The 126,493-nt window shown below is 43.6% G+C and overlaps 4 protein-coding genes and 4 non-coding genes across 9 annotated transcripts; 4 read left to right on the top strand and 4 right to left on the bottom strand.

The window, feature by feature from the left end:
* The first annotated feature begins 770 nt into the window (after positions 1–770).
* Positions 771–14,062, top strand: LOC114912327 (cholesterol 24-hydroxylase-like). 2 transcript variants are annotated; one of them, XM_029258686.1, is made up of 15 exons: positions 771–1,336; positions 1,554–1,628; positions 2,072–2,153; positions 4,423–4,496; positions 6,922–7,008; positions 7,366–7,504; positions 9,238–9,348; positions 9,444–9,600; positions 9,794–9,856; positions 9,990–10,062; positions 11,508–11,592; positions 11,753–11,863; positions 11,994–12,082; positions 12,211–12,277; positions 12,812–14,062. In XM_029258686.1, exons 1-15 carry the CDS (start codon positions 1,182–1,184, stop codon positions 12,962–12,964), a joined length of 1,521 nt encoding a protein of 506 aa, XP_029114519.1. In that variant the 5' UTR covers positions 771–1,181; the 3' UTR covers positions 12,965–14,062. The 2 variants fall into 2 exon arrangements, with proteins under 2 accessions (XP_029114519.1, XP_029114520.1); XM_029258687.1 differs by lacking the exon at positions 12,211–12,277 and having other exon boundaries at positions 12,812–12,914.
* A 2,416-nt stretch (positions 14,063–16,478) lies between these two features.
* On the bottom strand, positions 16,479–16,619 carry LOC114912378 (U4 spliceosomal RNA). The gene has a single exon (XR_003798236.1). It is a non-coding gene; the product is annotated as a U4 spliceosomal RNA (small nuclear RNA).
* A 759-nt stretch (positions 16,620–17,378) lies between these two features.
* Positions 17,379–41,286, top strand: LOC114912192 (HHIP-like protein 1). Its single transcript, XM_029257864.1, has 8 exons — positions 17,379–17,491; positions 17,891–17,944; positions 25,509–25,837; positions 26,181–26,307; positions 26,759–26,904; positions 28,704–28,785; positions 40,285–40,367; positions 40,448–41,286. The coding sequence occupies exons 1-8, from the start codon at positions 17,379–17,381 to the stop codon at positions 41,032–41,034; spliced, it is 1,521 nt and encodes a 506-aa protein (XP_029113697.1). The 3' UTR covers positions 41,035–41,286.
* Positions 41,287–53,845: 12,559 nt separating this feature from the next.
* Positions 53,846–53,989, top strand: LOC114912379 (U4 spliceosomal RNA). Its single transcript, XR_003798238.1, has one exon. It is a non-coding gene; the product is annotated as a U4 spliceosomal RNA (small nuclear RNA).
* Positions 53,990–56,404: 2,415 nt separating this feature from the next.
* LOC114912329 (cholesterol 24-hydroxylase-like) lies at positions 56,405–73,602 on the bottom strand. Its single transcript, XM_029258694.1, has 15 exons — positions 72,792–73,602; positions 72,493–72,570; positions 71,837–71,918; positions 68,510–68,583; positions 65,903–65,989; positions 64,149–64,287; positions 61,727–61,837; positions 61,480–61,636; positions 60,990–61,052; positions 60,787–60,859; positions 58,888–58,972; positions 58,617–58,727; positions 58,394–58,482; positions 58,199–58,265; positions 56,405–57,662 (listed from the first exon to the last, which is right to left on the bottom strand). The coding sequence occupies exons 1-15, from the start codon at positions 72,941–72,943 to the stop codon at positions 57,510–57,512; spliced, it is 1,521 nt and encodes a 506-aa protein (XP_029114527.1). The 5' UTR covers positions 72,944–73,602; the 3' UTR covers positions 56,405–57,509.
* Positions 73,603–84,629: 11,027 nt separating this feature from the next.
* LOC114910933 (cholesterol 24-hydroxylase-like) lies at positions 84,630–99,456 on the top strand. The gene is made up of 15 exons (XM_029253480.1): positions 84,630–85,195; positions 85,413–85,487; positions 85,933–86,014; positions 88,280–88,353; positions 90,779–90,865; positions 91,223–91,361; positions 93,318–93,428; positions 93,524–93,680; positions 93,874–93,936; positions 94,070–94,142; positions 95,813–95,897; positions 96,058–96,168; positions 96,299–96,387; positions 96,516–96,582; positions 97,345–99,456. Exons 1-15 carry the CDS (start codon positions 85,041–85,043, stop codon positions 97,495–97,497), a joined length of 1,521 nt encoding a protein of 506 aa, XP_029109313.1. The 5' UTR covers positions 84,630–85,040; the 3' UTR covers positions 97,498–99,456.
* A 1,554-nt stretch (positions 99,457–101,010) lies between these two features.
* LOC114912380 (U4 spliceosomal RNA) lies at positions 101,011–101,154 on the bottom strand. The gene has a single exon (XR_003798239.1). It is a non-coding gene; the product is annotated as a U4 spliceosomal RNA (small nuclear RNA).
* Positions 101,155–102,866: 1,712 nt separating this feature from the next.
* On the bottom strand, positions 102,867–103,007 carry LOC114912398 (U4 spliceosomal RNA). Its single transcript, XR_003798254.1, has one exon. It is a non-coding gene; the product is annotated as a U4 spliceosomal RNA (small nuclear RNA).
* Positions 103,008–126,493: the final 23,486 nt, after the last annotated feature.

Raw genomic sequence — 126,493 nt, forward strand, 5'->3', positions numbered from 1 at the left:
TAGCAACCTCTGACTTGTATTAGGTTAATAATGAATGCGACACACTGATAAAATAAGCCTCTTATAGCCTATGTCTGTAAATAATATGGGACTGGTTGTAAAGTTATGACGAGGGGCTAACATACATATTTGTATTGGTACACGTTTATGAAATTATATAATAATTCACCGCGTCTGCTGCTGGAGGATGCTTTCTTCACAATTAACACAATATATTGCAGTTTACACTTTCTTACATGTTTAAATTGTATTCACCGTCTGCTGGAGAACGCTATGTGAGGTGATTTTTTTAGTGCTGAATTTTACATTTTCACGCGAAACCGTCTTTCAGTCCATGATTCGGGTTTACTGAACAACAGCGGAGCCGAGACCGTCACGCCTGCAGTTTATAAACTTAAAAGACGACGTCTCCGCAAATGACTATGCACAAGTCAGGTGCTTTTATTTGTTGAATGTAACACTAACAGGTGAAAATAAACAGAGTGGATGTTATGTAGCACTCGGTCTAGTATCAGTATGGAATACTGAGTACTAACGATCTGGCTAATGAGTTAGCCCAGATCCTCACGTGGATTCCAGAAAGGCGTATAATTATATAAACCCAGACGGACACGGAAAAAAGGAAGCTCTTCTTTTTAATATCTTGTAGGCAACTATGGATGACATATTTCACACAGCTGTCTTTACAATAAAATAAACAACATTAAAGTAAACTCCAAAACGAGCGAGGCACAAAATGTGTACGGACAAGTATATCAGCCTGCGCGCGCGCGGGAGAGAGGACCGAGGCGAGGAGCAACCCCTTAGTCTCCACCACAATACGTCATCATTACAGTACTCTAAACGTTTATTGTTTCCAGCGAAGACAAGAGACTGTTGTGTTTTTGCTAAACAAGTACTGAGTGGAGCTGCAAGCCCTGAATATTCTGTTTCGCAAAAGTTATTCGTGTTGTACATACTTTTTATGTCGTATGAAGACGTGCGGCGCATTTCTCTCAGCTCCGTCCGGACGCCTTCATACGACATTGTACACAGGAAATTGCAACACTTATAATACAAAACGTCACCTTTACCACAGTAAAGGCAGGACAACCTCAAAACCAATCTCAAATCCGTCCGTGGCGTAGCATTATGCTTCATAACTCATTTTCAGAGAGAGAGAAATATCGCAGAGAGTAAACATGTTAATGTTGTTGTTGCATACGTTTGGCGAATGTGGAGGGAGGTTTATGATTTATACCTTCGTGCTGCTTTTTGTGATCTTTGCGTGTTACTGCATGTATGTGAAATACATTCATATGAAATATGATCATATACCGGGGCCACCTAGAGACAGGTAAGAGCCTTGTTGTATTCTTTCACCTGTATGTTATGTGTCATTGGGCATAGTTGTGTAAGATGAGCAAAAAGTACAAATAATTTAGAGTAAGGACAATAAAGTTGGAATGCCTTTCTTGAAGTATTTACACATGATTTACTTGGAAGAGAAGGTACTGTATGTCATGTTAATGGAAATTCCATATTTTGTTTCTTGCACTCTGTGTGACTCTTAGCTTCCTGTTTGGACATTCTCCCGCCATATTGAAGGCAATGACAGAGGGTCTGGTTCATGATAAATTCCTGGAATGGTGAGAAACGATCCAAGCGCATGGAACGAGATATAACAGTGCATATCAGAGTTTGGTGCAGTGGGTAGGGCGAGTGTGTGTGTGTGTGTGTGTGTGTGTGTGTGTGTGTGTGTGTGTGTGCGTGTATACATTTGTGTTTACACAGAGCAGCCTTGTACCCTGTGGTTCCGGACCGCCGCAACCCTGAGGACAAACGGTTAATGAAAGTCAGCGAGTGAAACATCACTTAATCATAACACATAATGGAGTGAAAGCTGAGCAAAAACTACCTACCACTTGGGGCCCAAGTTTATTTCTTGTGTTCAATGAAATAATACTAATAATGTATTTGTCACACTGTAACGTTATTCCATACAAGGATGCATGCAACGTTTATATCATTTTACTTTTTGATTTTCAATGTCAAGTCACATCTTGTTTTTTGAACACATTTACTGTGGCAGGCATGAGAAGTATGGACCAGTGTGTCGCTTCAACGGACTGCACTCTGTATCTATAACTGTGACAAGTCCAGAAGCCGCCAAGGTAAGGTTAAAATTCATGTTCTAATAATTCCTGCACACAGTGCAGTTTGTAGTATGTTGGCATAAATAATGAAATGATCAAAATCCATGCAATCCTGACAGCATAACAAAAATATTGGTGTGTGATCACTTATGTATGTACCACGTAGAATGCTTAAGGTACAGTCCAAAGCCATTCAAGTCCAGGTGAATTGGACGCTCTAATTTGCATGTGCAGACATCCCTCGACTTTCGCAGATAGACCATTCTTCAACCGCTTACATAAATCAAACTTCACTCATTCACATTCCTCCTCGTTCCCCTGATGCTTTTCTCCAACCACGTACATCTCATTGAAAATACAATGAATGTGTGCATTACATTAGCAGAAAGGGAGACTTAGATGCAGACTCGTGATTTTTAAATACAGATAGTTTGTTCCTTACCACCGCACCGTATGAAAATGTACATCACACAAGTGGCTGTATTTAAAACTATCCGAATATCAACGATTCCTTACTAGTATTTTTTTTCTTTATATATATGTGTAAACATTTTACAGAGTAGTTGCGTAAAGGTTTATTTAACAGTGTGGAAGAAAAACACACAGAGACACACAGGGCTACAAAGAAAACTTTCCTTTAATGCAGCATTCATACAGGTGGGAGTCTCACACATAAGAGTCTCCCTGAAAAAGGCATACAGCAGTTACTTATACACCATTGCGCTTAGTCGATATGCCCCTTCAGTAACTTTCAACTTGCTCGGACTCGTGGTTCTTTTTTGCCTCTCCGTGTCAGGCACCGCATTGCCGTACCTAGTTTCGGTTGGCATCCGCCTAGGGTGGTTTCAGTGGTTCCTCTTATCAGCACACAGCAGTGGTCAGCAGATAACTTGTCCTTGCTTTTGCACAAAGCTTGCAACACTAATTCACTCAGTAATTTTCCACATGTTATGGTTACAAAGCCGAATTAGAGGCATAAAGCAGCATTCTTTTTAGCAAAGTTTAAATTTTTCTCTTACAACAGGCATAATCTCAAAGTTATAGTGCATGAGCATTTACACATTCCATGAACTTAGTAGATCATTGTCAAAGTGAGTCCAGAAGAGGTGAGCTTTAAGACCCTTTTTAAATATGGAGAGAGATTCACCAGTAAGTAAATCCTTCAAGTGCACATTTGCCACCAGGCATTGTGAATAATGAAATGGGTTAAAAATATGAGGAAAAAAAGCACTACACTAATGAGAGGAGATGCGTTCACAGTGATAAACTGGCGTTCTGTCTAGGGTGTACCCTTCTATGCACCCAGTAATGCCAGAATAGACTGTAGATTATGCAACCCTGACAAGGACAAGAGGTTACTGAGTGATCGAGTAAGTGTAATTTGTCTTGTAAAATACACATGATGAGCTATCAAGTCAGACTTCCAGGAACAGAAAGGTCAGTTAGACATACAAGCCTTGGTGACGCTAAGCACCACACAGGGTAAACAGCCCACTACTTGTGGCGTTGCTTCTCACATTTAAAATTTGAAAAGGTAATGGAAAGCCTTACTTATCAGTTCAAAGGCTGAAGTGATAACATGCATGGAATGACTGTGCTTTTTGATTTACAGTACTTTTATCACAGATGATACTTTCCAAGTAGCTCAGGAGAGAGGTATTAGGAGTAATTAAATTGTGAAAGGTGACTCATTAAATAGTGTTGTCATAAAATCTAATCTTTTGTTTTATATCACCGCTTTACAAGCAGTTTCTAAAAGCACTTTGTAATAAAGAAGAAACTAGTGGGTTACAACCTTAACGCAAATAATTCTACTGTAAATATCAGCATTTAAAAATTACCGCACTGAAAGAACAAGAAAACCAGGGAACAGGAACAGAACATTAAAAAAAGGGAAAGCAGTAAGATAAATGATGAGGGGAAAAGAAAAGACGTGCGGGTATAGATATCAAGGTATACAGAGTAGCTTTGGTATTCTGTACATGGATTTCTTTCAGATTTTCCATGGGTTTTGAAATTGAGGCAGGAGTGTAGCTTGTTTCGTGGAGAAAAATGGGTTTAGTGACACATTATACTGTATGTCTCTGTTAAATGAATGGTGATTAAGAGTCAGTTTTATGAGACTTCACTTTACGGGCAGATTTTCGTGAATGAATTATGCTTGTTCTGCGAGGGAAGCCTGTACACATAATACAGAGATGCAACAGCCATTGAAAACAAGTGCAATGAAAAACTTTATTGGGGAAGAATGTATTTATATTCAAACCATATTTAAATTTTCCTGCAGGAGTTCTTGATGTCGCCGAAGTACCCCAAGAACCCTCATGTATATAAACGGCTCTTCAGCTTTTTTGGGACAAGGTTAGTTCCGAACTCCATAGTGTAATTTGATACACACTCTCTAGTGTCTATGAATCTGCCGACATAACACACACACACACATTTTCAGAACCGCTTGTCCCATATGGGGTCGCGGGGAACCGGAGCCTACCCGGTAACACAGGGCGTAAGGCCGGAGGGGGAGGGGACACACCCAGGACGGGACGCCAGTCCGCCGCAAGGCACCCCAAGCAGGACTCGAACCGCAGACCCACTGAAGAGCAGGACCCGGTCCAGCCGACATAACATTTTCTATGAATCTGCCGACATAACATTTTCTTTCTAAATCACAGTGAGTCCAGAAAAATGACTTTTAATAATTTGACATGTTTATTAAGCAAGGATAAATTTCAGCAATTTGAAATTTCTGGACTTCTTCTTGGTGTTCATGAAACCACTCTTGAATTTCTGCCTATGACATCATTATCATCCTGGAACATAGGAACATCATGAGGAAACAGTATTTGCATCAAGGGGTGCACCTGGTGCTGTAGACTTGCCTCATATTCTTTGGCTGTTATGCAACAATGCATAGTAGTAATCCGACTCCCGCAGATCCCCTGCTATGTTGAGCAGTTGGCAACAGATATTATGGGTTGAAGGCAACCTTTGGCTTTCTCCAGATGTAAACCCATCCGTATGTAGGAAATAGGTTGAAAAAGGACTCATCTGACCGTATTACTTTTTCTGTTGCTCACAGGTCCAGGTTTTGTGAGTTTGTCAGTGTTTGGAATATGCTTTCATTAGTTTTGAGACTGTTTCCCTTGGCATATAAAATAATTTTCCAGTTTTTGTGACCAATGCACTTGACCCTGCTTTAGGTTAACTTTTTTGTAAGTCAAAAATCGCCTTATATGAACCATGAGATTATGTAGACAGTTAACCTGCATTTTAAGATACGTTGTGTGATGGGGATTTGTTGTATTTTTTTCAACAAATTTCACATATCACAATGAAAATAATACCAATATAAAATGATCATATAAATACAGAACAGTACAATAATGTTTTCTCACTCCACTGTTATTTTCGCTTGCATTTCTAAAGATGTTGTCTTCCACTTTTAATTTTCAGCACCACCAGAACACTCAGTTTTTCTCCTGCTAGCCATTAAAAATAAACAAGTTGAAGGTGACTGCAAATGAAAACTTTCGTAAAGAAAATGCATTCGCTACTAGACCAAGCAACAAATATGGGTGCCTTGCAGCAGCCCTGCCAGCTGATGTTATTGTACAGCAGATCGATTTGGAGCAGGCATCGTTAGGCATTGCGACTCAACATTACAATAAGGTTGATGAGATGGATGTCGTAAGTTCAGGTGGCAGTGGTAATTCAAATGTAGTAATTCAAGGAGTAACTGTAATGTACTAAGATAAATAACTGTGTTAAATTACTAATTTATTTTTAACTTGATATTGTGGCCAAGATATTTATAGTACTCCTGGAGAATATTTGATACCATGGTTTACCTTTCCTGTGTTCTTGGTGCTGCTTAAATTCAGACATTTTACCAGTTTGTCATGACAAGCAGAGCCTGCAAAACTGGGGAAATTAAACTCTTGAAAGCACAGTCTTTAGTTCAGCTTCTTCAGCATGCAATATTCATCTGCTTCAGTGGCACATTATCCAATCACTAAACTGCAGTTTAAGAACAAGATTTAAAAATTTTTTTCCTGTTAATCATCGCTGTCAGCATCAGTGTTGGTAAGACGTTAGAAAATTGTTGACCACAAAGGAAAACAGGAATACCTTTCAGAGACTGACTTTTTTCATTGTGTGATTTAATCTTGAAGAATTCTCATTGAAGACTCAGAGTTTTCATCATTATAAGTTCTAAAACTTCTGTGTTTCAAAATGTTGCACTGCATCTGCAGTTGAATGTGAAATGCACAGAGAAGTGCTATATGATCAAACATGTCCGTAGGTGTGTGTGTTTTTGTTTTGCAGTCCCATATACAGGTGGTCCCCAATTTACGATGGTTTGACTTGTGATTTTTTGATTTTACGATGCTGAGCTGGCGATAGACATTCAATAGAAACCATACTTTGAATTTTGATTTTTTTCCCGGGCAAGTGATACGCACAGCGATGCTCTCTCGCGATGCTGGGCAGCGTCAGTGATTCGCATCTCCCATTCTGTCACACAGAGGTGTGTATTAGTTGTATTAAATGCATTTTCGACTTAGGATATTTTTGAGTTGTGTTGGGTTTTGGAGAATGTAACCCCATCGTAAATTTGGGACCACCTGTAGTGATTTATTCTAAATTACTTCAGATATTATTGCCATCCATCATAAAAAAAAATACTTATATTCTTGCGTTTCTGTCTTTTTGGCCTTTCAAAGCCACAGTGTTTCTTGACTTATCTCATGCTTACAGTAAATTTTATTGTTCGTTGTCGCTGAAGATTTTTTGGAAATGGCTTGATTACGGACTCGGACCATGATCACTGGTACAAACAGCGCCGAATTATAGACCCAGCATTCAACAGCTTGTAAGTGATTCTGCAGTATTCTTTTTAAGCACCTGTCTCAAATCCACTGCAAAAATAACTAATTGCACTCTTAACAGATACATCAGTTTTGCAGATTTAATTTTTTTTTGTTTTATTTAAAGACTAGTCAATGTTACACAGAAATCTCCTGCCTACATGAAGGTAAGCAAGGGAATAATACATTGAAAAAATAATCTGTTCCTGTGAAGAGGTGAGAGTTGACACTTTCAAGCAGACTTTATAGGTTTGTGTACCGTAAAGCACATTAGTTTTTTACCAATGACATTTTGCATAATTGACATAATCCCAGAATACTATGATTATGTCAGGCTTGTCTTGCCATGTTGTTGCGGACAGGTACCTGCGTGGGATGATGGATACCTTCAATGAAGTTGCTGAGTATCTGATGGAAAAACTGGAGGAGATGGCAGAGAGCCACACTTCTGCACACATGCATAACCTTCTCAACCGTGTCACCCTAAGTGTCATTGCAAAGGTCAGCTGTCCAAAATTGTTGCGTCTTGATTTCTGCCATTTTGTGGTCTTTAACCTTCTGCTGTGTCTTCTAAGAGCATGCTGTCCTTTCATTGCTCGTTTCATTCCTTACAGCCCTTCACATTTTTTTCCACTATCTATATGCTTCTTTCATCTATATACTCAACATTACATATACATATACATTTATTCATTTAGCAGACATACATCTGTGAGAACAACACAAGTGCATTACACCACAGAAGGAGAGATCTGAATGCAGACACTTGATTGATGAAGACAGTCAATTTGTCACTTACCAGCATATAAACCAGTATATATTACACGAGTAGCTGCATATACAGTAGGTATTTGTTTTTTTTTTTTTAATTAGCAGATAACATACATTACATGTTTATCAAGCACATAAGAGATCAGGGGAGTCCAAAAGATGGGAGTTTTGAAACCTGTCTTGAATGTTGAGAGATTCAGCAGTTCTGAGTGAGAGAGGGAGGCCATTCTGCCACATCAGAGACAGAATCAAAAACTTGTGCTTTTGATTTTGGATTTTAGGTTGCGGCGGAAGGTGATGGTGAATGCATAAGCAGGAGGGGATTAGTAGTAGTTACGTAGGGATGGAAGTAGATGAAGAAATGATCAGAGACGTGCAGTGAAATAACAGAGAGGACAGGACAGCCACATGAGGGAAGTTTTTAAGGCAGATGGGAAGCAACCAGAGGAGGGTGAGGAGTTAAAGATTGCTGAGATAAAGAAATAAATTGCAGGGATATGTACATTAGGAGAGGTGGAGGGATGGAACTGAACGTTATCCAGTCAGTGTTTCTTCACTATGTTGCTGCTTCACACTGTCAATTTAAAGCAACCCAACCCACCAGGTTGTCATCATTTCATCGTAATTATGGAATGTTCTTCTCTACGATAACCAGGATCACGTGTTCCCCTGAGAGCACTAGCATGCTTCGGACACTGGTGATGACAGTGGTCCTGTAATGTCCAGCCTTTGTTTTTTAATGTATAACAATCTTAAAGATTAAAAAAAACCACAGCAAATTCCTTGTGTGCATCAGCACACACACACACACACACTTTCAGAACCGCTTGTCCCATACGGGGTCACGGGGAACCGGAGCCTACCCGGCAACACGGTGTAAGGCCGGAGGGGGAGGGGACACACCCAGGATGGGACGCCAGTCCGTTGCAAGGCACCCCAAGCGGGACTTGAACCCCAGACCCACCGGAGAGCAGGACTGTGGTCCAACCCACCGCACCACCGCGCCCCCCGTGCGTCAGCGTGCTTTGCCAACAAACCTCATTCTCAATGCTAGCCAGAAATGACTAGGGACTTCTTTGCTATGATTAGTGTAATGGCTGTTCAGCTGAAAGGTCTTATGTAGCCCTCACTAGGTCTGAGATCAAAACTCACATCACCACTTTCTTTCGTCCCTTTCTATTCCTGAGTTGGCCTCACCTGCTTTCAACACTGGCTTCTACTCAGTGTGTTTACTTGTGTCTCAGTTTTCAGAGTTTCCACAACACTGATTTAAACTGAATTTATTAACCTAATTAGACTTACAATTTTTCCGATTCATACTGCGGGACGTTCAATTCGTGCAGTTTACAGTAGGTTAACTGTCTTGTTCAAGACATGACTAGAACTTTGCTGGGACTCAATTCAGCAATGAAAAAATTACAGGCTTATTTCTTTTATTGCTGTGTTTCACACTTTCTTTGCAGGTTGCCTTTGGGATTGATTTGAATTTGCTGGAAACTGAGTCGCGCTTTCCCAAAGCCATAGAGACAGTCTTGAAAGGAATGGTTTACTGTCTTAGAGATCCAATGATGCTGGTAAGGGGGCTAATTTGTTCTCAGGATAAGTTTTAAAAAAGGGGAAATTATCATAAAGAATACTTTCCTCAACATGCATTGTTTATGAATTTCAGTTTAAGCCTTGGAAGTGGAAGTTTATTAAAGAGGTAAAGGATGCCATAAAATATCTGCGTAAAACTGGGGAGAAGTGCATCACAGAGAGAAAAAGAGCTATGCGGAATGGAGAAAGTGTGCCAAAAGATATCCTCACACAGATCCTCAAAAGTGCAGGTAAATTTTTATTTGTTTTTCATTATGTGGGACTAGATGATTTAATAAAAATATTCAAGCATTCAAGTCTAAATGTAATATTCAAGTAAATGTAATATTATTAACTGTAGGTACCCATAGAAAAAAAAAAAGAAGTTGCGTTCAAACGATTAAAGATGAAGTCATAAACTAACATTTGTACTTCTGTTAACAGAGCAAGATCAGCATGATGATCTTGAGCAAATGTTGGACAACTTCCTTACGTTCTTCATAGCAGGTCAGGTTGTCTCTTCACACTGTTTTTGGTCTGGCTTGAAAAATGCAGATCTCTGAAAACACAATTTGCAGTTTAAAATCGCTGTATGAAATTAGCATAAAATTGGAAATACAATTGTAATTTCTTTTTAAAGGGCAAGAAACCACAGCAAATCAGTTATCTTTTGCAGTAATGGAACTTGGAAGGCGCCCTGAGATACTGAGAAAGTAAGAGGAAAAATATACCCATTTTTGTACAATTTTTAAAATTTCCATGAGATTATCATCTAGAAGAATTGTGTAAACATTTAGTTATAGTTCAAACCAAACCAAAGTTAAAAAACCAAAAAGGGTTGTGGTAATCCTGAACCTATCCTGAAAGCATTGGATGCAAGACTGGCGGGGGTTATACCCTGGACACAGGGTAGCCACACATGCACATACTTACCCATTCATACACACACACACACACACACACACACACACACACCTTCAGAACCCCTTGTCCCATACGGGGTCACAGGGAACCAGAGCCTACCCGGTAACACAGGGTGTAAGGCTGGAGGGGGAGGGGACACACCCAGGACAGGACGCCAGTCCATCTCAAGGCACCCCAAGCAGGACTTGAACCCCACACCCACCGTAGAGCAGGACTGTGGTCCAACCCACTGCGCCACCGCACCCCTCACCCATTCATACACTAAGGGCAATTTAACATCACCAGGCAGAGAGACAAGGAGGGGGGATACATGAGAAAGCTCATGCAGTGGCATTCTGTATCAACTGGAGTGCTGTGATAGCAGAGGTCAACAGGCCAGACAGGAGATTTACAGTAGTTCAGGCAGAATATGACTATGGAATGGACCAGGATTTGCATACATTTTTTTTGTGAAATAAGGCTAACTCATGCTGATATTATACAGAATGTATCAGCAGGCCTGGGTTGTGGGTTTGGTACGCTGAGAGAGAGACAGACTTGAGTCAGTTGCTCCCAGGCTCTTAGCCGATGACGTGGGCAAAGTGATCAAGTTGTCCAGTTTGATAGAGCACTTTCGACAGGAGAACGTACCAGCTGGGAAGTGAAGGATCTCTGTTTTGGAGAGGTTGACTATAGGTGGTGATCAGACATCCAGATAGAGATGTTCCAGAAGCAGGCAGCGATGGATGAGGCCTGAGGGAAGAGGTGTAGATTTGGAAGAATAGGGGCCACAGTACTGAGTCTTCTGGAGCACCAGTTGAGAGAGGCTGAGGGGAAGATCGGGGTCCCCACCAGACCACTTCTTAGGATCTACTTGTTTACCTGACAGGTAGGATTCAAACAATTTCAGTGCAGTTCCTTTGATGCCAAAATGTCAGAGAAAGGATAGTAGAATCCACAGGTTGACAGTGTCAGATACTCCAGACAGGTCGAGGAGTATGACGACCTAGGAGAAGCAGGCCGCTGTGGTCGACTGGAAAGCATCTAATACTGCCAGGAGAGCTGTCTCGGTTGAACATCCAACTTTGAATCTGATGCTCGTCAAGGAGGTCATTCTGGGAGAGGAATATAGACAGCTGATCATAGGTTGCCCTTTCCAGAGTTTTTGAGAGAAAAGGGAGGAGGGAGACTGGTCTGTAGTTCTGGACTGAGCCTAGTATTTCCATAAACAAACTTAAAAAGTTCTGTCCTTCAGGCTCAGACAGGAGATTGATGATGTTCTTGGCGCAAAGAAGAATATTGAGTACGAAGACCTGGGGAAGTTAACCTACTTGTCTCAGGTAATAACAAAGGACCTTTTGGAAAATCATGACATCAGAGTGAAGAAAATGGTGTCTTATCCATTTTTCTTATGAGCTTCTTGTAGTGTAAAAGATTAGCTAATAATGACTGTCCTTACACACTTTAACCATGAGCATGTCTGTCATTGACAAATAATAGGTTTTGAAGGAGACACTCAGGCTATACCCCACAGCTCCAGGAACATCTCGATGGATTGCAGAAGACATAGTGATCGATGGGATTCATGTTCCTGGAGGAGTCCAAGTTACTGTTAAGTGTTTTAAAAAGTCTGTTTTAACTCATTTGTTACACTGTGCAGCACGTGTACTGTGTAAGCCATGCATTTTTGACTCAAGATTTTTTTTCCCCTTTCACTGGAATTCTTACTGCAAATCTACAGATGAGCACTTATGTGTCAGGGAGAATGGAGGAATTTTTCCCAGACCCTCTGAAGTTTGATCCAGAAAGATTTCACCCTGATGCTCCCAAGTAAGTCTCTTTTTTAATTATCTGATGTGGTTGCCTGATTGAGAGACCTGTTATAAAGTGTATTGTTGACACCACAAAGCCATATTGCCTTACTTATCCCTAAGCATGTCTGTGTGGTTCTGCATCAGGCCTTATTTCACATACTTTCCGTTTGCCCTGGGACCTCGCTCCTGCATTGGAAAAACATTTTCACAGGTGAGAGCAGGCATGCATTTTCAGAGTTTATTCTGTAGTGCCATAGAGACACATGCTGGGTATATCAGGGATAATCATTTTATTTATTCCAGGTATTCACTCGATTATACATACAAACATTGTTAATGAGGTGTACACATACCTATATAATTGATTCACTGTAAGCATAATGCTGCCACATGAGTTCTCCATTACTTCGTCTGTGATTGCATGAGGTGCCTACATAAATTAGGTCGCATTACTTATTGTGTTACCACGATGGTGCCCACATTAATTCTACTTTAAGTTTATCCTTTTCTGCTAAGAGAGTAATCAAAATGAGTTCACACATTACTTTTTCAATGTTCTCATTTGGTACCCAAGTGAAATCTTCCACATTACTTTTCTGTGTTAGAATAACGGGACCAATGTGAACGACCACATTCTTGACCACCATTTATGTGGTCGTGGTGATATTTACTGAGCAAATCATGTTTTTTTCTCCAGAATTGAAATGCCTCCTCAGTGTTCTTTCCATTTTTGCCTACTACACAGATGGAAGCAAAGGTGGTTCTGAGCAAGCTGGTGCAGAGGTTCGAGATGCAGCTCATCCCCGACCAATCCTTTGACATCATGGACACAGGAACGCTGAGACCTCGGAGTGGTGTTGTGTGTAATATCCGATCACGAAGTCTAGCATCAGGCTAACTTGTATACCCTGCCAGAAGGCACATTCACACTTTCTGTCCTGAACACTAAGTAGATTATAGGAACATTTATGAATTTACACAAATTAATAATCACTCTGAATTTTTAATGAGATATTTGAATAATTCTTTATCTTCAGCTTTTAACATTTTAAATGTAATATGTAATAGTATTTTCAGGTTTCCGCTAAAGAAGAAAAAACAGTAACGCTCATGCTGATGTGCTACTCATTATTTTCTGAAATACCTGTAATTTTTGGACAGACGTGTTTCAGCAAGAAGCCTTTGCCAGCATACCCATATATAGCGAAAACCATGACATATTTACATTTACATTTATTCATTTAACCGACACTTTTGTTCAATGCGACGTACATCTCAGCAAAGCAAATATTTATCAAGACTTCATTTGCAGAATGATCAGGGTTGCATTTTTCTAAAATTTTAGTTAACTGGGTCATCTGAAAATGTCCATTGTGTTCAGCTGCAAAATGATCAGTTCCATCACGTGAGTGTATTAGCCAATAAGAACTAAGTAATGGCTGTGCTAATGAAGTAACAGTGTTTTGATTTGAACTGAACTGAATTGAAGGCTTTTGTTGTTACTGTACTGCTGTGCAATATAATGAAATTACAGTTTCAGATGAAATTACAGACGTGACAGTAGAATTTGATAAGTGAAACACATTTTTGTGTGTATTCTGCTTGAATAGCTTCATAATATGTCTGGAAATAGTAGTTCTGATAAATATGAACATCCAGTAGTAACTAATAAGCCGAAGAAAAGATAGATATTAGGATTCAAGAGAAAAACAGAAGAAGCAACGGTTATGTGGTCATGTTGGTGATGTTGACTGCTCGTTATCAACTTTAAAAAGGGCTATATTACCAAGAATGAGCAAGATGCTTATCTTGCTTCCCTAAGCTGTCAGAACATTGCTTGACATCGTTCTAGAAAGCAGTCTGAGGAGTGTCACTTGAATGACTTCTCGTATTCATATCAAGTTTAGGTTGTTGTGGTTGTTGAGTTGTTCCTATTTTTGGTGTAACTAACAGGAGGCTTCAAGCAATAAAACACGCCATTGCTGCAACAGGAAAACCTCCAGTTGATGGTCTAGGAAAACACCTAAACCCTGAAGTTTTGCCTAAGTCACTATTGGACCAAGTCAGACAGCACATTTCGTCAGTGAGCGGTAGAAAGTGACACAACGCTATTAGTAAAACGAAATGTCTCTACTTACCTGCTGACCTGAACACAGGCAAATTGTATCAGATTTTTCAAGAGAAGTTTCCAGGTGCAGCAAAATAAAGTCACATAAGAAACTTACGGGAAAATTTTCAATAATGATGTCAGCATATTATTTGGATATCCCAGGATGGATACTTGCAGCCAGTGTGACCAGTTTATCACTGAGATGAGTGCCATGGACTCAGAATTAAAAAGGTTTTCTGATTATCAACAGAAGAAACAATAACAGACTTAACAAAGAAGAGATGAGATTTGACTTTGCAGAATGACATACACAAGAAAAAGGCAGGGGTATTCTATAAACACAAGCGGGACACAAGTGTACAGATTTTCAAAAAAAAAAAACCCCTGTCTCAAATATATATACCAATGATATGTATTACAAACATCAACTGACTTGTATCATGTTCAATATCCATGTTCTTTCAACCAAATAATAATTTTTGCACTGCTATGATAAAACCATGGCCAAAAAAGAGCAAATGACTTATGTTCCATGCTGTGCAATTTTTGTAATGAACATTGAACACAAGAAGTGAGGAAGCTTCATATATTTTGCAGGCTGGAACAAGAACTTCACCAAATTTCGATTTTATCATTGCTTAGTGCATGCAAAGAAACGGTTTCAGGGCATTATTATGTCATTTCCAACACGTTATCATCCGTACATGAAGTGTGCTGAGAATTTTGGTTTTCGGAATCTTGAAAGCAAAAGCTCCAGCAGAAATTCCACAACAAGGGTGGCAACAGATAGGATGTGCAAGAAAGAAACCAAATACATTCAAGGTCATAGAATGTGAACAGGATCAATACTTCAGCTTTCACAGAGGTGATACTTACAAATCAACGTGTCCATTTGCCACAAGACCTGATCAGACACATTTGGCAAAAAAAAGATTAATGTATTTAGCAGATGCTTTTCTCCAAAGCAACTTGAAATGAATGAACTCTATGCAGTGTTACCAGCACACACACCTCACACTGCTGGATACACTACTTACAATAGATCACTTGTTAATACATCAGTGGAACACACTCTCTCTCTGTATCATTCACATACTATGGGCAATACATACCTACAAGTAAAATAAAGAGCCAGCTAAAGGACAAACAAACCAGTCTCCCAAGAGGGCTGTAGTGAGCCCTTGGAAATGATATGCTGTGGGAAAGTTCTCTTACGCCCCCTGACAACAAAACCGCACTACTGCACTTGATCTTGGCCAAGAAGCAATACATGCCTACAAACGAGAAAAAGAGCAAGTGTAACACACGTAAAACACGTGGTGTAATGTTTTGTTCTAAGGCCAGTAGGTTCGTCCGTGGAGGTGTAAATAAAGGACCACTCCATTTGGCAATTATTAAAATTAACTATTAAACTTTACCAAAAACTATATTTTTCTCATTTCTCATGTACATTATTTTCAGTAAAACACCTTAAATAACATAAAACTGAACTGTGATAACTTAAAGCAACAAGGAAAAAAATAAAAATTTGCTTACACACAATACACCACACCATACAACAAATTGTAGCAAAGGGCTAGTAAGGGTGCACCCCAATATTATAACTAGGCATACCCAAGCTAACACTTGTTTAACAATTAAAATTTAACACACTAGTAAAACAATCAATATTTTACAGTTCAAATATTAATTTCTCAGTGCTTCCAGTTTCAACACAGCAGTCACCGAAGTTTAAATGAGTTCCAACAGGGGAATCGTGTCCATCAAGTAGTGATAGTGTTCGTTATAACAGTAACACAAACTTGCCAAACTCCTCACTTGAAGATTGGAAATCGAGTCCTTTTCAGTCTTCCAAATCCAAGGCTCAGTTCTGGCTCGCCATCTACGCCTTCGCGTAGAAAATCGTTGTTGCTCCAAAAAAAATTAAAACTGACCGAATCCGTGTGCAACGGAAACAGCAGTGGAGTGATTTCCTCAATTTCTTAAATTTTATCCCACTCAGTCAAAAAGTTTCGCGTGTGCGCTCTATTCACGAGATTCAGCTATAAAACTGAATCAGTGGCGCTCTTCACAGAACTGCCACGTAAGAAAGCAGGACTTCTAGTTGTACTCTCATCCTACTAGATGATTGACCCAGTTAATCAATTCTAACACATTAAGAAAAAATAAAAATAATCCCTCTCTTTTCTAAAATTATTTCCCTTAATTTAAGTTAAATCTGTTAATCATGTAATATATTGTGCAATATATTTACAGAGTTACACAAACTGAAGGACAAACTGTCATTGGACAAACAAACCAGTCTCCCAAGAGACTATCAAAAATTGCCAAAGCCAACTGTGTTGCAAGTCTGCTTGACGGGGTATTGGGTTAAGTTTTCAACTAGCAATAATCACGCCTCGGTTCAACCTCACAGGCTACGATATTGCCACTGCGCAAAGATGTTCTACCCTTGTCATCACACCATGTCTGACTTTTGACACTTGCTTCTTGATCGCGGTGGGTTCGTCCAGTAAAATACGAGACACAAGGCGTTATGGGTAAAGTGCTCCCGCCAAAAACCTGTCCTGTCTGGAAACGACCGGCACATTGCTACCCCGCTGCAAACTCACTCATTGCATCATGCCACGTCCGTACAAGTGAGACGAAATCAAGCTGAAGAAGAAACAAGCTGTTGTTAGACTAACAAACCAGTTTCCCACGAGACTATCGAAAATTGCAAAAACCGACTGTATTTCAAGTCTTGGCGGGGTTCTCACAAACGGCTTCTCCGCCTTTTGGCTAAGACCGAAGTGCAGTGCCGGAGATTTTAGCGGGGGCAGAGTGAAGCGCCTAATACAAGACTGTGTGCGGCATGAAACCTAAAATATCATTTTATCTCGTTACTGAAACAATCTTATGCGGTTAAACAGCTCGCGTATATTTGGCTCCTGAAAGAACTGCTGACAAGTTAACTGCCATATTCCTTCATGTTGTGCCAGACTGTATAGTAGAACTGCTTACGTTAGTATTAGAAAACAATTTTCCTGTATTGTCGGACTTTGCTTTGTTGCGCTCGTGGAGAGCACCCCTGACTCCAAGCAGTTCCTATGTTTCATATTCTTACACACTTCTGCTGTATGCCCCTGACCCTGGCAGAGCCTGCAGAAGGGAGGCTGCTGGGGGTAAAAGAGATAAGACTTACCATTCTGCACGTTAAAATATGCCGGAGGATGATGGAGTCCGTCAGGGGCCGCGGGGTCGGGACGCAGGCGCGCCTGAAACTGCCTGCGCCCGTACCATATGCCAGCTCATCTCGGATATCCCTGTGGCCAGGTAGGAGGTCGACGTGGCGCCGGAGAAAAGCACGGACGGCCTCGGCGGGGACAAAGGGGTTGAAGACGTGGACGGTGACTATCCTTCTATCCGTCCACCAAAGGTGCTCAGTCTTATATTGCTTCAACCCCCCGTTCTTCTCCTTCTTACAGATTTCTATCATTTTCTGGTATTTTTCATCAGCGAGAACGGTGACGTCGACAGACCGCTGGGGTCCATTCCTCTGAATGCAAACAACTTGTGCGGCGGTCAGGCCCAACCTTCTGAAGATGACTTCCCTGATGAACCCAGCACGATCCGGGAAGTCCTCCGCTGCCTCTCTGTTTCGCCCCCTGAAACGAGTGGTGTGCTTCATTCTAGGAGCCACATTACTAGCAGACTGCTCCTCCTCATCTAAAGATCCTCCCGGGGCAGCAGGGCTCTTCTCCTTGGGCCTGGCCGCTTCTTCTGTAGGTGAGGCCGTCGTCGCTTCGGGTTCGCCGGTGTCTGCTAAATAAATAAATGTAATGCAAATAGAAGGAATTATTGATATTTGTAGATTATTCCAGGGGAACCTTATTTCCTTATTTCTGGAGGAAAACATTATGCAGCGTAGTGGTTCCCTTTAAATCATAACAGAAAAGTTCTGACGCTTTCTAATTCCATAAAATGAAACAAAACATTTTATGCATTAATCTTTCTTGAGTGGACCAAAATATGCATATTATTAAATTATTATTATTTTTTAGAATGCTGAGGATAACACCTTTTTCTATTGAAATAACATTACCCCCAGGGATACACAGGTGGTTCATTTTTTGACAAAGCTGTACATTAGTAGGACAATCAATAAGTTGTATGCCTAAGGGTTACAGCAGTTTAGTTTTTCTGTTAATGGCACAATAACCAGAGTTTTAGAGAGACGCCCAACACTTTTTCTTAAAAAAACACCAAAAACCACATTTCTGCCCTATGGTAATTTATTCAATTCAATTTATTTTTATTGAGTGCTTTTCTCATGCAGTGAGACAGAGCGCTTGAAACAGGCATACGGCAAAGAATCAAGTATATCAGACAAAGAAGGCAGTTGACTACAGACTAGCATAGTTGACTATAGAGTAGAGTAATACATTATCAATGCTTTTATAAAGCTATAAGTATGCTTATTGGCCACGGAGGAAAGGAATAAAAAACTCCCAACTGAAAGTTGATGGAGAAAAAAAACCTCTGGGGGTCTAAGTACCAATGGCTGCCCTCCCCTCTTTGGCATTTTATATTAAACAAGACTTTTAAGTCAGTTTACAGGTAACTGTCATGGAGTTCTCCCGGCGCAGATGCGTCGGACCCAAGCGCGGAGCACAGGAAGTGAAGTTAAGGGGCAATCCAGTGAACATGGTCAGGAAAACAGGCAAAATGGTCACCAATCTGTGAACAGAATCTAAAGGTCTAATCCGAGAGTCGAAGTCGAGGCAAACCAGGAAGTCATAGACAAGGAGCAGGACGAGGAGCAGGTACTGGGACTCAGGGAGGTCAGGAGGTCTAATGCAAGAGTGAGCAGCGCGAGTGAGTAGTGAGGCTGAACAAGGTTCCACAACTTCCTGCAGTCCGGGCTGTCCTTTTACGTGCCCGGACCCTGATCACCTGCAGGTGTTGCTCGTTCCTGAGGTGGAGGGCATGACAGTAACAGTGACATTGTTGCAGTATGATAATTCGATTTCCCAATTCACCAAGGTACGTCTCGTCCATCATGGCAGTTGCTTATCATCTTCAGTCAGCATAGGGTGCTTCTCTAATGGCCAACTGGCCTCCTCAGGTCTTATTGTAGGGAAACAATGCTCAACAAGAAGAAATTGTTTGTAATTTATAACTTAAGGAAATAAGCTTAATACGTTTTGACAGAGGTAGGAAAAACAGAAACACAGCTAAGTGGAATTAAATTTCGTAATGATATGCTCGAGTGAACATGTAAATCTTTAGTCTGGATTTGAAGACTGAGACTGATGGAGCATTTCTGACAGTAACTGGTAGATTTTTCCACAGTTTAGGTTCTCTATAACTAAAGGTACGACTCCTGCTGAGATCTTATTGATCACAGGTACTTTAAGGTAACCCGCATCCAATGAACAAAGATATCATCCTGAGATCTAAGAATCAATAATCCCACAAAAGTAAGCCAGGGCAATGCCATGTACTGCCTTATAGGTCAAAAGTAGGATTTTATAATCAACTCTAAGTATAACCGGGAGCGAATGCAGCGATTTCATTACCAGTGTTATATGGTGTTCTAGAGACAATTCTTCAAGCAGCATTTTGTACCAGCTATAGCCTGGATACAGTCTGGTATGGACAACCTGTTAATAAAGCATTACAGTAGCCCAGCCTGCTTGAAACAAAATCATTAACCACTTTCCAGCATCCAGCCTACATAGGAATCACCTTAATGTAGTTGTTTCTCAACTGAAGGAAGCACGACTTAGTCAAAGGATTTAAATGAGACACAAATGACATCTTTCCATCCGCCAAGACATCCAAATCCTTAACATAATTTGTCCGCTTAAAGCTTATACCATCTGTGGTAACAATTGGTCTGACTATGTCAAGATTTTTGGCATCACCACCCACTACAAGTACCTCTGTTTAAGGGGCACGCGCGCACACGTGTCCCATACAGGGTCGCAGGGAGCCAGAGCCTAACCCAGCAACACAGGGCAGAAGGCTGGAGGGGACACACCCAGGACAAGATGCCAGTCCATCGCAAGGCACCCCAAGCAGGACTCAAACCCCAGACCCACTGGAGAGCAGAACCTGGTCCAACCCACCACGCCACCACGCCCTCTGTTTAAGTGGCATTTAAAGATAAAAAGTTTTTACTCATCCATAGTTTTATATTGGTAAAACAATTAGCTAAATGACATGATGGGTCATCAGGCTTAAACAAAACGTATAGCTGTGTGTCATCACCATATGAGTGGAAAATTCATTGTGTTTGCAATAATATAATCCAATAGTAACATATACAGTGAGAAAAAGAATGGACCTAACACAGAGCCCTGTGGCACTCCTTACTGAACCGTAGTAGTGACAGAGGGGGTGTAGTCATCTGATTTCAATACAAATTCCTCACAGTTAGGTAAATATGAGTCGGACCACTTCAGAACAGTACTCCTTAGTCCAACCAAGTTTTCAAGTCTAGTCAGTAGGATACTATGGTCTACAGTATCAAATGTAGCATTCAAGTCCAGTAATATAAAAACAGAGATATTGCCAGCATCAGAAGAGATAAGAATATCATTAACAACACGTGTGAGCGTCGTTTCAGTGCTGTGACCAGTGTGGAAGCCAGACTGAAATTTTTCAAGTATATTATAATGACTTAGAAATTTTACAATTTAGGAAGCTACGATCTTTAGCAAAATTCTGGATAAAAACGGTAGATTGGAGATGGGTGTATAATTATTTGGGTTTTTACAGTGAAGATCCGATTTTTTTAGTAGGGGTCTAATAACGGTGACTTCAAAAGCTTTCAGAACACAGACATTAAGTAATGACGTATTAACAATGCAGTAATATCTCGCCCTACGTCATTTCGTGTTGCGTCGATTTTGACTTTACATTGTTTTTTGCTAAATATATATAGAAAAATATAATTCGTCTTCAGTCGGCTGACGCGACTTTACGTCGGTCAGCCAAAAATATTACGAAACTTAAAAACTTAAAAATCACTTAAAAACAATAAAAAAGTGTAAAATCAAATAGACGTTAAAATATATAACATAATAGATTGTAATCTATAAAATCAATTAAAAGCTTAAAAATTTAAAAAATATTGTCTTATTTACCTGCCGTTCGGCGCCGATAACGTCAAGTTCTGCCGCGTTATTTGTTTTTTTTTTGCTTTAGCATTAATTTAAGTGTATACACTTAAGGGGAATGCTTATTAGGGGTTTATAGGGGGTCTAAATCGGTTTTTAGGGGTAATTTCGTTTTGTGTCATTTTTCGGCTTAAGTCACGCCCTTTGGAACCAATTAACGACGTAGGGCGAGGTATTAGTGTATTAACAGTAGGTTCTGCAAACACGGAATCTGCGCCATTCAGTAATTTAGTGGGGATTGGATCTAAAGGACAGGCAGTACCCTTAATGGAGCAAATTAGCACGATAATTTCCTCTACAGTTTTTACATCCAAGCTGCTGAAACGGTGCAGATGGCATCTAATATTATCATCATCAGAACCGCTTACACTGGCCTGGACTGAAGTAGAGGGCACAATGGATGTCCGGATATTCTGTAATGTATTATTGAAGAACAACATAAATTCATCATTAGTAATGGAAGCAGAAATACACTGTTTATCTCTATGTTTACGAGTTAAGTCAGCAACTGTATGAAGCAAGAAACCAGGGTTTTTCTGATTTTAATTAATTAATTTTGTGTAGTATTTGGATCTGGCATGAAAAAGTGCTTTTCCCTAATTTTTTAAACAATTTGACCAGGCTACATAGTAAACGTTCAGTTTAGTTGAATGCCATTTATGCTCTAATTTAGGACTTTCTAACTTTAGTGCACGAGTTGATTTAGTTGAACCACAGCGAGTTTCTCATACTTCAGATGTTAAGTTTTTGGTGGAGCCGCAAAATATAAGGCGAATTTTAACCACTGAATTATACTCAAAAGCCATTTGATTTACATCTGCGCTCATTCCAAAATCAGATTTTTTAATGTAATCAATCATTTTAGCAGTAGTGTTTTCATCAGTATATCGATGATGATCAACCAAAATTTTGGTTTTACCTTTGTCACAAGCACGTTTATTCAATATACTTTTCTCTGAAGCAACTTACAATGTTAAGGTCACAGTTATTATATGCTTACAATCATTTACCCATTTATACAACGGGGTAATTTTACTGGACCAATTTTAGGGTAAGTACCTAGCTCAAGGGTACTACAGCCAGAGAAGGGGATCAAACCTGCAACTTTGGGGTCTAAAGGTAGTAGCTTTAACCACTACACTACCTGCTGTCCCTAGGTATTGATAAAGGTTAATAAGTAATGATCGGAAATAGTCTTGTTTAAAGGCGTAATATTTACATGATAAACATCTACGCTGTAGGTTATGACAAGATTAAGCGTATGGTTATGGGAATGAATAGGACCGTTAACTTGAGGAAAATCTACGGAATTTAAGAGAGATATAAACTAGTAGCAAGAGTATCCGACAACATGTCTATATGAATATTGAAATCTCTTTCCAAGATAATTTTGTCATGAGTAATGACTAAGTCGGTTATAAAGTTACTAAATTCCTTGAGGAAAAAAAGAGTACAGTCCAGGTGGATAAGAAACATCATTATATTGGGTCCAACCAATGTCACCAACCGCTTGTTCTGAGCAGAGTCACGATGAGCCGGACTCTATCCCAGAAACACAAGGTGCAAGGCTGAAGGGGGAGGGGAAACACCCTGGATGGCATGGCAGTCCATCGCAGGGCACCCCGAGCAAAGCCCTGGTCTTGCCATAGGGCGGCCACCAGCCAAATCTATAAGTAGAACTTCAAACAAGGCAAATCATGATTTCTGGAGGTTATTTCTAATCTATTATTGAAAAGAACACCAACTCCACCCCCACAACGTACAGAGTGAGATTTATGGAAATTATTGTATTCATCTTGAGTGGTTTCTATTAGCGGAATCTAATCGGACTCACTGAGCCAAGTTTCAATAAGAAAGAAGAGATTGAACTTGTAACTTAGTATTAAGTTGTTCAGTGGGGGGCATGGTGGCGCAGTGGGTTAGACTGGGTCCTGCTCTCAAGTGGGTCAGGGGTTTGAGTCCTGCTGGGGCTGTCTTGCAACAGACAGGTGTCCTGTCCTGGGTGTGTCCCTTCCCCCTCCAGCCTTACACCCTGTGCTGCCAGGTTAGGCTCTGGCTCCTTCTGACCCCATATAGGACAAGTGGTTTCAGGTGTGTGTGTGTGTGTGTGTGTGTGTGTGTGTGTGTGTGTGTGTGTATATTAAGTTGTTTACTAGAGCAGCTTTACTTGTTAGTGAGCAAATCTTTAACAGATAGCATTTTAGACTACAGTTTGGCTTCAGTGGTAGGTTGAGAGTATTTGGTTTAATATATTTTAGGTTTCCGATGCAAACGCTCCTATCACTAAGTCTAGTTAAACGCCGTGGTCTTATATTAGTTTGTATTTTTTGGCTGCAGTTTATGCTTTTATTTAAAGTTTTGAGGCCAACACTGGATACAGCACAAGAAACCCCATCACATGACAAATGACCACTGGCACCAGAATGAGTAACAGACCCATCAATACACACAGCTGCTGAAGGAGATGACCCATGGCCGAGTCAATCCTACAATTTGCAGGCAAAGTTCTGGGACAGAACAAACGAACCCCTCCAGTTGAGATGTACACCATCACGCATGAAAAACCTAGGCTATTCATAGAAATCGTCCCAGTTGTTAACAAACAATATACGATTAGAGCAGCAGCACGTCTCCAACCACCTGTTAAAGGACACCAGTCTACTGTACAGTATGTCGCCCATGAAGAGTCTAGGTAAAGGACCAGACACTATTAGGTTTCAGCATTTCTTTCTGGCTTTATTACACATAGAAATAAAGTGGGTCTTTGACACCTCAGACTGCTGGTAACAAATATCATTACCACCAACATGCACCATAATAGTTGACACCGCATTATCAGCAAGAGAACTGATACGAGCCTTGATCTTGGACACACGTGTGTGTGGGAAACACTTGACCTTTACACTTCGATTCCCAGGCCCCTGAACCTTAATATTTTGGATAGCCCAATCTCCCAGAATAAGCACATTATTATTATTATTATTGTTATTATTATTATTATTATTATTATGTGAACTCCATAGAGCCGAATATCTACTTTGGGTTTGGATGGGAGAACCCGAACTAGGAACCCATAGCTTAGGCTTCGCTTTATTCAACTTACTCTGAACAGTAACCCAGTCACCAAAAAAGTGGTCCAGGGTACCCGGCTTCTCGTTACCTGTGCTGGGATCTGCAAGTGTCGACACCGAGTTCGACACTATGAAGGCATCAGGACACACCAAGTCCAGCAAACTCTGTTTCTCGGATAGAAATAAAATTTTTAATGTGCTCTTCTAAATCACTGACTTTCTGCACCAAGTCATTATTTGTCACGCATTTTAAGCAAATGAAATGTTCCACAGTTTCAGCAGACGCAATTAAGCAATACATATATGATACACAACACATAGAGGTGCCGTCTGACGATACGTTCAGGATGGCACATACATTGAACAGGGTCTCTATCGTTTGTTAGTTGCTGTCTTGGCTACCGATATTCGACTCTTTCCTGTGGACACTCTGCCTCTAACCCTAACTGTAATTTATTCCACACTTGATGATTGTAACTTTTAACCTTAATACATGAACTGTGCGGTGGCGCAGTGGGTTGGCCCGGGTCTTGCTTTTCTGTGGGTCTGGGGTTCGAGTCCCACTGGGGGTGTCTTGCGACGAACTGGTGTCCCGTCCTGGGTGTGTCTCCTCCCTCTTCGTCCTTATGCCCTGTGTTGTCGGGTAGGCTCCGGTTCCCCGCGACCCCGTATGGGACAAGCGGTTCCGAAAATGTGTGTGTGTACATTAACTGTTGACTACCAGGGCAATTGCCTTGCCCTGACTTTAATTAGTAATACTACTTGAATTGTTCAGGTAGCATAACAGAAATCTTTAAGTCACTTGCACAATTTTAAATTATTAACTGGCTTTTCTAGCGAAGGGGCTGTGGTGGTGCAGTGGGTTTGGCTGGGTCCTGCTCTCTGGTGGGTCTGTGGTTCAAGTCCCACTTGGGGTGCCTTGTGATGGGCTGGCATCTTGTCCTGGGTGTGTCCCCTTCCCCTTCAGCCTTGCACCCTGTGTTGCTGGGTTAGACTCTGGCTTGCTGTGACCCTGCTTGGGACAAGTGGCTTCAGCCAGTGTGTGTGTGTATGTATACCTCTATAGGTTTTTTCTCATTAATTTCTCCTTTAAAGGTCCACCCTGCTGGGGAAGGTTCTGCGCATTGATGTGAATGACAATGACCGTGGGCCTCTGTACCGGATCCCAGCAGATAACCCCTTTGTGTGGGAGCGCAATTCCAGGCCTGAGGTGTATGCCTTTGGAGTGAGGAACATGTGGAGGTGCTCTGTGGACCGTGGGGACCCTCTCACTGGGGAGGGCAGAGGGAGAATTTTTTGTGGGGACGTCGGCCAGAACAAATATGAGGAAGTTGACATCATCGAGAAAGGGGGGAATTATGGCTGGAGGGCCAAGGAGGGCTTCTCTTGTTATGACAAGAAGCTTTGTGCTAACAGTTCTCTTGGTGAGTTTGCTTCTGTAGTTTCACACTTTTTTCCTTTGAAGACAGGATATTTATTTACAGTAGGTGTTTTATTAGCAGATGAACATGAATGCAACTTAATATAAGGAAAACTACACATTTTTCTTTATTTTCTTTGAACAATACCCACTCATTCACTCACTGTTAACCACTACAGGGTTGTTGTTATCCAATAAAACACAGTTAAAAAAGTTAACTCAAAATACAAGAACAAGTTATTAGGCAGATTCATTTTGTTGCATTCAAATGGCTATGCCTAAGGATAACATTTATTAAAACTTATGCACAGTTAAAATTTATACTGTACCACCGTGTCTTTTTGTAGATGACATCCTCCCTATTTATGCCTACTCTCACAAACTGGGAAAGTCAGTCACTGGAGGCTATGTCTATCGTGGCTGTGAATACCCAAATCTGAGTGGCATGTACATATTTGGAGATTTTATGAGTGGGTAAGGCTTGTAAATTTGTTTTGCAGTGTTCAACAGGTACATGATGATCTTTCATCAATTAGGGCAGTGGCGTGTGTGTTCACCCCTACTTTTTAGCATATGTTAGACATTCCAGGATTTCATTGACCTGTGATATGTGTTATCACGGGGATTATCTCTTTTTCTCAGGAATGGGCTCCTCACTAAAGTGGGGTCCCTTTGCAATGTTTTTTGCTCTCCAGAAATAACTTCAAGTAACTGATGGTTATACATTTAGACTCAACTTTGGTCCTGAAGGACAAAGTTCAACAGATTTTTCACATCATCTTACACCATTAATAGCTTAAATTAACAAACAGCTTAACTGTGTTCAAAAAAAGACAAGTCATATCAGATAACAGAAAACCTCAGGGATTCATTCCCCAAGAACCTTGCTTGAAAAAGCCGCATCTAATTGATGTTTGCTTTTCAGACGTCTGATGTCCCTCCAGGAGAACAGGCATACTGGGAGCTGGGACTACCATGAAATTTGCATGGGAGAGGGACTAACATGTGCCTTCCCTGGGTTAATTAACAATTACTACCGATACATCATCTCTTTTGCAGAGGATGAAGCAGGTATGCTACAGCAGATAGTTTTGAACAAAGATTCATTTTTGATTGCATATGTACAGTCCACTTAAGAATTATTGCCACCATTCATTAAATTAAATGAAATTAATTATGAAGAACAAATCATTTGTCAAACCCAAAACATTTTAATGAATAGTTTTTTTCTGCAAAACATAGATTTCAAAATTATTGACACCACTACAATTAATATTTAGTGAAGCCTCCACTCAAAAGGCTAACAACACTGAACTCCCTTCTATAAAGCGTGACAAGCTTGGAACACACTTTGGAGGGAATTTGGTTCACTCCTCTATGCAGAGCACTTCAAGATCCTTGATAGTCCTAGGTTTCTCCTTGGGGACTACCCAAGTAGTTTTCAATAGTCTGGAGATTCAGATGGCCATGGCAAAACAGTGATTTTGTGTTAGCGCAACCATTTCTGTGTTGATTTTGATGTATGTTTGGGATTATTGTTATATTGAAAGGTCATTCTGTGGCCAAGTCAACCTCCTGGTAGAGGCAACCAGGTTTTGGGCTGAAATGTCCTGATACTTACAGGAATTCATTATGGCAGTGATCATAACAAGAGCCCCTAAACAACTAGTAGAAAAACAGCTCAAAAGCATCAGTGTTCCATCACCATATTTTACAGTAGATATCAGGTGCTTTTCCTTCTATGTAATCCTCTTTTCTCATCAAACATGATGATGGTATGCATAGCCCAAAAAAATATCAATTTTAGTATCATCTGACCACGGTGCACAGTTCCACCACGTTCAATTCCCACTTTTGGCTGTAGTACCATGAGCAAGCAAAGTACTTACCCTAAATATTGCTAAAAAAAGTATTCTCCCCGGGGGGTGGGGGGGGAATGGGGGGGAATAGGGGGGTTCGCAAATGCAGTCTGTCTCAGTTTGAGGAAAAGTGGTCAGTAGTCCAATCCAGGTTGGCAGTTCTTTTTGAAGAAATCATTTGAGGCATATATTCCATTCAAGTATTGGATTCTTCGGCTATCATGTCCAGATCCTTAATTATTAGGTTACTGTCCCAGTTTGTGCATTTTTGCCATATGTGAAGAGAGCTTTGTTTGAAAGGGTATTATTGCTGTTTAATACATTATTGAGGGGATGTGGTGTCACAGCGGGTTTGGCCTGTGCCTGCTCTCTGGTGGGTCTGGGGTTCAAGTCCCACTTGGGGTGCCTTGTGACGGACTGGTGTCCTATCCTGGGTGTGTCCCCTCCCCCTTCAACCTTGTACCCCGTGTTGCTGGGTTAGACTCTGGTTTGCTGCGACCCCCGCTTGGGACAAGCAGTATCAGACGGTGTGTGTGTGTGTGTGTGTGTACATTATTCAAGGTCCAGCAGAAATTCCCAGTGATTTATTGACCATTTAGAATAAAGTTGAAAATGTTCTGTGATAAGAAACTTTTGGAAAATTAAACATAGTATATGGGGGTGCGGTGGCGCAGTGGGCTGGACCACGGTCCTGCTCTTCGGTGGGTCTGGGGTTCGAGTCCCGCTTGGGGTGCCTTGCGACGGACTGGCGTCCCGTCCTCGGTGTGTCCCCTCCCCCTCCGGCCTTACGCCCTGTGTTGCTGGGTAGGCTCCGCGACCCCGTATGGGACAAGCGGTTCTGAAAATGTGTGTGTGTGTGTAAACATAGTATGGGAGGATATTTCTGTTGTTCATTTTTTACATTCTAGGAATGTGTATAAGACTGCAATGGTTAAAAAGCCTAATTAAAAATGTATATTCTGCTCGAAGTCAGTGTTTTTAAGTGTCTTTGCTTTCTTCTAATTTTTACAGGGGAACTTTATTTTATGTCTACTGGCATTCCCAGCGCAATGTCCCCGTCTGGTGTTGTGTACAAGATTGTGGATCCTTCAAGGTTTGGAATAATTATATAAAATATGTTCCCATTGTTCTGTGGTGTATACGGTTTTGGTCTTGGTGTGTACAGTGCCTTCAGAAAGTATTCAGACCCCTCCACTTTATTGTGTAGTACACTTTTTTTTAAAGGGATTGAATTTATTCTTTTTTGCCATCAGCTGACACACACACACACAGATTTTCAGAACCGCTTGTCCCATACGGGGTGGCGGGGAACCGGAGCCTACCCGGCAACACAGGGCGTAAGGCTGGAGAGGAAAGGGGACACACCCAGGACGGGACGCCAGTCCGCCGCAAGGCACCCCAAGCGGGACTCGAACCCCAGACCCACCGGAAAGCAGGACTGTGGTCCAACCCACTGCGCCACCGCACCCCCCACATCAGCTGACACATAATACCTCAAAATGGCAAAGTGAAAACATGTTTTTAGGAATTTTACCAACTTTATTAAAAATAAAGATTGAAAATCTCCCATTTACATAAGTGTTCTGATCTTTTACGTAGTACTTTTGTAGGACCACCTTTACCATCAATTATAACAGCAAGTCTAGTTTTGTATGCTTCTGACAGCTTTGCACACCTGGATTTGGGCAACTTCTCTCATTCAGTCTTTCCAATTATCTCAAGAACTGTCAAGTTGGATGGGGGTGTCTGTGAGCTGCAGTCTTCATATCTCTCCGCAGATTTTCTATGGGACTCATGTCCAGGCTTTGGCTGATCTTGACAGGGACATTCAGAATCTTTTTCCAAAGCTATTCCACTGTTGTCTTGATTGTGTGTTTCACAAAGTTGTTAAGCTGAAAGTTGTTCTATTTCAAGGTTGTGTGTGCTCTGGAGCAGGTTTTCTTCAAGGATTGCTTTGTTTTGGTTGCATTCATCTTTTCCTCAGTCCAGACCAGCCTCCTAATCCCTGCTGCTGAGAAGCATCCCAACAGCATGATACTGCCAGCACAATGCTTGACCGTACCAGTAGTATTAACCAGGCAATGAGCAGTACCTGTTTTTGCCAGACATAGCATTCTATTAAGACCCATTTTTGCTTCATCACACCAGATAATCTATTTTTCGGGTGTCATCAGAGTCCTGTAAGTGGTGTTTGATAAACTCCAAACTTCTGTTTAGCTACGCAGAAACACAGGAACTCTGAAGCTCTGTTAGTGGCCATTGGGTATATTGTGTTTTCACTGACTAATGTCCTTGGTGTCCAGATATCCAATGTAGCTGGAAATCCAGCTCTAGGAAGAGCGTTAGTTGTTACAAACTTCTATTTGACAACGATGGTGGCCACTTCACACCTGGGAAACTGCAGTGCATTACAAATTTTCGTACCCTTTTCCAAATCTTTGCATTGATACAATTCTATCTTGAAGGTCTACAGAGAGTCCCTTGAACTTCATAGCTTGGTTTTTACTCTCATGAACTTTGGGACCTTATAAAGACAGGTGTGTGTGCCTTTCTAAATCAAGTGAATTTGCAACATATGGACTTTTATCAAGTTCTACAGAAAACTCAAGGATGTTCACAAGAAATAAGATGTATCTGAGCTCAGTTTGGAGTGTCACAGTAAAAGGTATGAATACTTACTTAAATTCAGTCTTATTTTTTGAATTTGATTTGAATTTTTATTTTTTTAATGAAACCGCTTGTCCCGAGTGGGGTCACAGCATACCAGAGCCTAACCCAGCAATCCAGGCTGCAAGGCTGGAGAGGGCGGGGACACACCCAGAACAGGACGCCAGTCCGTCGCAAGGCACCCCGAGCAGGACTCAACCCCAGACCTGCCAGAGAGTGGACATAGGCTAAATCTGCCATGTCATCGCACCCCCTTCCAAATGTACTAAAAATTCAAAAAATATTTTCACTTTGTCATTATGGGGTCGTGCATGTTAAATGATGGTAATGTCATGATGGCGGGGCGAAAAGAGCGACGGAGTCAGGTGCGTTGCTCTAAAGCCATTTAATAAGCCGAGGGGTTAGGCGAAAGGTTATTCAGGGGACAGGCAATGGTCAGTCAATGAACAAACAGGATCCGAAGGAGAACACAGGAGCCGAAGTCAACAAAACAAAAATCGAGAACCGGGGGAAACAAGCAAGGGAACAGGAAGCACACTGAAACAAAGCGCTGCGGTGTCTCACGAGGAGGTTCCCCCTTATTGGCAGCAGGTGTTGCTGGAGAACCGGTGGATGTGGGCGTGACAAAACCCCCCACAGGCGGCTCCAGCCACCCTATGCCAGGAAGGAGGGGGCCCCCGGGGGTGTGGCACCAGCTGATCTGGATGGTCTCTGTGGAAGGCAGCGATTAATCAGGGTCTAAAATGTCTTGAGCGCTCACCCAGGACTGTTGCTCCAGGTTGTAGCACTCCCAATCGACGAGGTACTGTAGAACCCCTCGCCGATGTCGGTAGTCCAGCAAAACCTGCACCGAGTACCCCGGTCCCAATTGACCTGCACCGGAGGAGGAGGAGCGCTTGCAGCAGATGCCTGGAGAAGAGAGGTTCCACACGGCTTAAGGAGGGACAAGTGGAAAGTGGGGTGTATCCTCCTTCCCGGAGGCAGTTGTAGTCTATAGGTGACAGGGGCAACCTGACGGAGTATCTTGTATGGCCCAATGTACGGTAGGCTGAGCTTCTTGGAGGGCAGATGCAACCAGAGGTCTTGAGTGGAGAGCCAGACACATTGCCCCAACACGAAGGTCAGGGTCCGCAGAGGCGGTCAGCCTGGTGCGTGTAGTGGGCTGTGCTTGTCATGAGGTGGTCTCTGACTGCCACATCTCGCCACTCTCCTGGTGCCAGTTGTCCACCGCCGGCACCTGGCTTGGAGGGGTCCGCCACGGGAACAAGGTGGGTTGATACCCCAGCATGCATTGAAAGGGCGACACCCTGGTGGCAGTGTAGGACAGTGCATTGTGGGTGTATTCAGCCCAGGGCAAGTACCTGGCCCACTGCTGCTGTTTCTGGGCATAATAGGCTAGCAAGTATCAGGAGATGTCTTGCCGGAGGCATTTGGCCTGGCTGTTGCCCTGAGGATGGTACCCCAATGTAAGACTCACCATGTCCCCCAATCTATGCCAGAAGGCCCTCCAGAACATTGATATGACCTAGGGTCCCCTGTTCGAGTCATTGTCCTCTAGTAGACCGAATAGCTCAAGCACCTGGTGGAACAAGACCTTAGCCAGCACTAAGGCGGTCAGCAGCTTGGGAAGATGGATCAGATGGCAAGCCGTTGAAAACCAGTCAATCAAGGTAAGTATGGTCGTTTTACTGTCCGACATGAGGAGGTCCACCAACTAGTTGACCGTGACATGGGACCCAGGATGGGAGGGTATCGACAAGGGTTCCAGCAAGCCCGCAGGCTTCAGTGTCGGGGTCCTGACCTGGGAGCATGTGGCACAGGCCTCTGCATATTCTCGGGCATCATCTGGTATGGATGACTACCAGAAGTGCCCCTGCAAAAGGGCCAGAGTCCGCTGGAGGCCTGGATGACCTAAGGCGGGGGAGTCATGTGCCCACTGCAAATGAGTGGACCGCATCCTGGTGGGCACATACTCCTTCCTATCAGGCTTTTCTGGAAGAGTGGCTTCAGAGGTCTGGGCCTCCTGTAGGTCATGGAAGAACTGCCATTGTGTTGGGGCAACCAAGAACCCCTTAGGGAGGACTGGCTCCAGGTTTTCGGGAGCAGGTTCTGTTTCATGTACCCGGGAGAGGAAATCCACCTTGGCATTCTTGGAGTCAGGCCGGTACAACAACATGAACTGGAAACTGGAGAAGAACAGGACCCAGTGAGCCTGCGGGCATTAAGCTGGCAGGCTTTTTTGAGGTATTCTACATTTCTGTGGTCAGTCAGGACCAGGAACGGGTGAATGGCACCCTCGACCCAGTGCTTCCACTCCTTGAGTGCCAGTTCTATACCTAGGAGTTCTCGACTTCCGATGTCGTAGTTCACTCGGCCGACATCAATTTACATGAGAAATCTCCACAGTGGTACAGCTTAGGCAGGTTCCCCTGTCTCTGTGACAGAACAGCATCCACCTCTACAAGTGAGGCATCCACCTCGACCACGAACGGCAGGGATGGGTCGGGGTGTTTGAGCACCGGCGCGGAGATAAAGTGAGCCTTCAGGTTCTGGAACACACCGTCGGCAGCATCAGTCCACGGTAACCAGGGGCCCTTGTTTGCGGTGAAAGGGGCCGTGAGGTTGCTAGAACCACAGACGAACCAGCAATAGAAGTTCATAAACCCCAGAAACCATTGAAGCACCTTCACTATGGTGGGTCTTGACCATTCGGTCATGGTGCGCACCTTTTTGGGATCCATGGCTACCCCCTGTTGGCTGAGAATGTACCCCACGATGGACACCCAGCGCTGGTGAATCAGGCATTGCTCACCCTTTACATAGAGTCTATTGCTGAGGAGCCGGCACAATACTGCCCTCACCTGGTGTATGTGTTTCTCCTGGGTCCTGGAAAAGATCAGGATGTCGTCCAGGTAGACCAGCACACACTGGTTGATGAGGTCCCCAAGGACATGGTTCACAAAGCCCTGGAAGACTGAGGAAGCATTGGACAGACCAAATGTCATTACGCAGTACTCATAATGGCCCAGAGTGGTGCTAAACGCGGTCTTTCATTTGTCCCCTAGGTAGCTACAGATGAGGTTGTATGTGCTACGCAGATCCAACTTGGTAAACATTGTTACCCTGTGGATTCTCTCGAGGGCAGCAATGATCAAGGGTAAGGGATGTGGATAATGGACCATGATGGCATTGAGCCCCTGATAACTGATGCATGGGCACAGGCCCCCGGCCTTCTTACCTATGAAGAAGAACCCAGCAGAGGCGGGTGAAGTGGAGATCCTAATGATCCCTGTGGCCAGAGCCTGAGTGAAATACTGCTGCATCGCCTGCTGTTTGGGTAAGGACAGGGGGTACACACAACCCCTAGGGGGAGTGGTCCCAGGCAAAAGGTAAATCGCGCAGTCACATGGCCTATGGGGGGGAAGTTCGGCTGCCCGGACCTTGCTGAAGACCTCTTGAAGGTCCTCATACTCATGTGGGATCTCCACTGGGGGGATACTTGCCACCCCTCTACCAAGCTAGCCCAGCACGAGAGATACAAACAGGTATGCACACACTGGTCAGGAGGCGATTGTGGTGGCCCATGCAAAGAGGGGGTGATCAAATACCACTTCAAACTTCTTGCGGAAGGCAACATATGTGGTTTTGGTGCGGGTACGACAACCTGCCATTGCCCAGCATCACGTCAGTGCGGTGAGTAGGGCCACTATGAATGCGATTTTGACTTCAGCAGTCTGGTACATTTGGGGGGAGCAGGAGAAAAGCAGCTCACATTGCATAAGGAAGCCTTGGCAATGTTCTGGTGACCCATCGTATCTTTCAGGAGTGGTGATGCGGGGGTCAGGCAGCAGGGTGTTTTGAGGCGCCACAGTGATGCCCTCTTCAGGGGGAGTCTCCTCTGCTTCTTCCATGGGCTGAAGGAGAGCACTGGGCTGGAGCACAGACATCAGATCGCTCATTGTCCCCTCAATCCATTTGAGGGACTGGTCATGCGCTCGTAACAAAGCACCTTGCGCTGCCATAATGTTGCACAACTGGCCGAGCTCCGCTGAGTTCGTGGCAGAGGTGGAACCTTCTGTTATGAGGGCAGGGCGAAAGGAGCAACGGACTCAAGTGCATTGCTCTAAAGCCATTTAATAAGCCAAGAGGTCAGATGAAAGAGTAGTCAGGGGACAGGCAATGGTCAGTTGATGACGAAACAGGATCCAAAGGAGAACACAACAGCCATAGTCAACAAAGCGAAGATAGAGAACTGGGGAAGCAAACTGGAACAAAGCGTTGTGGTGTCTCACAAGGAAATTCGCACTAACGGATTTCCGGGACACCCTTTTATGCCGGTTCCCTCTGATCGGCAGCAGGTGTCACTGGAGGATGATGTGGGCATGACAGGTAAAAAAAATCTATTCAGTCTATTTTGAAGTAAAGCGTGGAAAAGAGTGAAGGGGTCAATACTTTCTGAGCATATAGTATATTTTAATGAAACACATTTGTACAAGGTTGTCTGAATGCTCAGAACTGTATTTGTGGTTGTCATTTGTCTTTAAAGTTTCCTTTAAAGCATGATTAAAGTATACTGGGTCCTCAACTTAGAAAAAATTAGACCCAGAAAATTTGTAACACCATTTGTCAATACAAAGTCACTTTTGCCATATTCATAGTAAAAGCTTAGTAACAGAGATTGCCCTTGATTGCTGGTTTCACTTTGTAAAAACCTCAGATAAAAACATAATCAATTTAAAACATTCTCTGTATAACATATTTCATTAACATTAACTTCAAAATTAATTAACTTAAATCAAAAAATTTCTGCACAGTACATGTTATTAAGATTTAGTAAGTTTAGCAAGTTTTTTTTTTTTTTTTAACTAAAATATTACTGGAAAAAAAATATATATCATTCCATTACATAATCAGTCCTGACAGTTGTCCAGTTCTTCACATAAACATTTGAATTTTATTATCTACAACAATCAAAAGGTTAATAATAGACTTGTCCCTTGATTTATGTACGGGTTGAAATAAAAGTAAAGTGTAAAATGCAAAGTGTTAAAAAAATGCAAGAGTCTTGAATAGAGATTAATCTTACAAAAAAGGGTGAGGATATCAAAATGTAAGATACTGAAAGCCTATTCCCCATTATTTTAAAGTTGAAAAATAATGTGCTCCCAGCCCATCTAAAAACTCCAAATCCATTTTCCCAAATACCAACAAAGCACTGTAAAACACCTACAGTATTGTAGCATCCCCCCATAGAACTACTAGAAACCAGCTTGACAGACAGAATAAAAAGAAAGTGCTCTTTATTAGAAGCATACATGTCTCCAACAGCAGTCTTAACAAAGACACTTCAGACAATACAAGACACAGAACACCTCAGAATCCCCCTGGGTCACTCCCAGCCCCCCTGCTGCACCCTATGGTTAAGGGGTCCCCCCGGGACTCCCCAGAATCCCACTCTCAAACACTGAATATAAATAGGACAACAACCAATCAGAACCCACACACAACTATGTACACACACATAAACACTAATGCCAACTATTTACACATTTACTCCCCTCAGCGATGTTACATTATATAACTATCACCCTAGTGACCCTATCGCCCAGTGAAACCGCTGGTGCAGCGTCTTCGCCACGCCGAAGTGCCCAATACCAGCGGGACCATGCACTCGCTGCAACACGTCTTCTTTGAGGCTATGGGGGACGAGGAGCTGCCACAGGACTTGGCCGGGCACTGGCCCCTCCCAACGCCGATACAGCAGCCCCCCCCCACCTCAAGGCTGTCCCACTGTGAGCAGTACGACTTGACGGTGGGTCCGTGTGGGGCCACAGCAGTCCAGGGTGGGCGCTGCCCCGACTGCAGGAAGCCCCGCACCACCGCCAGCTCTGGATCGGCTTCCTGGGCCCGGCGGAACAGCTCTGTGTCGTCAGCGGATCCCCCAGCGCTCGCCGCATCTGCCGCCAGCACAGCGCAGGTCTCTTCTGCAGTCGCTCGCCGCTCCTCCAGCCGAACGCAGTGCCTGCACGAGCCTGCACTGCAAGGGCGCCGAGAAAGTGCGTCGGTGTTGGCGTGCAGGTGTCCTGGCTGGTGTTGGACCTCAAAGTCATACCCCTGCAGCAGCTCCAGCCACCGTGCTATCTGTCCCTCTGGCTCCTTGAAATTTAGAAGCCATGTGAGCGAGGCGTGGTCGGTCCGCAACAGGAACCTGGTCCCGTAGAGGTAGGGACGAAAATGTTTAATCCCTGCCACCACGGCCAGGAGCTCTCGCCGCGTGACACAGTAGTTCTTCTCTGGGCGACTCAGCCGGCGGCTATAAAATACGACCACTCTCTCACCTCCATCTCCCACCTGCGACAACACAGCTCCCATGCCTTGATCGCTAGCATCCGTGTCCATGATGAAAGTCCTCCCAGGGATCGGGAGAGCCAGGACGGGGGCAGACGCCAGAGCCTCCCTCAGGCGGTGAAAAGCGGCTGCGCACTCAGGGGTCCACTCGATCGGGGTGCCCTTAGCAGTGAGGCGGTGCAGTAGTGCTGCGATGTCTGCAAAACTATGCACAAAGCGGCGATAACACGACGCCAGCCCCAGGAAACTCTGCAACTCCGACACGTTCTCTGGGGCTGGCCAGTCTCGCACCTGCCACACCTTGTCGGGGTCCGTGGACACTCCATTCGCGTCCACGACGTGGCCCAGGAATTTCACCTGCCGCGGGAGGAGGTTGCACTTCGCGGGGTGCAGTTTCAGCCCGGCCGCACGGATGGCAGCAAACACCTCCTTCAGATTTGCCAGCACAGACTCAAAGGAGGAGGCGTGTACCAGCAGGTCGTCCAGGTAGACGATGCACCGGCTCCTGGGCACATCTGACAGGACCCGCTCCATCAGCCGTTCAAAGGTGGCGGCCGCGTTACACAGGCCAAAAGGCATGACCGTGAAGTGCCAGAGGCCCCGCCCCAGGGTGAATGCCGTCTTCTCCCGGGCCTCCGGCGCCAAAGCGACTTGCCAGTAGCCACTCCTCAGGTCCAGAGAGCTGAACCACTATAAACCCGCGATGTAGTCCAACGCATCGTCAATGCGTGGCAGGGGATAGGAGGCCTGTTTGGTTACCGCATTCAGGCGACGATAATCCACGCAGAACCGCCAGCTGCCATCCTTCTTTTGCACCAGGACCGCCGGCGCTGACCAGGGGCTGCTGGAGGGCTCAATGATGCCCGCTGCCGCCATCTCTCTCACCTTTTCCTCCGCAATCTGCCTCTTCGCCAGCGCTAGGTGATGCGGCCGCAGGCGGATGGGGGCCGCGCCATCTGTCTCAATGTGGTGCCGCACCAGGTCCGTTTTGGTGCAGTCTTCATCCCGGGCTGCGAAGATGTCCATGAAGGCGTTCAGGAGCTCCCTCAACTGCTCTCGCTGACCCTCTTCTAACTCCGCCCCGCTGCGCTGCCACAGCATCTGCACCGCTTCACGAGTCGTCGTCGAGGGCTGCGTGACGCACCCTGCACCAGAGGAGCCCCTGCTGTGTGCCTCGGGCTCTCCCTCAACTGCCATTTGGTGCGCAGCCCCGGTCCCCTCCACTCGTGAACTGGCGGAGAGGGCGCGTGTTTTGAGGTTCTTTCGCCGCCGCCGCATGTGAGTGAGGGCAATGTTCTCACCTGCCAGCTGTAGCGACCATCTGCCCAGGTCCAGCACCGCCCCCGCCTCGGCCAGGAGATCCATTCCTACGATGCACGGATCCTGGATCTCCGCGAGCCAGAACTCGTGCTCCAGCAGCTGGTTGCCCACAGCCACGCGCAAACGTCTTTTCCCCCACATCGCCACGGTCTCTCCTGTGACCGTGCGCAGGCTCGCTGACGCCTCGGTCCATCCCTTGGGGTGATGGCGCGCCGTTCCAGGCAGCACCCCGTTGCGGACGATCGAGATTGTAGACCCCGTGTCCACGAGGGCTTCGCAAGGCACGCCCTCTATTAGGCAGGGCAGCCGCAGGCAGCGCAGTTTCCCCAGGCGTCCCACCGGGAACGAGGGTACGCCCCAAGAAGGGGCGGACTCACAGGGCGAAACCCCCCTCACGGCGTCGCACCTCTGCCGTTTCCCTGAGGTGACGCGGGGGCGGGCTCTCTGCAGTGGCGCGCCTGGTGACCTCGCTTCCGACAACGCCAGCAGATAATAGGGGGCCGTTGGCGCGCAGGCGGTGCCTCGACTTGGCGCGCAGCTTCTCCCTCCACCTCGTCATCAGTGACGCCCTCCAGGGAGCGGCAAGAATGCACGGGCTCCTTCGCCTCCCGTAGGACGGCTTCCGCGCGTTCCGCCTCTCGCTGCGCCGCCTCCAGGTTAGCCGGGGCAGCAAGCCTAACGTGCTGCTGCAGGCGTTCTGGGGCGAGTGCTCGGAGGAATGCCTGCAGCGCCAAGTCTTCCTGGATAGCTGCGGGGTATTGCGGGTACGCCTGCCGTACCAGGAGCTGGATATCCGCGGCCAGCGCTCCCAGGGCTTCGCCTTTGCCGCGTCGTCTCGCTGTGAGCTGTCCGCGATAATAGTCCGCTGTTTTGTGTTGGCCGAAACGGCGTCTCAGGGCAGCCGTGAGCGCGGGCAGCTCGTGGTGTTGGTCCGCTCTCACGTCTAGCAGCACGGTCAGCACTTTCCCCTCCAAGGCTAGCCCCAGCTGTGCTGCTGTAGTTGCCGCGTCCCAGCCGTTGTACCGCGCTGCTAGGCGAAGCTGTGCCTCGTAGGTTTCCCACAGCTCCGTCCCCGAATACCGCAGCAGGCGGAGCGCTGTTCGCTGCGGTGTTTCTCCCGAGGCTGGCGTCCTGGGCGGTGGTTGGGGAATATCTCGTTCTCCGCACACCATCATGAGAAAAGCCTCTCACCAGCGTGGTAGCGACAGTCCCCACAGCTGCTCCAAAGCAGCCAGCAGTTCTAAAGTCTTCTGTGGAATTTCTTCAATCTCCCAAGAACATTTTCTTCCCCGGTTGGTTCTTGGGTTTTGCCCGCTCAGAGCGTGCTCTATTCCACTTCTGACACCCATGTAGCATCCCCCCATAGAGCTACTAGAAACTGGCATGACAGACAGAGTAAAAGGAACATGCTTGTTACTAGAAGTATGCATAGCCCCAACAGCAGTCTTAACAAAGACACTTCAGACAGTACAAGACATAGAACACCTCAGAATCCCCCTGGGTCACTCCCAGCCCCCCTGCTGCACCCTATGGTTAAGGGGTCGTTCCCCCGGGACTCCCCAGAATCCCACTCTCAAACACTGAATATAAATAGGACGACAACCAATCAGAACCCACACACAACTATGTACACACACATAAACACTAATGCCAACTATTTACACATTTACTCCCCTCAGCGATGTTACATTATATAACTATCACCCTAGTATTTCACACACACACACACACATCAACTGTGTGAAAGTGACATACATTTCAGAAAACAAAACAAAAGTGCATTTCATCTCTTACCTTTGCTGCCCTGCCTTCAGACCTTGCTTGGAAAACCCAGAGCTGTGTTCTGTCACCCCTGAAAACTCCAGCACCAGAGTTACTGCTCTGGGATAATTCTCACTTTTCTTTGTGATTACTCAATTATTCAACATTTGCAATAAACCAAGCAGTGATTCACTGAGCACAGTGTAGAGAAACTTGAGGGAGTGCTTACTATGCACTATTGCTATCTGTCACCACAATGGATGACGCTTTGGTGAGCAATTTGGATAGGTATGCTAGCTTGATTTGTGGAAAAATATTAAATACCTCTCAAAAAGGTTTGTAATTGTTACTCAAAAGTACTTAAGTTGGAGACCCAGTGTATTATATGTTATGTATATTATATAACTAAACTGAATAAATATATAATTTTTTGATACCACCTCTGATTGCAGAGAATGATTTTTACATGTACTTTTTTGTATTTTTATTTCAATAGACGTGCACCACCAAGGCAATGTCACGTTCACCCTCATCCTGTCAAAACAAAAAGCAAGCTGATAAAATTCAAGCCAAAAGAGAGTAAGTCAATATTTTTTTGCAAAACTATTGTTGCTTGGTCTAAAGTTTTACTGATTGATGTGTTTCACTTTTTTGAACAGCATTATTAAGAGTTGAACTACCAGCCAAGCAGCCAAAGCTCAGTAACACACAGCTGACTGTACCTCTACACAGACCTCAATCCCATAGTCAAGCAAAGAGAGATTGGTTCCAGGAACTGTTGGACATGCTCAGGGAGCAGGAGGCAAGCTTTTGGAGGACCACCCCTGCCATAACTCCCTCCCTTATTGACCAAGCCTTCCAACCAGCCAGGGGACACAAGACCATATACAGCTCAAGAGCTCAGCCTTGGGAAGGGGCCCTGCGCTTGGTAGGGAACAATGAAGACAGACACAATCAAGGTCGGGTGGAGGTTTATATTGGTGGGGAGTGGGGTACAGTGTGTGATGACCGCTGGGATATTAGGGCTGCTGAGGTGGTCTGCCGGCAGTTGGGCTTCCAACGGGCCTTGAGGGCTACCACAAAGGCAGAGTTTGGAGAGGGAACTCACCTGCCTATCCATCTGGATGATGTCCAGTGCTTGGGCACAGAAGACAGCCTCCTGGAGTGCCAGCATGCTGGCATCGGCAGCCACAACTGTGCACATTATGAAGACTCAGGTGTGATTTGCGGGAATTCAATACACTAATGTCTTCTTAACATTGCAATAGTAAGTTACCTTGGTGAATAAGGTGTGTGGGCTCATAATATTACATAGAGCCCATTGGAATTAGCTTTGGAGAAAAGCATCTGCTAAATAAATAAATGTAAGTGTAATAGTGCAAAGCTTAAAGTGACCATGACTTTTTTAAAAAACACAACTTCATCTGTGCATGTCCATCTATTCCTTATATAACAGTATAAACATTTTTCTCCATAATTCAACAAAAATAAATTAAAACCTGACAAACATTCAAACTATTACTTATTTTTCACATTATTTTTTTGTATCTACTGAAAATTTTCTTTTAATCTGCACCATACATCTAGCCATTCAGTTTCAACAACTGCTTGTCCTGAGTAGGGTCACAGTGAACTGAAGCTTATCCCAGAAGCATTGGGAGCAAGGCTGGAGGGGAAGGGGTACACCCTGGACAGGATGCCAGTCCATTGTAGGGCAGTCATACATACACACACACACACACAACAAGCAATTTAGAGTCACCAATTCAACTGAACTGCATGTCTTTGGACTGTGGAACAAAAGCATGTGGAGGAAACCCACACAGACACAGGAGAACATGCAGACTCCACACAGTCTAAAAGGAGATCAAACCCACATTCCCTTGCACCACCCAGGCGCTGGGAGACAAAAGAACTACTCCTTGCACTACCATGAACAGTACATGTTATTACAAAAGTTATTTCAAACAAGATGACTGTAGGAAATGAATTTACATAATTTATTTGAAATGTTTTATTGTAATGCAGTCTTTAAGCCCTTTACTAGGCCACTTGCTACCTCTGTGTGTGTGTGTGTGTGTTCCTTCATAAATGGTCACTCCTCCTGGCTAATCTATATGTAGATTATTTTTTTGGATGTATGTGAAAGCAACAAAAATAAGAAAGCAACCAAAACTGTCCAATCATTTTTTTTTTTTTTTTTTAAAAAAAAGTCCAACTGCTACTATTATTCTTAGAATCGAGGGCAATTCATTTTCTCACGTATTTTAAACAAAAAAAACTTGGAGCAAAAACTTCTCATCCTAAGAAATAAATCACAGGTGAACAATTTATTAAAATGATTGCGGTAATTAGCACATGTTATTAGTAGATCAGTCTACAGACTCTGACGTGTTATGAACGTGAACCATACAATTGAAGAGTGGTTGAACTGCGTTTCTTTTTCCACACCTTTAAATATACAGGCAACACATTTAATTTAATCTGCCACGTCTCTTTAAAGTGTAAATAGCTGATTTTAAATATAAAACAGAAATAAACCATGACTTATGCACTTACCTCTTATGAATAAAGGTAGAGCTTCTGTCACTATGTTTCTACTAATTTTCCAGATTAGGTGTTGTATGGCATTGTCTCACGCACCTCTAGCATATGCAGAAAGTCAACTGCATCTAAAGGCACACCTTACATAGACAGGTGCTGTTCTTATGGGCTGAAGCTGATGTTACAGTTCATTCTGTTACATGTAAAAATAAGGCTACTAACGTAAAAAAGGAGTTGCATATTTAAGTATATATTTCAAGAAAAATAATGTTTACTTACAATCACTGACTCAGATTTTTTATTGAGGAAGTTGTGCACGGCACTCTGCCATTATTTGGTCTACTGATATCAGGATGACTGGGGGTGCGGTGGCACAGTGGGTTGGACCACAGTCCTGCTCTCCGGTGGGTCTGGGGTTCGAGTCCCGCTTGGGGTGCCTTGCGGCGGACTGGCGTCCCGTCCTGGGTGTGTCCCCTTCCCCCTCTGGCCTTACGCCCTGTGTTGCCGGGTAGGCTCTGGTTCCCCGTGACCCTGTATGGGACAAGCGGTTCTGAAAATGTGTGTGATATCAGGATTTTCACTTGGTTGGTCTCAGGTTATTTACATCAATTATCACTAATTGGCCTGGATTGTTATTCATATAGGGTGGCGCAGCAGGCTTGCCTGGGTCCTGATTCCTGGCAGGTCTGGTGTTCAAGTCCTGCTTGGGGTGCTCTGCAACAGTCTGGTGTCCTGTCCTGGGTGTGTCTCTGGCCCTATGCCCTGTATTGCCAGGTTAGGCTCTGGGTCACCGCAACCCTGCTTGGGGCAAGTGGTTTCAGCCAGTGTGCATGTATTATTTATATAGCCTACTGCATCCGGTTTGGGCCTGCAATATTCACACACACACACACACACACACACATTTTCTGAACCGCTTGTCCCATACAGGGTCACGGGGAACAGGAGCCTAACCCGGCAACTGAGGGCGTAAGGCCGGAGGGGGAGGGGACACACCCAGGACAGGACGCCAGTCTGGCGCAAGGCACCCCAAGCGGGACTCGAACCCCAGACCCACCGGAGAGCAGGACCCGATCCAACCCACTGCGCCCCCCTCAAACCCTCCCTCCTGCTTCAATTTCTTCATGGGACTCTGGAACTGCCAGTCTACATTGAGAAAGGCTGACTTCATACCAGCCTATGCCTCCCATCTCTCACTGGACCTCCTGGACCTAACTGCAACCTGGATCACCAGACAACACAGCCACACCCGCAGCTCTCTCCACTAACTACTCCTTGTCTCACACCCTCGTCCCTCCAGCAGAGGTGGAGACACAGGCCTGCTCATGTCCCCCTGGTGGGAATATTCTGTTCTCCCTCTCCACCTGCATAATCTGTCCTCCTTTGAATGGTATGCTGTCTCTATCACTGCCCCCATCGCTCTTGTTGTGGTTGTTCTTCATCGCTTTCCTTGCCCTCTCGGCTGCTTCTTGGATGACCGTGAGATTTTGTTGAGCTCTTTCCCAGGGGACAACACTCCATTGATTCTTTTGGGTGACTTCAACCTGCATGTCGACGAAATTCATGCAAACGGCCTTCTGTTGCTCCTACAGTCCTTCGATTTCTCCCTGTCCCAATCCCCTGCTATTCACAAAGCAGACAATTGCCTTGGCCTTGTATTTTCCTGTAACTGTGGCTGTCCTGTCCTCTCTGTTACGCCACTGCAAGTCTGTGATCACTTCTTCATTTCCTTCCAACCCTGCATCACCACTGATCTCTTGCCTTTTTCTGCACCCATTGTCACCTTCCTCCACAACTTAAAATCTCTTTCACCTTCCTGCTTTGCCTCTGCCACACTGTCCGCTCTCCCTTCTGCTGCACAATTCTCAGATCTATCAACAGACGATGCCGCTAACATTTTCCTCTCTGCCCTATCTTTCACCCTTGACCCTCTCTGTCCACTATCTTCCTGACCAGCATGCCCCAGTGCCACACCATGGCTGACTGATATGTTACATGCTAACAGGACCAAACTCCAGGCTGCAGGGCAAAGACAGCAAAAATCCCTGACTCGCTGGGACCTGGATGTCAACAAACTACTCTTAGCTACTTTTCACTCTGCTGTCTCATCAGCTAAAACTGCCTTCTACCACAACAAAATACAGTCTGCAACTGAAAAACCACACAGACTCTTTGCCACCTTCTCATCTCTTTTGTGTCCTGTGCCACCCCCTCCTTCTTCCTCTCTCACTGCTGATGACTTTGCTTTGTTTTTCAGAGACAAAGTCAATGCAATCACGAACAAGTTCTCAGCATCACCCTGCCCGGTTTGCGCTGGACCTCCCTGGAAGTCATGCTCTCAAAATTTAAGCCACTTTCCAAATCTGAAATCTCTGACCTCCTGTTATCACACAGAGCCACCACCTGCTTGCTTGATCCGATCCCATCATCACTCCTACAGAACATTTCCCCACAACTCTCCACCTTCATCTCTAAGATCATCAACTCCTCGCTCTCCTCTGGTTGTTTCCCAGCTGCCTTCAAAACTGCTGTCATTTCACCTCTGTTAAAGAAACCCTCCCTGGATCTCAATTTGGTCCAAAACTACAGACCAGTTTCTTTCCTCTCCTTCCTGTCTAAAACTCTAGAGCAACAGGCCTGTGATTAACTATCTGAATTCCTCACTTGGAACCATCTCCTTGATGGATATCAGTCTGTTTTCAAAGTTGTTCACTGCATGGAGATGGTGCTTCTGGTAGTGTCTGATGCTCTCCAGTCGGCCAAAGGCACCTCCCTCTCCTCAGTCCTCATCCTCCTTGATTTGTCTGCAGCATTCGACACTTTGAACCACTGGATTCTACTCTCCTCTCTTAGTCAGCTTGGGATCAAAGGAGCACTACTAAAATGGTTTAAGTCCTACCTATCTGGAAGATCCCATCAAGTGGCCACAATGTACCCTGTCATGTTTGTCTCTGCCTGGCAAAGCCACTTCCACAGAAAGCCCAGGGACCGTTTGGCCGTTAGAGGTGCCTGAGATCTATTATGATCTCTTGGAGGTCTTTAGTAAAGAAAGGGCTGCGGCCCTGCCCCCACATTGACCATCGGATTGCACAATTAATCTTTTGCCAGGTACATCTCCCCATAGAGGCTAAGTATATCTATTATCCCTCCCCGAGCAAAAGGCCATGGAGGATTATATCTTGGAAGCCTTAACTTCCAGCATTATTTGGCTCTCTCCTGAATCTGTGGGATTCTTTTTCACTGAAATGAAGGAAGGTGGGTTGCATCCATGTATTGATTACTGCAGCCTCAATGACATCACCGTGAAATACCCGCACCCTCTGCCACTCATCACCACAGCCATGGAGCAGGTGCATGATGCTCAGATTTTTTCTACAAAACTGGATCTGCGGAGTGCTTACAATTTGATGTGGATCCAGGAGAGGGATGATTGGAAGACCGCGGTCAGCACCTTCCTAGGTCATTACAAATACCTAGCCTACCTAACGTGCCCTCGGTATTCCAGGCCTTTGTAAATCATGTGCTGGGGATCAATTTGTCAATCAATGTGTTCTTGTCTATCTAGATGATATATTCTTTTCCCACTCCATGGAAGAGCACATGCGACATGTTCATCAGGTCCTACGACTGTTGTTGGACAATCATCTCTTTGTAAATGATGAAAAATGCCTCTTCCATACAAAACGGGTTTCCCTCTTGGGGCTTGTCCTAAGCCTGCACGGGGTTGAAAAGGACTCCCGGAATGTCCAGACAGTGCTGGACTGACCCCATCCCAACTCAGTGAAGGCATTACAGCATTCATGGGGTTCAGTAACTTCTATTGCCGTTACATTAGAAGGTTCAGCACCACTGCAGCTCCCCTTACTGCCTTACTGCGCAGGAAGGGAACCCAGCTCTCGTGGTCTCCGGAAGCCCCTGAAGCCAACCTGGAACTGAAGGAGAGGTTCACAACCACTCCAGCACTCCGGCACCCAGATCTAGCCCTTCCCTTTGTGGTACAGGTAGATGCCTCTGTGGAAGGAGTTGGGGCGGGTCTCTCCCAGAGACAAGGAACCCTACCGAAACTACACCCGTGCACTTATTTCTCATGCAAAATGGCTGCTAAGAGGAATTATGACACAGGGAACCGGGAGTTACTTGCAGTTAACTTAGCACTAAACAAATGGAGACATTAGGCGGAGGGGGCCGCTCACCTGTTCGTAGTATTAACTGACCACCGCAACCTGGAGTACTTGCAAAAAGCCCATCATCTGAATCCCCGACAGGCACAGTGGGCTTTGTTCTTCACTCGTTTTAGGTTCACAGTCTCGTATATACCCAGGTCCAAGAACACCAAAGCTGACTCCCTGTCCAGGTTGCATGACAAGGACCCAGCACAGGCTGAGTTGGAGCCTATCTTGCCTCCCTCCTGTTTCACTGCCCCAGTCCAGTGGCAGTTCATCCAGGACTCAGAGAAACCCGGGAGGAGGAACCGGGACTAGTAGGAAAACCGGAGAGAAGAGACTATATCCTGGTAAGGTTAAGACCCTCCTTGCTGCTTTAGGCAACAACTCCGAAGCTGCAGGGCATCCAGGCTTCCGCAAAACCCTCTCCCAGGACGTCCAGGAATTCGTGGATGTATGTGAGGTTTGTGCCCAGTCGAAGACCCCAAGGCAGAAACCCGCAGGGCTGTTAGAACCCCTTCCAGCGCCCACCAGGCCTTGGTCCCATGTGGCCTTGAACTTCCTTATGGACCTTCCAGTCTCGAACTACAACATGGTGATTCTTGTGTTTCTCAATCGCTTTTCCATAGCATGCCCTCTGATTCCCATAGCCCAAATCCTGTCAGCCTTGAAGACTGCAGAACTTGTCTTCCAACACGTCCTTGGGTAGGCCGTACAGACGGAAGACATAGTGTCCGATCAGGGGACCCAGTTCACCTCGCAGGTCTAGAAAGCGTTCTGGCGGAAGCTTGGGGTATTCGTTAGCCTCACCTTGGGGTACCACCCACAGGCCAACAGCCAGGTAGAGCATCTAAACCAGGACCTGGGTCACTTTTTACGGACTTACTGCAGTCAAGACCAGAAGATGTGGCTGCAATTCCTGCCATGGGCAGAATACCCCCAGAACGCTCTCACTCATTCTCCCACAGGCCTGTCCCCTTTCCACTGTCTCCTAGGGTATCAACACCCCCTCTTTCCCTGGGGCCAATGAAGTACCGGCTGTGGATGCCAGGTATCAATGGAGTGGGGCAGTCTGGAGAGCAGTCCAGGAACATCTCTGCCAGGGTGACCAACAGCGCAAGCAGCAGGCAGACAAATGACACCAGACCTTGTTCTTCCAACCGGGACATTCAGCTCAAACCGCCCTATGTACATAGGACCCTTCAAGATGATCTGGCGAGTGACTCCTGTCATGTACCACCTGCAGTTGCTCCCACATTTCCATTTTTGTCCCTATCATGTGTCCATGTTTAAGCCCTGTAAGACCTTGCTCCTCTAGGGTCCCCCAAAACCAGCACCCTCTCTCCGCTGGAGGTGGATAGGTCCCTGGCATACCTGGTTCGTTCCCTCCTTGACTCCAGGCGCCAGCAAGGGGGCCTGTCTACCTTGTGGACTGGGAGGGGTACGAACCTGAAGAATATAACTGGGTCCCAATGCTAATTGCTCCCCAAGCACCAACACATGGTGATAATCAGCAGGGAGAAGTATAAAGGCTGCCACACCACCACACAAAAAAACTGCAGAATCTCCTAGAGACAACTGTCCCAACCTGCGTTCTTGAGCTTCTTCTGGAACTTCCTGTGCCTCCCCACCTTGCTCCCTCACCCACCTCCTGCTCCCTGTACTCTGTCTCCGACGGCACTGACCTCTGCCTTGCTCCCTTGACCACAACCTTGCATCATCCCTGGAACCATGTTTGTGCCTCACTTTGAACCCACACCTGTCCACAACTACAAGCATTACCTTGCCCATCACTGTTTGAGCCCCTGGCTCCCGCACCTGGGTCCTACCTCCAGCCTCCATAGTAACACTGGTTCAGAAGCTCTGTGTTTACGTGTTTTACGTTTACATTTATTCATTTAGCAAACACTTTTTTCCAAAACGATGTGCACCTCATAGAAAATACAATGTGTGCATTACAGTAGTAGAAAGACCATGTTGGTGGTTTTTAATGTTGTTTTCTTGAATGTTTCAGGTGTCTTTATTTTTTTATTTCTTGTCTCTGATTTTCACACAAGAGTATGTGTGTGCACGTGCTATATATTCTAAAGTAGCTTTTGCACTATTAGGACAAAATGGAAAACACAATAATGGACACAAACCAACAGGAGTGTCTGTGTGAGACTCTATCTGAAGCTCTACTGGCTGTCCAGTCCTGCTGAGGACTATAGCTACAATGGGTCAAGAATTATGTACACGAGAGATCTGCTGCTGGCCCTGAAGAAATTGGCCGTGTTCACCCAGCAACTGGAGTTCCTGACTAAACTGAAGTGGAGACAGTGCACCTGTGGAGCAGGAGTGAAACAGCAGGCAAAGAAACCAAGATTCAAGCTGCATCTCTCCTCCATCACTATGACGTTCATAAGATCATTTGCTACCAAGATGAAAGAAGTGACAGCTTTTCAGACAGGTGACAAGGATGAGGTAAAGCAGGTGTCGAAGCAGCTGAGGTCAATAATTCCTGGGGCAAAGGATACCTTTGCAGGTTGAGGAGAAGCTGAGAATTAACAATGTGTGACTGGTGTGGCAGGGTCTAGAGTCCATCAGTGACTACAATAAGTTAAATCAGTTCTTTAAAAGGTTTGACAAGGGGCCTTCAGCTTGTCACCTCTATGTTCCATCAGCTCACACTTCTGAGAAATGCACATTACCACAAGCCCTCCCCCTTCCCCACTTCTGGACCTTTCCTTCAGCTGTCTTCACCTCTCTTCTTACCATTACTCTTGCCTCTCCATGGAAAAACCAACTCAGTCACTGCAGTTCCTCTAGCAGGGAGTATCACTTTCACCCCCTTCCCCAATTCCACAGCAAACCTGGCGCACTTCATCGCTACTACCCCCTCTCTGCCACCACCTTACAACACCCCCAGCAATCCCCTGCAGTGCTGGATGGTTATTCACTGCTGGCCAGTAAAAAAAGGAGCTTGGGAGACTGACAGAAGGAAACAGGACTGGATAACATCAGTTCAAGGATGCTGAAAATGTACACAGATAAGCTATGTGGAGTATTGCTGTATATGTTCCACTAAAGCCTGAGACTGGTAAAGGTCCCAAAAATGATGAGAACATCTTGCCTGGTACCTATCACCAAGAAAGGTTGACAAGCAGATCTGAATGACTACTGCACAGTAGCTCTGCCTTCCCACATAATAAAAACCCTTAAAAGGCTGGTCCTAGCACACTTTAAACCCCTGTGTCACGCAGAACCAAGGACGCGTGAAGTTTGACTCCCTGGTGGTGGTCCCTCATGGACAATGACTCGCACCCTCTACAAGACACTGCATGCCAAGGAATGCTACTGGTGTTTTTTCTACCAGCAGCCATCAGGCCATACTGTGAGTCCGAATGCAGCCGGGGGTGGGGAGACCTTTTGATGACTAAGTGACACTGAGCTGCACTGTATCCCACCACACCCTGCATCACCTCATTTCACTCATCAAAACACTTAATTTTCAAGCCAGTCCATGCACAGTATCACAGTAAGTTTACTTTATGAAATCATTATTTTATTTGTTTAAATTATTTCATATACACTGGACCCTTCATTAATGAAATTTCTGTGCACGGCTTGCGCTTGCCCTTACAAATCAGGTATTCTTTACCCTGATCTTAATGTTTACACCTCTGGCTCTCTTGCAAAACTTCTCAATGAACCAATCAAGACAATGTTTTGCAGGCATCTCACACCTCCCCCCTGGGGAGGCACACCCCTCAGGTTAAGAAACCATAAAAGACCCAGAATGTGTGTTCTCTGGTGGTGGTTCTGATGCCACCATCAGTAGAAGCAGTGATGGAGCAAACAAGAAAAAATTGAAAAATAAAACAGAAAAATAACATTGTTTGTGTTTGTATGTGGACATACTTGCTTTCCCGGTATACTATCTGACTTCTGATTATGTGCTGCCTGATTTTGTGTGTGTGTGTGTGTACAGCATCTGCTAAAAGCAGCATACTACATGAAATAAAATACAATGTAATACACACACACACACACACACCTTCAGAACCGCTTGTCCCATATGGGGTCGCAGGGAACCGGAGCCTACCCAGTAACACAGGGTGTAAGGCCGGAGGGGGAGGGGGACACACCCAGGACAGGACGCCAGTCCGTCGCAAGGCACCCCAAGCAGGACTCGAACCCCAGACCCACCGGAGAGCAGGACCGTGGTCCAACCCACTGCGCCACTGCACCACCGCACCCCCTACAATGTCATACAATAAAAATAAAAACAGTTCATTCATTTTATGTTTGTTCCAATGGTAGAACTGCTACTTCAAGGTGCTTTCTGAACACAACTGAGCCTGAAAAAAATGTGAACTAAAAAAGGAATTATTTTTTGTTATTTTATAGGAACTGTGACATACTGAGCTGTTACGGGCATGCTGATAGCAAAGAATCAGTAAGATGCCGGCAAAAATACCACCAATGAAGTACCGAATCTTGTCGCTGCTGCCTGTTCACATGCATTTCACTTTGTGCTGCTACACTGCTTGTCTTGAGCCAGTATTCCCCTTAACATGTTCTGTTTGAAGCAGGTTGGGTGCTGGGAAAGGCCTACCGGTATCCGTTATCTGTCATTAACTATTAACATTGCTTTTATTACAGTATGATAAGTACATGCAGTTGGTTGTTAAAAGTAAACACATTTATTGCAGTTCTCAAAAATCATTTCTGTCATCTTTTTGCTTACCATTCAGCTATTTGGCATTTTATTATGCTGGGGAGCCTGTATTGCAAACCAGATGGCATCAACCATTCGGGGTATTTCTAGGCGGGAGTCCTTGGGCACAACCAACTTGACAGGGGTGTTTTATTGTGTAATGGGGTAAATGTTCTTATACAGTATATTGTAAGGGGGATATTTATAACAGACAAATGTTTTGTATGGCTTGTATGTTCTTGTATTTATGTTGGATGTTATTTTTGGGGAAATGTACTTTGGAATAGTTGTTGAGGATGTTATGGTGTAGCCAGGAGGGCGGAGTTACTGCTATAAAGCTGGGATAGACTCATGCAAACCTATGCAAACAGGAGAGCTGTGTATTGCTGTTGGTGTAAGGGTTATGACCATGGCTCATAGGCCTTATGGTCTTTTGTAACTTAAGGTTTGTTTTTGTTTTTGGCTGGGGGTTAATGTATTTTGAAGAACATCTTTTTTAGTAAGGAAAAATAAACCTTTTTGGTCCAACTACTTCAGTTCTCCACTGCTGCCTCCATCCATTGTCCATACCTTCACAGGAACAAACTGTAAAAGTAAAACTGCATATGGTTTTAAGGTGTTACACTTTCCTTGTGATACTGTTGCAACTGCAACTTTGGGCTCCAAGAACAATGCACGGAAGCTGTCTGCATCTATGGCAATGACGGAACTCAGCAGGAAGTATCAGTGCGTACACAAGGCAATAATGCTCTCAGCCTGAACAAACCTTTTCCCTCAAGAGCCTGCATCTCAAGCAAGACTTTCACACTTCCCAACAGGCACTCATGCTCCTTACAGTCCTTGACAGGCCCCTCTACACTTGCACAACTATTATAAATTTTACAGAATTCCTGTGGTTCACAACTATTTATAATAAACATCTGTTCCTGCTCGAAAGGGACACCATTTGGTAGTGTGGGTCATTACAATACTATTAGGCATCTCTAGGTTGATTTTGACAAAACAGTTTTTCGACATTCATTCGATTTCCAGGAACAAATGGAACTAGTTAAGGAGACATAAGTGTATGTTGGCTCCTTCTGTTAACAATTTTTCCAATATACCTGACAGCTGCCTGGTTTGTTTCTTTTCAGGAGGACACCAACTCAGTATTTATGAGTTCAGTTAAGCTTTGTTCCCAAATTTTTAAAACATGGTGACATATTTTTACAAAGGGGGAAGGGGAATCAGAGCAGTAGGCAGAAGCTGGAACGTCCAAACTTTTGGGCTCTGTCTTTTGCTCCAGGATGGAATCACCTCACTGTAGACAAGAAACTACTTATAACAGGTCACATTGTTGTCATGCTGAAGGGATGTATTGTTCAATGTGATGTTAGCATCTGGATACGGCAGTAAGATAGAGCAAATGTGCTCTTAGCGTGTGCAAAGTATATGGCAAAGTGGGAGTATTTTGTGTATGTCAGTATATATGTGCATAGGTTGAGTCATTTTCTGTTTTGTATACCCCACACAAACATTTTCCAGTTTATTTGCAATCGCATTTTCAAAATGTTGTAAAATTTGTTTGTTGTGGAGAAAAAAAAAATAACCTTCATTTTGGCATTTTGACAAGTGGAGGACATGGTGTATACACGTTCGTGTTGTTCTACTCCAGGGGGCACTGTAAGAATGCACTTTCTTTTTACCTCTACAGAATTTAATGCTGGCTTGTTTATAAGTTTATAAATGACATTAAAACAAAACTGATATTTAATAATACTAATTGTCTAATCCCTGTACAGGTCTTGTGGCAAACGGACAGGCCGATTGTGAAAATTGTGAAAGCTCGGAGATCAGTTGAAGTATTGATCCTGCTCACATTCTATGAGTTTGAACAGACTTGGTTTCTTTCTAGCACATCGTAACTGTTGCTACCATTGTTGTGGAATTTCTGATGGAGGTTTTGCTTTCAAGCGACCAAAATTCTCATCACACTCCACGTATGAATGACCACGTATGGGAAATGACATAACAATGCAATCAAACCGTTTTCTTTGCATGCACTAAGCAATGACAAAATCAAAATACGGTGAAGTTCTTGTTCTGGCCTGCAAATTATATGAAGCTCCTTCACTTTCTTGTGTTCAGTGTTCATTACAAAAAATGCACAGCATGGAACATAAGTCATTTGCTCTTTTTTTGGCCATGGTTTTATCATAGCAGTGCAAAAATTATTATTTGGTTGATATTTTAGGTTTCATGCCGCACACAGTCTTGTATTAGGCGCTTCACTCTGCCCCCGCTAAAATCTCCGGCACTGCACTTCGGTCTTAGCCAAAAGGCCGAGAAGCCGTTTGTGAGAACCCCGCCAAGACTTGAAATACAGTCGGTTTTTGCAATTTTCGATAGTCTCGTGGGAAACTGGTTTGTTAGTCTAACAACAGCTTGTTTTTTCTTCAGCTTGATTTCGTCTCACTTGTACGGACGTGGCATGATGCAATGAGTGAGTTTGCAGCGGGGTAGCAATGTGCCGGTCGTTTCCAGACAGGACAGGTTTTTGGCGGGAGCACTTTACCCATAACGCCTTGTGTCTCGTATTTTACTGGACGAACCCACCGCGATCAAGAAGCAAGTGTCAAAAGTCAGACATGGTGTGATGACAAGGGTAGAACATCTTTGCGCAGTGGCAATATCGTAGCCTGTGAGGTTGAACCGAGGCGTGATTATTGCTAGTTGAAAACTTAACCCAATACCCCGTCAAGCAGACTTGCAACACAGTTGGCTTTGGCAATTTTTGATAGTCTCTTCTTGGGAGACTGGTTTGTTTGTCCAATGACAGTTTGTCCTTCAGTTTGTGTAACTCTGTAAATATATTGCACAATATATTACATGATTAGCAGATTTAACTTAAATTAAGGGAAATAATTTTAGGAGAGGGAGGGATTATTTTTATTTTTTCTTAATTTCTTAGAATTGATTGACTGGGTCAATCATCCAGTAGGATGAGAGTGCAACTGGAAGTCCCGCCTTCCCACGTGGCAGTTCTGTGAAGAGCGCCACTGATTCAGTTTTGTAACTGAATCTCGTGAATAGAGCGCACACGCGAAACTTTTTGACTGAGTGGGATAAAATTTAAGAAATTGAGGAAATCACTCCACTGCTGTTTCCGTTGCACACGGATTCGGTCAGTTTTAATTTTTTTTGGAGCAACAACGATTTTCTACGCGAAGGCGTAGATGGCGAGCCAGAACTGAGCCTTGGATTTGGAAGACTGAAAAGGACTCGATTTCCAATCTTCAAGTGAGGAGTTTGGCAAGTTTGTGTTACTGTTATAACGAACACTATCACTACTTGATGGACACGATTCCCCTGTTGGAACTCATTTAAACTTCGGTGACTGCTGTGTTGAAACTGGAAGCACTGAGAAATTAATATTTGAACTGTAAAATATTGATTGTTTTACTAGTGTGTTAAATTTTAATTGTTAAACAAGTGTTAGCTTGGGTATGCCTAGTTATAATATTGGGGTGCACCCTTACTAGCCCTTTGCTACAATTTGTTGTATGGTGTGGTGTATTGTGTGTAAGCAAATTTTTATTTTTTTCCTTGTTGCTTTAAGTTATCACAGTTCAGTTTTATGTTATTTAAGGTGTTTTACTGAAAATAATGTACATGAGAAATGAGAAAAATATAGTTTTTGGTAAAGTTTAATAGTTAATTTTAATAATTGCCAAATGGAGTGGTCCTTTATTTACACCTCCACGGACGAACCTACTGGCCTTAGAACAAAACATTACACCACGTGTTTTACGTGTGTTACACTTGCTCTTTTTCTCGTTTGTAGGCATGTATTGCTTCTTGGCCAAGATCAAGTGCAGTAGTGCGGTTTTGTTGTCAGGGGGCGTAAGAGAACTTTCCCACAGCATATCATTTCCAAGGGCTCACTACAGCCCTCTTGGGAGACTGGTTTGTTTGTCCTTTAGCTGGCTCTTTATTTTACTTCTAGGTATGTATTGCCCATAGTATGTGAATGATACAGAGAGAGAGTGTGTTCCACTGATGTATTAACAAGTGATCTATTGTAAGTAGTGTATCCAGCAGTGTGAGGTGTGTGTGCTGGTAACACTGCATAGAGTTCATTCATTTCAAGTTGCTTTGGAGAAAAGCATCTGCTAAATACATTAATCTTTTTTTTGCCAAATGTGTCTGATCAGGTCTTGTGGCAAATGGACACGTTGATTTGTAAGTATCACCTCTGTGAAAGCTGAAGTATTGATCCTGTTCACATTCTATGACCTTGAATGTATTTGGTTTCTTTCTTGCACATCCTATCTGTTGCCACCCTTGTTGTGGAATTTCTGCTGGAGCTTTTGCTTTCAAGATTCCGAAAACCAAAATTCTCAGCACACTTCATGTACGGATGATAACGTGTTGGAAATGACATAATAATGCCCTGAAACCGTTTCTTTGCATGCACTAAGCAATGATAAAATCGAAATTTGGTGAAGTTCTTGTTCCAGCCTGCAAAATATATGAAGCTTCCTCACTTCTTGTGTTCAATGTTCATTACAAAAATTGCACAGCATGGAACATAAGTCATTTGCTCTTTTTTGGCCATGGTTTTATCATAGCAGTGCAAAAATTATTATTTGGTTGAAAGAACATGGATATTGAACATGATACAAGTCAGTTGATGTTTGTAATACATATCATTGGTATATATATTTGAGACAGGGGTTTTTTTTTTTGAAAATCTGTACACTTGTGTCCCGCTTGTGTTTATAGAATACCCCTGCCTTTTTCTTGTGTATGTCATTCTGCAAAGTCAAATCTCATCTCTTCTTTGTTAAGTCTGTTATTGTTTCTTCTGTTGATAATCAGAAAACCTTTTTAATTCTGAGTCCATGGCACTCATCTCAGTGATAAACTGGTCACACTGGCTGCAAGTATCCATCCTGGGATATCCAAATAATATGCTGACATCATTATTGAAAATTTTCCCGTAAGTTTCTTATGTGACTTTATTTTGCTGCACCTGGAAACTTCTCTTGAAAAATCTGACACAATTTGCCTGTGTTCAGGTCAGCAGGTAAGTAGAGACATTTCGTTTTACTAATAGCGTTGTGTCACTTTCTACCGCTCAGTGACGAAATGTGCTGTCTGACTTGGTCCAATAGTGACTTAGGCAAAACTTCAGGGTTTAGGTGTTTTCCTAGACCATCAACTGGAGGTTTTCCTGTTGCAGCAATGGCGTGTTTTATTGCTTGAAGCCTCCTGTTAGTTACACCAAAAATAGGAACAACTCAACAACCACAACAACCTAAACTTGATATGAATACGAGAAGTCATTCAAGTGGCACTCCTCAGACTGCTTTCTAGAACGATGTCAAGCAATGTTCTGACAGCTTAGGGAAGCAAGATAAGCATCTTGCTCATTCTTGGTAATATAGCCCTTTTTAAAGTTGATAACGAGCAGTCAACATCACCAACATGACCACATAACCGTTGCTTCTTCTGTTTTTCTCTTGAATCCTAATATCTATCTTTTCTTCGGCTTATTAGTTACTACTGGATGTTCATATTTATCAGAACTACTATTTCCAGACATATTATGAAGCTATTCAAGCAGAATACACACAAAAATGTGTTTCACTTATCAAATTCTACTGTCATGTCTGTAATTTCATCTGAAACTGTAATTTCGTTATATTACACAGCAGTACAGTAACAACAAAAGCCTTCAATTCAGTTCAGTTCAGTTCAAATCAAAACACTGTTACTTCATTAGCACAGCCATTACTTAGTTCTTATTGGCTAATACACTCACGTGATGGAACTCTGATCATTTTGCAGCTGAACACAATGGACATTTTCAGATGACCCAGTTAACTAAAATTTTAGAAAAATGCAACCCTGATCATTCTGCAAATGAAGTCTTGATAAATATTTGCTTTGCTGAGATGTACGTCGCATTGAACAAAAGTGTCGGCTAAATGAATAAATGTAAATGTAAATATGTCATGGTTTTCACTATATATGGGTATGCTGGCAAAGGCTTCTTGCTGAAACACGTCTGTCCAAAAATTACAGGTATTTTAGAAAATAATGAGTAGCACATCAGCATGAGCGTTACTGTTTTTTCTTCTTTAGCGGAAACCTAAAAATACTATTACATATTACATTTAAAATGTTAAAAGCTGAAGATAAAGAATTATTCAAATATCTCATTAAAAATTCAGAGTGATTATTAATTTGTGTAAATTCATAAATGTTCCTATAATCTACTTAGTGTTCAGGACAGAAAGTGTGAATGTGCCTTCTGGCAGGGTATACAAGTTAGCCTGATGCTAGACTTCGTGATCGAATATTACACACAACACCACTCCGAGGTCTCAGCGTTCCTGTGTCCATGATGTCAAAGGATTGGTCGGGGATGAGCTGCATCTCGAACCTCTGCACCAGCTTGCTCAGAACCACCTTTGCTTCCATCTGTGTAGTAGGCAAAAATGGAAAGAACACTGAGGAGGCATTTCAATTCTGGAGAAAAAAACATGATTTGCTCAGTAAATATCACCACGACCACATAAATGGTGGTCAAGAATGTGGTCGTTCACATTGGTCCCGTTATTCTAACACAGAAAAGTAATGTGGAAGATTTCACTTGGGTACCAAATGAGAACATTGAAAAAGTAATGTGTGAACTCATTTTGATTACTCTCTTAGCAGAAAAGGATAAACTTAAAGTAGAATTAATGTGGGCACCATCGTGGTAACACAATAAGTAATGCGACCTAATTTATGTAGGCACCTCATGCAATCACAGACGAAGTAATGGAGAACTCATGTGGCAGCATTATGCTTACAGTGAATCAATTATATAGGTATGTGTACACCTCATTAACAATGCTTGTGTGTGTATAATCCAGTGAATACCTGGAATAAATAAAATGAGTATCCCTGATATACCCAGCACGTGTCTCTGTGGCACTACAGAATAAACTTTGAAAATGCATGCCTGCTCTCACCTGTGAAAATGTTTTTCCAATGCAGGAGCGAGGTCCCAGGGCAAACGGAAAGTATGTGAAATAAGGCCTGATGCAGAACCACACAGACATGCTTAGGGATAAGTAAGGCAATATGGCTTTGTGGTGTCAACAATACACTTTATAACAGGTCTCTCAATCAGGCAACCACATCAGATAATTAAAAAAGAGACTTACTTGGGAGCATCAGGGTGAAATCTTTCTGGATCAAACTTCAGAGGGTCTGGGAAAAATTCCTCCATTCTCCCTGTCACATAAGTGTTCATCTGTAGATTTGCAGTAAGAATTCCAGTGAAAGGGGAAAAAAAATCTTGAGTCAAAAATGCATGGCTTACACAGTACATACAAGTGCTGCATACTGTATCAAATGAGTCGAAACAGGCTTTGAAAAACACTTAACGAGAACTTGGGCTCCTCCAGGAACATGAATCCCACTGATCACCATGTCTTCTGCAACCCATCGAGATGTTCCGGGAGCCGGGGGGTATAGTCTGAGAGTCTCTTTCAAAACCTATTATTTGTCAATGACAGACATCCTCATGATTAAACTGTATAATAAGAGTCATTACCAGCTAATCTTTTACTCTACAAAAAGCTCATAATAAAAATGGATAAGACACCATATTCTTCACTCTGATGTCATGGTTTTCTGAAAGGTCCTTTGTTATTACCTGAGACAAGTAGGTTAACTTCCCCAGGTCTTCGTACTCAATATCTTTCTTTGCACCAAGAACATCATCAATCTCCTTTCTGAGCCTAAAGGATAGAATTTTTCAAGGTTGTTTATGGAAATACTAGACTCAATCCAGAACTACAGGCCAGTCTCCGCAGTAGGTAGACAGCCATAAAATATTACTGAAAGGAATCGGCCTAGCTGTGAAATCTAATATTGTCTTCTGAAGTAACTTTCTGCATTTCAGTAAGACTTGGTGACATTTGGCATACATGTGTCAATTTTGGGGCTCAGGAATGCATACAAACTTTTTCCATTGAATGTTGTTGCACAGTGGGGGGCGTGGTGGCGCAGTGGGTTGGACCAGGTCCTGCTCTCTGGTGGGTCTGAGGTTCGAGTCCTGCTTGGGGTGCCTTGCGGTGGACTGGCGTCCTGTCCTGGGTGTGTCCCCTCCCCCTCCGGCCTTACGCCCTGTGTTGCCGGGTAGGCTCCGGTTCCCCGCGACCCCGTATGGGACAAGCGGTTCAGAAAGTGTGTGTGTGTGTGCGTGTGCGTGTGTGTGTGTTGTTGCACATAAAAGCATTAATCTTTCCTTCTTAGCCTAAGACTGGTCCTGGTCTAATCTACCCTAATGCTTCTTCTTCATTTGTCTTCGGCCACCTGATTTTCATTACTCCTTCCTTTCTCTCTTCCCGCCTTACATCTCTTGCTGGGTCATTGTTGGATGCTTCTTCCTGACAGTCATCTTGGAGGCTCATCTGTTGCCATGGGTAGTGCTGCTCCTCTCCCTGCCCATCTGGAACTCCTGATTCAGTAGCACTGTGGTTTCAACCCAACTCTTCATCCTTGCTGGCTGACCTGCTGATGCAGTGTGGGGTTGCATTTGGTCCTTCCCATCACACTTTGACTACTTTGGTGGATTCACAAGCCCTTGTGAATTGTCACCCTCATTCACTCACATGTAAACTTCATGAGGATCTTTTGCTCTTTAGCTGTTTCCATGCCAGTCATTTCTACCGTACCCATTCTATTTGGTCCACCTTCCATCCCACCTCTTGGAATACCTTGTACTATCTTCCTCTGGGAGTCCTTGTAGTGACAACACTGAATAATTAGCAGACTCACAGCCAGTGCAAGCTTTCCTGGACTGCAAAATTTTCAGTAATCACTGGTTACCAAGGCATGCTAGTTTTGTATACAGGCACATGCAAATCCTGCTGAGAAATGCTGCCTGTCGCATCTCTTCCAGTGCCTTCCAACATACCACAGGTTCATGAGCTGGGTGCCACCCCTCATCAATGCTTCACCTATTTAATCCAGGTGGTAGGGCAGTGGTAGGGATGTCTACCTGCCACCCCTGTAGCTGATATCAGGATTTATCACTTCTGGGTGTTATAGGTAATTATGCTATGAGAATTCAACTCGCAAAGACTTTTCAGGAACACATTACCTTCAGGGGTGGCATGGTGGCGCAACGAGTAGCGCTGCTGCCTCAGAACACCTAAGTTCATGAAAGGTCAAGGGTTTGATTCTTTTGTATACATGGGATTCCTCCCACAGCCCTAAGACATACAGTTCAGGTGGATTAGTGATGTTAAATTGCCCTTAATGTATTAATGGGCAACTATGTGCATGTGTGGCTACCCTATGTCCAGGGTATACCCCACTTCAGCCTTGCAACCAATGCTTCTGGGATAGGCTCAGGATTACTGTAGCCCTGCTCAGGACAAGCAGTAATTACGTGTTCATCTTGGAGGCTCCTTAATTACAATTGAATGAACGGGTTATAGTTTTTGGGTGAGGGAAGACTCTAGTGAAATTTTTACACAACTCCTCTGGATGATACTCTAGTGGAAATTTTAAAAATTGTGCAAAAATTCATATTTTTTCCCCTTACTTTCTCAGTATCTCAGGGTGCCTTCCAAGTTCCATTATTGCAAAAGATAATTGATTTGCCGTGGTTTCTTGCCCTTTAAAAAAATAAAATTGTATTTACAACTTTATGCTGACTTCATACAGTGATTTAAAACTACAAGTTGTGTTTTCAGAGATCTGTATTTTTCGAGCCAGACCAAAAACAGTGTGAAGAGACAACCTGACCTGCTATGAAGAACGTAAGGAAGTTGTCCAGCATTTGCTCAAGATCATCATGCTGATCTTGCTCTGTTAACAGAAGGACAAATGTTAGTTTATGACTTTGCCTTTAATTATATGAACACACACACACACACATTTTCTGAACCACTTGTCCCAACCGGGGTCATGGGGAACCGGAGCCTACCCGGCAACACAGGGCGTAAGGCCGGAGGGAGAGGGGACACACCCAGGACAGGATGCCAGTCTGTCGCAAGGCACCCCAAGCGGGACTCGAACCCCAGACCCACTGGAGAGCAGGACTGCGGTCCAACCCACTGCGCTCCCCCCCCCCCATTATATGAACACAATTTCTTTAATTTTGTTTTATGGGTACACAATAAGCATTCAACATTACATTTATGTACTTTCCAAGAAACAAACCACAGACTTGAATGCTTGAATGTTTTTATTAAATCATATAGTCCTGTAGAATGAAAAACACATTCAAATTTACCTGCACTTTTAAGGATCTGTGTGAGGATATCTTTTGGCACACTTTCTCCATTCCGCATAGCTCTTTTTCTCTCTGTGATGCACTTCTCCCCAGTTTTACGCAGAAGCTTTATGGCATCCTTTACCTCCTTAATAAACTTCCACTTCCAAGGCTTAAACTGAAATTCATAAACAATACATGTTGAGGAAAGTATTCTTTATTATAATTTCTTTTTTTAATTACCCTGAGAACAAATTAGCCCTCTTACCAGCATCATTGGATCTCTAATATAGTAAACAATTCCATTCAAGACTTTCTCTATGGCTTTGGGAAAGGGTGACTCAGTTTCCAACAAATTCAAATCGATCCCAAAGGCAACCTGCAAAAACAGTGAGCTATGTGAAAAACAGCAATAAAAGAAATAAGCCTGTAATTTTTTCATTATTGATTTGAGTCCCAACAGAGTTCCAGTCATGTCTTGAGGAAGGCAGTTAACCTACTGTAAACTGCACCAACTGAACAGTCCTCAGTATGAATAGGAAAACTTGTAAGTCTAAGTAGGTCAACAAATTCTGCTTAAAAAAGTGTTGTGGAAGCTCTGAAAACTGAGACAAAGAAACACACAGAGTAGAAGCCAGTATTAAAAGCAGGTGAAGCCAGCTGTTGGGAATAGAAAGGGATGAAAGAAAGTGGTGATGTGAGTTGTGATCTCAGATCCAGTGAAGGCAACATAAGATCTTTTAGTCGGACAGCCATTATGCTAAAGAAGTCCTTAGTCACTTTCGGCTAGCATTGATATTAAACACATTTTATGGTTGTTATATATTAAAAAAACAAAGGTTGGACATTAACGGACCACTATCATCACCAGTGTCAAAGGTTGGACATTACAGGACCACTATCATCACCAGTGTCCAAAGCATGCTAGTACTCTCAGGGGAACACGTGATCCTGTTAATCGTAGAAAGACAGGCAGTCCCCGAGTAACAAACGTCCAACTTACGTACAACCTGTACTTACGAGCCAACCCCTTACTGACTGGAAGTTGATTTTTTTGTCACCCTTAACAGATAATCAACTGAAAACTTCATAATTAAGCCTATTAGATTAAAAATTCAAGTTACTGTACATACAATGATTTGTAATAACAAACGGGTGCTACTTTGCAAAGCGCATCAAAACAATGCGCGTCTACAGTGGTTTGTCGGCTCATGGGTGGGGCATGTGAGCACGAGGTAGGACAGACTTCCTTCATTTCCCGTCAAGTGTCTTGTGTTACTGTAATTGGCTTACATTTTTTTGTTTTAAGCCTAACCATGGCACCAAAGCGTAAATTTGATGAAAGTGATTGTGATGAAGCCAAGAAAAGGGAAACAATCATGACTGAAACTAAAGAGTAAATAAGAAAGCGGAAGGTGAAACGCCAATGAACAATGGAAAAGCGAACATAAAAGTTTCTTTAATGTTTTGTATGTGCGCACTCGCTCACTGACTCACTCTCTCTCTCTTTCTCACTCAGCTACAAAAGTCACTTTTTCCCAGTCGCGGAATCTCACTCCAGATAACACCCCCCCTCCAAGAGATGATATTCCGGCGCAATGTCTGCTCCTCGTTTCACGCACACATCCTGAAGAAATCGTCTGAACTTCTTCCCAATGCACATGTGGTCAATCTGATTCTCCGCTGACAGGTCTGGTGACACCCAAGTGGCTTTGTGTATTCTTCTGTGCTGAAAGAAACTCCCTCCAATGACCAGATTGTTTGCAGTGCATAGGTTTGTGAACCTCTCCCCACTGTCGTTCATCTCTTCCAAACCTTGCTGTCCCATAATCTCCTCATAGCCTATGTTGTCACTGCTGATCTTGGTGTTGAAGTCTCCCATGACAATGATGATATTGAGTTCTGGGCAACTCTGGATGATGGCTGACAGTCTGCTGTAGAACTCTTCCTTGTCCTCCTCATTACTATCATTTGTCAGAGCATAACACTGGATGACATCCACGTTGGTCCTTTGCTTCTTAGTGCGGAAGGAGGTTATGAGGATCCATGGTCCGTGCACTTCCCATCCCTCCCATGAGCACTCCCTGACTTGTTCTGGATAACATCAGGGTCACTCCTTGGGTGTGTGTCATGTCTTCTTCATGACCTGAGAATAGCAACAGCTTTCCTGTGGCAAGCCTCTTCTGGCCAGAACCCATCCATCTTTACTCACTGATTGCTAGAATGGTGAGGTTGAAATTCCTCATCTCAGCGGCTACCTGTAAGATCTTGCCAGTCTAGAACATAGTCCTGACATTCCATATCCCGATGGTAGTGACAGTGATGATTTGGAGATGAAATTGAAAATAATAAGGAAGTATGAAGGTGGACAAAGATGATCATCTATAGCAGGGGAACAAGGTTTAGCCACATCGACTGTGAGTACAATAGTGAAGGATGCTGCACGTATAAAGGAGGATGTAATGATAGCACAAAATGATGTTAAATGGTGGGGGTGGAGGGGGACTAACTTTTGACTTATATAAGGGGTGGAATATGTGGATGAAAGAACTATATAGAGGAAGAAAATGTGTAGAGATGGAAGGAATAAAATAAGCAATGAATGGACAGCACGCTCTTACAACACATAGCAGAAAGTTAAAAACCACAAAATGGCAGAACTCAAGACACAATACTTCTGGACAGCTGACCTTTGCAATGACACTTAGGGTGACACAGTTGACCAGGTTATGCATGTGTGCAGAAGTGTGGCTCTCTGCCAGCTCCTCCAGTTTTTCCATCAAATCCTCAGCAACTTCATTGAAGGTATCTATCATCCCACGCAGGTACCTGTCCACAACAACATGACAAGACAAGCCTTGAAGAGAAAAGTACATTCTGCTACCAGTGCTGAAAAATTCACCACGATACCAGGATTATGTCAATATTAATGTATTGGGGAAAATAAAACAGACAAAGGGTGACATAACATGCAAAGTATTCTTACTCGGGGTTGCACAGACTAGTTGACTAGTCGATTTGTCAACTTCAGTGCTCTGCGATGATGCTTTAAGCTTTATGTCGACCAGTCGCTAATCATGTGATTGACACTAGCAACATGGACGCCTCCAAGAAGACAACAGGTGAGGAGCCTGGTGGGTCATTGCAACAAACCAGCAGCAGCTCATCAAATGTGTGGAAATATTTCACTAAAGATGCCTGTGCTACTGTCACTTGCAAAATACGCAAGTCGGTCCTGAAGTACAACAAAAGTACAAGTGCAATGCACACTCATCTGAAAACGCATCCGCTAACAGTAGTAGCAGAGGAACGATCCAAATCAGTCCGTGTACGTTGCATTCATCTGTTTTTTGATTTGAAATTGAAAAACAAAATGCGAATTACAATGTCTTCTTTCATTTTTTGTTTTAAGAATGAAAAACAAATTATGAATTAACTAGCAGAAAAATGAGAAAAACAGCTTTTTATTGTTTCTGAGCACACACACAAAAAAGGACTTATTTTCTCATTTCATTTAATCATACAACGTTTAGAAATCAAAATCTCACAATACCAAATATGATAAATGCCCTAAAGCGCGCAATATTTCCAATCTAACGACATGGTGGCACAGTAAGTAATGTTACTGTCCTACAGTGCCTGAGTGGTGCAAGAGGATGTGGGTTGAATTCCTACTCAGTTTGTGTGGACTTTGCATGTTTTCCTCGTGTCTGTGTGGGTATCTTCCACAGGCCAAAGACAAGCTGTTTAGGTTCCCCCATAGTGTGTCTGTGACAGGGAGAGAGTGTGTTCCACTGATGTATGGATGAGTGGCCCATTGTAAATAGTGTACCTAGCAGTGTAAGTCACCTCGGCGAATAAGTTGTGGGCTGATAACACTACATAGAGTTTACTGGAAGTCGCTTTTGAGAAAAGCGTCGGCTAAAAAAACTGCATTTTTTTTAATCTGGCTACAATGTTCCATCTTGTCTGTTTTATGTATATAATGCATTCAGTTTGAGAATACAACTTGTAAGTTATTGCAAAGCATTCCATTCTCCTGTGTTTTCAGTCATGATGTCATCGGCGATTAGTCGACGTCGATTCAACTTTCATCACATAACTGTTTAAAAAAATCTGAAGTCGTGCAAACCCTAATTCTTACATATTAAATTATGCAAATTGTCACTGGTAGAAAACGTAATGTGGTTTACGGTATACAAACCTCTAAAGTCTGCTTGAAAGTGTCAACTCCCACCTCTCCACAGAAAGAGATTGTTTGTTTTTTTCAATGTATTATTCCCATGCTTACCTTCGTGTCAGAAGGAGATTTCTGTGTAGCACTGACTAGTCAAGTTTAAAAAAATAAATCTGCAAAACTGATGTATCTGTTAAGAGTGTTATTTGTTATTTTTGGAGTGAATCAAAGAGAGGGGCTTAAAATGAAGACTGCAGAACCACTTACAAGTTGCTGAATGCTGGGTCCATCATTCGGCGCTGTTTGTACCAGTGATCTTGGTTCGTGTCCGTAGCCAAGCCATGTCCAAGAAATCTTCACCGACAACAAAGAATCAAATTCATTGTAAGCATGAAGAAAGTCAAAAAACACTGTGGCCTTGAAAAGCTAAAAAGGCAAAAATACAAGTATCAAAGTACTTCTTTTGTGATGAATGCCAGTAAAATTTGAAGTAATTTAGAATAAATCACTATATTTGACTACAAATGAAAAACACACAAACACTCTTACAAAAATATATTTGATGATATAGCGCTTCTCTCTGCATTTCACATTCAACTGCAGATGCAGTGCAACATTTTGAAACACAGAAGTTTTAGAATTTATAATGATGAAAAGCATGAGTCTTCCACAAAAATTCCGCAAGATTAAATCAAACTGATAAAAGTCAGTCTCTGAAAAGTATTCTTGTTTTCCTTTGAGGTCAACAATTTTCTAACGTCTTACCAACACTGACTGATGCTGATGGCGATGATTAGCAGGGGAAAACTTTTTAAATCTTGAAATCTTTTGAAATCTTTAAATCTTAAATTGCAATTTAGTGAGTGGATAATGTGCCATTCAAGTGGATGAATATCGTATGCTGAAGAAGCTGAACTAAAGACTGTGCTTCCAGAAGTTTAATTTCCCCAATTTCACAAACTCTCTTTATCATGACAAACTGGTAAAATGTCTGAATTTAGGCAGCACCAAGAACACAGGAAAGGTAAACCATGGTATCAAATATGCTCCAGGAGTACTATAAATACCTTGGCCACGATATCGAGTTAAAAATAAATTAGTAATTTAACACAGTTATTTATCTTAGTTACATTACAGTTACTTCTTGAATTACTACATTTGAATTACCACTGCCACCTGGACTTACGACATCCATCCCGTCAACCTTATTGTAATGTTGACTTGCAATGTGTAACGATGACCCCTCCCAATCGATCTGCTGTACAATAACATCAGATGGCAGGGCTGCTGCAAGGCACCTATATTTGTTGTTTGGGTCTCTGTCAGTATCCGGGTGTCTAGCAGTAAATGCATTTTGTTTACAAAAGTTTTCATCTGCGGTCACATTCAAGTTATTTGTCTATTTTAAATGGCTAGCAAGAGAAAAACAGACTGTTCTGATGGTGCAGAAAAAAAAAAAGTGGAAGACAATAGATCACGAGATGTACCATGCTGAGCTGGGGATTCAAGATACCAAATAGCAACAATATCATCATTACTTGTTAACTGGCTTAGAATTGTTACTTGATCTAGAATGCCCAGGAGGGGTGGGCAACCACTGGCCTTTGGACCCCCCCAGAGGTTTTTTCTCCCTTGATTTTCAGTTGGGAATTTTTGTTCCTTTCCTCCGTGGCCAGTAGGCATGCTTACAGCTCTATAAAATTACAATATTATGGTAGTCATTAGTCAACTGTCTTCTTTGTTTCTTATCTGATGTATTTGTTTTTCTTGCCTTATGCCTGTGTTAAAGCACTCTGTCATTGCATGAGAAGAGCGCTCTATAAAAATAAAGTGAATTTAATTGAATGTAGAAATACAAACAAAAATAACAGTGCAGCGAGAAAACATTGTTATACTGTTCTGTATTTATATTATTATTTTATATGGGATTATTTTCATTGGAATAATATGTGAAATTTGTTGAAAAAATACAACACAGCCTTATAACACAACATAGGTTAAAATGCAGATTAACTCTTTATATATTCTCATGATTCACATATTATAAGGGGATTTTTGACTTATGAAAATGTCAATTTACAGCAGGGTCAAGTGCATCGGTCACAAGAATTGTAAACTTAATTTATATGTCAAGGGAAACAGTCTCAAAACTAATGAAAGCATATTCCAAACATTGACAAACTCCATTGAAAAGAGGAACAATGGCTGTAAATTCAAGGTGGGATATGTGGACACTTCACAGGACAGTTACTAAATGCCACAAAAGTACAACCTCAAAAATTATCACAGAATTCAATCAGCACCTCTGTGACCCAGTGTTGACAAAAACTGTATGTCATGAGCTTCCCAAAGCTGGAATTTAGGGCAGGGAATCCATTCATCACTTCTAGATGGATCAATCCATCACCTGTAAACAAGGTCCAATCACAAATACACATAATCTAAGGATGTAATGTAAGGAGCACAAAACCTGGACCTGTGAGCAACAGAAAAAATTAATACGGTCAGATGAGTCCTTTTTCACCCTTTTTCCTACATAGGGATGGGCTTATATTTGGAGAAAGCCAAAGGTTGCCTTCAACCCATGATATCTGTTGCCAACTGCTCAACATGGCAGGGGATCTGCGGGAGTCGGATTACTACTATGCATTGTTGCATAACAGCCAAAGAATATGAGGCAAGTCTACAGCACCAGGTGCACCCCTTGATGCAAACACTGTTTCCTCATGATGTTCCTATGTTCCAGGATGATAATGATGCCATAGGCAGAAATTCAAGAGTGGTTTCATGAACACCAAGACAAAGTCCAGACATTTGGAATTCATAGTCACTAGAAAGTTTGTTTCAAATTACACTTTGAAGTTTGGAACTAACCTTGTGCCAAAGAAGCTGAAGAGTCGTTCATATATATAAGGGTCCTTAGGGTACTTCGACGACATCAAAAACTCCTGGAGGGAAATTGAAATATGATGTGTATAACTACATTTTTCCCCAACAAAGTTTTCCAGTGCACTTGTTTTGAATGGCTGTTGCTCTGTATTATGTGTACAGGCTTCCCTCGCAGAACAAGCATAATTCATTCACGAAGATCTGCTCATAAGGTGAACTGACTTTTAATTACCATTAATTTAACCGGGTCGGGGGGGGGGCACGGTGGCGCAGCAGGTTTGGCCTGTGCCTACTTTCACAGAGTCAAAGTCAACCCATGTATGTTATCACTTCAACCTTTGAAATGATAGGTAAGGCTTTCATTGCCTTTTCAAATGTCAAATGGGAGAAGGAATGCCACAAGTGGGTGGCTGTCCTGTGTGGTGGTCAGCGTCACCAAGGCTTGTATGTCTAATTGACCTTTCTGTTCCTGGAAGTCTGACTTGATAGCTTATTATGTGAACTTCACAAAACAAATTACACTTACTCACTCAGTAACCTCTTGTCCTTGTCAGGGTCGCAGTGATCAAGAGCCTATTCTGGCATTACTGGGTGCATGGTAAAGATGGGTACATCCTACACAGAACACCAGTCCAACACAGGATAGCAACACGCACAGACATACAGACAGACACATGCCTATTGATGCACAATGTGCAAATTACAGCATCTAATTCACCACTTGAATGGCTTTGGACTGTGGGAGAAAATCACGACAGCGCTTAGGGAACCCATGTCAATCCAGGAAGAACACTGAAACTCGACATAGACCGAGCTGAATTCAAACCCTTACCCTAACAGTCCTGGTTACCCGGTGCACCACCCTTACAAATTACATATTGTAACGACACTGAGGGGGCTGATGTAGACTAATGTAAATAGTTGGTGTTAGTGTCTACTTCTGTACATAGTCCTGTGTTCCGTTCTGATTGGCTGTTATGTTGCTTATACTTAGTTTGCTATGGGGGAATCTGGACTCCTGAACTGATCTCTAGTACCGCCATCGGGGGACGCTACACTGATGTCAGAAGTGGAACAGAAGCATGCATATGTCACACAGTGTTGCGGACAGGCCCTTGCCACAGGAGATCGAGTGTGGGTCTACAGCCCCCGGCAGAAACTCGGGCTCTGCCCTAAGCTCTTTGACAGCCGGGTGGGTCCGTGCGTCATCATGGACTGTCTGTCAAACATCATCTACAAGGTGCGGGTGGGACCTGAGCATCAGCCGGTGGTTCTCCACCGGGACAGGCTCGCCCCAAGGAGCCCTTACTAGGCCCCTATCGTGAGTCTGCCAGGTCCAGCGGACTCTCTGCTTCTATACAGACCCAGAGGGAGTGCAGGTTGCCTCAGCACCTTAAGGACTTTGTGCTGACGGGATCAAAAGTTGCTGGGAAGGATGGCTCCTGATGGGGGGGCTGATGTTGGTTAATGTAAATAGTTGGTGTTAGTGTCTACTCCTGTACAAAGTCCTGTGTTCTATTCTGATTGGCTGTTATGTTGCTTATGCTTAGTTTGCCACAGGGGAATTCTGGGGGGTTCGAGGGGTGACTGCCTAACCATTGTGTAGAGTACAGGGGCTTAGCATGACCTGGGAGAACGCTCAAGTGTTCAGGGACTGCTTTGTAGTGTTTAAGACATCTTTGTCAAGACTGTTGTAAGACAGACATGGGGGATTTAAACTGGCAGTGCCTCCATGAAAGACAACCCATAATGGAGAAACTTTATAGGTACAGGTTAACTAGATGTCCCCAGTGTTTGGGTGCAGAAACAATTAAACATGTTTTTTGGGACTGGGGTTATGCTCGGGTGGTCTGGTCACTGGTTGAGCCCTTCTGCGTAGAGTTAGATGGTGAGATGGCATTGACTTTTGATAATATCATGAAGGGACTGTCCCCCAAGATAAACAAAGCAACCTCTGGTAGGATTTTATTGATTGTGAGCTTGACAAAAAAAGAATTGTGGAATGCCCGCATTAACCTTGTCCGAAAGGGGTTGAAAACGGGAACCTACGGTGTCTTTTTGAAAATCCGAGCCAAACTAAAGTTCAGAATAAAGGAGAATGTGATTGCCTGGGGCAACCACGAGGCAAAGGACAGATGGAAAGCCCTCATGGATAAATGTGCCTGAAGCTCTGAGGATGGACGTCTGCTTTATGGAACTGCATTCTTTTAAACATATTGTACTTTCTTGTATCTTACCCCTTTTATATTTATTTTCTTTTTTATTTGTTTAATGTGTGGCTTTTACTTGTACAGTATTTTATTCACAGATTTTAGCAGTCTTGTGTTATTAGGATTGTACACTTTTAACTAACCTATTTTAATTTGTGTGGGTTTTATTTTTATAGCATTTTATTTATAGATTTTCATGGCCTTGTTTTATTGGGTTATTCTGTGCACTTTTAACCTTTTATATTGATGACTAATCATGTGTATGTCTGCTTTGTAATTATTTGTCTGGTTTTAGGGGTATGATAAAGTTTTACACTGCAATTTAGAAGTATTTTATGTGTTTTGAAGGATGCATGTATGTGACATGATGACTTGGGTTGAGCTGCTATTGGGGGACAGTCCTTTCGTGGGTATGCTGGTGTGGGGAAGACATGGATCAGTTATATATTTTTTGAAGTCAGGAAGGGGGATTGTTACGGGAAAGACTTTGTCACTGTCTTGATAAAGTATTTTATGTAATGGCTATTTAGCCATTTTTGTTGACCAACTGTAGGAAGATTTTATGTTTGTTTTTGGTTGTGTATTTTATTGATAACTTTATTAAATAAAATTCATTTAAAAAAAAAAAAGACAGACATGTACATTGCCAATAAAGAGCATTTTCTTGAAATTATAACTCCTAAGCCTGTCTCTAGTAGCTTCACTGAGAGATGCTACAATAAAGTTGTAAATTCAACTTTTTCTAACATTAGTGCTTGTTATCGGAGGAAAGACTATCACATTCTAAAGGAACCTGTTACGAAGGGAAGCAAGCAGAAATTAAATGAATTAAATGGAATTAATGTTTTGATAAAAACAAAGTTCATACATTAGATTTACACAGATTGGCTTCAACTGCTAAACTGACTTGTGGTTTTATTTGGTTAGTCAAACCACAGTTGCATAGCTTAAACACTTCATAACACATACATAAGTGATGGCACATCATCATTCTGTTAATACTGTCAGGAGTTCCTGAATTTTGATCATTTCATTATTTATGCCAACATACTACAAACTGCACTGTGTGCAGAAAGTATTAGAACATGAATTTTAACCTTACCTTCACAGCTTCTGGACTTGTCACAGTTATAACTACGAAGTGCAGCATGTTGAAGCGGCACACTGGTCCATACTTCTCATGCCTGCCACAGGAAATGTGTTCAAAAAAAAGATGGAACTTGACATTGAAAATCAAAAAGTGAAATGATCTAAACGTTGTATGCACCCTTGCATAGAATAATGAACATGTGAAAAATACATTAGTATAATTTCATTGAACACAAGAAATAAATTTGGGGTAGGTTGTTTTCCTCAGCCTTTTACCCCATTATGTGTTATGATTAAGTGATGTGTCACTCGCTGATTTTCATTAACCGTTTGTCCTCAGGGCTGCGGCGGTCCGGAACCACAGGGTACAAGGCTGCTCTGCGTAATCACACGTGTATATACACACACACATACGCATGCACGCACGCACATGCACAGCGGGCAATTTACATTGCCCACCTCACTGGAAATGTGTGTCTTTGGACTGTGGAAGGAAACCAGAGCACCCAAGAGAAACCTAAGCAGACACAGGCAGAACATGCAAACTCGGCTCACGTTTGAATTCACGTGCGAACAGCCCGGGCACCGTCACGCAGTAGCCCTACCCGCTGCACCAAACTCTGACATGCACTGTTAAATCCCGTTCCATGCGCTTGGATCGTTTCTCACCATTCCAGGAATTTATCATGAATGACTTCATCCTCTTTCATTGCCCTCAATATGGCGGGAGAATGTCCAAACAGAAAGCTAAGAGTCACACAGAGTGCAAGAAACAAAATATCATGTAATTCCATCAACATGACGTACAGTACCTTCTCTTCCAAGTAAATCATGTGTAAATACTACAAGAAGGGAATCCAATTTTATTGTCCTTACTCTAAATTATTTGTACTTTTTGCTCAGCTTACACAACTATGCCCAATGACATTGACACAACATACAGGGAAAATAATACAAGAAGCTCTTACCTGTCTCTAGGTGGCCCCGGTATATGATCATATTTCATATGAATGTATTTCACGTACATGCAGTAACACGCAAAGATCACAAAAAGCAGCACGAAGGTATAAATCATAAACCTCCCTCCACATTCGCCAAACGTATGCAACAGCATTAACATGTTTACTCTCTGCGATATTTCTCTCTCCCTGAAAATGAGTTATCAACTTAGCATCGCTGCGCCACAGTCCGACTCGGAGTTAATGCTCTTCCGGGTTGTCCTGCCTTGCTGCTTACTGTGGTAAAAGTGACATGGTGGACGGAGCTGAGAGAAATGCGCTGCACGGCTTCATACGTTATTATTATTGTACACAAGAAATTGTAAAACTTCTAATACAAAAGATGTAAAGTATGTACAACACGAGATGAATAACTTTTGCGAAGCAAAAGCTGCCCCCATACTATTCTCAAACGAGCGGAAGGTTTGCAGCTTGTTTAGCAGAACACAATTGAAGAGTCTCTTCCGCTAAAAACAAAGCAAAGGTTCACAATCACAGTCACTATAGCCGAGTGCTACATCCACTCTTTGTTAATTTTCCATTCCTTGTTACATTCAATAAATAAAAGCACGTGTGTATTGTAATTTGCAGAGACGTCTCTGTGTTTCAACAATATTGCGTGGCTTTGTTGATAAGAAGATGTTTACTGTAACTACGTTCATTTCTGTTACCGCTGAAAACAACTAACAACATGATGATTTACATTATTCGAATGTTAATTTAGCTTATGCTTTTCTCCAAAGCAACTTACAACTGTTTACCCATTTCTGTAACTGGGTAATTTTACTGGAGCAAGTACCTTGCACAAGGGTACCACAGCCAGAAGTAGGGATTGGACCCATGACTTTTGGATCCAAAGACAGTAGCTTTAACCACTACACTACCAGCTGTCTGATAATACTGCTGCGCATGCACTCACATGCAGATTGCACAATACTCATTTGTCCAGCTGTTTTGTCACAAATTAATTTTGTGCTGAGTCATTTTTGGTGGTCATCCAACTGTTTCCTCAAGCCAGCCTTGCACACTCCACAACCGTAGGGCATTGTACCAGGCCTTTATCATAGATTGACATGGTCACACTTCATTAACCCAATAGTGCCAAACACTCTTAACTCCACTGTCATTTCATTTAACTTTATGAAACCAATTATAGAAGAAGCAGATTGACAGTAAAGCAGTAAATTATTCACTGCACCTGACAACATAAAACTTGAGAACCTACACAGTGTGGCTTCACTGTACTCTGGCAGTAAAAGTTCCTACAGGTTCCAGTTCACTTCCTATTCTGAATAAGTAATGCATAATCCTATACTGGATGGCTGGCGCAACAACTATGTCTTCATTACTACTACAGATTTACACTTATTCATTTAGCAGACACTTTTCTGCAGAGCACTGTACATCTCACAGAGAAATATAATTAGTGCATTACATGAACATGACGTGCGCAACTTATATAACATGCATGCTTACATTGTGACATCACGTGACAGGCACCTTGAAAAAAACTACTTTTTTCTTTCGGCGTGAAAAGAAGTAAATGCAACATTTAATTGTTGCAAATTTCTGTTAATTTAACATCCACAAGTGCACTGTATTCTAATTTTTTTTTATATTACTTTGCATATTACCCGCTGTAATAGGATGGTTTTCTTAGTGTTTGTGTGTATATTTGTTATGTGGATAAAATTCCCATCCAACTTTGAGTATTGTGCAATTTGCATGTGAGAGCATGCGTGACAGTATTATGAATACCATGTTAGGTTGTTTGCAATGGTAACAGAAATAAATGTATTTATATTAAGCCTCCTCTTATCAAGAAAGCCACGCAACATTGTGGCAGCGGTAAACTGGGTATAGTGGACACGTTTTCATCACAGCAATGAAGAGCCAGTCACGAAAATCAGCCTGAAGAATAAAGAAAAACCAGGTAGGCGAAAAGCAGTCTGCCATTATCACCACAATATACAGTGAAACCCTGTTATAACACGATTGTTAGGGTCCATAAAATGTCATTGTGCAGTTTAACTCACAAAAAAACATTAAAACACATCCAAAAGTCAGACAGCAGTCTCAATGTGTGTGTTCACAAGCAAAGCTGAACTGCAATTGGCTGCTGGTAATGAAGATAACATACTGCCCAGGACAGAAAAAACAAAAGAAACTTTTAGCTTTTGATGACTGTTGAAAGCCACAGGCCACGGTGGCCACGTCTGGGTACTTAAATGCTGAGACCTGCCGATCAAGGCAGATCAATAGAAATCCGTCATGGTACTGAGCGCTTTGATAACAAACACACTAATTTACAATACCATGATGAAAGGCCTTTGTTTTGATTAGATTACGTGAAACTCGTTTTTGTTCTTTGGATGTTTTAAAAAGATTTAGTTGTGTCTGATATTAGTTTAGAACAGTATATTGGAACTAACATTAAAGTTCGGTAAGTGTGATTTGCCGACAATGAATTGACGACGGGTGCCGAGACAGACAGCTGTAAGATAAGAGGCATTTCAGCATTTCTAACCCACTCGCGCTGTAAGACGGTTGCTAAGTTTATAAACTTTGCACATTACTTTGCACACTGGGGCACATTAAATTGGGGTTTTACTGTACCATATTTCAGCCTAATAACTCCCTGACTTTTATAATTCACAAAGATTCAATGTCAGAGGAACAGTCAACCCAATATGCACCCGCATTCTGAGTTGTCAAAGCTTTAGCGAACATGAGAAAAAGTGCCCGACTGCCACAGCCCTTGTTATTAGATGTACACAAACAGGAAAACTGGAAGTGTTTCAAAATAAGGTGGGAGAATTACATACTACTATCCACCCTAGGAGAACTTGACAGAATTCCAGACAGTCCATCTTATAAACTTTCTCAGAGATGATGCTCTGAAAGAGCTGGAAGCCTTCAAGTTTGATATGCTGGCAAATCAACTGGCTGTGAAGGAAATAATGGAGGTGTTTGAAGAGTTTATCATTGGACAAGTAAACGAGACCCTGGAGAGGTACAGGTTTGGGAAAAGATCACAAGAGGAAGGGGAAGACTTTGGTAAATTCTTTTAATCAAATATCTAATCAAAACATATGGATGCTGCATCAACTGTGACCGAGCCCTCAATCCTGAGAGATGGGATAATTCTGGGGATTTGTGATGATGATTTAAGAGGTGACCTACTGAAGGAAAATAGATTGTCCCACTAAACCAGAGCGTAGACATATGCAAAGCAGGCTGCCACGAGTCATTAGACATCTCTGACCACTGACACAATCAACAAAGTTAAGAGCACCAAGGCCAAGAAGAGGTGTCATATGCAAATACTGTGGCACCAAACACATCTTTGAGAAGGAAAACTGCCCTGCATGGGGTAAGAAGTGCGCCAGGTGTAAGGAGAGGAACCACCTTGAAAGTGTGTGGTGTAAAAAATGCCGCAAGGCCAAAATGAGAACCCAAGTCTAAAGTGAACAAGGTGGAGCATGACAGCTACTTGTCACCCAAAGACAGCAGCTGATGAGTGGGTCAATGTGGTCTCTACTGGGAAGAAAATAAAAGGAAAAGAGATCAAGTGCACGCTGCATATTGACAGAGAGGAAGTCGTGATCCAGACTGACATGGGAACAACTTGCAACCTGTCAAATATGCAAGAACATTGAAGCATACAACAGCACTCTCTCAGCACTCTCTTTTGGCAAGTGTAGAGTCACGTTGCGGTACCCCAAGAATGGGAAGAAATACAACACTGAATTTATTGTCTGTGACAACAAATACCAGATAATACTAGGTCTGAAGGAAAGCCAGAAAATGGGTTTCATAAAGGTGTGGGAGGAACAGTTTGAAAGAGTGGCATCTGTGAGTACACAAGAATTTTCTGATGTTTGATGGCAAGCTCGCCAATTTCCCTGGCACCCAGACTCAGGGGGTGTAATCACTTGCAAATCCAAGAGTGATTGGAAGACCACCACAGAAGTGTCAGTGCCAGGCCCACACTCAAATGTGAACTGGAACGGCTAGAAAAGATGGTCATTTGCAAGGTGTCTGAACCAACCTCATGGTGTAGTCAGCTTGTTATGACACAAAATAGTTGGCTCTGTTAGAACATGTAAAAACCCTCATAAACTAAACAAGGTACTCCAGAGGGAACGCTACACGATGCCCATCATGGGCAATTTAATACACAAACTCAGAGAGTCCAAAGTATTCACCAAGGCTGACCTCTCATCAAAATACTGGTATATGTTGCTTGATAGTGAAAGCAGCAAAATGACCACATTCATGACTCCATTTGAGAGATATGGGTGGCTTTGTCCCTGCCTTTTGACTCATCACTCTCAGCTGAAATCTTCCAGAAAAACCTCATCAAAGCATCAGATGGACTCCCAGGTGTGATATCCATCGCAGAAGACACCATCATCCATGGAAAGGATCAAGTAGCACATGACACACACCTGACAAACTCTCAAAAGAGGTGCAGCGAGAAAGGCATCAAATTGAACAAAAAAGGTGGACATTGCAAGCAGCAGTATATGTTTCATGGGCCACAAGGTGACGGTGGAAACCTGCAAGTTGACCCTACCAAAGCTGAGACCATTATAAACATGGCAGCCCCAAGAAACATCCCAGAGCTGAGAAGATTCTATGGGATGGTTAACTACTTGGTGAAATTCCTGCCAAACCCCTCATCAATCATGCAGCCACAACAAATCCTTTTAAAAAAAGATGTACCTTGTATCTGGTCAATGAGTCAGGAAGAGGTATTTAAAAAGATCAAGGCCATACCTTGCAAGACTCCCATCCTAGCATTCTACGACTCTAAGAAGAAGCTGATATTTGAGAATGACGCCAGTGGATATGGACTGAGGTTGGTGCTACTAAAATGGCAAACTAATCACATTCAGCTGTTGGTCTCTGTCTGAAACAGAGACCAGGTATGCTCAGATAGAGAAAGAGATGCTTGCTGCAGTTTACGGCCTGAAAAAGTTCCATCGTTATAGGTTTGCCAGACGTGAAAGTAATCACGGACCACAAGGCACTGGTGGCTATATGGAAGAAATTGCTAAGGAAGGATCCAAAAACGGCTCCAGAATCTCCTCTTGAGAGAAAAGATTGACTCACTTGAAATAATCCACAAACCGGGCAGAGAAATGCCAGCAAGTGATGCACTCTCAAGAGCTCTGACATCGAAACTGAATAGTGAGGAAATAGTGCACAGCATCAGTGTGTCACGAGTGGGGTATGTAGACCACATCTCGAATGCATTGCGCCAGTTTGTCACGAATGAGAAATGTAGACCCTATTTGTGACAGACTAATGGAATACATTCGACATGCCACTGCAAGTGATCAAGTCCTCCCGGCTCTAGGTGAAATGGTTCAAGTCCAGCCTCTCATCAATAAGTGAGAATATAAGGAAGCTCATGTTACCATAACACTGTCCTCTAGAGCCTATGAAGTAGAGGCCGACAGCAAGATTTACAGAGGAATATGCGCCATCTCAGAGCAAAGAAGCCATCGCTCCACTCTAAGCTGGCAGAAGGGGGGTCCCACAAGCATCGCCCTGGCCTTTGCACCTGGTAGAACTACAGAACAGCAGCAAACCCCCCCACAAGAGTTTACCACGGCACGAAAGCCACCAAATGATAGACAGCGGCAATGGACTCAGGACATCAAACAGCCGTATGCGACAAGATCTGGATGGATTGGCAAGGCACCTGTCAGACTGATAACGGAATGATCCAGAGATCCTGGTGCAGAGGACTAGGCAATGCAAGTCACATGCTGTCACATCCCACGGGGTCACTGCCCCTCCTGGTCAGAGGCGGCGCCACTCAGTGCCGCTAGCTAACGCTTACCTATCACCTCACAGTCTCGTAGGACATGGAGGTATAAAAGGAGCCAGCGGAGCAGAACTAGTCGCGGATTCTTAATCAGCAGTTCTCTTGTGCTTCGTTGGCGATTGGTAGTCTCTTGTTCCCTCAGTTTGTTTCCTAGGTGTGCATGTTCCAGTCCCGAGTGCCCGTCCCGTCAGTTCCTGCCTCTTGTTCTTCAGTCCTGGTCCATCGTTCCTGTCCGGTATTTCGTCACGTCTCAGGGTTGCGGTCAGACTCACAGATTAGCGTTTCACTGTTCACCGTAGTTCCAACACCGTGTGTGTTTCCTGGTCTCGTGTTTCTTGTTTCACTTCCACCGAGTGTCTTACAATACTCACCGTACACGTCTAACCTCACACTGCACGTGAAGTCATTATATATCTCGTCTGTGTTTGGACGTAATAGCAACGCGCGTCCGTGTCGGACTCCCGTCCGGACGCTACAGAAGAATCCGCCTGCTAGTATGACTTCAGCGGAATGGCGTGAGCTGGCGGATCTGACAGAGGCGAACCAAGAACAACTCCTGGTTTGCACAAACGCCGCTAGCCGCCTCACAGATCAGTTGGAGCGGTTGACACGACTCCTTAGTCACGGTGGGCGGGGCGCCGATCTGACCAGTTCGCAAACGCATGATGATTGGCGGACATGTCTTTTTGATCGTCTTTATGCTTCCTCGGGTCCTCGCGCGGAGCCCACGAGCCCTGTGCAGACCAATGGGATCAGCGCTACTGAGCAGCTGTCCGTTCCCTTCCAGGAGGCTTTGCAAGGTAGCAGAGGTGAGAACCAGAATTACACAGAATACTCAATCTCCAGTCCAGCCTCTCTGTTCCCAGGGCCCTACTCTCCTGAGTCACCCCCTAGCCCAGACAGAAAGACAGAGAGACAGTTCTTCCCCAGCACCAAGAGTTTTCAGGTGCGTTCCTGGTCTCCAGTGGAGAAGACATCCAGCCCCCGATTGTCAAGACCACTCTCTCAGGAGTTCTCGCCGGATTACCGGAGCAACTCCGGTTCCAGCCGGACCCCGACGCCGCCAGGGCAGCAGGTGCCCTACAGCCCTGTGGACAGTGAGCCGGCTCAAGCACGCAACCTTGTCAGCTGTGCAGGGCTCGAAGAACAGTGCGTCAGACAGGGAATAATACGACTCAGTAACGGGCGTGTGACAGAGGAGGAAAGGAGGCGCCGTTTTCTGCAACGCTTGTGCTTTTACTGTGGAGCTGCGGATCACGTTCAGGTTTCCTGCCCAGTGCGGCCACCCCGTGGATCCCAACGGACCGACTTACTGGTGAGTGATGTATCTCTCCATACCTCCCTGTTGACATTACCAGTTACAGTATCCTGGGGTTTCCAGCAGCAGCAGACGAAAGCTATGGTAGACAGTGGCGCTGCAGGGAATTTCATGGATCATGATATGGCCGCGTCCTGGGGCTTGCCCTGTGCCCGATGCCCAAAACCCCTGGCTGTTAAAGCTATTGATGGCGCTCCAATCGGGTCGGGGCGTGTAGAGCAGCGCACAGAGCCCGTTACTATGCAGGTAGGGCCACTCCATAAGGAACAGATATGGTTCTATCTGATTAAGTCCCCTGATAACCCCATTATTTTGGGATACCCATGGTTATGCACCCATGACCCTATTATCTCTTGGAGTGAGGGGAAACTGCTGTCTTGGGGACAGCAGTGTCCCAAACACCTGGAGACGTCTTGTAACTCCACATCCATAGAGAGCCCTAATGCAGATCTGCCCCTGCAGCTTCCAAGGGAGTATGCAGATCTAGTGGTTGTGTTTAGCAAACACAAGGCTGCAGAACTGCCTCCTCATAGACCTTGGGATTGTGCTATAGATCTTTTTTCGGGCACTACACCCCCTAGGGGGCGGGTATACCCTCTTTCTCAACCTGAACATCAGGCAATGGAGGCTTATATAACGGAGGCACTAGAAGCCGGATTCATCCGGCCGTCTACCTCTCCAGCTTCCGCTGGCTTTTTCTTTGTTGAGAAAAAGGACGGGGGTTTGCGCCCCTGTATTGATTATCGGGGGCTAAATGCCATTACTGTGAAGTACCCGCACCCCTTGCCTCTTATCACGTCGGCCCTCGAACAGGTTTCCGGTGCTACCATCTTTACGAAACTGGACCTTAGGAGCGCATATAACCTGATTCGCGTTAGGGAAGGGGATGAGTGGAAGACCGCTTTTAGCACCGCCCTCGGCCATTATGAGTACCTGGTCATGCCTTTTGGCCTGGCGAATGCACCTTCCGTATTCCAGGCTTTTGTTAATGAAGTACTCAGAGAGCTAATTAATCGCTCAGTATTAGTGTATCTGGATGATATCCTGATCTTTTCTCGGTCCCGTGAGGAGCATATTGGACATGTCAGGGAGGTGTTGCAAAAGCTGGCAGCACATAAGCTGTACGTGAAAGGGGAGAAGTGCCAGTTCCATGTGCACTCTGTGGATTTCCTGGGGTACATCCTAACACCCAACGGGGTCACGATGGATCCACAGAAGGTCTCGGCAGTTCTGTCATGGCCCCAGCCAAAGACAGTAAAGGACCTGCAACGGTTCCTAGGTTTTGCGAATTTCTATAGGCGCTTCATAAGGAACTTCAGTTCCGTTGCAGCCCCGTTGACTGCTCTGTTAAAAGGAGCCCCTAGGCGCCTGACCTGGACTCCTGAGGCGAGTCAGGCCTTTGAAGACCTAAAGAAGCGTTTTACTTCTGCCCCAATCCTGAAGCACCCTGATCCCAAACTGCCCTTTATTGTGGAAGTTGATGCTTCTGAGGCCGGGGTAGGGGCAGTGCTCTCACAGCGCCAGGGAAGTCCCCTGAAGCTCTATCCATGTGCGTATTTCTCACACAAGATGTCGCCTACTGAACAGAATTATGATGTAGGAAACAGGGAGCTCTTAGCCATAAAGATGGCCTTAGAAGAGTGGAGACATTGGTTAGAGGGGGCTACGCACCCATTCTTAGTGTTAACTGATCACCGGAACCTGGAGTATCTGCAGAAGGCAAAGAGGCTCAATTCCAGACAGGCGCGGTGGGCCATGTTCTTCACCAGGTTCCGTTTCACGGTGACCTATCGTCCTGGCTCCAAGAACGGCAAGGCCGATGCCCTGTCCCGTTTGTTCGAGGTATCGCCTCAGCTCTCCCCACCAGACACCATCTTGTCCCCGACGCAGTTTGTGGCTCCTATCCGTTGGGCTTTATTGGACGATATCCAAGCAGCCCAACGTCAAGAACCCGGTCCCAACGAGCAGCCCCAAGACAAAGAATACGTCCCGTCCACTGTTCGGTCCGAGCTCCTACACTGGGCCCATGATGGTCCAAGTACAGGACACCCAGGGGTCAACCGAACCTTGAAGCTTCTCGCTGAACGCTTCTGGTGGCCATCCATGAGACAGGACGTACGAGACTTCGTCCTTGCCTGCACCACATGTGCCCAGGCCAAGGTCCCACGGCAGCTGCCAGCAGGGCTTTTAGAGCCACTCCCGATTCCCAACCGTCCATGGTCCCATATAGCGGTGGACTTCCTTACTGATCTTCCGTGTTCTGATGGAAACACCACCATATTGGTCGTCATAGATCGCTTTTCCAAGGCCTGTCGACTGATTCCTCTGAAAGGTCTACCTACAGCCCTGGAGACCGCGGAACTGCTGTTCCAACATGTCTTCCGGCTGTATGGCCTGCCAGAGGATGTCGTCTCGGACAGGGGACCCCAGTTCACCTCAAGGGTCTGGAAGGCCTTCTTTGCCCGCTTAGGAGTCTCAGTCAGCCTCTCCTCTGGTTATCATCCACAGTCTAATGGGCAAGTGGAACGCCTCAACCAGGAGGTTGGACGTTACCTGCGGAGTTACTGTGCTCAGAATCAAGCGGATTGGAGCAGATACCTCCCCTGGGCAGAGTACGCCCAGAACTCCCTGGTCCATTCGTCCACAAACTTAACTCCTTTCCAGTGTGTGCTCGGTTACCAGCCTCCGCTGTTCCCGTGGACGATGGAGACCAGTGGGTTGCCAGCTGTGGACGACTGGTACAAGAGGAGTGAGTCGGTGTGGGAATCCGCACATGTCCGTCTCCAGGAGGTGGTATCCAACCAAAAGGAGAAGGCCGACAAAAGGCGTAGGACTGTATTGTACCAGCCAGGGCAGAGAGTATGGTTGTCCACCCAGGATCTCAAACTGCATTTGCCCTCGAGGAAGCTTGCCCCCCGTTTCATCGGCCCCTTCAAGATCCTGAAGAGGATCAACCCGGTTTCTTACCGTCTTCAGTTGCCCTCGCATTATCGTATCTGTCCCACGTTTCATGTTTCGCGCCTCAAGCCCCATTGTGTTTCCGCCCTGCAGAGCCCAGCAGTCTCTCCACCTCCACCGTTGGATGTGGATGGTTCTCCTGCCTACTCCGTCAGGGCCCTCCTGGACTCCAAACGGAGACGGGGTACGCTGTACTATCTGGTCGACTGGGAGGGCTATGGGCCGGAGGAGCAGTCTTGGGTACCAGCACGGGACATCTTGGACCCAGCTCTTATTGAGGACTTCCATGAGTGTCATCCAGATCGGCCTGCTCCGCGACGGCGGGGGCGACCGCCTACCCGCCGGCGTTCTGCGGCTGGAGCCGCCCCTGGAGGGGGGGGTACTGTCACATCCCACGGGGTCACTGCCCCTCCTGGTCAGAGGCGGCGCCACTCAGTGCCGCTAGCTAACGCTTACCTATCACCTCACAGTCTCGTAGGACATGGAGGTATAAAAGGAGCCAGCGGAGCAGAACTAGTCGCGGATTCTTAATCAGCAGTTCTCTTGTGCTTCGTTGGCGATTGGTAGTCTCTTGTTCCCTCAGTTTGTTTCCTAGGTGTGCATGTTCCAGTCCCGAGTGCCCGTCCCGTCAGTTCCTGCCTCTTGTTCTTCAGTCCTGGTCCATCGTTCCTGTCCGGTATTTCGTCACGTCTCAGGGTTGCGGTCAGACTCACAGATTAGCGTTTCACTGTTCACCGTAGTTCCAACACCGTGTGTGTTTCCTGGTCTCGTGTTTCTTGTTTCACTTCCACCGAGTGTCTTACAATACTCACCGTACACGTCTAACCTCACACTGCACGTGAAGTCATTATATATCTCGTCTGTGTTTGGACGTAATAGCAACGCGCGTCCGTGTCGGACTCCCGTCCGGACGCTACACATGCTAGCTACCTCTGACTTGTATTAGGTTAATAATGAATGCGACACACTGATAAAATAAGCCTCTTATAGCCTATGTCTGTAAATAATATGGGACTGGTTGTAAAGTTATGACGAGGGGCTAACATACATATTTGTATTGGTACACGTTTATGAAATTATATAATAATTCACCGCGTCTGCTGCTGGAGGATGCTTTCTTCACAATTAACACAATATATTGCAGTTTACACTTTCTTACATGTTTAAATTGTATTCACCGTCTGCTGGAGAACGCTATGTGAGGTGATTTTTTTAGTGCTGAATTTTACATTTTCACGCGAAACCGTCTTTCAGTCCATGATTCGGGTTTACTGAACAACAGCGGAGCCGAGACCGTCACGCCTGCAGTTTATAAACTTAAAAGACGACGTCTCCGCAAATGACTATGCACAAGTCAGGTGCTTTTATTTGTTGAATGTAACACTAACAGGTGAAAATAAACAGAGTGGATGTTATGTAGCACTCGGTCTAGTATCAGTATGGAATACTGAGTACTAACGATCTGGCTAATGAGTTAGCCCAGATCCTCACGTGGATTCCAGAAAGGCGTATAATTATATAAACCCAGACGGACACGGAAAAAAGGAAGCTCTTCTTTTTAATATCTTGTAGGCAACTATGGATGACATATTTCACACAGCTGTCTTTACAATAAAATAAACAACATTAAAGTAAACTCCAAAACGAGCGAGGCACAAAATGTGTACGGACAAGTATATCAGCCTGCGCGCGCGCGGGAGAGAGGACCGAGGCGAGGAGCAACCCCTTAGTCTCCACCACAATACGTCATCATTACAGTACTCTAAACGTTTATTGTTTCCAGCGAAGACAAGAGACTGTTGTGTTTTTGCTAAACAAGTACTGAGTGGAGCTGCAAGCCCTGAATATTCTGTTTCGCAAAAGTTATTCGTGTTGTACATACTTTTTATGTCGTATGAAGACGTGCGGCGCATTTCTCTCAGCTCCGTCCGGACGCCTTCATACGACATTGTACACAGGAAATTGCAACACTTATAATACAAAACGTCACCTTTACCACAGTAAAGGCAGGACAACCTCAAAACCAATCTCAAATCCGTCCGTGGCGTAGCATTATGCTTCATAACTCATTTTCAGAGAGAGAGAAATATCGCAGAGAGTAAACATGTTAATGTTGTTGTTGCATACGTTTGGCGAATGTGGAGGGAGGTTTATGATTTATACCTTCGTGCTGCTTTTTGTGATCTTTGCGTGTTACTGCATGTATGTGAAATACATTCATATGAAATATGATCATATACCGGGGCCACCTAGAGACAGGTAAGAGCCTTGTTGTATTCTTTCACCTGTATGTTATGTGTCATTGGGCATAGTTGTGTAAGATGAGCAAAAAGTACAAATAATTTAGAGTAAGGACAATAAAGTTGGAATGCCTTTCTTGAAGTATTTACACATGATTTACTTGGAAGAGAAGGTACTGTATGTCATGTTAATGGAAATTCCATATTTTGTTTCTTGCACTCTGTGTGACTCTTAGCTTCCTGTTTGGACATTCTCCCGCCATATTGAAGGCAATGACAGAGGGTCTGGTTCATGATAAATTCCTGGAATGGTGAGAAACGATCCAAGCGCATGGAACGAGATATAACAGTGCATATCAGAGTTTGGTGCAGTGGGTAGGGCGAGTGTGTGTGTGTGTGTGTGTGTGTGTGTGTGTGTGTGTGTGTGTGTGTGCGTGTATACATTTGTGTTTACACAGAGCAGCCTTGTACCCTGTGGTTCCGGACCGCCGCAACCCTGAGGACAAACGGTTAATGAAAGTCAGCGAGTGAAACATCACTTAATCATAACACATAATGGAGTGAAAGCTGAGCAAAAACTACCTACCACTTGGGGCCCAAGTTTATTTCTTGTGTTCAATGAAATAATACTAATAATGTATTTGTCACACTGTAACGTTATTCCATACAAGGATGCATGCAACGTTTATATCATTTTACTTTTTGATTTTCAATGTCAAGTCACATCTTGTTTTTTGAACACATTTACTGTGGCAGGCATGAGAAGTATGGACCAGTGTGTCGCTTCAACGGACTGCACTCTGTATCTATAACTGTGACAAGTCCAGAAGCCGCCAAGGTAAGGTTAAAATTCATGTTCTAATAATTCCTGCACACAGTGCAGTTTGTAGTATGTTGGCATAAATAATGAAATGATCAAAATCCATGCAATCCTGACAGCATAACAAAAATATTGGTGTGTGATCACTTATGTATGTACCACGTAGAATGCTTAAGGTACAGTCCAAAGCCATTCAAGTCCAGGTGAATTGGACGCTCTAATTTGCATGTGCAGACATCCCTCGACTTTCGCAGATAGACCATTCTTCAACCGCTTACATAAATCAAACTTCACTCATTCACATTCCTCCTCGTTCCCCTGATGCTTTTCTCCAACCACGTACATCTCATTGAAAATACAATGAATGTGTGCATTACATTAGCAGAAAGGGAGACTTAGATGCAGACTCGTGATTTTTAAATACAGATAGTTTGTTCCTTACCACCGCACCGTATGAAAATGTACATCACACAAGTGGCTGTATTTAAAACTATCCGAATATCAACGATTCCTTACTAGTATTTTTTTTCTTTATATATATGTGTAAACATTTTACAGAGTAGTTGCGTAAAGGTTTATTTAACAGTGTGGAAGAAAAACACACAGAGACACACAGGGCTACAAAGAAAACTTTCCTTTAATGCAGCATTCATACAGGTGGGAGTCTCACACATAAGAGTCTCCCTGAAAAAGGCATACAGCAGTTACTTATACACCATTGCGCTTAGTCGATATGCCCCTTCAGTAACTTTCAACTTGCTCGGACTCGTGGTTCTTTTTTGCCTCTCCGTGTCAGGCACCGCATTGCCGTACCTAGTTTCGGTTGGCATCCGCCTAGGGTGGTTTCAGTGGTTCCTCTTATCAGCACACAGCAGTGGTCAGCAGATAACTTGTCCTTGCTTTTGCACAAAGCTTGCAACACTAATTCACTCAGTAATTTTCCACATGTTATGGTTACAAAGCCGAATTAGAGGCATAAAGCAGCATTCTTTTTAGCAAAGTTTAAATTTTTCTCTTACAACAGGCATAATCTCAAAGTTATAGTGCATGAGCATTTACACATTCCATGAACTTAGTAGATCATTGTCAAAGTGAGTCCAGAAGAGGTGAGCTTTAAGACCCTTTTTAAATATGGAGAGAGATTCACCAGTAAGTAAATCCTTCAAGTGCACATTTGCCACCAGGCATTGTGAATAATGAAATGGGTTAAAAATATGAGGAAAAAAAGCACTACACTAATGAGAGGAGATGCGTTCACAGTGATAAACTGGCGTTCTGTCTAGGGTGTACCCTTCTATGCACCCAGTAATGCCAGAATAGACTGTAGATTATGCAACCCTGACAAGGACAAGAGGTTACTGAGTGATCGAGTAAGTGTAATTTGTCTTGTAAAATACACATGATGAGCTATCAAGTCAGACTTCCAGGAACAGAAAGGTCAGTTAGACATACAAGCCTTGGTGACGCTAAGCACCACACAGGGTAAACAGCCCACTACTTGTGGCGTTGCTTCTCACATTTAAAATTTGAAAAGGTAATGGAAAGCCTTACTTATCAGTTCAAAGGCTGAAGTGATAACATGCATGGAATGACTGTGCTTTTTGATTTACAGTACTTTTATCACAGATGATACTTTCCAAGTAGCTCAGGAGAGAGGTATTAGGAGTAAATTGTGAAAGGTGACTCATTAAATAGTGTTGTCATAAAATCTAATCTTTTGTTTTATATCACCGCTTTACAAGCAGTTTCTAAAAGCACTTTGTAATAAAGAAGAAACTAGTGGGTTACAACCTTAACGCAAATAATTCTACTGTAAATATCAGCATTTAAAAATTACCGCACTGAAAGAACAAGAAAACCAGGGAACAGGAACAGAACATTAAAAAAAGGGAAAGCAGTAAGATAAATGATGAGGGGAAAAGAAAAGACGTGCGGGTATAGATATCAAGGTATACAGAGTAGCTTTGGTATTCTGTACATGGATTTCTTTCAGATTTTCCATGGGTTTTGAAATTGAGGCAGGAGTGTAGCTTGTTTCGTGGAGAAAAATGGGTTTAGTGACACATTATACTGTATGTCTCTGTTAAATGAATGGTGATTAAGAGTCAGTTTTATGAGACTTCACTTTACGGGCAGATTTTCGTGAATGAATTATGCTTGTTCTGCGAGGGAAGCCTGTACACATAATACAGAGATGCAACAGCCATTGAAAACAAGTGCAATGAAAAACTTTATTGGGGAAGAATGTATTTATATTCAAACCATATTTAAATTTTCCTGCAGGAGTTCTTGATGTCGCCGAAGTACCCCAAGAACCCTCATGTATATAAACGGCTCTTCAGCTTTTTTGGGACAAGGTTAGTTCCGAACTCCATAGTGTAATTTGATACACACTCTCTAGTGTCTATGAATCTGCCGACATAACACACACACACACATTTTCAGAACCGCTTGTCCCATATGGGGTCGCGGGGAACCGGAGCCTACCCGGTAACACAGGGCGTAAGGCCGGAGGGGGAGGGGACACACCCAGGACGGGACGCCAGTCCGCCGCAAGGCACCCCAAGCAGGACTCGAACCGCAGACCCACTGAAGAGCAGGACCCGGTCCAGCCGACATAACATTTTCTATGAATCTGCCGACATAACATTTTCTTTCTAAATCACAGTGAGTCCAGAAAAATGACTTTTAATAATTTGACATGTTTATTAAGCAAGGATAAATTTCAGCAATTTGAAATTTCTGGACTTCTTCTTGGTGTTCATGAAACCACTCTTGAATTTCTGCCTATGACATCATTATCATCCTGGAACATAGGAACATCATGAGGAAACAGTATTTGCATCAAGGGGTGCACCTGGTGCTGTAGACTTGCCTCATATTCTTTGGCTGTTATGCAACAATGCATAGTAGTAATCCGACTCCCGCAGATCCCCTGCTATGTTGAGCAGTTGGCAACAGATATTATGGGTTGAAGGCAACCTTTGGCTTTCTCCAGATGTAAACCCATCCGTATGTAGGAAATAGGTTGAAAAAGGACTCATCTGACCGTATTACTTTTTCTGTTGCTCACAGGTCCAGGTTTTGTGAGTTTGTCAGTGTTTGGAATATGCTTTCATTAGTTTTGAGACTGTTTCCCTTGGCATATAAAATAATTTTCCAGTTTTTGTGACCAATGCACTTGACCCTGCTTTAGGTTAACTTTTTTGTAAGTCAAAAATCGCCTTATATGAACCATGAGATTATGTAGACAGTTAACCTGCATTTTAAGATACGTTGTGTGATGGGGATTTGTTGTATTTTTTTCAACAAATTTCACATATCACAATGAAAATAATACCAATATAAAATGATCATATAAATACAGAACAGTACAATAATGTTTTCTCACTCCACTGTTATTTTCGCTTGCATTTCTAAAGATGTTGTCTTCCACTTTTAATTTTCAGCACCACCAGAACACTCAGTTTTTCTCCTGCTAGCCATTAAAAATAAACAAGTTGAAGGTGACTGCAAATGAAAACTTTCGTAAAGAAAATGCATTCGCTACTAGACCAAGCAACAAATATGGGTGCCTTGCAGCAGCCCTGCCAGCTGATGTTATTGTACAGCAGATCGATTTGGAGCAGGCATCGTTAGGCATTGCGACTCAACATTACAATAAGGTTGATGAGATGGATGTCGTAAGTTCAGGTGGCAGTGGTAATTCAAATGTAGTAATTCAAGGAGTAACTGTAATGTACTAAGATAAATAACTGTGTTAAATTACTAATTTACTTTTAACTTGATATTGTGGCCAAGATATTTATAGTACTCCTGGAGAATATTTGATACCATGGTTTACCTTTCCTGTGTTCTTGGTGCTGCTTAAATTCAGACATTTTACCAGTTTGTCATGACAAGCAGAGCCTGCAAAACTGGGGAAATTAAACTCTTGAAAGCACAGTCTTTAGTTCAGCTTCTTCAGCATGCAATATTCATCTGCTTCAGTGGCACATTATCCAATCACTAAACTGCAGTTTAAGAACAAGATTTAAAAATTTTTTTCCTGTTAATCATCGCTGTCAGCATCAGTGTTGGTAAGACGTTAGAAAATTGTTGACCACAAAGGAAAACAGGAATACCTTTCAGAGACTGACTTTTTTCATTGTGTGATTTAATCTTGAAGAATTCTCATTGAAGACTCAGAGTTTTCATCATTATAAGTTCTAAAACTTCTGTGTTTCAAAATGTTGCACTGCATCTGCAGTTGAATGTGAAATGCACAGAGAAGTGCTATATGATCAAACATGTCCGTAGGTGTGTGTGTTTTTGTTTTGCAGTCCCATATACAGGTGGTCCCCAATTTACGATGGTTTGACTTGTGATTTTTTGATTTTACGATGCTGAGCTGGCGATAGACATTCAATAGAAACCATACTTTGAATTTTGATTTTTTTCCCGGGCAAGTGATACGCACAGCGATGCTCTCTCGCGATGCTGGGCAGCGTCAGTGATTCGCATCTCCCATTCTGTCACACAGAGGTGTGTATTAGTTGTATTAAATGCATTTTCGACTTAGGATATTTTTGAGTTGTGTTGGGTTTTGGAGAATGTAACCCCATCGTAAATTTGGGACCACCTGTAGTGATTTATTCTAAATTACTTCAGATATTATTGCCATCCATCATAAAAAAAAATACTTATATTCTTGCGTTTCTGTCTTTTTGGCCTTTCAAAGCCACAGTGTTTCTTGACTTATCTCATGCTTACAGTAAATTTTATTGTTCGTTGTCGCTGAAGATTTTTTGGAAATGGCTTGATTACGGACTCGGACCATGATCACTGGTACAAACAGCGCCGAATTATAGACCCAGCATTCAACAGCTTGTAAGTGATTCTGCAGTATTCTTTTTAAGCACCTGTCTCAAATCCACTGCAAAAATAACTAATTGCACTCTTAACAGATACATCAGTTTTGCAGATTTAATTTTTTTTTGTTTTATTTAAAGACTAGTCAATGTTACACAGAAATCTCCTGCCTACATGAAGGTAAGCAAGGGAATAATACATTGAAAAAATAATCTGTTCCTGTGAAGAGGTGAGAGTTGACACTTTCAAGCAGACTTTATAGGTTTGTGTACCGTAAAGCACATTAGTTTTTTACCAATGACATTTTGCATAATTGACATAATCCCAGAATACTATGATTATGTCAGGCTTGTCTTGCCATGTTGTTGCGGACAGGTACCTGCGTGGGATGATGGATACCTTCAGTGAAGTTGCTGAGTATCTGATGGAAAAACTGGAGGAGATGGCAGAGAGCCACACTTCTGCACACATGCATAACCTTCTCAACCGTGTCACCCTAAGTGTCATTGCAAAGGTCAGCTGTCCAAAATTGTTGCGTCTTGATTTCTGCCATTTTGTGGTCTTTAACCTTCTGCTGTGTCTTCTAAGAGCATGCTGTCCTTTCATTGCTCGTTTCATTCCTTACAGCCCTTCACATTTTTTTCCACTATCTATATGCTTCTTTCATCTATATACTCAACATTACATATACATATACATTTATTCATTTAGCAGACATACATCTGTGAGAACAACACAAGTGCATTACACCACAGAAGGAGAGATCTGAATGCAGACACTTGATTGATGAAGACAGTCAATTTGTCACTTACCAGCATATAAACCAGTATATATTACACGAGTAGCTGCATATACAGTAGGTATTTGTTTTTTTTTTTTTAATTAGCAGATAACATACATTACATGTTTATCAAGCACATAAGAGATCAGGGGAGTCCAAAAGATGGGAGTTTTGAAACCTGTCTTGAATGTTGAGAGATTCAGCAGTTCTGAGTGAGAGAGGGAGGCCATTCTGCCACATCAGAGACAGAATCAAAAACTTGTGCTTTTGATTTTGGATTTTAGGTTGCGGCGGAAGGTGATGGTGAATGCATAAGCAGGAGGGGATTAGTAGTAGTTACGTAGGGATGGAAGTAGATGAAGAAATGATCAGAGACGTGCAGTGAAATAACAGAGAGGACAGGACAGCCACATGAGGGAAGTTTTTAAGGCAGATGGGAAGCAACCAGAGGAGGGTGAGGAGTTAAAGATTGCTGAGATAAAGAAATAAATTGCAGGGATATGTACATTAGGAGAGGTGGAGGGATGGAACTGAACGTTATCCAGTCAGTGTTTCTTCACTATGTTGCTGCTTCACACTGTCAATTTAAAGCAACCCAACCCACCAGGTTGTCATCATTTCATCGTAATTATGGAATGTTCTTCTCTACGATAACCAGGATCACGTGTTCCCCTGAGAGCACTAGCATGCTTCGGACACTGGTGATGACAGTGGTCCTGTAATGTCCAGCCTTTGTTTTTTAATGTATAACAATCTTAAAGATTAAAAAAAACCACAGCAAATTCCTTGTGTGCATCAGCACACACACACACACACTTTCAGAACCGCTTGTCCCATACGGGGTCACGGGGAACCGGAGCCTACCCGGCAACACGGTGTAAGGCCGGAGGGGGAGGGGACACACCCAGGATGGGACGCCAGTCCGTTGCAAGGCACCCCAAGCGGGACTTGAACCCCAGACCCACCGGAGAGCAGGACTGTGGTCCAACCCACCGCACCACCGCGCCCCCCGTGCGTCAGCGTGCTTTGCCAACAAACCTCATTCTCAATGCTAGCCAGAAATGACTAGGGACTTCTTTGCTATGATTAGTGTAATGGCTGTTCAGCTGAAAGGTCTTATGTAGCCCTCACTAGGTCTGAGATCAAAACTCACATCACCACTTTCTTTCGTCCCTTTCTATTCCTGAGTTGGCCTCACCTGCTTTCAACACTGGCTTCTACTCAGTGTGTTTACTTGTGTCTCAGTTTTCAGAGTTTCCACAACACTGATTTAAACTGAATTTATTAACCTAATTAGACTTACAATCTGGGGGTGCGGTGGCGCAGTGGGTTGGACCTCAGTCCTGCTCTCCGGTGGGTCTGGGGTTCGAGTCCCGCTTGGGGTGCCTTGCGACGGACTGGCGTCCCGTCCTGGGTGTGTCCCCTCCCCCTCCGGCCTTACGCCCTGTGTTACCGGGTAGGCTCCGGTTCCCCGTGACCCCGTATGGGACAAGCGGTTCTGAAAATGTGTGTGTGTGTGTAGACTTACAATTTTTCCGATTCATACTGCGGGACGTTCAATTCGTGCAGTTTACAGTAGGTTAACTGTCTTGTTCAAGACATGACTAGAACTTTGCTGGGACTCAATTCAGCAATGAAAAAATTACAGGCTTATTTCTTTTATTGCTGTGTTTCACACTTTCTTTGCAGGTTGCCTTTGGGATTGATTTGAATTTGCTGGAAACTGAGTCGCGCTTTCCCAAAGCCATAGAGACAGTCTTGAAAGGAATGGTTTACTGTCTTAGAGATCCAATGATGCTGGTAAGGGGGCTAATTTGTTCTCAGGATAAGTTTTAAAAAAGGGGAAATTATCATAAAGAATACTTTCCTCAACATGCATTGTTTATGAATTTCAGTTTAAGCCTTGGAAGTGGAAGTTTATTAAAGAGGTAAAGGATGCCATAAAATATCTGCGTAAAACTGGGGAGAAGTGCATCACAGAGAGAAAAAGAGCTATGCGGAATGGAGAAAGTGTGCCAAAAGATATCCTCACACAGATCCTCAAAAGTGCAGGTAAATTTTTATTTGTTTTTCATTATGTGGGACTAGATGATTTAATAAAAATATTCAAGCATTCAAGTCTAAATGTAATATTCAAGTAAATGTAATATTATTAACTGTAGGTACCCATAGAAAAAAAAAAAGAAGTTGCGTTCAAACGATTAAAGATGAAGTCATAAACTAACATTTGTACTTCTGTTAACAGAGCAAGATCAGCATGATGATCTTGAGCAAATGTTGGACAACTTCCTTACGTTCTTCATAGCAGGTCAGGTTGTCTCTTCACACTGTTTTTGGTCTGGCTTGAAAAATGCAGATCTCTGAAAACACAATTTGCAGTTTAAAATCGCTGTATGAAATTAGCATAAAATTGGAAATACAATTGTAATTTCTTTTTAAAGGGCAAGAAACCACAGCAAATCAGTTATCTTTTGCAGTAATGGAACTTGGAAGGCGCCCTGAGATACTGAGAAAGTAAGAGGAAAAATATACCCATTTTTGTACAATTTTTAAAATTTCCATGAGATTATCATCTAGAAGAATTGTGTAAACATTTAGTTATAGTTCAAACCAAACCAAAGTTAAAAAACCAAAAAGGGTTGTGGTAATCCTGAACCTATCCTGAAAGCATTGGATGCAAGACTGGCGGGGGTTATACCCTGGACACAGGGTAGCCACACATGCACATACTTACCCATTCATACACACACACACACACACACACACCTTCAGAACCCCTTGTCCCATACGGGGTCACAGGGAACCAGAGCCTACCCGGTAACACAGGGCGTAAGGCTGGAGGGGGAGGGGACACACCCAGGACAGGACGCCAGTCCATCTCAAGGCACCCCAAGCAGGACTTGAACCCCACGCCCACCGTAGAGCAGGACTGTGGTCCAACCCACTGCGCCACCGCACCCCTCACCCATTCATACACTAAGGGCAATTTAACATCACCAGGCAGAGAGACAAGGAGGGGGGATACATGAGAAAGCTCATGCAGTGGCATTCTGTATCAACTGGAGTGCTGTGATAGCAGAGGTCAACAGGCCAGACAGGAGATTTACAGTAGTTCAGGCAGAATATGACTATGGAATGGACCAGGATTTGCATACATTTTTTTTGTGAAATAAGGCTAACTCATGCTGATATTATACAGAATGTATCTGCAGGAGGGGGTGCGGTGGCGCAGTGGGTTGGACCGCAGTCCTGCTCTCCGGTGGGTCTGGGGTTCAAGTCCCGCTTGGGGTGCCTTGCGGCGGCCTGGCGTCCCGTCCTGGGTGTGTCCCCTTCCCCCTCCGGCCTTACGCCCTGTGTTACCGGGTAGGCTCCGGTTTCCCGTGACCCCGTAAGGGACAAGCGGTTCTGAAAATGTGTGTGTGTGTGTGTGTATGTGTGTATCTGCAGGCCTGGGTTGTGGGTTTGGTACGCTGAGAGAGAGACAGACTTGAGTCAGTTGCTCCCAGGCTCTTAGCTGATGACGTGGGCAAAGTGATCAAGTTGTCCAGTTTGATAGAGCACTTTCGACAGGAGAACGTACCAGCTGGGAAGTGAAGGATCTCTGTTTCGGAGAGGTTGACTATAGGTGGTGATCAGACATCCAGATAGAGATGTTCCAGAAGCAGGCAGCGATGGATGAGGCCTGAGGGAAGAGGTGTAGATTTGGAAGAATAGGGGCCACAGTACTGAGTCTTCTGGAGCACCAGTTGAGAGAGGCTGAGGGGAAGATCGGGGTCCCCACCAGACCACTTCTTAGGATCTACTTGTTTACCTGACAGGTAGGATTCAAACAATTTCAGTGCAGTTCCTTTGATGCCAAAATGTCAGAGAAAGGATAGTAGAATCCACAGGTTGACAGTGTCAGATACTCCAGACAGGTCGAGGAGTATGACGACCTAGGAGAAGCAGGCCGCTGTGGTCGACTGGAAAGCATCTAATACTGCCAGGAGAGCTGTCTCGGTTGAACATCCAACTTTGAATCTGATGCTCGTCAAGGAGGTCATTCTGGGAGAGGAATATAGACAGCTGATCATAGGTTGCCCTTTCCAGAGTTTTTGAGAGAAAAGGGAGGAGGGAGACTGGTCTGTAGTTCTGGACTGAGCCTAGTATTTCCATAAACAAACTTAAAAAGTTCTGTCCTTCAGGCTCAGACAGGAGATTGATGATGTTCTTGGCGCAAAGAAGAATATTGAGTACGAAGACCTGGGGAAGTTAACCTACTTGTCTCAGGTAATAACAAAGGACCTTTTGGAAAATCATGACATCAGAGTGAAGAAAATGGTGTCTTATCCATTTTTCTTATGAGCTTCTTGTAGTGTAAAAGATTAGCTAATAATGACTGTCCTTACACACTTTAACCATGAGCATGTCTGTCATTGACAAATAATAGGTTTTGAAGGAGACACTCAGGCTATACCCCACAGCTCCAGGAACATCTCGATGGATTGCAGAAGACATAGTGATCGATGGGATTCATGTTCCTGGAGGAGTCCAAGTTACTGTTAAGTGTTTTAAAAAGTCTGTTTTAACTCATTTGTTACACTGTGCAGCACGTGTACTGTGTAAGCCATGCATTTTTGACTCAAGATTTTTTTTCCCCTTTCACTGGAATTCTTACTGCAAATCTACAGATGAGCACTTATGTGTCAGGGAGAATGGAGGAATTTTTCCCAGACCCTCTGAAGTTTGATCCAGAAAGATTTCATCCTGATGCTCCCAAGTAAGTCTCTTTTTTAATTATCTGATGTGGTTTCCTGATTGAGAGACCTGTTATAAAGTGTATTGTTGACACCACAAAGCCATATTGCCTTACTTATCCCTAAGCATGTCTGTGTGGTTCTGCATCAGGCCTTATTTCACATACTTTCCGTTTGCCCTGGGACCTCGCTCCTGCATTGGAAAAACATTTTCACAGGTGAGAGCAGGCATGCATTTTCAGAGTTTATTCTGTAGTGCCATAGAGACACATGCTGGGTATATCAGGGATAATCATTTTATTTATTCCAGGTATTCACTCGATTATACATACAAACATTGTTAATGAGGTGTACACATACCTATATAATTGATTCACTGTAAGCATAATGCTGCCACATGAGTTGTCCATTACTTCGTCTGTGATTGCATGAGGTGCCTACATAAATTAGGTCGCATTACTTATTGTGTTACCACGATGGTGCCCACATTAATTCTACTTTAAGCTTATCCTTTTCTGCTAAGAGAGTAATCAAAATGGGGGGATGCGGTGGCGCAGTGGGTTGGACCGCAGTCCTGCTCTTTGGTGGGTCTGGGGTTCGAGTCCCGCTTGGGGTGCCTTGCGACGGACTGGCGTCCCGTCCTGGGTGTGTCCCCTTCCCCCTCCGGCCTTACGCCCTGTGTTGCCGGGTAGGCTCCGGTTTCCCGTGACCCTGTGAGGGACAAGCGGTTCTGAAAATGTGTGTGTGTGTGTGAGTAATCAAAATGAGTTCACACATTACTTTTTCAATGTTCTCATTTGGTACCCAAGTGAAATCTTCCATATTACTTTTCTGTGTTAGAATAACGGGACCAATGTGAACGACCACATTCTTGACCACCATTTATGTGGTCGTGGTGATATTTACTGAGCAAATCATGTTTTTTTCTCCAGAATTGAAATGCCTCCTCAGTGTTCTTTCCATTTTTGCCTACTACACAGATGGAAGCAAAGGTGGTTCTGAGCAAGCTGGTGCAGAGGTTCGAGATGCAGCTCATCCCCGACCAATCCTTTGACATCATGGACACAGGAACGCTGAGACCTCGGAGTGGTGTTGTGTGTAATATCCGATCACGAAGTCTAGCATCAGGCTAACTTGTATACCCTGCCAGAAGGCACATTCACACTTTCTGTCCTGAACACTAAGTAGATTATAGGAACATTTATGAATTTACACAAATTAATAATCACTCTGAATTTTTAATGAGATATTTGAATAATTCTTTATCTTCAGCTTTTAACATTTTAAATGTAATATGTAATAGTATTTTCAGGTTTCCGCTAAAGAAGAAAAAACAGTAACGCTCATGCTGATGTGCTACTCATTATTTTCTGAAATACCTGTAATTTTTGGACAGACGTGTTTCAGCAAGAAGCCTTTGCCAGCATACCCATATATAGCGAAAACCATGACATATTTACATTTACATTTATTCATTTAACCGACACTTTTGTTCAATGCAACGTACATCTCAGCAAAGCAAATATTTATCAAGACTTCATTTGCAGAATGATCAGGGTTGCATTTTTCTAAAATTTTAGTTAACTGGGTCATCTGAAAATGTCCATTGTGTTCAGCTGCAAAATGATCAGAGTTCCATCACGTGAGTGTATTAGCCAATAAGAACTAAGTAATGGCTGTGCTAATGAAGTAACAGTGTTTTGATTTGAACTGAACTGAACTGAATTGAAGGCTTTTGTTGTTACTGTACTGCTGTGCAATATAACGAAATTACAGTTTCAGATGAAATTACAGACGTGACAGTAGAATTTGATAAGTGAAACACATTTTTGTGTGTATTCTGCTTGAATAGCTTCATAATATGTCTGGAAATAGTAGTTCTGATAAATATGAACATCCAGTAGTAACTAATAAGCCGAAGAAAAGATAGATATTAGGATTCAAGAGAAAAACAAAAGAAGCAACGGTTATGTGGTCATGTTGGTGATGTTGACTGCTCGTTATCAACTTTAAAAAGGGCTATATTACCAAGAATGAGCAAGATGCTTATCTTGCTTCCCTAAGCTGTCAGAACATTGCTTGACATCGTTCTAGAAAGCAGTCTGAGGAGTGCCACTTGAATGACTTCTCGTATTCATATCAAGTTTAGGTTGTTGTGGTTGTTGAGTTGTTCCTATTTTTGGTGTAACTAACAGGAGGCTTCAAGCAATAAAACATGCCATTGCTGCAGCAGGAAAACCTCCAGTAGATGGTCTAGGAAAACACCTAAACCCTAAAGTTTTGCCTAAGTCACTATTGGACCAAGTCAGACAGCACATTTCGTCACTGAGCGGTAGAAAGTGACACAACGCTATTAGTAAAACGAAATGTCTCTACTTCCCTGCTGACCTGAACACAGGCAAATTGTGTCAGATTTTTCAAGAGAAGTTTCCAGGTGCAGCAAAATAAAGTCACATAAGAAACTTACGGGAAAATTTTCAATAATGATGTCAGCATATTATTTGGATATCCCAGGACAGATACTTGCAGCCAGTGTGACCAGTTTATCACTGAGATGAGTGCCATGGACTCAGAATTAAAAAGGTTTTCTGATTATCAACAGAAGAAACAATAACAGACTTAACAAAGAAGAGATGAGATTTGACTTTGCAGAATGACATACACAAGAAAAAGGCAGGGGTATTCTATAAACACAAGCGGGACACAAGTGTACAGATTTTCAAAAAAAAAAAACCCCTGTCTCAAATATATATACCAATGATATGTATTACAAACATCAACTGACTTGTATCATGTTCAATATCCATGTTCTTTCAACCAAATAATAATTTTTGCACTGCTATGATAAAACCATGGCCAAAAAAGAGCAAATGACTTATGTTCCATGCTGTGCAATTTTTGTAATGAACATTGAACACAAGAAGTGAGGAAGCTTCATATATTTTGCAGGCTGGAACAAGAACTTCACCAAATTTCGATTTTATCATTGCTTAGTGCATGCAAAGAAACGGTTTCAGGGCATTATTATGTCATTTCCAACACGTTATCATCCGTACATGAAGTGTGCTGAGAATTTTGGTTTTCGGAATCTTGAAAGCAAAAGCTCCAGCAGAAATTCCACAACAAGGGTGGCAACAGATAGGATGTGCAAGAAAGAAACCAAATACATTCAAGGTCATAGAATGTGAACAGGATCAATACTTCAGCTTTCACAGAGGTGATACTTACAAATCAACGTGTCCATTTGCCACAAGACCTGATCAGACACATTTGGCAAAAAAAAGATTAATGTATTTAGCAGATGCTTTTCTCCAAAGCAACTTGAAATGAATGAACTCTATGCAGTGTTACCAGCACACACACCTCACACTGCTGGATACACTACTTACAATAGATCACTTGTTAATACATCAGTGGAACACACTCTCTCTCTGTATCATTCACATACTATGGGCAATACATACCTACAAGTAAAATAAAGAGCCAGCTAAAGGACAAACAAACCAGTCTCCCAAGAGGGCTGTAGTGAGCCCTTGGAAATGATATGCTGTGGGAAAGTTCTCTTACGCCCCCTGACAACAAAACCGCACTACTGCACTTGATCTTGGCCAAGAAGCAATACATGCCTACAAACGAGAAAAAGAGCAAGTGTAACACACGTAAAACACGTGGTGTAATGTTTTGTTCTAAGGCCAGTAGGTTCGTCCGTGGAGGTGTAAATAAAGGACCACTCCATTTGGCAATTATTAAAATTAACTATTAAACTTTACCAAAAACTATATTTTTCTCATTTCTCATGTACATTATTTTCAGTAAAACACCTTAAATAACATAAAACTGAACTGTGATAACTTAAAGCAACAAGGAAAAAAATAAAAATTTGCTTACACACAATACACCACACCATACAACAAATTGTAGCAAAGGGCTAGTAAGGGTGCACCCCAATATTATAACTAGGCATACCCAAGCTAACACTTGTTTAACAATTAAAATTTAACACACTAGTAAAACAATCAATATTTTACAGTTCAAATATTAATTTCTCAGTGCTTCCAGTTTCAACACAGCAGTCACCGAGTTCCAACAGGGGAATCGTGTCCATCAAGTAGTGATAGTGTTCGTTATAACAGTAACACAAACTTGCCAAACTCCTCACTTGAAGATTGGAAATCGAGTCCTTTTCTTTTGTCTTCCAAATCCAAGGCTCAGTTCTGGCTCGCCATCTACGCCTTCGCGTAGAAAATCGTTGTTGCTCCAAAAAAAATTAAAACTGACCGAATCCGTGTGCAACGGAAACAGCAGTGGAGTGATTTCCTCAATTTCTTAAATTTTATCCCACTCAGTCAAAAAGTTTCGCGTGTGCGCTCTATTCACGAGATTCAGTTACAAAACTGAATCAGTGGCGCTCTTCACAGAACTGCCACGTGGGAAGGCGGGACTTCCAGTTGCACTCTCATCCTACTGGATGATTGACCCAGTCAATCAATTCTAAGAAATTAAGAAAAAATAAAAATAATCCCTCCCTCTCCTAAAATTATTTCCCTTAATTTAAGTTAAATCTGCTAATCATGTAATATATTGTGCAATATATTTACAGAGTTACACAAACTGAAGGACAAACTGTCATTGGACAAACAAACCAGTCTCCCAAGAAGAGACTATCAAAAATTGCCAAAGCCAACTGTGTTGCAAGTCTGCTTGACGGGGTATTGGGTTAAGTTTTCAACTAGCAATAATCACGCCTCGGTTCAACCTCACAGGCTACGATATTGCCACTGCGCAAAGATGTTCTACCCTTGTCATCACACCATGTCTGACTTTTGACACTTGCTTCTTGATCGCGGTGGGTTCGTCCAGTAAAATACGAGACACAAGGCGTTATGGGTAAAGTGCTCCCGCCAAAAACCTGTCCTGTCTGGAAACGACCGGCACATTGCTACCCCGCTGCAAACTCACTCATTGCATCATGCCACGTCCGTACAAGTGAGACGAAATCAAGCTGAAGAAGAAACAAGCTGTTGTTAGACTAACAAACCAGTTTCCCACGAGACTATCGAAAATTGCAAAAACCGACTGTATTTCAAGTCTTGGCGGGGTTCTCACAAACGGCTTCTCGGCCTTTTGGCTAAGACCGAAGTGCAGTGCCGGAGATTTTAGCGGGGGCAGAGTGAAGCGCCTAATACAAGACTGTGTGCGGCATGAAACCTAAAATATCATTTTATCTCGTTACTGAAACAATCTTATGCGGTTAAACAGCTCGCGTATATTTGGCTCCTGAAAGAACTGCTGACAAGTTAACTGCCATATTCCTTCATGTTGTGCCAGACTGTATAGTAGAACTGCTTACGTTAGTATTAGAAAACAATTTTCCTGTATTGTCGGACTTTGCTTTGTTGCGCTCGTGGAGAGCACCCCTGACTCCAAGCAGTTCCTATGTTTCATATTCTTACACACTTCTGCTGTATGCCCCTGACCCTGGCAGAGCCTGCAGAAGGGAGGCTGCTGGGGGTAAAAGAGATAAGACTTACCATTCTGCACGTTAAAATATGCCGGAGGATGATGGAGCCCGTCAGGGGCCGCGGGGTCGGGACGCAGGCGCGCCTGAAACTGCCCGTGCCCGTACCATATGCCAGGTCATCTCGGATATCCCTGTGGCCAGGTAGGAGGTCGACGTGGCGCCGGAGAAAAGCACGGACGGCCTCGGCGGGGACAAAGGGGTTGAAGACGTGGACGGTGACTATCCTTCTATCCGTCCACCAAAGGTGCTCAGTCTTATATTGCTTCAACCCCCCGTTCTTCTCCTTCTTACAGATTTCTATCATTTTCTGGTGTTTTTCATCAGCGAGAATGGTGACGTCGACAGACCGCTGGGGTCCATTCCTCTGAATGCAAACAACTTGTGCGGCGGTCAGGCCCAACCTTCTGAAGATGACTTCCCTGATGAACCCAGCACGATCCGGGAAGTCCTCCGCTGCCTCTCTGTTTCGCCCCCTGAAACGAGTGGTGTGCTTCATTCTAGGAGCCACATTACTAGCAGGCTGCTCCTCCTCATCTAAAGATCCTCCTGGGGCAGTAGGGCTCTTCTCCTTGGGCCTGGCCGCCTCTTCTGTAGGTGAGGCCATCGTCATTTCCGGTTCACCGGTGCCGCCACCTCCTCCAGCTGGCATCGGCATCGCGGCTCCGATATCCCTGGTAGTCCTTTTTCTTGAGAGGAGCTTTTCCGGGTGGGCGACTACTCTGGAGGAGATGGCCTCACCTACCCCCAGCGGTCGTCTTTGTCCCCGCCTGCACCGTCGTCAATCTCCCCACCAACGTCTACAATGGCTTCATCCGCCAACGCAACTCAAAGGTGGGTTGAAAGGGCTACGCTGTGGAAAAGTTCTCTTTACACCCCCTGACAACAAAACTGCACTAGATCTTGGCCAAGAAACAATACAATACCTACAAATGAGAAAAAGAGCCAGCTGAAGGAGAAACTGCCATTGGACAAACAAACCAGTCTCTCAAGAGACTATCAAAAATTGTCAAAGCCAACTGTGTTGCAAGTCTGCTTGACGGGGTATTGGGTTAAGTTTTCAACTAGCAATAATCACGCCTCGGTTCAACCTCACAGGCTACGATATTGCCACTGCGCAAAGATGTTCTACCCTTCTCATCACACCATGTCTGACTTTTGACACTTGCTTCTTGATCGCGGTGGGTTCGTCCAGTAAAATACGAGACACAAGGCATTATGGGTAAAGTGCTCCCGCCAAAAACCTGTCCTGTCTGGAAACGACCGGCACATTGCTACCCCGCTGCAAACTCACTCATTGCATCATGCCACGTCCGTACAAGTGAGACGAAATCAAGCTGAAGAAGAAACAAGCTGTTGTTAGACTAACAAACCAGTTTCCCACGAGACTATCGAAAATTGCAAAAACCGACTGTATTTCAAGTCTTGGCGGGGTTCTCACAAACGGCTTCTCGGCCTTTTGGCTAAGACCGAAGTGCAGTGCCGGAGATTTTAGCGGGGGCAGAGTGAAGCGCCTAATACAAGACTGTGTGCGGCATGAAACCTAAAATATCATTTTATCTCGTTACTGAAACAATCTTATGCGGTTAAACAGCTCGCGTATATTTGGCTCCTGAAAGAACTGCTGACAAGTTAACTGCCATATTCCTTTGCTTTGTTCAAGAGTGTAAATAAAAAAACCCTGCCGCATTTGCAATAACAGATGTCCTTTACAATTTTAAGTGATTAATTTAAAATTTTACGGGATATCAGGCTATGTCTTAGTATCAAACCTTTCTGTGAAATTATAAATAGGCTTACAGTATTGCAACTACATGTTCCCCAGTATCACATGTTGAAGACTGTATATTACCTAAAGGAATTATTACATTAGAATCAAATGACAAATGCCAGTAATAGCCAGGTAAGCGACTATATATGTTTGAGCCGATTTTGTAGCTATGAGTTGCTTAACACAAAACCGTGGTCAGAAGAGCCCTGCAGCTGCTGCTGCCCATCAGAATTCAAAGGTCCTCAGTGTTAGAACCAGCCAAACTCGCAACACGCAAACTCCACACACACAGCCTGAGCGGGGATATCGAACCCACGTCCTCTCGTACCACCCAGGTTTACCGTGCCCCGAGTGCAATTTCGAATATCACTTAACTGTTAATGTGGGAAGGGGTGCGGTGGCGCAGTGGGTTGGACCGCAGTCCTGCTCTCTAGTGAGTCTGGGGTTCGAGTCCCGCTTGGGGTGCCTTGCGATGGACTGGCGTCCCGTCCTGGGTGTGTCCCCTCCCCCTCTGGCCTTACGCCCTGTGTTACCGGGTAGGCTCCGGTTCCCCGTGACCCCGTAAGGGACAAGCGGTTCTGAAAATGTGTGTGTGTGTGTGTGTTAATGTGATAAACATTACACAGTTATGTCGTCAGGTGGTTCTCCATTTTGTTAGTGCGACTTTGGACCATTCCTTATTGGTGTTTATGGACGTAGCGCTTCCGCTGTACAGACGGCACTGAAAAGTCAGTGCGCGTGAGCAAAACAATGGCAAGTGGCGGCCAGGTGTAGCAAACGTTGCGCTTTCCTGGCGGTTTAGCGCAAAACAAACAATCTAATATAGGTACCGCCAAGAATAAGCATTTTAAGTCCATGATTTTCATGTATACGTTTAAGCAATTCTTGCGGTGAAAAATATTTTCAGAATTTCTTATCTAGCCATTACAGTAGAGTATGTCCCATGTTTAGGATTCCTGTCATCATAGTGTCTTTACGCACATCAGCCAACTGCACTCAGATCGGACTCTGCTACGGTGACTTAGGTGATCTCAATGCTCACTCAGGCAGTGCACTAGAACGGACCAAGTGGAATCTGGATGAACCAACTACTGTTTTTTTTTTTTTTGGTGAATTCAGTGTTTGGTTCCCAAAGGTACTTGATCATACCCTAGAAAGAATATTGTTAATGATTCATTAGGGGAATAAGCCACTGCCCAATATGTTATGGAATTCCTGAGTTAGCTTGTGAAAATGAGGAGTGAATGCTCAACCGACTCGTTCAAGGAGAATGGATAATCTTCTGCAGGAGCAAAGCAGAAGGGTGAGAAGACAGAATCACTCTTCTTTTTTGCTTTCTCACACATTGACTGGTCCTGTGGGGTCTTAGGAGTTTCTACCATGGTCGCTGAAGTGATTGAAGTTTCAGTACTTTCTTCATTGACTAATTTTCTGCTGCCAGTACACATCATTTGGAGAGATTGCAGCTCTCAGGTTTGTAGACTCAGAGGCAACAACAACAACAGTAATAATAATAACAATAATAATAATAATAATATAATAATCATTTTCAGATTGCCAGTTGAGACCTCAGGATACCTCCCCTTTGAGAATTAGGGCACTTGATAGACAAGCAGTATGGTATGGTCATGTTGAATTTGTTATGGTTCTCTTTAGTTTATGAGGTACTTTTTGGCATTCTGTAGTTATCTTTTTTATCTGATTCTAACTCACTCCATTCTGGCCTCACGCTGCCCAGTGATTTTAAATAATGAATAGTTAGAAGCACATGATCCAAAGGAGAATGACTGCCACTGGGCAGGGTTTTCAGCACTATAGCTTGAATGTACCATACTGTGCCACACTCATAGAATGCCTTAATGATAACTCTCTTGTGAACATTGCAGTCAAGTATTAGTGTATGATAACCTTTGTGATTTTAATTTTCTGCCCTCTGTTGTGCACATTATTTTTCTCCTCTTCACAAAATTCTTGTAATGTAGATTTTTTAATACACATACTATGCTTTTCTTGGATCTTTGGGTCCTGCTGGAGCTTGATGCTATATATCAGCCCCTTCTCCAAAGTTTCCATACAGTTTTTCTTCAGTTTAGTTTGATTACAATATGTTATGACAATATTTTGTCAAGGTGAAAAGTTACTTCACCAAACCAGTGTCTTTTTTATCTTGTGTGCTCAGTCCATAACGGGCAAAAATTGATTCTAAGAAAAACTGTGATTTCATAGCCAAAACTTCAAAATGGTGAAAGACATGCAATATTTTCTAAATTCTCCTCTACTGAACAGAATTATGATGTAAGTTATTTGAGAATTGCTAGTTATCAAATTGGCCCTTGAAGAGTAGTGACATTACCCAGAAGGATCGTCTCACTCTTTTGTTGTGCTCATTTTGTTGGACCACCAGAATCTGCCTCTACAGTAGTACTCTAAACAACTCAACCCTGTGCAGGCATTGAGGAACCTGTTACACATTTTATTTCTACTCACACTGTTCAGACTGATCACTGTTTCCTATAGACCAGGATCCAAAAATGCCAAAGCTAATGTCTTCTGCAGGCTCTTTGATGGTCCACAGAGCAATTTTACACTGGACATCATCCTATGTGTCTTTTCTGTGGGGTCAAGATCTGGTTGATTACCTTAGATTGAATTTACATGTATTCATTTAACAGGCATTTTTCTCTAAAGCGATGTACATCTCTGAGAACAATACATGGAGTCCATTACCATTACTAAGAGAAAGAGATCTGAATGCGTACAGATGATTCTTGACATACCACCGTATAAAATCAGCATACATAACACGAGTAGCCACATATGGGTTTTTTTTAATTAATCAAAGGATAACATACTGCATGTTTCTTGAGCCCTTGCGAGATCAAAGAGGAAATGTGTTAAAAAATGAGTTTCGAGACCCTTTTTGAATTTTGAAATTTGGCAGTTCTAAATGAGATGGGGAGGTCATGCCACCACATCGGAGCTAGAACCGGGCACTTTTGCGGTTTTAATTTTAGACCTTTTATGCATGGGACCACCAAGCAGGTAGAGGTGGAAGAGTGTAGCACTCTGGTTGGGGTGTAGTGAGTGATCAGGTCTTGTAGATATCAGGGAGCAGATCTGTTGGTGATTTTGTAGACTGTAATCATTGTTGTTTGATGCAGGCAAATACAGGAAGCCAATGGGGAGAGAGGTGGAGAGGGGATATATGGGAATTCTTTGTTATGGATGACATCAAAGGAGCTCAGGATACTGATCCAGGCACCAGGGTTTGGCATGCTGTTGCATTCCAACTTCTAAACTGGTTTTAGAACTCCTCTAGTACAGGACAGTCAGAGGTGAGCAGAACTCTGCAGTTGAAATGTATGAACATTTTCATAGAAGACGTCATTAGCTTTCATCAGATTCTTAAAACTGTCCAGGATCTTCTGCTATAGATAGGTTTCAATATCAACATAATAAAGATATACAGTGGTGTTTAAAAAATTGTCAGACTAATTCTTATGATCTGCAGTGACATTACTGGGTAGCTGAGGCCATCTGAAGGTGAAGGACTATGAAACTGAATTTGTTTTTCTACCTGCATACAATTGTACAATGGAGATCAGACTCTGAAATAAGCAAAGTTTAAAAGAAAAAACATTGTGGAGGAGGAGCACAGAAAGAGAGTAAGGGATCAGGAGAGAATTCCTGTTTTTCATGGGAGGCAATGGTAGGTCACGCATTGAAACATGTAGCAACACTAACTCAAGCTTATCTCTGCACTCTTGCACATTTTGAAAATGTGCATCCCTCTTAATTTCATCAGACTTATAGCATTCTTGGTGATGATATTTGGAGGAAATGATGAGTAGTAAACACATCATAGGTATAAAATGAAGTTGCAGTGTGTGAATAATGATCTATTGAGCCATATGGATATTGGGTACTGAAGCAGAGGTGAAGTTGTTTTTTGGAGATTTCTTTGCAGCAGATCTGGTAATAAAATGTGTCTGCCCAACTTAACATACTGTGTTAATCATAAAAGGCTGAGTGAAATTACTAAGTGCTGACCAAGAAATTAACCAAGGTGAAGTGATTCATACAAACATAAGGAAAATACTATATGTCCATCACAAATCAAGTTAAATAGTGCAGATCTGGGCTTAAATTAATAATTGTGTTCAATTACCTACCATTTTCTGTTTTTATATATGTGTATATATGTATATATATATATATATATATGTATAAACAAAAATTTTTTTATACCGGTGAAGTTAAATAAGTGAGTTATCAGTGCTTCAAAAATTTCTGGTGATTCTTCCAGAAGAGAAACTCTTCTAAAATAATGCAGTATGAATCACTATGAATCACCAAAATGAATCAGAATAGTTTGAAAAGATAAAGGGCTTTGAAAGTTTTAATTACACTGAGTGATTATTTCAGAGTCAGATAGCTTGAAGTTCTGTACAAACCTTCTAATAAACCAGTTGAAAAACTGTTTGAATTTTCAGGGTATTTTGGGAGCATCTCAAACTCACACACACACACACACACTTTCAGAACCGCTTGTCCCATATGGGGTTGTGGGGAACTGGAGCCTACCCGGCAACAGAGGACGTAAGGCCGGAGGGGGAGGGGACACACCCAGGACGGCACCCCAAGTAGGCCTCGAACCCCAGACCCACTGGAGAGCAGGACCCGGTCCAATCCACTGCACCACCGCGCCCCCCCTCCATCTCAAACTCATTAAATACTTATAAACGACATGTGTAATGCTATATTTGAAACACTACTTCAAAAAGCGTTTTAGAAAATTAAACTTTAGATTACTTCAAAAAGCATTTTAGCATAAGGTACAGGATTGGAAGCTGCTGACTGATGTGGGCAAACAGCTCCTGGTGCCACAGGTTATTTTGATTACTGTGGTTACCATGTTGTGACCTGATATGCTGCTATATTTTGAGTACGAGAGGTGAATTTTCAGACCCTTCTTAAGTGTGGACAGAGTTTCAGCAGTTCTGAGTGAGAAGGGGAGGTTTTGAAGGTAGTATATAGATATTAAAGTATGACGTCAATGCAACTGTATTTAAGGTTCAGCAACAAAGTGTGCACAAATGTGAAAATGGTTTCATATCCAAAGAGGGAACATACCGTGAATAATGAGTCATGCACACTAGACCAGGAAGTGTGAAAGAGTGAGCACACAATATAAACAATTTAAAACTTCATAAAATGCTGAAAGTTACTAGTTACAGTGAACTAGTTACACTGGAACTAAAATCAGTGCTAATTAGCATTTAGCGAAAGGTCTGATGTGTCTGATGCTGTCAAATAGCACAGGGGCTACATCACATCAGGCTTCCTCATTCTATTAGGAAATGAGCAATATGTTTGGACAATATACAGTACTGTAAGCTAACTATAGGAAGCTAACTTTTCTAAGAAAACTTTATGCCTTTTGATTGTGGTGTGCAGCAAATGGTCACTAGGCTGGACCATAACCAATTCAACAAATGGACTACTCTATTAGTGCCAGCAAGAGGGGGTGCGGTGGTGCAGTGGTGCAGTGGGTTGAACCACAGTCCTGCTCTCCGGTGGGTCTGGGGTTCGAGTCCTGCTTGGGGTGCCTTGCGACGGACTGGCATCCCGTCCTGGGTGTGTCCCCTCCCTCTCTGGCCTTATGCCCTGTGTTACCGGGCAGGCTCTGGTTCCCTGTGACCCTGTATGGGACAAGTGGTTCTGAAAGTGTGTGTGTGTGTGTGTGTATTAGTGCCAGCAGACATAGAACTGTTTAAGACTATGGTAATAAGCACTGGTGCACCTGAAATACCAAACTTCTCAGTTTATATTGAATGTCCAAATATCCATAGCCAAGTCCATTCTCTTTGCCTGCAGTGTACATTGACTGGATTGCCTAACTTGGGCATTGTGTTTGTATTCAGGAAAGGTACTCAATGGCTCAATAACCATGACCATAGTGAGAAGATACCAACCTCAAAATGAGATGAGATCAAATGACCAGGATGAAAAAGCTTTAAATTTTCTTCAGCAATTGTACAAGGCTATGTCCTCTTTCGTTTCTACAGTAATTTTGATTATAATATCTGCTGTATACCCTGATCCCTTTGTGTTCATCATTTTCATTTGTATTGTGGGGTAAGGGAATATACTGTAGCAATTTTGAACACAGTTCAGTAATCTAACAGCTGCTAATTCTTGTTATTTCTTTAAATTCCTTGATCAAGGTAGTTATCCTGAATTGCTTCAGTAAAATGCTACAGTAGCTGTATAAATGGGTCAAACACTACCAGGCACTTTGGATTAAAACCAACTTAACTAGAAAATAAATAGTATAATATATAAACATACATACTAAAATTTCTCAATTTCTTTGTTTTATTGCATTTTCTCCACCTCCACTGACTGTTAAAAAGAAATGTCTTACAAAGTATTTTACTTACAATAGCTATATCCAAGATGATTCCATAAATAAACTGAGGGACATCTATTTATTTCAGCTTTTTTGATTGTGTAGATGATAAACTTGACATTGTCCCGAATCTGGGCCATATTGATGGGACTCGTTAGCATCATGGAATGGGAAGTTGGGAAGATGACTTATTTCCCTCATTTTAAATCAGACGTAGTGACGATGACCAAAAGTTAATTTTTTTTAAAAAATTAAGTGCTACACCGCAATATAGTGGTGTAATGCCCACATTGTCACATGTATCCTGTCTTGTGCTGTATGCTTCTGGAATACAGCAGTCTACTGTGAACCTGCGCTGGGCAAGTATTTTATTAACAAACTTCCAGTATTGTAATTTGAGTACCCAGCCTGTTATATTGTTGGTATACCTGTTTCTACAAATTATGTAGAATTCTGCATTCCACCTGGGAAAACAAGAAAAATACCTTTTCCAAAATTACTTCAGTAAAAGCCTGCTGACTGTTTCATGTTGTTTTTTTCCTGGCAATTTGCTGTCCTAATAGTTGTGACAGACAAGCTCCTATGTGGCACACCACTGGCCCACATATCAATAAAAGAATGAGGTCTCCAAACAAAACACTAAAGCAGGAGTGTCTCACTGCAGCTGTATTTTTAAAGTAAGCCTTTTCTTTACAGAACATGAAAATATTTAAGTTAAAGGTTATACATGTCTGAAAGGGCAGAAAATTTCAAACGAAGAAGGGTAGAGGACAATCATAACATGATTTTAGTTTTCGTTCCATGACATGAGTTATGCATAATGTTTCTGTATTTAGTCACACACACACACACACACACACACACACGCATGCACGCATTTTCAGAACCGCTTGTCCCATACGGGGTCATGGGGAACCGGAGCCTACCCGGCAACACAGGGCGGAAGGCCAGAGAGGGAGGGGACACACCCAGGATGGGACGCCAGTCCGTCGCAAGGCACCCCAAGCAGGACTCGAACCCCAGACCCCCTGGAGAGCAGGACTGCGGTCCAACCCACTGCGCCACCGCACCCCCTGTATTTAGTCAGAATTAACCATTTTCCACTGAAACTCAATGGAAACAGATACTATGTGCAATACTTTAAAAAATACAAAAAACACTGGATAGTTCATATTTACAATCCTCCCATACACTATCATTATGCATCAACCACACCTCTCACCAAACAGGCAATTAACCCTCTAAATAGCCACCCTTCTGCCTTAAAAGAGAAGACAAGCTTTTTAAACTGAAGGGGTATCTAAATAATACACACACACACACACATTTTCAGAACCGCTTGTCCCGTACGGGGTCACGGGGAACCGGAGCCTACCCGGCAACACAGGGCGCAAGGCTGGAGAGGGAAGGGGACACACCCAGGACGGGACGCCAGTCCGCCGCAAGGCACCCCAAGCGGGACTTGAACCCCAGACCCACCGGAGAGCAGGACTGTGGTCCAACCCACTGCGCCACCGCACCCCCTCCTCTAAATAATATAGAGCTTAAAAATAAATATTATTGAAATATTTGTATATTGTATATATGAGATTGGGGGGTGCAGTGGTGCAGTGGGTTGGACCACAGTCCTGCTCTCCGGTGGGTCTGGTGTTCAAGTCCTGCTTGGGGTGCCTTGTGACGGACTGGCGTCCCGTCCTGGGTGTGTCCCCTCCCCCTCCGGCCTTCCGCCCTGTGTTGCTGGGTAGGCTCTGGTTCCCTGTGACCTCGTATGGGACAAGCGGTTCAGAAAGTGTGTGTGTGTGTGTGTGTGTGTGTGTGTGTGTGTGTGTCCCATTGTAAGGAGTGTACAGTACTAGTGTTGTCACCTTGGTGAATAAGGTATGGGCTGATAACACTAGAGTTTGTTGGAAGTTGCTTTGGAGAAAACCATCTTGAAATGAATAAATGTATGTAAATGAGAAACCACTTAGCTAGATACTTATGTAATTCTACCAATGAGTATAAAATTTTACATTACAATTCACCATTATAATCAACTGCTCCCTTCATCCAATCCCTTCACCTCTCTTACACGCCATTTCCCCACAGCTTATCTCTTATCTCCAAGATCATCAACTCCTCGCTATCCTCTGGTTGCTTCCCATCCGCTTTCAAAATTCCCCTCATTTCACCACTGTTAAAGAAACCCTCTCTATATCGACACTCAATTCAGAACTACAGGCCAGTCTCCCTCACCCCTTTTCTGTCCAAAGCTCTGGAACGGACAACCTATGATCAATTTTCTGCATTCCTCACCCAGAATGATCTCCTTGACAGTTATTAGTCTTGATTCAAAGTTGGACATTCCACCGAGACAACTCTCCTGGCAGTGTCAGATGCACTCCAGTTGGCTAGGGTGGGCTTGGTCCTAAGACCTGTAGAGTTCTTTCTGTTGGTGGCCAGTCTCAACATCCCTGTCTTACAGCCCAAATCTAGACTGGGCTATAATATGATCATTCCACCAAAACTGGTTTCTTTGGAGTATCAGATCCTGGCTAGAGTGGCTTTCCTGTCCTTGGTCCTCATCCTGAACCATGACAGATGAAATGGATTGAATCCTCTTGAAAGGCATGATCATTACAAATAACTTTGTGATTCAATTTATTGTTCATTTATTGGATATGATATTTCACAAATAGCTCATCAGAAAGGAATTACCAGCCTTATTAGTGGTTTCAGTAATTACAAGATTGGCTTAGTTACTGTTTTAAGTATGATAATCATCATCATAATCATAACTGCAATAAACAGCAATGTTGTGTAATTCAACAAAAACTGATTTGATTCAGTTTGAGTCATGCTTGTAAATGAATTTATGAAATTGTACTCAGTAACACTGTATTGAGTTTACTGAGTGATGGAATGCATTTGAACATGAGACATTATTGAAACGTATGTGGTCAGTGCTGCTCTCATGGTCACCATCACAAAGACATGCAACTCTTAGGCAACAATTTTAGGTATGCTAACCGTACTTGGTCAATGATATTACAATATTGTCATTCTGTAGATGAAGTAGAACAAACTAGCAGATTGGGTTCCTTCTGCTTTCTCAACAGCAACAAAGTTCTGTCATTTGTTCTGTACACAAGTAGTTCTGCTTCTCCCTAGAACAGTAAACAAGCAATCGGTTTGGTACAATACATCCAATTAAAGGAAGGTTCAAACTTCAAAAGATTAAATTTTTTTGATGCATTACACAAAATATATTTGCAGTAGTACATCTGTTAGTTCTGCATTTTAAAAAGGTTTGTTCTGCAGCACAAAATGTTGCTGATCTTGGGCTACAGTGAGGCTGTATTATAGTAGAACTGTTTATGGTGAATGACATCACTGGTCACAACTGTCACGCCCCCGGCCACACGCTCCTCCTCTACACCTGCTAGCAATCATCAGCAGCGGACTATAACAGGAGCAACCCAATACAGAACAAACTGCGGAACCTCCACAGACTCCGCTCCCCTTGTCTTGTGATCTGTGCCCGACATTGTCCCTGATCCCTACTCCCATTCCCCTTGACGACTCCCTTGACTCCCTGATCTACTGCTCTCATCTCTTCGGCTCTGACTCTGGTGACCACCTCTTCGGATGACATTTGCACCTCAACTGATACCTTCCCTGTACTTTAGATTCTTCTCTAGCTTCGGGAACATGACAACAATGATGATCTGTGTACTGAAAGGTAAAATTCACCAACTATTTCTCAGATTTCACAGTGATGTGAGTTCTAAATTGCTGGTTTACTGAAAATCAGATGTTTAATGTTACTGGCAGTACAAACAAGTTGAAACTTTTTTCTTCAAAACGAATCAGTCTGAATTGATTTGTTAAAACTGAATCAGAAAACTGGTTGAACCACAAATTTGGCAGCACCAGCAAACACAGCTTCACAGAGTGCTCTACAGTTATCGTGGCCTCTAGGAGTACTACCCTAGAGACATTACCTGGCTCAGACTGGCACGCTCAGTCCTGAAGAATAAATGATCCACTGAAACAATATCCAACTGTATGAAAGAGAGTTGATCAGTTGAGAAAAAGCCAGTCCTATTTATTCTGATCCCATGTGCTTACCTCTTGTACCTAGTACTTGTTTCTGGGTGTTCCTGATCTTCCAATTTCTTCATGTTCCCACATCGTCCAAGTTGTCTTGCCTCCTTTTCTCAAGGTCTTTGTGCTCACACATCTCTAAATCCCTGTACCTCATCATTTAGAAATCGCCACATCACGACACTATATTAACAACCATCTTCAACTCTATCATGAGCTTTGCACCTAAATTCATATTAACTCACACCCCTTTTTGGATGTTTGGTGAAAAACAAAAGTAGATTAGGAATACTGTACATCTCTTTGTTCAGTTTAATTACCATAAAAAGAGATCTCCAGGAACATATTTAGCTTGTATGAGAGACTCCTGTGTATCAGTTTGTGCAATATCAGCTGTTTTCAGTACAAACTATTCAGCAGTTTTGGATGGTTTTGTTTCAGAATTCAGCTAAGAAAAATGTCCAGTGTTTGGACTGTCTTGAAGTCATGGCTAATGGCAATTTTATTCAGTGTTCAGCAAGAGCAAAAACATAATGGATTATTAGCAGTGGTCAAGTTAAAACATTGTTGAAAATTTGAATATTCCATCCATCCAATCTCAGTAACTGCTTGTCCTGAGTAGACTCGCTGTTTTCTGGAACCTGTCCCACAATCACTAGGCACAAGGCTGAGGGGGCATACTATGCACAGAAAGCCAGTCCACAGCAGGGTAGCCACAGACATACAGTAACTCACCCACTCACAACACTAAGGACAATTTAAAGTTCCAAATTCACTTCAACTTAAAGTCTTTGGACTCTTGACTTTGGACTGAATGTTGGAGGAAACATCTAGACACAGGGAGAACATGCAAACTGTACTAGGTCCAGATCAGTTCCACGTTCTGTTGCACCACCCAGGTGCTGTGAGGCAGCAGCCCTACTTGCTGTGCCACAATGCTGCCCAGAAGACATATTTTTCTTTCAAAAATGTATTAAAGAAACAGCATGTTTTCTTATCTTACCCTTTTTAATTTATCTTTGCTCTGAAATGTTTTGGCATTATTCCTGCATTATGACAATTTGTGTCTGATTATTTTGTCCTCAGGGGCACGGTGGCGCATTAGGCTTGGCCAGGTCCCGCTCTCTAGGGGGTCTGGGGTTTGAGTCCTGCTTGGGGTGCTTTGCAATGGACTGGCATCCTGTCCTTGGTGTGTCCCCTCCCCCTCCAGCGTTGCACCCTGTGTGCCAGGTTAGGTTCCGGTTTGCCGCGACCCCTGCTTGGGACACGCAATTTCAGACTGTGTGTGTGTATTTTGTCCTCCAGGATGCCAAACTTACAATAAGAAGCAAGAGTCCTCAAGTCTGCTATGAACAGAGTTACTGGCTCACCACGTGCTGTTGGAACTGGATTTTGCAGAGAATTACATTCTTCTTAGCAGAAAATATAGCATCTTGGAGAATTACGGCATCAGTGTATGTTGCAGCAGAACTGAGATTTTTGTAAGTATGCTGCACCTTGCTATCCATACAGCGTTCCAGAAACGCTTTCTTTTGGTGGTCACCGACACCCTGCAGGTCCACTGCAGCCATGTAGGTTTCAGAAGATTGCAGCCAGTGAGTTCCAGGCATCAGAGGCTCACCAAACAGAGCCAGGAACAGAGTAAGAGAAATCAAAAGCTCCAACTTCACCAATTTTGTGTATTGAAATACAAGAACTTCACAGGTAAGCTTAGCCCATGTCTGCTGTTTATTGCACATATCACAGATTTCACTCACAATGGCTGAAACACCCACACAAACACCTCAGTATCATAACAGAGTATCAACAAAACATAAACATGACAGTGTTGCAAAACACCAACAGCTGCTATGTGCTGCTATAATGGTATCCCTAATCTTTTGGAAACAACACCTGAATTTGTCTAATTTAAAAGAAAAACAAAATTCCATTATAATCCTTTCAACATATTAGTTTGCCATGTTCAGCTCCAATAATGTACACTGTGCTTTAAACATTATAAATTTTATTGCTAGAAAGCAAGAACTTGCTTTGATAATCTTGATGTAGAAAAGGCGTTTGATAAGGTAGAATGATATTTCTTATTAGGTGTCTTGGATAGACTAAGGAGGAGGAATAATTTTATTAACTTATTTAAACTCTTATATTCAAATCCTTAACTGCAAATTAATACAAATGGCTTTCTGTTGAGTTTTTCTGTTGGAACAGTGTGCTGGCAAGGGTGTTTCTGCGGCTCCACCAAAAACTAAACTTATTCGAACTGTAAGAAACTCGCCGTGGTTCAACGAATCAAGTCAAACAATAAAGTTAGAATGTCGTAAATTAGAGCGTAAATGGCATTCAACTAAACTAAATGTTTATTATGTAGCCTGCTCCGGTTGTCTGAAAAAATGTAGAAAAGCACTTTTTCATACCATAGTCAAAAAATATGCAAAGTCAATTGATAAAAATCAGAAGAACCCTTGCTTGCTGTTTAATAACATCACTTACATAACTGGTAAACACAAAAATAAACTATGTATTTCTGCTTCCATTACTAAAGATGAATTCATGTTGTTTTTCAATAATAAATTAGAGAATGTCTGCAAAGGGGGGGGGGGCACGGTGGCGCAGTGGGTTTGGGTGTCATTGTTTCGGTCCACACAATGACGGACTCAAGTGCAGAGTTCTTCAAATCGATGTTAATTATAGAAGACAGACGTAATCCAAGAGAGAAGTCGGGGAGAGGCAAAGGTCGGGCGATCGACAAACAGAATACACAGGACAAGGTGAGAATTGTGGTCAAAGAATAGACAAGCAAAGATTGAGGTAGGAAGGAGTTACAGGTAACACGGTCAGGCATGCAAGAGAAGTCGCTGAACAAGGTTCTGCATCATCGTCTCCTCGGCATCTCTTTTTATCCCTGTTCCCATCAGGGAACAGCAGGTGTCGCCAGTGTGCTGGCTGATGGAGACATGACAGTACCCCCCCCGACGGGCAGCTCTGGACGCCCTAGGCCAGAATGGCGGGCACCCCCTCGGGAGAGGGGCCAGACGCTCGGGATGATCCCTGTGGAAGTCAGTGATGAGTGCAGGGTCCAGAATGTCAGATGCTGCTACCCAGGACCGCTCCTCTGGGCAGTACCCCTCCAAATCCACCAGATACTGTAACCGACCCCTCTGTTGGCGAGAGTCCAGCAGGGCCCGAACCTTGTAGGTTTGATCCCCATCAATAGGTAACGGTAGTGCAGTGTCTGTGCAGTGTCTGTGGTTATGCAGTGCCTACCGACAGCTGGTGTAGGGACACCCCCACTGGTTTTAGGAGAGATACAGGAAATGTAGGGTGTACTCAGAGATCAGGGGGCAACTGGAGGTGGTAAGTAACCGGGGTCACTCGGCATACTATTTTGAAGGGGCCGATGTAACGGAGACCCGAGTTTCTTCGAAGGGGTCTTCAGGTGAAGGTCCCGGGTGGAGAGCCACACTCTTTGCCCAGGCACGAAGGAAAGGGTACGCCGCTGTCGGTCTGCTTGGTGTTTGTACCTTTCGGTACTGCGGATCAGGTGGTTCCGGACCATTCTCCACACTCGGTAGCTCTCGCGGTGCCAAGATTCCACAGCTGGGACTGGACTCTGCGGGGACTCTCTAGGGAACAGACCAGGCTGATACCCCAAAACACACTGGAATGGCGAGATACCTGTGGACGAGTACTGAGTGGAGTTATGGGCGTATTCTGCCCACGACAGGTAGCGAGCCCATTGGTGCGGTCGCTGGGAACAGTAGGCCTGGAGATACTTTGCTATGTCCTGATGCAGTTCGACCCGTCTGTTGGCCTGCAGGTGGTATCCTGAGGTAAGACTTACCGTCACACAGAGCTGCCTTCAAAAGGCCTTCCAAACTCGGGAGGTGAACTGTGGTCCTCGGTCAGAAACAATGTCTTCGGGAAGTTCGTACAATCTAAATACCTGCTCAAATAGGATTTCTGCGACCTCAAGAGCAGTGGGCAACTTCGGGAGAGGTATCAGTCTGCAGGCTTTGGAGAAGCGATCAAGTACAGAGAGTATCACTGTCTTACCCTCGGAGGCAGGTAGATCGACCAGGAAGTCAAGGGCGACACGGGTCCAGGGTCAGGTCGGTGTGGGCAGTGGTTCCAAGAGGCCAGCAACCTTTTTGGGCAGGGTTTGGGTCTGCGCACAAGTGACGCAGGCCTGGATGAAGTCCCGGACGTAGTCTGACATGGAAGGCCACCAGCATCATCCCTGTAAAAGAGAGAGGGTGCGCTGGATCCCGGGATGACCTGCCTCAGGGGCTTCATGTGCCCACTTCATCATTGCAGAGCGGAATTGACTGGGCACATAATCTCTTCCTGCGGGTCTTCCGGGTGGTTCCGGCTTACTGGCTTGGGCTTCTTGGATGTCCTAGAGAAGCTGCCATCAGACCGGCCCCACAATGCATCCGTTGGGGAGAATCCCGTCGGGGTGGTCGGAGTTAGGTCAGGATCGTGAATCCGGGACAGGGCATCTGCTTTCATGTTCCTCGAACCCAGTCGATAGGACACAGTGAAATTAAACCTGGTAAAGAATAAAGCCTAGCGGGAGTTTAGCCTTTTAGCGGTTTCAAGGTACTAGAGGTTTCAGTGATCCGTAAGGACAAGAAATGGGTGGATTACCCTTCCAACCAACGTCGCCACTCCTTGAGCGCGAGTTTGATGGCCAGGAGCTCCCGGTTCCCGATATCATAATTACATTCTGCTGCGGTCATCTTTCGGGAGAAGAAGGCACAAGAGTATAGCTTCAGCGGGTCCCCTTGCCTCTGGGACAGGACAAGGAGGCATCAACCTCCACCACGAAGGGTAAAGAAGGGTCCGGTTGTCTCAGTACCGGGGCAGATATGAACCTCTCCACTTCCTCTCCCCACGGGAGCCGACGCTCCTTACTGGCCGTGAGTGCGGTAAGAGGAGCGGCCACGGTGCTGAAACCTCGTATAAAACGGCAGTAATAATTGGCAAAGCCAAGGAAACGTTGGAGTGCTCTTACCGTGGTCGGCCTGGGCCAGGATGTCACTGCATAGACCTTCCGGGGGTCCATGGAGATCCCTTCCCAGCTCAAAATGTATCCCAGGAAGGAGATCTGGCGCTGGTGGAATTCACATTTCTCCTCCTTGACATACAGTCAGTGCTGTAAGAGGCGCTTTAATACGGCACGTACTTGCAGGATGTGTTTGTCTCAGGTCCGGGAGTAGATCAGGATATCGTCTAGATATACAATAGCACAATGATTAATGAAATCCCCCAGCACGTGGTTCAGAAAGGCTTGGAAGACCGAGGGGGTGTTTACCAGGCCAAACGGCGTAACCCGATACTCATAATGACCTAGAGTGGTGGAAAACGCCGTCTTCCACTCATCCCCCACGCGGATCCTGATCAAGTTGTACGTGCTTCAAAGGTCTAACTTAGTGAACCAGGTAGCACCTTGAATGGCTTCCAAGGTGGCAGTAATTAAGAGCAATGGATGGGGATATTTGACCGTGATTGCGTTTAACCCCCGATAGTCGATACACGGCTATAGACCCCCATCTTTCTTGCTGATGAAAAAGAAACCAGCTGCTGCAGGAGAGGTGGATGGTCTGATAATGCCTGAAGCGTGGGCCTCGTTTATGTATTCCTGCATGGCCCGTCGTTCTGGTAAAGACAGAGGATACACCCGGCCCCGGGGCGGTGTGGTACAATGGCAAGAGGTTGATTGCGCAGTCCCAGGGTCAATATGAAGGCAATTCGGCTGCTCGGGCTTTGCTGAAGACTCCCACATGTCCTCGTAGTCCGGGGGTATCTCCAGTTGGGGGAGGCCCTCCACACCCTCAACTGACATAGCACAGCAGGGGAGAGTCAGAAAGGAAGAGTGACAGGTGTTTTCCCAAGACACCAGTTCATTAGTGCTCCAGCGGAAGACTAGATAGTGTCATGTCAACCAGGAGTAGCCTAGAATAATCAGGGTGTCAGGGGCCCTAATCAGGAAAAAGGTCAGTACCTCTTGGTGACATGCTCCCATTTCTATCTGGAGTGGAATGGTCCGAGTGTCCACTACACCGGATCCAGGTGGCTGGCCATCGAGTGCTTTAACTCAGAGTGTGACCTCACAGGTTTTAAGGGAACACGGTGCTTCCTGGCAAAGCCTCAATCCATCAAACACCCAGGTGCACCAGAGTCTATCAGAGTGTTTGTATGTACCCGGTTCCCCTCCCAGGAGATACACACTGGCAATCGTAGTTGTCCCCGGTGCTCCCCGGAACTCACCTTGGATCCCCTGGAGGCCCCTTGTGTGTGGTCATACTGGACAGGCTGCACGGAGGTGTTCCGGGGAGCCACAGTAAAGGCATAGGTTCCCCACCGGGTGACATCTTCGTTCATCAGGGCCTAGGAGACTGGGCCCCACCTGCATGGGTTCTGGTTCCTCTTCAGACCCGGACGCCGGGGCGGGGGGCGGGGGAGAATCTGACCCCCACAGCGCTGTCGGCTCTGGCCTAGGTTGTCAATCGCGATGGTGGTCTCTACAAAGCGATCGAAGGTCCAGTCCTTCTCACGGTAGGTTAGCTCGGCCTGGATCCAAGGGTGAAGCCCATTGCAGAAACAGGTAAGGAGAGCAATGGAGTTCCAATTGCTTCTTGCGGTGAGGGAACGGAACTCGAGAGCATATTCAGCAATGGTCCTGTTTCCTTGGCTCAGATGTAAGAGACGGTCACCGGCCGAGCAACCAGCGTGAGGGTGGTCGAACACCGCCTCAAACTTTTCCCGAAAAACAGTGTAAGTGGTCCTCTGGCGTGTGCTCCACCCTGCCGCTGCCCAGGCGGGAGCCGGACCCACCAATAAGGATAGCACAAATGCTATTTTGGCTTCATCGGTCTGATACGTGTGCGGAGCATTCAAACACTAATTCACACTGCATCAGAAAGTCCTGGCACTGATCGGGTGAGCCATCATATCTCTCATGAATGGCGATGGTTGTATCAGGTCCACATCCGTCAGGAGGTGCGGGTGGGGCAGGACAGGCTGGAACCACGGGCATGGTGGTCCCAGGGGACTGGATAATCCCTTCCGTTTGCAAGGCTTGATGCAGCCTCTTGACTGTGTCTCCCAGTTGTGCCCGTGACTGCTCATGCGCACCAATGATCGCCCCCTGGGCAGCGAGCGCGTTGCGCATCTGGGCGGGTTTTGCTGAGTCTGGATATAAGGTGGAACCTTCTGTCATTGTTTCGGTCCACACAATGAGGGACTCAAGTGCACAGTTCTTCAAATCGATGTTAATTATAGCAGAGAGAAGTCGGGGACAGGCAAAGGTCGGGCAATCGGCAAACAGAATACACAGGGCAAGGCAAGAATCGTGGTCAAAGAATAAACAAGCAAAGGTCAAGGTAGAAAGGAATTACAGGTAACATGGTCAGGCATGCAAGAGAAGTCACTGAACAAGGTTTCGCATTGTTGTCTCGTCGGCATCCCTTTTCATCCCTGTTCCCATCAGGGAACAGCAGGTGTCGCCAGTGTGCTGGTTGATGGAGATGTGACACTGGGGTTTGAGTTCTGGTTGGGATGCCCTGCAATGGACTGGCCTCCTGTCCTGGGTGTGTGTCCCTTGCACTCTGTGTTGCCGGGTTAGACTCCGACTTGCCGTGACCTCGCTCAGGACAAGCGGCTTCAGACAGTGTGTGTGATGTCCGCAAATCCATGGTACCTTCTAGTTCGGTCTTAGCCAGTGTAAGCAGTTCTGGCAATGATAATATTAGTTGCAGTCCGCACCATTTCAGTAACTTGGATGTAATAACTGTAGAGGAAATTACCATGCTAATTCACTCTATGAGAGGTACTATCTGTCCTTTAGACCCAATCCCCACTAAATTACTGAAAGCTGCAGTTTCTGTGTTTGGAGAACCTACTGTCAATATAATTAATTTGTCGTTAATCATTGGCTGTGTTCCAAAAGCTTTTAAAATCGCTGTTATTAGACCCCTACTAATGAAATTGGACCTGGATTGTAATAACCCATGTAATTACAGACCCATCTCTCATCTACTCAGCTGGCGACTCGCTTACCTGCTCTACTAGCAATCTGGTGTGTTGGTGTGTCCTTTATTCCTTTGTAAATTGATTGCTGAGCTGGTGAAGCAAGACAAATTTCTGTGCAAACAGACAATAAAGTGTTATCTTATCTTATCTTATCTTATCCAAAATTCTAGAAAAGATCATAACTTCCCAAATTGTAAAATATCTTAGTCATCATAATATATTTGAAAAATTTCAGTCTGGTTTCCGCACTGGTCAGAGCTGTGAAATGACACTCACACGTGTTGTTAATGATATTCTCATCTTTTCTGATGCTGGTCAGATCTCTATTCTTATGTTACTGGACTTGAGTGCTGCATTTGATATTGTAGACCATAGTATCCTACTGAGTAGACTTGGAAAACCTGGTTGGACTAAGGAGTACTATCCTGAAGTGGTTTGACTTGTATTTAGCTAACCGTGAACAATTTCTACAATTTGAAATCTGATGACTGCACCTTCTCCATCTCAACTACGGTTCACTCGTGTGTGCCACAGGGCTCTATGTTGGGTCCATTACTGTTTTCACTGTATATGTTACCGTGGGATGACATTATTCGTAAACACAATGTGAATTTCCATTCATATGTCGATGACACACTGTTGTATCTTTTAAGCCTGATCATCTATCACATGTGGTGTCTTTAGCTAATTGTTTTGCCAATAACATTATGAATGAATAAATATGTTTTATCTCTAAATGCCAGTAAAACAGAGGTACTTGTGGTGGGTGGTGATGCCAAAGCTGTCGACATAATCACGCCAATCTTTACAACAAACGGTATTGGTTTCAAGCATATTGATTGTGTCAAGGATTTGGGTGTCCTGTTGGATGGAAAGCTGTAATTTGTATCTAGAGTAAATGCTTTGACTAAGTTGTGCTTCCTTCAGTTAAGAAACATAGCTAAATTACGGCGATTCCTATATAGACAGGATGCTGAGAAATTGGTTCATGCTTTTGTTTCAAGCAGGCTGGACTATTGTAATGCTTTATTATCGGGTTGTCCATACCAGACTGTATCCAGGCTACAGTTGGTACAAAATGCTGCTGCAAAAATTGTTACTAGAACTAGGAAGTATGATCATATAACATTGGTACTTAAATCGTTGCATTGACTCCCGGTCGTATTTAGAGTTTATTATAAAATCTTATTTTTGACCTATAAGGAAGTACATGGCATTGCTCCAGTTTACCTTTGTGAGATTGATTCTTATATCCCAGGATGATATCTTTGTTCATTGGATGCAGGTTACCTTGAAGTACCTGCAATTAATAAAACCTCAGCAGGAGTCGTGCCTTTACCTATAGAGTACCTAAACTGAGGAATACTCTACCAGTTACTGTCAGAAATGCCCCGTCTGTCTGTCTTCCAATCCAGACTAAAGACTTACATGTTTACTCAGGCATTCTACCTCAAAATGTACTTTGACTTAGCTGTGTTTGTTTTTACCACCTTTATACCAATGCATATTAAATTGGCTTGTTTAAGTTACAAATTACTATTTCTTCTTGTTGAGCATTGTCTCCCTATAGAGGACTTGAGGAGGCCAGCCGGTGGTCACACACGCATCCCATGCTGACTGAAGATGATGACCAACTGCCATGATGGACGAGAAGTACCATGCTGAGCTGGGGATTCAAGCTACCATACAGCAACAATATCATTATTACTTGCAAACTGTCTTTGAATTGTTAATCTAGAATGCCCAGGAGGGGTGGGCAGCCACTGGCCCTTGGACCCTCAGAGTTTTTTCTCCCTCGATTTTCAGTTGGGACTTTTTATTCCTTTCCTCCATGGCCAGTAGACATACTTATAGCTCTATAAAAGCATTATATTATGATAGTCGGTAGTCAACGGTCTTCTTTGTTTCTTTATCTGATGTTTTTGTTTTTCTTGCCTTATGCCTGTGTTAAAGTGTTCTGTGTCACTGCGTGAGGAGAGCTCTATAAAAATGAATTGAATATTTTATACGAGAATATTGACCATCTCTACAGGGTTCACATACATTCAAGCATCAGTGTTTTCACTACTAGTTGAAATTAAGATTATTAAAGAGGATCTGGCTTTGCATATCTCTTTCCCCATTTCAGTATTTGGTGGTATTAATGTTGTTTGAATGAATGTCTTACCTTGCATTCTACACCTGTTCCTAAAGTCACCACGTTACTTGTCAGATTATTATTTTTTAATTAGAAACCTTAATATCTGTATTTCCCTGGAAAAATAAAAACTTTGTCAGCTAAAAGACAAGAATTTGGCTTCTGTACCAAATGTTAGATTTTACTGTTGGGCTGCAACTAACTGGTTCCAGGCTAGACCAGATGTCATGCCCATGCCCTGGACCCAGACAACCACACCTGCCCTGAATCAGAGCAGCATTATTTAAAAGAAGCTGTCTCGACTCACCTAGTGCGAAATCTCATAGAGTAAACCTGCTCCTCCTGCAATCCTGCGCGCACGTCTCTTATCTCCTCATCCTTTCAGTCCCTCCTCGTTCCTCTGCCCCTTTGTTCCAGTGTTCCCAGGCTTCCCGGTTTCATACCTGCTGCTTTGCCCAACAGATTTGGATTATCGTCTCATCCCTGGAACAATATCTGTGCCTTGATGATCCATGCCTGCCCGACAACGATTTTTGCTCGTTCTCTTGTTCATTCCCAGAATAAACAAACCTGCGATTGGGTCCACACCTACTCCTTGGTCTGTCTGCGTCAGAGACACCAGAGTCACGGTGGGTACAGAGACTGCTTCATGGTACCCAAGACTCATAAGATCCTGGCCTTTCGTTCAGAAGTTTCATAAGATCCCATCTTTATCCAAAACTTTTGTCATAATGAACACTCTTCTAGTTTGGAACGATGTAGTCTAAACTTCACATAATTACATTGCTAAGCTACAGTTCACCTGGGCCATATTGCACTTTCCTTGACAGATTTTGTAACTTTTAAGTAGCCATTACTCTTTACAAAGTAATCTTGATGGCTGAGTTTAATATTCATATACTGTACATGTCATTTAAAACACACACACACACACACACACACACACACACACACACACTTTCTGAACCGCTTGTCCCATATGGGGTCGCAGGGAACCGGAGCCTACCTGGCAACACAGGGCATAAGGCCGGAGGGGGAGGGGACACACCCAGGACGGGACGCCAGTCCGCCGCAAGGCACCCCAAGCGGGACTCAAACCCCAGACCCACCGGAGAGCAGGACCCAGGCCAACCCACTGCACCACTGCACCACCGCACCCCCTGTCATTTAAAACTCTTGCTAAAATATCTCTTAAATTCTGTGAGTTTTATTCAAGTTGTTAATGGTCCTGTGCATTCCCATAACCACACACTCAGTGTCATATTCTATGGCATAGATATTGTAGCATCTGGATGGGAGTCCAACACAGACGCGCGCTGCTGTTACGTCCAAACACGGACGAAAAGTAAAATGACCCCACATGCAGAGTACTTTTAGAAGTGCACAGTGGAAATTGTAAAGTACTGGGTGGAGGTGAAACAATGGACGTGGGACAAAGAGACACACAGTGTATTTGTGCAAAGGTGAAAAGTGAAAAGTGAATCTGTGACTAGGACTTGAACACGGAGGCATGACGGAATACCAGCCTGGAACACTGGACCAGAACTGGAGTACAAGAGGCAGAAGTAGACAGGACGGACACTCGGGACTGGAACATAAACACCTACGGAACAAACTGAGAAAACAGAGAACTACTGATCACAAAGAGTGCACACTAGAAAACACTTATTAAGAATTCACAACCTGTCCTCCGCCACTTGCTCCTTTTATACCTCAGCAACTACCAGATTGTGAACAGGTGCATGGGTCTAGGCTAGCAGCACTGAGTGGCACCTCCTCTGGCCAGGAGGGGTATTATCCCGGTGAGTTGTGACAGATATTCATAATTCAACTGTTATTCCTTTAAATGACACTATTTCCAGTTTGGGGGGTCCCGATGGCACAGAGGATTTGGTATGTGTGTGTGTGTGTGTGTGTGTGTGTGTGTGTGTGTGTGTGTGTGTGTGTGTGTGGGTGTACTTGAACTTCAGTTTGGATCAGGTGGTGTTGCTTATCACTAATAAAGCCAAAACTGTGTGATGTCTCCATTAAAATAGCTAAATTTATTGATTATGATTAATTCTGTAATGAATGTGGGTATAGATCAGTTACTTTACTTAATTTAAGAGATGCTTTTCTACAAAGCGATTTTCAGTGAACACTATGTAGTGTTATCAGCCCACGCCTTATTC

Source organism: Scleropages formosus, chromosome 1 (assembly GCF_900964775.1).
Source record: "Scleropages formosus chromosome 1, fSclFor1.1, whole genome shotgun sequence".
Lineage (NCBI taxonomy): Eukaryota > Metazoa > Chordata > Actinopteri > Osteoglossiformes > Osteoglossidae > Scleropages > Scleropages formosus.

What these genes read in the sequence shown, in the direction of transcription:
- LOC114912327 (XM_029258686.1), top strand. Translation starts at nt 1,182, where the DNA reads ATGTTAATGTTGTTGTTGCATACGTTTGGCGAATGTGGAGGGAGGTTT. An exon ending in CAAGTCCAGAAGCCGCCAAG is followed by an intron (nt 2,154 to 4,422) that starts GTAAGGTTAAAA and finishes ATTTTCCTGCAG; the next exon opens with GAGTTCTTGATGTCGCCGAA. An exon ending in TTGGAAAAACATTTTCACAG is followed by an intron (nt 12,278 to 12,811) that starts GTGAGAGCAGGC and finishes CCTACTACACAG; the next exon opens with ATGGAAGCAAAGGTGGTTCT.
- LOC114912192 (XM_029257864.1), top strand. Translation starts at nt 17,379, where the DNA reads ATGCCGGAGGATGATGGAGTCCGTCAGGGGCCGCGGGGTCGGGACGCA. An exon ending in TCGGATATCCCTGTGGCCAG is followed by an intron (nt 17,492 to 17,890) that starts GTAGGAGGTCGA and finishes CCTCATCTAAAG; the next exon opens with ATCCTCCCGGGGCAGCAGGG. An exon ending in AAGATTGTGGATCCTTCAAG is followed by an intron (nt 28,786 to 40,284) that starts GTTTGGAATAAT and finishes TTATTTCAATAG; the next exon opens with ACGTGCACCACCAAGGCAAT.
- LOC114912329 (XM_029258694.1), bottom strand. Translation starts at nt 72,943, where the DNA reads ATGTTAATGCTGTTGCATACGTTTGGCGAATGTGGAGGGAGGTTTATG. An exon ending in CATGATAAATTCCTGGAATG is followed by an intron (nt 71,919 to 72,492) that starts GTGAGAAACGAT and finishes TTCCTGTGGCAG; the next exon opens with GCATGAGAAGTATGGACCAG. An exon ending in CAAGTCCAGAAGCTGTGAAG is followed by an intron (nt 68,584 to 71,836) that starts GTAAGGTTAAAA and finishes ATTTCCCTCCAG; the next exon opens with GAGTTTTTGATGTCGTCGAA.
- LOC114910933 (XM_029253480.1), top strand. Translation starts at nt 85,041, where the DNA reads ATGTTAATGTTGTTGTTGCATACGTTTGGCGAATGTGGAGGGAGGTTT. An exon ending in CTGGAGGAGTCCAAGTTACT is followed by an intron (nt 96,169 to 96,298) that starts GTTAAGTGTTTT and finishes GCAAATCTACAG; the next exon opens with ATGAGCACTTATGTGTCAGG. An exon ending in TTTCATCCTGATGCTCCCAA is followed by an intron (nt 96,388 to 96,515) that starts GTAAGTCTCTTT and finishes GTTCTGCATCAG; the next exon opens with GCCTTATTTCACATACTTTC.